Raw genomic sequence first — 144179 nt, 5'->3', positions numbered from 1 at the left:
TTCTTTTTATTTTACAGTACTCATGATGAATAATAAAAGTTAACTAATACATTATTCAAGATCAATTTTTCTGTTTAATTGTGTATATTTGTGTTTGTGTGTCTGCATGTTAATGTGTGTGAATTTATAGTCTAGATGCTATCCATGGCATCAAATCTCAAGATCTCTCTTTAGTCTAGTGCTATCTGTGGCATCAAATCTCAAGATCTCTCTTTAGTTTAGACACTGTCCATGGCATCATGTCTCAAGATCGCTCTAGTCTAGATGCGATCCATGGCTGATGCGATCCATGGCATCATATCTCAATATCTCTCTTGTCTTCAAAGAGATTCAAAGCCATGGATAGCCTCTAGACTAGTGTATTTATTGTGCACCATTCCATTTTCCTCCATTCATCTACAATTTCTTGCTAATACCCGAAGGAGGGCCAGTCAAAACTTTAAGTGGTAAAGTTAGATGTACACATGGGATGGGAGAGATGGGAGCGAGAGATTTTTGCTACATATAATACATGTAACAGTTACTTGTGGTATTTTACTCCAGATAACCAACACAAAATTATGGACTCCTACAATCTGTTTTAAATGTTCAATATGTACATTGAAATCTTAGTGCTTGAGATCTTTAATATATATATAACTTTTTCTTTTTTTTTTTTTTTTCCTGTTTCCATTTGTTTTCGGGGGGGAGGGGGGTATCACATGCAAAAACAGATAAAACTACTAGAAAATATTATATATATCATGTAAGTTTACATTCTCTCTGTTCACTTAATTTCATCTCAATGTTGGGCACATTTTTTGACCAGAGAACACAGATATTTTGTTTTGAAAATAATGATTGATCCTTCCACTACTGCTACAACCAGAACACATTATATACTCAAGAAAGTTAATTGACTAACTTCCCTAAAATGGGGGTGTAAACCAAAAATATTACAAATTTGTACATTTGTCACATAAGGAGCACTGTGCAACCATGCAATGCCAAACCATCCCCATACCCACCCCAAGGCAACCTCATACCATCCTCACCCCAACCCAGCATTCTCATATATGCGCCATGGATATGATATGATATTATACTTATAATAGGGGGTAGTATCTTCCCTCATCTGTGATATGCATTGTTATTTATATTAGGTGTGTACACTTCCACAGACATTTAGGCTTACAGCAAAGAAAATGGTACAAAATATTAAAATTATGCAAAAACAAAATAAAGGAAAATGTACATAGAAAAAATGATTTATGCACAAGTTGCTTTTATAACTTTGAAATCCAAAATAAATACCCATTTTTCATCCATATGGTGACATTGATTTTTGCCACAAAAATGAAAGTTTTTTACATGTCAATCCGATTTTGTTTTTACATGTAAATTTGTTTAATATCTTTCACACTTATTTCGTCTTTCACTGTGATCGGCCGGCTGTTCCTTCAAATTATTTTCATCAACGAATGGCAACTACACTACTCTGTACACTACTGTTCAGCTTGCTCAATGTGGGCCCGGGGCGGGGGTCAGCCAATCAGTCAGGGGGCTTGCCACATGCTTACACCATAGCAACCGTTTTGACTTCGTAACAGCCGTGTCAATATGCAAATTTATCAATGTCCTTTTCCCATGTTGCACTTCGAAAATCTAACGGAAATCACAATGGCGGACAGTGTACACTCGAGTAGGCACGAGAAAAGTCTCGGTTTATTAACAACCAGATTCGTTTCTCTGCTCCAGGAGGCGAAGGATGGAGTGTTAGATCTTAAACTGGTAAGCACGTTGAATCAAATAGCGTTTCTAGTATTTTAACAGCGTTCTATAGGTAGTTTTCCGTACGTCAGCGTGCACTTCAAATTTTAAATATCCCTGGCCCTGGTCGGTCAAGATGAGTGGCATGGCATGTGACGTCGAGTTTTCATTTGTATCTGAGAATATTAAATATTCTTTGTTACTTGGTCGGAAACAAAAATGCAGTAAATTTTATGTTTATATGAAGCAGTCATTTTATAGGATGTTTTATTCGAATTTCCGATCCACTGAATATTTAGAATGTGGGTCATTCGTTTTCAAATATACACAGAGCACAGGGTCATCTGCATATGAACGACTTGACCTTTAGGTTGTAACGACTGTCAGTGCCATGCCACTGCAGTTGTTAATTTATACTTGAAAAACATTCAGATCATATATATGTCTCGGCTGATTGTAAAGTGGTGATAATGTATATACAATAGATTCCATGACACTAATCAAGGGTGTTTTTTGTCGCGAGTTTTTTGAGGTGGAACGAGACGCGATTGAGTCCCATACTAGTATTCGAATGAAAACAATATTCGTTCAGTCAAACCTCAGTGTCGCGTCTCAACATGTTAATGTTGTCATTCGGTTGTGATATGGTATTTGGTTTACCATGACGGTTGAGGTATCTTTTACCTCCATGGCATGTCAAACTAGAAACATTTTCACATTGTGTCCATTAGACAAATATTCACTGTTTCAAATTTCAAGGAATCAGGAAGTCTCCAAAGAAAAATATTGTCAATGTGTGGACTGATTTGACATATTATTTTAGATATTTTATAAAACAGCATGTATTTTTTGTAATGTGTTATGCAACAAAGTACATATAGTGATATACAATCCACAAGTTCATTCATGTACTAATACTACATGTACATGTACATTAAGAATTGTGTATAAATATTCATTACATTTTGAGAGTTAGATTATATTAGAACTACAAATAAAAATTGTACACTGAGAGAGAGTTGACAAAAAGATTGTTTGGAAGCAAATCCCAGATTAACACTGGCTCTGTGAGTATAAATTTTCATATGTAACTATAAAACCCAGAGTCCATTGACCCCCATTCTCGTATATTGTTTTATAATATATGATTCACATACACACATGTACACAGGTTTCATTCATGCACGTTTATCCAGCACTTCAAAGTTTGAATACCCAAGTGCTAACGGAATTCCAATACAGACTTTAAAAGTTACTGTGGTGGTCTTCAAATGATTTGGTAATTGGGGGGCTTAAAGAGAAAGGAAAGTCTGCTTCTATTGATGACTTTTAGCCGTAGGATTAGCAAACCATGTGTGTATTGTTCATGACATGGAATAAGGTATTGATTAATGCAAAAGTTATGGACAGTAAGTGCCAACAGCTGTAGTCCTTTGAGTATGGGATCCCGTACAATTTAACTACATTAGCTGCAGAGATGGAAGGTGTCAGCTGAAATACTAAGCAATTGTAAATTAATTATCGTGGCAGTTTGGGGAATGTGATCAATATTTTGTTCTTCATGCAGTTTCACTTCATTAAAGAGTTGTTGATTGTATTCTGTTGGAACTATTCTATGAGGAGTTTATTGTGCTGATATTCATGCTATCACTTATTGCATACGGCAGTGGTACATGTATACTGAAAAACAGTCATATTTTCAGACCAAGTGCGTCCTACTTAGTAATATATTGTGATCTATGATCAGTGTGCCCTCTATGCCAAATTCACATGCCACTGACACGCATAATTTCTAGTGATGCACCAAAATTTGGTGTTTCCCTATCTATTACTGTGTGGTGACTCACAAGAAATGACAGTTTTTAACATTTTGACTCACAACAACAAAATTTAGCTATCATTAGAGGGCACACTGAAATTTATGATTACGAATTATATTGCTGGCCAGAGTCAGACCCATCATTTCAATAGATCCTTTTACTTGAAATGAAATGAATACCACACATTGAATAAACTGTGGGAAATGAAATTTATAAATTGTAATAAGTAAATTTCTTTGTGAGATCTACAACAAAATTCCCCCCTGAAAAATTACACGTTAATTGATCTAAAGTCTTGTAATTTACTCAAAAACTTACCAAATCTCCTAGACAGTTGAGAGACTCCATTAATCTTGTGAACCCTGATTGCCAATTATTGTTTTGATTCAACACCAGTTTCTGTTGTCAGACACTGTCTGCAGCATTCATCATTACATGTACTTCTGCTGTCAGACGTGTTCATTATCAGCACATTGTCATAGATGTAGACAGAAAGATCAGCCAATGTGTGCACTCTTCAGACTTCTCATCCCTTTCCATAAAGGGGAAGGGATGCTAAGGATGTCCCCAGCGATGTATTTTACAGACTTACAGTACTGCAGCCAGAGGGGGTTTTTGGGTCATTTGACACATTGTTTCAAAAATGAAAGTTTCGGGACACTATGGTGACTATGTCCCACTTTTTCAAAAGGCTGGCTCCAACACTGGACTTATAGATGCTAATGATGCTTCTCCGTATCCAAGGAACTACATGTATTACAAGAAAAATTAATTCGCAAAAAGTTGTTGGATAATAAAAAAATCTTGTATTTTAGACATGTGAAATTTTGCAGTCAAATATCCATGGTGATGCTTATAATTTTTGTAATGGTTACAGGCAGCAGATCAGTTGGCAGTGAGGCAAAAGAGAAGAATTTATGATATCACAAATGTGTTAGAAGGTATAGGACTTATAGAAAAGAAATCCAAGAACAGTATACAATGGAAGTAAGTACTTTATTATTATATTGTATCATGTTTTGATATTGACTGGCAAAGATACACAATTATATGTTATTTTCTGGTACTTTTCGAATCATACAGCTGAGGAAAATATGAGTTACATACGGTAGCATCTTATCAATACTTGTCCAAGACTGGTTGTGACAAGGCTTCCTACGTATGTCACTCATATGTAGTGTTTATGTTAAGAGTATTTTCCAACTGAATGAAGACAAATATTTGTGAATTATTATATAAAGAATAATTTATACAGGAGGAAAATAAAAATGATTGCCGATGTTCATATATCAAGTTCCACAGACAATGCTGATGCACAGTGTTGTGACACAAAATGACAGACAAATAAATCCCATATTTTTTCTTTGAACGTGTATAACTTGAACTGTGCATGGTAGAAGGCAAAGCTGTGTTGTTGTTTTCCAATGCCAGTAAGTGTAGTTCTTGAATGACAACACACATTGTTACAAAAAAAGTAAACGCATCTGAGAGGACAATAATTAGGTAGAGATGTTTGTACGAATATCCAGAATGTTTTTTTTTTTGATAACATTACATTGCTTATAGATTAAAATCCAGTGTATTGTACACTTCACGATTCCTTTTTGGTTGTTACATATACTGTCATTTTGTACTTTTGTGAGCGCTCGTTACATACTACATCTGCTTTGGTACGGGAACGCCTATGGTGTTGTGTCAGATGTATGTAATGAGCGCTCTCAAAGGAACAAACGACAGTAAACATAACAGCCAAAATGAAATCACGAAGTGTACAATACATAGGATTTTAATCGGATTGGATTTGACCATACACCCTCCACCATGTTGGTGGCGGGTCTATGACCTGACTTGTAGATTGAATTGATTCATCTTTAGAACAGCACAGATATATCAGTAAAAATGCCTATAGCATGATGTATATACTCACACTTCATTTATATGCTGTTTTCATTTATAGGGGTGCAGGACCAGGGTGTAATACAAAAGAAATTTCAGACAAATTGGCTGTTTTGAAGAGAGAACTTGATGATCTTGATGCTAGGGAGGCTGAATTAGATCAACAGAGGGTGTGGGTTCAACAAAGTATAAAGAATGTGACAGATGACCAAGAGAATCATAGATATCCTTTTACATGTTGACCATCAAAGTGTTCATATTTCATTTCTTGTGTACAAATAAGTTTTCGCTTACTGAAAGATAGTGGTGCAAAGCATAGACCCAACACGTGTAGGGTCTATATGCAAAGTAACTGATCATACCAGCAACCATACATGTACGCCTAGAATTTGAAAGAAATAGCTATATTGTAAATATTTTTTCAGCATGTAGTTGCAGCTCTAAATAAATTGACTACTGTAAACACTATAGTGCAACTTAGAAATTAACTTATATGTAGTAAAAATGTTCCATTTTCATTAATGATTTATTTAGAGAAATGGCCGATTGAAAGGGTTTGATATGTATTTACATATTCATATACCTGTATAGCTGCTAGGCAAGGTTCTCATTGGCAAGAGTTTATTTTGGGTGGGTGTGCTGAGTGAGTATAATATTCACCTGTATACATGTAGCTGCTGGAAATTTTATTGGCAATAGTTTATTTCCAGTGTATGTATGCTGAGTAAATATATGAGAGGAAATGACTTGTGTACATGTCCATGTCGGTAGGCTGTTCTTGTTTCATACTGTACTAGTTGTTTCCTTAACTGTAGTCTACGTTAGCATATGTGACACATGAAGACATCTGTAGATGTTTCCGAGGAGATACATTACTAGCTATTCAGGCACCATCAGGCACACAACTAGAAGTACCTATCCCAGAGTTGGTAAGTTAGAATTTTGTATGCCTTGGACTTTGACTTTATTTTTCAGCACTATTGACTGCAAAAAACATCAGTTGCACACAAGTCTTGTCAAATAGCTGTCTCTTTATTTGTGCATGTAGGCAAATACTACAGGCTTGATATGAGAATAGATCAGTGAGCATAGTGTAAATGGACCAAGTTATAGATGTATAAATGAGAATGACAGAAAATGAAATGAAAATGGTCAAATTAGATCATACACTTTGAAAAGTTTAAATATTGTAGGTTTATTAAATTGCAGCTATATATGCACTTGTCAAACCGGCTGACAAATTTGTATAAATGCAACCATATCAGGTGTACAGTTCTATGTCAAATGATAGATATAGATGTTGCTGAAATAGAACTTTCAATTTGGCACATTGCATCAAATATACATTACAATGTATGCATAATACATTAACAAAACCATTCTTTTGTCTGTGATTGACATCATATACAGTTTGCCGTTACACAGTTTGCTTTCCATTCCATTTCACAGGGTACAAATCAACAAAAACGTTATCAAATACACCTCAAGAGTTATAATGGTCCAATATATGTATTACTTGTAAACAAAGATACAACAAGTAATAGTCCTGTAGTTGTGCCTGTACCACCACCAAACCTAAACCAGACTACAGCAATTAACCAAGGACTGCCAAACTCATCGTCGTCGTCGTCGTCTTCATCAGAAACATGTAGCACAAGTACACCACAGAAAACAGCTATTCAATTAGCAAGTAAAATTATACCAGCCCAACCTATGGACACCTCATTGCCACCTAGTAGTAGTACTCCTACAACAAGCACCACAACAGTCACTGGGTCATCTTTGTCACATGAAATAATAAAAAGAATGGATACAGGTATGTTACATTGTAACAGATTGTAAGATACTTCAGTCACATTGTAACAGATTGCAGACACATTAATTACATTGTAACAAGTTATAGACACTGCAATCACATTGTAACAGGTTATAGACACTTTAGTCATATTGTAACAGGTTGTTGACATTTCAGTCACATTGTAACAGGTTGTAGACACTTCAGTTACTTTGTAACAGGTTATAGACACTTTAGTCATATTGTAACAGGTTGTAGACATTTCACTCACATTGCATCAGGTTGTAGACACTTCAGTTACTTTGTAACAGGTTATAGACACTCTAGTCATATTGTAACAGGTTGTAGACATTTCAGTCACATTGTATCAGGTTGTAGACACTTCAGTTACTTTGTAACAGGTTATAGACACTCTAGTCATATTGTAACAGGTTGTGGACACTTCAGTCACCTTGTGACTATCAGGTTGTAGATATTTCAGTCACACTGTTACATGTCTTTAACACTTCACAAGTTCAGTTACATTGTAACAGGTTTGAAACAATTTCCTCTAGTCACAGATGATTACAAAAATCTTCAGCCATATATGCTAAGAAGTTACAGACACTACAGCAAATTCGTAACAGGTTACGTTCGGGTCACAGGATATTAAACAAGATACATACACTTAATTGAGCCACATGATAGCAAGTTACAGACACTTGAGTCACACGGTTACAAATTGCAGACATTCCTAGTGAAAATTGAAGACATTTCCACGTAGTAAAAATTACAGACTACTTGAAACAGTTAGAAGTTATGGATGTTGACTTTTTTTTTTTACAGTAGCGCTACATAGGAGTTTGTTCAACCATGTGATGCTGTCATTGTACTGATGCTATCATTTCAACTCAAATCGTTCAAATTTTTGACTTTTTTTTACACAGGTATTGAAAGTGATATGCCTAGCGATATTCTGTTTGATCCCTCAAAAGATCCTACCATGGATGGTGAACTTATTGATGAACTCATATCATCAGAAAGTAAGTTCCGGTTCAGTTGTATATAGACTTGTAGTTTTGTCAGATTAAAAATCACTGCTGTACATAAATGCATATTGTAGGCTTAGGCTTTCTATTAGCACAGCTGAACAAAGAGTACTTTCTTAGATCCAAGCATGAAACCCAATCAACCATAGTCTGAAGTAACTGTGTGTGTTTCAATATAGATAACTTCTAACATGAAAGAAAATATGAAAAATCCAGCCAACAACAGCAGTAATTCAGCTACATTTTGTATATTTGTATCATATGTTTCTTTGAAAGTGTAGCTTATTTTTGTTATCTGGTGAAATAAATTTCATTCATTCATTCATTCACATTTACCTATCAAATCACAGCAGTTCTGCATATCATGAATATTCAGCAAATACAAAATGTATACAAAGTTTCTAAATGGAGGTTTGTAATCAATGGATATCTGGAGGTAAACTGACCTGAAATGGATTTGCCCCCAGTAGTAATTGACAAGCAAGCAGTGAAATAAATGTTAGATTATGACTGATTCTGTGCCCTTTTTTTTCTTCTATTTACAGTTTTTGCACCGTTATTGCGGTTATCTCCCCCACCTGGTGATCATGACTATTATTTCAATCTAGATGATAGTGAAGGAGTGTGTGATCTCTTTGATGTACCCACATTGTGAGAATGTCAACACCAACTGCCATAGAATTTCTATTGTACATATACTGTATATTTAAAAAAAAGCCACTGTTATATTACCTAGAGTTTAGTTTACAACAAACTTGTAAGGACTTTTTGTATGTTTTTGAGAGGGAGCTTAGTGTAAGAAAGCCCACACAGATCCATTAAGAATTTTGATATTTGATACCTGAGAAGCTCTTCCTAGTACTTCAGCATGAACCACGTCTTAGATAACGTAATTGTTCTGAAGTAAATAAAGGATATTTTGTATGCGAGACTCTACATGCAACCATCAACAGTACCAGTCAGTTTTTTTTAGACTTAAATATAAGCCACCTTTTGCATGTACCAAATATGGGATATTTTCTCATTAATTTGCATATATGGTTGCCAGTGTGCATGTTCCAAATATGGAACAATATTTGCACACAAGTTACCAATGTGCACGTTCCAAATATGGGATATATTTTAATTAATTTGCATATATGTTGCAAGTGTGTATGATCCACATATGGGATATTGTTTTCTCGCCAACTTGCCGAAAGGCAACAAATTTGCATGTTCAAATATATGGGATATTGTTGCTCACCAATTTGTATATTAGCCACCAGCCTACTGGATGTTATTTTCTTTCATCCAAATATGGGATATTTTGCTCAAGATTTGCATATCAGCTTCCACACTATTGGATGTTATTTTCTTTCATCCAAATATGGGATATTGTTGCTCAAGTTTTGCATATTAGCTTCCACACTATTGGATGTTATTTTCTTTCATCCAAATATGGGATATTGTTGCTCAAGCTTTGCATATCAGCTTCCACACTATTGGATGTTATTTTCTTTCATCCAAATATGGGATATTGTTGCTCAAGCTTTGCATATCAGCTTCCACACTATTGGATGTTATTTTCTTTCATCCAAATATGGGATATTGTTGCTCAAGCTTTGCATATTAGCTTCCACACTATTGGATGTTATTTTCTTTCATCCAAATATGGGATATTGTTGCTCAAGCTTTGCATATCAGCTTCCACACTATTGGATGTTATTTTCTTTCATCCAAATATGGGATATTGTTGCTCAAGCTTTGCATATTAGCTTCCACACTATTGGATGTTATTTTCTTTCATCCAAATATGGGATATTGTTGCTCAAGCTTTGCATATCAGCTTCCACACTATTGGATGTTATTTTCTTTCATCCAAATATGGGATATTGTTGCTCAAGCTTTGCATATCAGCTTCCACACTATTGGATGTTATTTTCTTTCATCCAAATATGGGATATTGTTGCTCAAGCTTTGCATATTAGCTTCCACACTATTGGGTGTTATTTTCATTTATCCAAATATGCAATATTGTGTGTTATATTGTTTTATTCCATCCAAATTTGGAATATTTTTGCTCACCAATCTGCACATTTGCCATCTGTATATCATACATTTGTATATATAGGACATGGTATTCTCTCCCGTTTGCATCCCAGTTGGCATATGCTGCCAGTGTATCTGTCTGTGTGCACAGTAGATGTATCAGTATCAAAGTCTCACTAAGTTGCATACAAATTTCAAGTCACCTTGTTCATGATATATGTTGTTCCTTACTAATTTACATTTAGGTTGTTAGTACATCTGTTCATAGCATAATGTTTTCATTACTAATCAATTCCACTGAAATGTTTCTATTGAATGAGTTCATACCGTGAATTTAGAGCAAAAAATGCCAAAAAATACCCAAATTACAGATCATGTTTGTACAAATGTATATCAATGCAAGTAGACAATGGGGGAAGGGGTTGTATTCTGTTAGCTGTTTAGTTGATCTATTTAAAGTTGTTAGTTCTGTAAGCTCCAAGGTCATTTCAACCATAGACAGAGGGCTTCTCCACTGTCTTATGTTTCGACTGAAAGCTCCATCATTGTGTACACTCCTGTAATTCTCATGTTTAACGTATGGATAACAGAAGTGCCAACAACGATGAATCTTTCAGTCTACATGGTTAGTATGCCAGCATGGAAGGGTAGGGTTTAAGTGGGGAGTTTATTTTAGTACATAGATTGCTTCAGTGAAAGCAGCTGAAAACAGTTTTATGATGTCCAGCACTGCCATACTATAGTTACTTTAAAATTCCACAATGATGTTTTAAAAGTAAACCCAATGTAAGATGTTTAGAATTTAGCCCTTTGTACATATTTGTATCTTTCTTCAGTTGAAGTGCAACAGTGCACATGACATATTAAAACTCTAACAGTACCATGTTAAGGAGACAAGAGTACATGTCCAGAACAAAATGTAGGTGGGTTATTAGATGACCCTTCTTTCGTGTCCAACGTCAGAAAGTTCCAGGACAAGTTTGGGATTTTCACATACTTTTAAACTCTCCTGAGTCCTAAGTGAGGTACATCAGTATGTGGGAATCAGTTGGGTTGTTCATACCATAATAGAACGTATATGTGTGTACTAGTAGTAAGATTGTACTGTACAGATTTTGGTGCTGCTCAAATAGTCTTTTGCTACATGGACATGTAGACTACTGGTGTGTACCACCCACTGTATTTTACAGTCTTGATAGTGAGTTACAGATAATCAAAGTGTGTGTATATTTTTGTATACTATAATCAGCCTGTATAGAGTAGAATTGAATCAAATTAAGTGTGTACATAAAATCTTTAAATTTTCAAGCTCCTGTAATTGTAACTTTTAGCATGTGTTTTTGGTGTTTCTTTTCTGTAAAGTCACTAAGCGTTGTTCTACTTTCGAAAGCATGTGATATCACTACTTAGCATCAAAAGAAATGGTACTTATTCCACCAGTTTGTTTTTAGCTGTGTGCATGTTCCAGAAGCTTTCTACATAAATGATTGTCATACAGTCTCAGATTCGTCCCCCCCCCCCCAGTCAAAATGTAATTATGCATGGTACTGAATAGGTGATATTAATACATGTGTGTGTGTGTGTGGGAGGGGGGGTGTTAAACACTGATACAGGTGTCTGTGTCTGAGGATTGAGTGGTAACCCACTTGACATAAGGAGATAACCTCAAATTGTAACCTGAAGTTGCAAAGCACCCATACGGGGCCTAGCATATATTTGTATGATTTAGAATGTACATGAAGTTTTCTAATTATGATTTTCATTCAGATAAATTGTCGTTTTTTATCACAACTTTGATACTCCACTTTTCTTGACTTATACACAGGTTATGACATACAAGCAGTTTAAAGTTTTTTAGCTTGTGTGTTGTAACCTGTGTAAGTCATTTGATCTAGCAAGCTAATAAAACATTTTTTGGTCAGCAATTTTCTTGAATTCCGTTTAAGCTTCACCTGCCCAGTAACTATCCTGGATGGTTTCTGGCTGAAACGACAGCGAGATAGTATATGTATATTGAGACATGTACTAAATTTCGTAAAAGGAGTGTTCATTTAGTACTGTGTAATATATAACATTTTGTAGGAACAAACCTTTCAGTAAGTTTTTGTAGAGTTAAAAAAAAAAACATAAAACCTTGTAATATACAACAACTTGGGGGTGATAACCTTAGATGTTATACAAATAATGGGGGAGATGTACATGTATCAGTGTGAACTTAGATTTGTACTATTACATTTTTGTAAATCGAATTTTGGACTATTATTGTAGACTTGGTATAGATCTCCAAAAAGAAACCTGATTCAACTTATTGTTATGCAAACGAATTGCTTTTGTTACTCAGTTGTGTGGAAAATGTTTATATTGGTTGGATTTTGTTATAACTGTTTTCACCAGAGCACCATGTGTGCTACAATAAATTCCCACTGAAAATTCAATTTTTTTTAATGCTGTATAAAGTTTGTGTTTTTTAAAAGCACAACTGAACTAAGGTTTAGTAGTACTATAGTCTTTACTATAGGCATGGAGGAGCGCCTGTGTTTGTGTGTGTGTGTGTGTGTGTGTGTGTGTGTGTGTGTGTGTGTGTGTGTGTGGAGAGAGAGAGAGAGAGAGAGAGAGAGAGGGAGAGGGGGGGGGGGCAAGAGAGTGAGTAAATCCAAACTCAAGAAGTCTACCTTATGTAATTCTTGGTACCTGCAATAGCAGAAAATAGAACAAGATAGTCGACATATTTTCACACACACCTATAGTAAATGCATGTGGAGCAGAGGTTATGGTGTCAACCATGAAAGCCCAGCCCCACCCAAAAGGGGTTATTTCCAAATGACTTGGCACTTCCAGTAGGAGAATTTCCTAAAACCTAAAAACTCACTCTGACATGCTTTGTTTTAAAATACAAAATATATTAGTTAACATACACTCACTGAAAAAAAAGACAATCACAAAGATAAAATTGTGTTAGTAATTTAATCCAGAGTAATATAAGTTAGCAGTAGAATTTGCACCAACACAGCAAAACAGTAACAACACAATTATTCGAACATGTTTTTTGGTTAACAGTAGTTTTGTTTTCAAATTTGATGCACCAGCCTTTGATTCAAAAATCAACAAATTGTGTTCCAATGTACTTTCGATGTTTCACAGCAACTACTACAGAGTCACGTGTCACTGGTTTCTAGGTGTGCTATGATATGGACTGAAAGATCATCTTTTGGGGGCGCTCTTCTCATCCCACAAGACATGTAAAGGGAGCTGGGAGGTACTAGTATGACTTACAGCTGTAAAGGTAGTCGTGCCAATTAGATTTCGGGTCTGTGCCCCAAAGGTTGCCAAACAAAAAGGAAGCGAGTACTCGAGGCATGCGACCTTTCGTTGTTCGTAATATGAAAAGAAAGACTGAAGGTCTAGTAGCTAGACTGATGATAAGGATTCTTCTGGTTGCATTTGACAGTAAAGAAATCCAGTCGCTTTCACCTCGTCAGATTGAGTCTAGATATTGTTGCAATGATTGTTTTTGCATTGGAATACTACTGTATAATAACTGAGATGTTGCTATTGCCATAATCCATTGATCCACTAAATCTCAGACCTCCACTAGAAGAATTGTGGTCCAAGATTAAATTTGCAAAATGGGTATTTTGGGTTGTGCGTCTAATTTACTCGTTATGTGATTATCTAGTTTGTTTATGAATTACTTCCTGTATGTACTGTAACAAACTGTTTATACAATTTTTTTTTTTAGTTTAGCAAGTATAGGGTCTCAAAGACAGACTTGGTATATGTTTTTTCACATAATTTGTTATTCTGGTACAAAAACACATGATATTGTTAGATTACAATGTAATTAGAAGCCCAATATAACTACCCATTTCTCATCTTCATTGCCACTATAAATGTTATGCTGACAAACATTATGTTATTGTCACTTTTGTTAAATGTAACTGAAAACAACAACATGTATATGCACTGAGTTGATGATACAATGTATTATATGTTAGTACATTATCCATGAATACAAAATAAAATGATGCTAAAATTAAAACTCAATTCAAGGTGTGATTGAAACAGTTTAGCTATAATAAATCTGAGATTTGTGCCAATGTATCCTGTGCGTAAATCTAAAGGTAATATTGGGAGTATACAGGGCCCTAAATATTCCATTGATACAATATTTTATAGTAGAACTTATGGTTAAGTGTTATATATTCTTGGTGGAGTGTGTGTGTGTGTGTGTGTGTGTGTGTGTGTGTGTGTGTTTCTGTCTCTGTTGGTCTGTGTCTGTCACATGTCTGTCTGTCTAGCTACATGTCTGTGTGTGTGTCTGTCTGTCTGTGTCTCTGTGTGTGTGCCTCTGTGTGTGTGTGTGTGTGTGTGTGTGTGTGTCAACGACTTGCACTCAATGCAAAAGACAGCTAGTCCGATTATAATCGTACTTACATGTAAGCGTAGGATTTAACTTTTGACATTTGATTACAAATGATACTCTTTGTTTACAATCTTGGGTATTAGAAAAAGATCTCATCACTACATTACTACATATTCTGGAATATGTGTTCTATATCACTTTCGATTTTGCCATTCCGCTTATCAAATCTTATTGACAGTAATAGATGGCTCAGGTACAATCAAAATGGAAAGCCCAGCCTTGGTCAGGGTTGTCGATTTGATCTTGAACGGGAAGACTGTATGCGTCGTCGTCGCCAACATGGCAGTTAGTGAGAGCATTACTGTATCCGGAATTCCGTGTACCTCGAAACGAGTATAAACCGGTTGATGGCCCATTACTGTCACCCTCAGGTACTTGAAAAGTCACTTCTGAGTCGACTATATCGTTGACTCCCGTGAGAGTAAAGTAATCTGACAACCCTTGGTTTATTCCGCCACTGCCTGAAGTCAGTTGACAATTCGGATCTGCAGGCTTGATTTTGAGAATTGTTTTGTCTGTTCCAAGTGTTACGCCACTCACAGGTGCGCTAGGTGGAAAGTTACCGAATGGGTTTCCTTCTCGGATTGGACCACTGCATTTGAACTCAATGCAAGCCGCCGACGAGACGGAATTTGCTTTTTTTGAGTCATCAATTCGATATCCAAATAATTCACCCAACACAATGTCTAACTCACCGCCATGGCTGGAAACTTTAAAACGCCCAGTTTTTGTACCACCGACAGAAAGTTTTATAAAACAGACTCTTTTCAGTGTACCTTCATGAGGATACCATGACAAAGTAGTACGGAGAGTCTCTTCGTCACGCTGCCAATCATACCCATACGGATGTGCTGTGTACTCTTCTAAGCCACGTTCTGGACCCGTAAGGACAACAAAGTTCTCAGTAGTATCGGCCTCCCAACATCTGTATTCTGCCACCCATTCATAATACCATTGCCAATACAAAGGGCCGAGATCTTGGTCTACTATTCTGTCATAGTCGGAGTCACTATATGCCCAGTTATAATCATATTCGTCTGTTGCCATCCGTGGAGTGATACCCTTCATGGATGAAAAGGAGGCGTTACCACCTAGCACGCTGAAAGAATCTTGCAAATCCTGTGGCCATGCTGCAGGATGTTTACTATCTGGAACTTCACTTGGGTGATAAGGTGTAAAGGTTTCATCTCCATATTTTACACTTATATGAATTTGAAACAGATCACCACTTCTGTCACAAAATGTCTTCAAGCATACGCTTCCATCATTGGATGTTGTACCCTTCTGATAATAATATAAGACTCCTCCTGATATGCTGTTAGTAGGATCTGCTGTTACAGCCGTGACTTCTGCATTCTGCACAGTTTCTTCCATGTGTTTAGTTTTATATGTTCTCACTTTCAGGTAGCACGTATGGAGTCTGTCCTCCATCGTGTCTAAATTGAAGATCCACACATGATAACCAGTGACAGTAACAGTACCAATCAAAAAGTCCTCAATATCCCGCTTACGACGTTTTGCTTTTACCACCTGTAGCTCACCACTGTCCTCCCATTCACCGCTAAGTTTGTTCAATGCCCATAAACGGACGCGTGGTTTTCCATCAGCATCTATGTCATTCAAATCGATACCAGCCTCTACAGGATCTATAACTAATTGCATTGGTTTATCAACTCGTAGTGGATTGTCATCTTTGTCTTTGAATTGCGTCGAAAACATTCCATATGTACGCAAAGCTTGTTGGTTCCCTTCGATGTCCCTAGTGGAGAGATCACTTGGCATGACGTCAGCAGCGGAGGGGTCGGCAGGATCATAAAACGTAACCGATGCTTTTACTTCATCAGTGTATAAACTGCCGTCTTCGGCATGAAAGGATTGTTCTGGAATCTCAAGTTCAACTTTAACTTCGCCTTCTGTTTTGTTTCCCATGAAAATCACAGAAGACTGATTTCCGCTCAGAGTGACTGCTTCAGCTTTTTTGGATAGCAACACAACATGATAAAATCTAGAGGATTCATCATTTAGTGGAATAATTTTCACAGTTTCAGCAAAATAGTCCCATTTATCTGTGAAAGTTAGCGCTAGTTGTTTACGCCCTCTACCAATCTCAAAAGAGAATTCTCCATTTGCGGTCGTTCTCCCCACCTCATCATTACCAATATGGATGTAGCCATTGGTAAGCGGATAACCTTGGTCGACCCCTACTGCTTTACCTTGTATAGTAATTGTTTGTTTCCCGCAAACGTTACAGCCACAACCAGTTACAACCTTGAGTTTTATCTCAAAAGAATCACACTGAACGGTATGGAATACAGATGATGTTGGTGAACAACAATAAGTTTGTTCATCTGTGCACTGCGTAGTATTGCTCAGACCTCCATGACAGATCCGTCTACTACACTTACCAATATCGTAATAATTTGAACCACTACCATCCGTACATCCATCAGGTAGTTTCGTCATTTGTTGCAATGGGGACGTATCACAGCTTGCACTGCTTGAATCTACAGGGGCATAATTGTTATACAAACAATGTTATACACATACACATCATGTATGTACGTACGTACGTGTATGTATGTATGTATGTATGTATGTATGTATGTATGTATGTGTGTGTGTATATTCATTATGAAATAGATGGGTAGAAGATTGATAATAGATCTTTCTAAAATTACTAAAGTACTTTCTTACCTAACACCGTCAATGTTGCAGCCAGTGAATACTGAGCACCAGCTACATTATTAGCTCTGCACATGTAGCGACCAGAATGAGAAAGCTTTAAATCTGAAAGCAGTAAACTGTTGCCTACGTAGTTTTCAGAACTTACAATGACGTCATCCTTGAACCTATAAATGAAGAAAGGTAATGGCAAACATTTTGGTACAAGTGATTCATTGAAATGTATCATTTTTTACAGCAAGAGTAGATATTAGTGTGACCATATGTTTTTCATTACGTTTTCATAGCAATTGTGGGTCGGTCGGTCAATTTTTTAAAAAAGAAAGTGAAAATATAAAAAGTCATCTTGACTGTAGAGATGACGTCAAAAGTCCAACCACTTGCTTATTTTTGCCAGAGAGGGCACTGTTCCGCAAAACATTAAGGGCGGGAAAAAATAAAAATCAAACTTGACAGAACTAGAGGTTTTTTCTTTCTGGCAACCTGTTGCTATGGATATGGTAATGGTTGCTATATGGTATTTTTTTATTTATGTCTCAAAATACTTGCACGCATATCCTAATAACAACCTTTAATGTTGAGGATGTATATCAATATGAGTAAAATTGTTGTCGAGACAATTGCAAGCAGTGATGTAATATTCTTTTGAAACTAACCCCCCCCCCCCCATTAAATAACGAAAACTCACCACTCATAACTTGGTGGTGGTACACCCTGAGCTTCACAGCACAATGCAACATCTTCGCCTATATTCCTTAATTTCGACTGTGGATGCTCCGTCACAACTGGTGGTTCTAAAGTGATAATACGTCAATAGACTTTAAAACAAGTAAATCAAGTGCCCGTTTTACAATGCAAACCGGAAATGGGTAATATAGCGCCATCTACTGTTGTGAGGGTAACATAAACTGTGCCAAAACACTGTATGTCCTTTCCAGGTTGATGTTTCAGTATATGGACGCAGTTCCACTTATCAATATTTCAATATTACTAAATGATTGCATAGCCCCGGTTTGGGCATAGACCCTCCACCCACTGGTGGGTGGAGGGTCTATGGTTTGGATTATATTATATTATATATATATATATATATATATATATATATATATATATATATATATATATATATATATATACTAGTATATATATATATATATATATATATATATATATATATATATATATATATATATATATATATATATAACTCAGTGAGTATCAATCTGCTATAAAACATGATAAAATTTAGAGGATTCATCATTTAGTGGAATAATATATATACAAAATGTAAATTCCAATTTTTTTATAAAGGAGAGATATGGGCGATATGCAACAAGGATTTTAATTTTTGTCTAAGTCATCACCAGTCGTCTGATTCTTTTGCAAATAATTATATGTTTTTGTTATTAAACTGTTGAATGTTTTTTCTCCAAATTTATTTATTTTCGTGGGTGACCTAGCTATGGACAAGACATGGTTATTTCACATTTTTGGCATGATTATTTACTGACTCTAATGCGTCAAATTAAGTGTAACGATTTTGTTGTTTATTTTTAAAATGTCCACCATGAACACGAAAACTGTACAATTGAAAATATTTATCATGAAGATCAACAATGTAATCGTGTGTCATGATTGGTACTTTTGAAAGTAAAGATAGTCTAGAAATCATTGCACTATATATGTTTGGGTTTTTTTGTTTTGTTTTGTTTTGGTTTTTTTATTTGCGGATTCTCTAGGAAAACTTCACAAGTCTATTTAAAAAGAGTACAGTAACTGAAAATCAGGAAATACAGTAGTACATATACTTTGACAGGGATGGGGAAATGATTTACACTGTGAGGCCTGACCATTTGTCAATAAGTTTTCCATATCTGTCATTTCTTTTGCAAATATACAGTTCAGTCTTCATTGTCATTTTAATATTCAAAATAACTAAGTTTAAGGATGGTATAGTTTTCTTGAGTTTGCAGTCAAAAATTATTTTCTTTACAATCAGTAACAAATGATTTAGGAGTAATGAGAAGGCAGTGTCACAATATATGTTTTGGCATGATTGAAAGCCAAAAAACATCTATCGCAGACCAGAAATGCCAAAATGTAGCTAGACCAGAAAATTGATATTAATGACTGTCACACCACAGTAGAATTTTGGCATGATTTAAAACCAAAATGTTTATCCTGCAGACCAAAAGTGTAATCATGCGCATGATGATTGACAGTTTTGAAAATCAAAGGGAGTCTACAAATCATTGCACGATAGACAGGTTTCACTTGGTTAAAAATCAATATTTAAAAAAAATGCTTTTGACATTTTGCGATAACTAACAATTGCTAAATCTGTTCAAGAACAAAACGTTTCAAAACAACCATGAACGTTTTGTCTCCTGAACGCAAACCAGTTGTCAAGTCAGTATGTTTGCCTATGATTATCAGTGGTGAATAATTTAAATTTAAAAATAAAATGTGTTGTACGGAATTATATAATAGTCTATAATCTATACCACTGTACCTCACATTCAATATACAAAGTAGTTTTTTACTTGATTGAAAGACCTATAGTAAAAGCATATGTCAAAACTCACCCAGTTTCAACAACTTGATATCTATCGAAATTTTGTTGCTCCCGGTCCTTTTTTTCCTGCGGCTTGTAACAGGGGCTTTTGATTCTGTTGTTATGTAACCATCTTTCATCACGATTAGGTCAAAGTTGTCAATACAGACTCCTTCCAAAAGGAAATATCCCTGCTCGTCAGTTTGTGCGATGGGATCGATTGGGAATTCTGCTCGATAAACTTGTGCGTTTGCCAAGGGTTTTCCATAATCATCCTGTATAACGCCTTCGATAGTGTCATCATCACATATACAGAACAAACAGTTGGCATCAAGATTTCCACTTTGGCAAACTTTTAAGCAATCTGTAAGATGAAGAGGGCCCAGCTTGTTCATTTCTTTTAAACCGCTTTCTATACTTCAAAATAATGTACCATTCATAAACACAACTAAACTGATAAGGTTCAATAGTGCTATAGGCATCGAGAGGTGTCTGTCTGTCTGTCCGTCTGTCTGTCTGTCTGTCTGTCTGTCTGTCTGTGTATTTGTGGTATGGTGTATTTCACAAAGATAACAACAAGGATTCATAGAAAAGTGAACAAACATTTAAAAAGTGTATGCAAATATGCCGAGCAACAAGACCACGCCCATAGCAACAGCCAAATGATGATGTATATCGCAAAGATAACATCAGTGATTCATAGACAAGTGAACAGACATTCAAAAACTATGGAGATATGTGTGTAAGCAGTGTAAAAAAAAGTGTATGCAAATATGCCGAGCAACATGACCTCGCCCATAGCAACAGCCAAATGATCGAGTACATTGCAAAGAACAACAGGGCTGGATATGCAACTGACCTAGCATGGTTGTGCTACAATGCCATTGGCGCTATTTTTACCTAAGGAAAGGTAATGTTATGGACGTTTTGAAACGATATCTCAAACCTACTACTATCATCTCAAAATTAAATATTTAGTTTGTCCATGATATAGGAGAACATCGGTGGTACACTTGTAGACTTGTGTATGTCAATTTACCTGGGCAATCCCATTCTCCACAAGTTCTTGTTTGTTCCGTGGCACCAATGCATTGTTTTGCTACATCCCGAGTATAGCAAGTTCTTGAACGAACTTCTCTGCCTCCTCCACAGGAAGCATCGCAAGATGACCACTGCCCCCAGGTGAGCCAGCTCGTACTGCCTGTAACAAATAAATCATGATAACTAAGATTTGAATATTAAACCTGTACCAGCTGCAACCATTTTCTCCTCAAGCCTCCCTCTGCCATACATTCTGCACGTCCTCTTAATGTACACGTGCACGCACAGCAAACCAGTTAACCGAATGCCTCCCGTAATTAACGGCCAAACCATGGATTTTTGTCCTGCAGACATTGTTGGAATGCAAAATTTTGAGCTACAGATCAGATATTATACATGATGTACCCCTTAATTAGAAAATTAATTACATTACTCTATATGGATTTTGGAGCTTGCATAATTAACATGTTGACTTATCATCGTAAAATTATTAATTATGCCATTAAGATTATAAGCAACATCAACAAGCTTTAAATGACACATCATGACATACACATGACGTTACTATTAATGCATATGCTAAATTATCTGAATTTTAAAGCTTGTATTCTAAATATATTGCCTAATCATCACGACAGACAACTTCATAAAAAAAACTACACCAAAACATATGTTAATTGTTATGGGATTGATGTACGTACCAAGTAATATGAAAGTTTGCATTCACAAGATATAGCCTAATTATCGAAATTCATTAATTATGCATAATACTCATTAAAACTAAAAAGTATATGAACAGGCTTATGGTAGGGTATGTGTGATTTGTCATGGTTGATGTATGTGCCAAATTATCTGAAATTTGAAGTTTGCATTCTTACGATATAGCTTAATTACCGAAAATCATTAATTATGCAAATTAGTTATTAAAACTAAAAGCTATGCAAACAGACTTTTTAGTAATGATTTGTCTCATCACAGGTGTACAATGGGAACATTTGGGTAAAATACTACAGATAAAGTTGTCGAGAGCATGACCTTGGTCCCGACAATGTCAGGAGTGCGCGTGCCAATCTAATTGTTGGGATTTGAGGCCTTCAGCTTATCCAGTGCACGTAGGATCCGAACACAGGTATTTATTAATGCAGTGCCTTCACACACATCCACATGGCAGTAGTTGGAGGGATTACATAATGCTTTTAAAACTTTCAACATTGGTGGCAGCGATGGGATTAAATTATTCTGGGATTTGTAACCTATTTAATTTCTGACAGCATTTTAACCCACATTTTAATCTACTTTAACAGGAGGGGGTTTAGAGAAAGAAGGTTGAGGGATGGGCACTTTTTAGCACGACGGAATTGGGGGAGGATTACATTTTAAGCAACATATCCCAAGCCTGACCCCCCCCCCCCGTAAATACTGAAGGCTCTTGTGCTCTCTCCTACGATTGAACAAAGTATGATTGGCTTCTGCAAAGCGTGTAATTTCTTTCTTTTTCAAAATTTTGTTTTGTCATTTTGCGTGTAGCTCCACGTTATTCGTTTTTAGTTTAGAACTTGCAAAATCAATTGCAAATCAATAGCGCTATATCTCCACTGACCACTGAGCTTGTATGAAGCGTTCGTTTTAATTTTGTTACCTCCAACCACTAGAATGTCACGCAATGAAAATGGCATCGTACTTCCGTCACTCGTCACCCTCGCAGCAAATTAAATAAAAGTTTTGAAATAAACAAGTTAAAATCTGACTACAGAAGAAAGGGTTAGAGTAAACCATGCCCACGTATGAGGAAATGAAAAATATTGACAGGAAGGCGGAAAACAGTTTTGATCGATGAGGTTCCAGTGATCAATCAAATAAAGTAGACGTAGTAAAACGTCAATATAACTTTCATTTACATTTAAACACCTATATAACTTTGTTGCCACTCTTTATTTATCATTTTTGTGTTTCTACGGCTGCTACCGTCAAACCACAGGGAGCATTCCATTGAGATGACTATGGCCATGGGTTGGGCCATGTGTGCATATATATGTTAATATATTCAATAACCCATGACCTCTATAATGCATACTACTAGGTCTTATCATGCTTATTGCTTTGCATTGTGAGTTTAATGAGTGTGTAGACGTTGCCATTCACATATTTCAGTTTAGGCATTGGTAGTTATTTTTTAAGCCCCTCCTTAAGCTGAATATGCACGAAAAAATTAGCCATTGTCCTTTGTTTATGTTATAATTAGTCATCAACAAGGTTCTCTGATTGGCAGTTATTTATATCCCTGGAATTGGGAAATGTGACTTTGATTTAGCCATAGACCCTACACGAGTAGGGTCTATGCTTAGTCTAGGTGCTAGACCTAGGGTGTTCTTCCGAAATAATACGACCGGTCTCTTATCGTATTGGAAGGAAGCCCGAACGTCTAGCAGCAAGACTATTATCACTGAGTGTTTGAGCAAATGTAAATTTTTGTATATTTTTACTTTTGTCATTTAAGGAATGAAAATTAACCTCAAGCAGTTGGTTAAAGGATTGTATTGTATTCACTTTATTTCTGTATGTTATTTTTGTATGCTTTATCATGCTTGCTATGTCATGTTGTTATGCAATAAAGATTGATTAATTCATAGACCCTCCACCAGCTGGTGAAGGGTCTATGATTAATCTAGTCCTGCTTACAGATGGTGCACAAGTCTATATTACTGACTTGACTCTAAACACCATCATGCAAAGCGCAATGTACGCGGCGTATTACGACACCACAAGCAAAATGTATGCGCACCAATTGCAAGAGAATTGCCTACCCAATGATCAAATATTAGCAATCGATCGCATATCTACGCCTTTTCCATTCCACTGATGGTAGTATTCCCTGCTCAGATCACAAAAAGCGTCGAAATCGGACCTTTTCAAGTTCGAACTGCAACATTCAAGTAACCCTCGTTAACACCGCCATATTTGGTATGGTTGAGTGAGATAAATAATTACCCAGAGACACTAGCGCCGACATACGTAAGGAGCTGTGATTCAATTTACAGTAGAACTTGAATAGTTCCGATTTCAAGACTTTTGGTAACCCGCAATGGAATTTTTGCAGTCAAGATGAGGTAAACAGACTAAATGATAGATTTATTGCTATTATTTGACCACTGGGCGATTGTATTCCTTAGTTACCGGCATTTTCAGTAGACCCGTGTTTCATGGCTGGCTCTTTGCAGGACGGATGTAGGAGGGACGATTGTCAGAATCGAGTCCCGGATTACTCCGTATGCAAGCAGGACTATGATTAATCATGAGTCAACGATGCCAACCAACTAGGTTAAGACACTGGCAGCTGAAAACAAACTTTCATTATTTTTTTTTATTTATTTATTTATTTATAAACGGCAATGCATCCATTAAATGGCTTTTCATGCAAATGCAAGATAAACAAATACAATACAGATTTAAAATACAAATATACATAACAGACACAAATTTAAGCACTGTACAATAATGACCATCTTGAGGAAAGAGTACAAAGGGCATTAAATTTATGAACTATTTGCAGCGATGGATGCCCTGTATCTGAAGGAACGAGAGTGGGCTTTCGGAATGTGGAATTTGGTCCTTGTATTGTATTGATGAAACGTATCATTGGTTGAAATAAGTTCAGAAAGGTACGATGGTACTTTGTTAATAATACATTTTTTGACAAGTTTATTGAAGTTGTGGTTATGTCGCTCTTGAATGGTTGGCCAATCAAGTCTAAGTCTGGCGGTAGTGACATGTTCAGACTTCTTTAGCCCACATTGGATGCGGACAGCGAAATTGATTATACGTTGCAAGCTGCATTTTAATGTGATACTACAGTTTGAATAAACAGTGTCACAGTAGTCCAGGAGTGAGAAAACTGTAGCTGTGATGATATTCTTGCGAATTTTTTCAGGAATACAACGTCTTGCTCTAGCCAGGGTAATAAGTCGATAACCACAAGCTCGACGGAGGTAGGCTATATGGTTTGACCATTTGAGTTCAGGGTCAAGTCTAAGACCCAAACAAGTCGCACTGGTGGTTGCCTGAATAACATGATCGCGAGTAGAGAGGGTTTTAATGTGATCTGGTATTTTCTGCAATTGTTGACGAGTGCCAAGTAACATGAATTGGTATTTAGAAATGTTGGGTTTGAGAGAGTTGGAGTGAAACCATGTTGTGAGATTGTTGATTTCATCGATCAACTCATCGTGTAAGGCATCTAAGTTGGAGATAGGAGCTGCTTTTAAGATGTTGATATCGTCAGCATAGCCGTACATTGGTGTATTAGATTGGAGCCAGAGTGGAAGGTCGTTGATATAGAGGGAGAATAGAAGTGGGCCGCAGACGCTTCCTTGAGGTACCCCGGTTTTAACAGGAATGTGATTTGAAGTGTAAGAATCAAGTTTAACACATTGAGTGCGATCAGTCAGGTAGTTTTTAAACCATGATATGGTAGTGGGGTGGATGTTATAGCGTTGAAGTTTTTGAAGAAGAATAGCATGATTCACAGAGTCAAATGCTTTTGATAAATCCAGCATTAGAAGACACGAGATTTTCTTAGTATACATGTTGACAAGAATGTCATCAGTTACACGTTGCAACAGGGTTGCTGTAGAATGTTTTGGTCGAAAACCTGAGAAGGTTGAGTGAAGAACATTATTTCTTTCGAAAAAGGAGCTAAGTTGCTTGCAGACTAGACGTTCCATGACTTTTGATAAGGTGGGCAGTAATGAGATGGGACGATAGTTACAAATGTCTTGTTTGTCTTTCTTACCCTTCTTGAAGATGGGGACAATTGTAGCCTTTTTCCACTGTGTGGGCATAATGCCTTGGGTTATGGACATATTGAAAATACGAGTTAATGACGGAACAATCGCTGGCATAGAAAGTTTGATCAGGCGCGAGTCAATGTCATCAGTGGAAGATGATTTATTTGATGGCAGTGAGGATAATTCCGAATTTACATCCTCTTCAGAGACAGTCGAAAGTTGGAATTGAGAGCCAGGTGTTGGTATGTGATCTATCAAGGGGTCTGTCGGTTGAAGTTCATCCTGAACAAGCACACCAACATTAGCAAAGTAGTTGTTAAAGTTATTTGCGAGAGGGATGGCATTGTCGTGGACAGGGAGAGTCTTATCTGATGGTTTAAGAAGTTCATTCACCTTCTTCCAAACTTTGTGGCTATTGTTAATATTTTCAGATAGCAGTTCTTTGTAATAACGGCATTTGGCAAACTCAATCTCCTTCTTTACAAGGTTACGAAGTTTTATATATTCGCACCAGTAAACATGAAGACGAGTGCGGTGGTGCATTTTACGAACCCAGTCGCGAAATCGCATTTTTTTCTTGATGGATGTAGTTATCCAGGGATTGGCTTTCGGACGAATGCGTACTTTAGTTATTGGAGCATGAGAGTCGAGAACTTTGTAATACAGGGAAGTCCAAGTGTTTAATGCTTCGTTTACTTCACTGCAATGATCAATGTTCTCCCAGGGTACACGCTGGAGGTCATTTAAGAATTTAGTGGTGTCTATTTTCTTAATACAGCGTATATGGTGGACAGTTCGGGGAGGACGTCTTCGGCGTCGTTGTAGTGGTAGAACTGTGTAAATCATGTAATGATCACTTAATGAAGAGTGTATAACTGATGATTTAATTGGTTGCAGGGATGTAGGAGTTATGATGAGATCGATCAATGATCTTGTATTGGCAGTGACACGAGTAGCATCATCAATATGTTGGGTTAAGTTGTGGATATCAAGAATTTCACGTAGCTTTTTTGATTCAGGTTTGTTACTTAATAGGTCGCAATTAAAGTCGCCGAGGATCGCAAAATTCGAGGCGAAAGATTGATATGCGTATGCAATATTTGCAGAGAGTTGTTCGAGACTTGAGACGGGAAGACGTGGTGGTTTGTACACACAACCGACTGTGATTTTGAATGGTTTACTAATCTTGACCCACAGCTGTTCAATCTGATGGGGATCATTGTTATCGGAACATAAATTAGGTATTGTATTAATGACGAGATCATTACGGTAATAAATTGCAAGACCGCCATGTGAAGAATATCTTCGATCATGTCTTATGAGGTTAAATCCATCGATAGCTAAAGAATCGGAGCTTGTGTTTTCACAAATCCAAGTCTCAGTGACTAGCAGAATATCAAAAATCTTTGAGGGGTCCATGAGTTTTAATTGGTCAAGTGAGTTATTTAAGGATTGAATATTAAGATGACCACAGGTGAGGTGAGGATTGTCTCGTAGTTGAAGATTGATATCTTCAGGTGGCAACAGCGAATCAGCATCTAGCATTGAATAGACGTCATCAGGGTTATCTTGTGGAATAAAATACGCATCACTAATTAAGTCAGATCCAGGGCCTGGATTTGACTCAATGTCACCAGCAATTGACAGAAACTTATAATTGAACGATGATATCGAATTTGGATAGTAACGAATGCGTCTGTGGCTGTATTTTTCTTTCACAGAGATATAGGTGGATAGCTTACTCACTGTAGTTGCAGCTAGGTCAGGTCTTGTTGTGCTTACAATGAGAGTTGATGATATATGTTGGTAATAGGAGTGGTGACAGGTGGTGGATGTGACCAGCACTATCAGGATGAATAACGAGGGCATTCTGGAGTAGTAGATATTAGCATAAGTTGACGAGGTATGGAATGTCAATGAGTCTATGTAAATTACTATACCATAGAATGGGATTATCCTACCATCCTGGACAGGTCCAAAAATTGGCACAAATTGGCAAAAACCACTTCAATACTGTTCAAAAGTCAGCGGAAATTGGAATGGAGGTTCCTCAAATATTCATGAAACAAAGTCTGATAAAATTGCGGAGTAGGAACACCAAAATACAAGGAAACTCGGCAATTACAGGAGAGCTGACATTGACAACTGTTCACATTGCGATATGACGTAATCCAGGCAAACGAGATACAGATTACAGATAAAAGTATTGTTGCTACATGGTGATGATATTTTATATATCTAAGTTAATGAATTGGTTTAATTGTACACGGTTGCGTTTCTGATGGCTTCCATTATCTTATATTGTGCTTTTTTTTAAGACTTCCCGTGTTTATACTATCGATTATAGAGAATATGTCCGCGCAACAAATACAACGCTATCGCCGACATACTCACTAGTTTAATCTACCTTAATGAACAACAATGGTGAGCATTAGTTTGTCACAGTGTTTATCCTCAGACCACGGGTCAGAGGTTTATCTCGGTAAGCTGAAGGTTTACGCAGTCACTAATTTTATTTTACATATGCATTATTTGCAAATCCTGTCTTTATTCATTTTATTTCGCAGAATCACAAGGGCAACAAAGCTTGCATGGATATTTTCCAATTCTTTTATTCTCCGCCCCGTCGACTGCCTTTAAAATTGATAGCGTAAGCTCAGGAATATATACTTGTTGAAACTCACCTCTGACGTAGGCCGGCGGAGCCCCAGTTGCTACCTGTCCCTGATCCTCCGTTGACAACATCGACGACGTGGTCACCTCTTTATCAAGTATAACACCTGAAAATTTGACGATAAAATAGATAAGTTTCACTAAACTAGAGTTTATCTTATCAAATGTTGTCAAATCAAGTTTACAAAATAAACTGTATTGTCTTTTACATTTTCAATATTAATGACATACCTCCATCAGATTTCCACAAAAGGAAATAAAGCATACATCCCAGTGCAGCAATAATAACTAGAACCACTACAGTGACAATGGCAGCTATCAAACCATGTCTGCGGTGTACTTTACTTGTGCTCGGAGTCGGGCTCGTTGAGTACCGATGTCCCGGTTTGGTAGGCGCCACTTCCATCTCAGTAAAGCCCATGAAGTCCCCAAATCTTCTCGCTTTACAAATGTAACTCTTCTGCAGCTACACCAGCTGGGACGTGGTATTTTTATATGTTATTTTAGCTCACGTGAGAATTGTCATGGCAACATAACATTTGGAATAATTGGTGGTGAAAAATTACTTCCTTCTTCCTGGAGTGTACACTTGACAAGTCTGTCAATAAATACAATCTCCTCATAGATGCCGAAGGGAGCCTTCACTAATTACAAGAGGGGACCGCGGAAAATCGAGTGTAGTCTCGCGTAATATGTGACCCTCTCCGATAACATTTGCTAAATATTGGCCCTCCCTCAATTTTCATCCTCTAAAACATGAACATCCATATCCGTCCTGTGAGACCGACTTCTCTTCTCACAACTAACGATTCTTTGCATTGTTGTCAGCAGCGATTTCGCTAATGATTTAGAACAATGTTGCAGTGATCTGATGACAAAATCAGTAAAAAAAACAACCTCTAAAGGTTAGATAGCATTAATCGCATAGTAAAATGTGAAGGAAAAAACCCTCCCCGATTCCATTTCCTTAAACGTGGCCTCCCTCGAGAACCAATTTATAAAATATGACCCACCAAAGTTCCCATCCCCCCCCCCCCACAATTGTAATTACTGAAGACTCCCTAAATGTCGTACAATGCTTTCTCGGGAGTGAAAATGCGATTTCTTATTTTGTGACATACAGCAAATGCATGTAATATACCGATGTTGGCTAGCATCGAAAAAATACATCGAAAGACAAGACTGAATTTGAAAAATTCTAACATGCTCTAACACCGAAAACCGTGTTACGAAGCGTCTGTGGACAGATTTAAGTTCTGTTTTCTTATATGCTGTACGTTGGACACCATAGTATGGACACCATCGAACCAAATCAAACAAAAACTACAGTAAGAGAGGGCAATAAAGCAGTAAATATTAGAACATAATCACTTTAGTATATGTCGTATTCAGTGTAGACTGTGAAGTCTTTGTACTGTTGTTGATATTGTGGACATGATTTATTTTACACGGAAAAGAATTTATATGACGTTATACTTAGTAAGTATGTATTGTCGTTTTTTTTAAAAGGTTATGCAAATTTGGAAGCCCTTACCGTTGGTTTTCCCGTCAAGGACATTTTTAGTAAAGACCGTCTAGATAGATTAAGAATTGCTCAAGACCGAATTTAAACAGTAATGATGTCATCAATCCGGGCTTATCATCCTTCCCTCATAGGGAAAGGGAGATTCGACCGCGCCCACAATGGCCGACCTGTCGGTCTAATCACAGAGCTCAGCGAGCATGTAATGGGTTGATCGCTCGATTTATTGATTGATACATCATGTGGTTGAATGATTGATCGATTGAATGATCAATTGTTGTGATGCACTATAACTTATTTGTGTGTGATTGATCAAGTGACTCAATTTTTGTGTGATATAAAAATGTTTTCTTCTTTCCTTGACTAAATAAATCTCGTCCATTCTCCTCTTATCTAAATTAAAACACTCCTAACATTTTGAACTGCTTTAACAGGGGGAGGGTCATGTTTACAAATTACATGTAACTCTTTCGAAGCTACACCAACTAGGACGTGGTATTTCTATATGTTATTTTAGCCCACATGAAAATTGTCATGGCAACATCAAATTTGGAATGACTCAGGTGGTGAAAAATGACTTCCTTCTTCCTGGAGTGTACTTGACCAGTCTGTCAATCAGTACAAATCAAATTTTAAAAGTCATAACACTCTCCTCATAGATGCCTAAGGGTACCTTCAGTAACTATAAGAGGGGACCGCGGAAAATTGAGCGTAGTCTCGCGTAAAATGTGGCACTCTCTGATAGCATTTGCTAAATATTGGCCCCCTCTCAATTCCCATCCTCTAAATCATGTACATGAACATCCATATCCGACCTTTGAGACCGACTTCTCTTCTCATAATTAACTAACTATTCGTTGCATGGTTGTCAGCAGCGATTTCACTAAAGGATTTAGAACAATGTTGCAGTGATCTGATGCCAATATCAGTAAAAAAAAAAAAGACCCTCTAAAAGTTAGATAGCATTAATCGCATAGTAAAATGTGAAGGAAAAAACTCTCCCCGATTCCATTTCCTTAATGCGGCCCTCCCTCAAGAATCAATTTATAAAATATGACCCACCCCAGTTCCCATTGGCCCTCCGGGAGTGAAAATGCGATTTCTTATTTTGTGACATACAGCAAATGATAAACCGATGCGCGATGTTGGCAAGCATCGAAAAAATGCATAGAATGACAAGACTGAATTGGTCGAAACAAAATTCTAACATGCTCTAACACCGAAAGCCGTGTTACGAAGCGTCTGTGGACAGATTTAAGTTCTGTTTTCTTATATGCTGTACGTTGGACACCATAGTATGGACACCATCGAACCAAATCAAACAAAAACTACAGTAAGAGAGGGCAATAAAGCAGTAAATATTAGAACATACTGACACTTTAGTATATGTCGTATTCAGTGTAGAATGTGAAGTCTTTGTACTGTTGATACTGTTATGGGGACATGATTTACATGTATATAAGTAGGTTGTCATTTTAGAGAGGCCCTTACCGCAACCGTTTGGTTTTTCCCGTCAGGGATATTTTTAGCAGAGTGAAGAGATTGTAAATGGTGAGAGTGGTGTGCAAGTATAATAATGATTAAATAAATCTTATATAATGATAGTAATTTTGATAAAAATAAAGTTTATTTGAATATTATCCACCCTATCTGGGACATTTTATGAACATTTGTTGCCATGGTAACCAAAATCACCATAACAATGGTAATCATTTTTCCAAACTTTGACATAAAACATTAAAAAAAATAATACAGTGAAAAAATGGCTTTGTTGCAATTCAGTGTTGCCATTGTTGTGTCTATCTGGAAAATTACATGCATCATGGCAAACACAGGTTCATATGGACACAGCACAGTACAGTGAATACGTCACGTTCCTACGTCAAAAATCAAAACAAAATAGATAAATAAATAAATAAATAAATAAATAAATATAATAAATAAATAAATAAATAAATAAATAAATAAAATACAAATTTGCACTGTAAGACATGCCTAGCCATAGTTCTCTTCAGCATGTTCAAATTTTATTACAAGACAAAAATAGTCGTAGACGTTATATGGCACCATGACACACTGTGTAAGCACGGGTTGTTTTTTGAAAGATGACGAAACTGCTTTGTGTCACTATGTGTAGATGGTAATGAACCCAATCAATAGAAAATGAAATAATTAAAAAAAGTTAGTATAATCCGACAAAATTTTCCGACGACTTTGCTATTTGTGGGGCTAGCTAGCCACTTTGCTATAACACTAAGTAATCACAGACTGTACTGCGACGACACGATACGTCTAGATCAAAGGAGGACCTACTGATATGGCCATGGAAAATCAGACTGTCGTATTTTTCTTAAAAGAAGCAAATCAAAGAGATGTGGCGACTTTGACAACCATAGATTTTAGAGTACATACATGTACACATAAAAACGGACATTTCCGAGACTTAGTATAGCCCATCCATGATCAGTGGACTCGCCCACATGTTATAACATTGCCTCATGTTGTCTTATCGTGAAGCGGCCCTTTCTCATCCGATCTCTGTAGGTTCGAGAGTGCAAAAATATCAGATCATTTTCGATTAGAATTCAATAATTGCGAATTAGAATGTTCCATTTTGTTCATTTCAGTGACATTTGATATTAAGAAAGTAGTGTGTTGTAGGTCGACAACACGAGAGTGTGTTTACATATAAACATGGCTCTGAATTCATATGCTACGAGGTTAGACCAGGGACGTATAAACTTCATCCTAATATTTTTTTTTCATTATTATATAATATTAAACCCCTTCACTGTTTTTTCCTGAATTGGAATTTTGAAATTACTTTTATTATATTTTAGACTCTCGCAAATTGAATGCAGAATTAAGTATGTACAGATAAAGTTGTGAAAGGGCGCCCTCAAACGTCAACCAGCATAGCAGCTATGAGCCGGCATAGCAAATACAATGTATGCAAATCCCTCTCCATTTGTAAAAAGTGACACTCCCCTTTGTCCCATTTTGTAAAACATTACCCTTCCCAGATCACGTCCCATGACTATTGTATATGCTGAACGTTAATCAATATTTCCATTATATGTATAAATACAAATTAAATGATTTTGAATGCATTAGAAAGCAATATTTGTACATATAAAGTGACAAACAGTAAAAGACTGGCTAGTTACCTTTCTCTCATAACCATACACAATATATTTAGTATCTAAAACATGCTTTTCCATGTTGTGCATACTCTGCCTGATATGGTCACTTGTAAAAGTTCCCTGATATCATTGCCATCATCATCACCCTCACCTTCAGTACTGCCATTATCAGTGTCACTCTAATCTGACTCACTGTCACTACTTGAGTCAGTACATGTATCACTGTCCGTGTTCTCTATTACATTCAAAACTAAATCATCATCATCATCGTCATCATCATCATCATCATCACCACCATCATCATCATCATCATCATCATCATCATCATCATCATCATCATCATCATCATCATCATCATCATCATCATCATGTGTCCACAAGACTGGGGCTTGTACTTCTCAAAATGTTAGAATCAGACATGTACATAGTTCTTATTTTAATGTAAGAGAGTATTCTCACTAGTTTTCTCTCCACGCATGATACCGTCCATTCATCAATGCACATATTCATATACGAGAAAGCAATCACTGATTATTATTTATGACAGTATGAGATTCATATCATATTGGAGAAATAATTTATATTGTTCTATTTAATGATATTTATTTGTTTATTGTTTATGCAGAGTTTAAATTTGTAAAATGTGACCCTCCCCCTAACATCATTAATATTATAATGCAAAACACGACCCTCCCCCAAGAACAGGTTTGTAAATATTTGACAGACCCCCCCCCCCCATTCCTCCGGCCCTCCCGTCCCCCTGTAAATACTGAAGGCTCCCTAAACTTCGAATTTCATATCATTCTTACATATTTCAACATGATAACAAGGCCTTTAGCTTCACTTCTGTAATATTCATATTATTTGCAACTAACTGATGACATTGCAAAAATAGCACACGCGTGTCCAATTTAACTGTATGACATGTAGCCTTTATTTTTAATGAGTCATTTGCATAATTAGTGTATTTTGGTACATGTAATTACGCTTTTCTTCAAATTTCACATGACTTGTACTAAGTAGCCTGTGTACAACAGTTACGGTATAGGTATAAGCCTTATGCCACACCGTAAGTGCCGTAAACAGGCTACAGGGGCATGACTTGATGCATAACATTGATGATGACAAAACGCACATGTTCTTTATTTTTTACAGTGGACACTTCAAATTTCAATAATTTTGAATATATTATGGTGGATATAGGAACAACACAAAATTCGAAGGGCAATATTATACAGATGTATTGACAGACATGAAGACGAATGATTGTAGTCTACATTTGTATGAGGGCGTCCTACCATCGGCTCTCGGAGTGACGTCAGGGATGCCACGAGTTAGACTTCTCACACCTCGACTTTCTATATGCGCTGTCTAAAATAGATCTCAAAATTATCTCAATGTAGTAAAATGTTCATTGTTTTGGGAAATAAACAAGTTTTCACATGTCTATACATTTAAATTCTTAAATTGTTACTTCATATTTGCTGATTTTATTTGATATTTTCAAGTGGCGAAATGATATTTCCTAAATGAACCGGTTCTCATTCGTCGGTGTCGCCATATTGGATCCATGCCTAGTAGATTTTTACCAAAATTCACCGCTGACAGTGAAATAATCGAATATAATAGTTGGGCAACGATTTCACCGCAGTAAAGGTAAGAAACACGTCTAGAGGGTGTGTTAATTTTCCTTAAATGTTCACTGGGTTTGGTGAATTTTACGGCCCTCCTTCCCGATGTATTTTTACGAACCATTGCACTGGTAACGTAATATTGTAGGTGTGCTAGTGGGTTTATCATTATTACATCTAGATAGTTTATTGAATTTTGTCGTGTCCAATCTATTTTAAATCTTCCATAGTATTACCTTCGAGCTACTGTCTGGCTATACAGAATTACACTCCTAGTATTTGGTTTTGTACTGGAACGTAAAGGCACGACAAGTGGGAAGGGAACGGTAGATGGGTGGTGGTGGAGGGACTTCGTAATAATACACCCATGCTATATTAGATGCGATCTAAGCGTAAACGGTAATGTCAACCGTTAGATTAATGGTAACGGGCAAATTATAATTTTATTGAATTTCTGACTGTTCCTTAGTGACGGTATTTTTAAATCAATGTTATAACTTCGGTTTTGGATGAATTAAAGAATCGACTTCTTTCTCATTTGTATGTATTTGGGATACTGAAACGTGATGTTATGATTGCTACATTGCGGAAATAGTGTCGAGAAGAGCGCCACATTGCGTTCAATGTGTTGCGAGTCAATGGACATTGGGCTAGGTGAGGGGTGGAGCCGGTACGAGGTGGTCTATGTATGATTAGTAATGATATTTGCTAGTTGGACATATTTACATTCGTGGCTGCCTTGTCTTCAACACAGGACTTATTAACAGTTTATTTCTGTATACATACCGATTTCATGCTCACTTCCAGCTGATTTGCTGATGTGTGCCCCAGTAATTACACTAATTTCTGGCATAGGGTTGATTATTTCAGTCAATGTGTACGTGATTGTTTTGTCATTCATACATGGTGCCAAGTCTAAAAATCTTTTAGGAATGTTGCTTATTGAAATAACATGAGTGGTGTTGTCTTCTACTCGCATGTATTGTAATACCAGATATGTAATCCCCAGAAAAATGTTCATTCAAAACAAGCTGCGAACACAAGAGGCTGTGAACACTCTTTTGATTTTCAAGTGTCCTAATTATGAAATACACATTACTTGTCAATCTACTTAACTAAAAATAATATCAGAATAATTCCTTTGAGTCCGTATGCCAGTTATGTTTTTTTTTTTCACATAAGCTATCATCATAACAGAAAAGGGGTGTCATTTCAAAAGATGATGTGCCCAATTTAGTGCAAATTTGACCTATATCAGATTCCAGTTTACATTTTTGTTGTGTCTTGATTCATCTCAGTTTTGACCCTTGCATCCTTGAGTTGTAGACGCCAGATGAACTGCAAGTCCAGCAAATAATAAGTATTGTCGATCATAGGACTTCAAGATGTAACTTCAACTGCAGAAATAATTCCAATTTGTAGTGTAGAGTAGTGTAGTGTACAATGTAGTGCAGTGTAGTGTAGTGTAAATGTAATGTAGTGTAGTGTAGTGTAGTGTAGTGTAGTGTAGTGTAGTGTAGTGTAGTGTAGTGTAACTTGTAAATGATGTGGTGCATTCATTGATTCATTCATTGATTCTTTGACATGGTCTTTTTTGTCAATATTGCACAATCATCCACATGTTGTTTTGTTAATTTCTTAGTTCAGGTGGAAAAGGTTAGGTTTCATGGTCGCCTAGTCACAATAACAGCTGCCTGTCATACATGTAACCAGTGCAGTTTGAGATTGATAGCTTGACCCTGGCTTGACGTAAAAAAAAAAAACCACTGCCAGAGGAATAGACTCTGACGTCATATGCATAACAATCCTTTGTTGAAATTATTGTATTTTCTCATTGTCATGGCTAGAGAATATATACAGCTTTTGTCCCATTTATTGAAAGATTTTATGTTTTATGTTGAAAACAGTTAAAGTTATTTCAGGTACAATATTTGAACAATTGCAATAAGAAAGCGATGAAGTGATAATTAAAATACAGATGCTGTAAATATAGTACAAAATGTATAAAGCAAGTATACATTATTGCTGTAAACCATGGGAAAGTAACACCTTGTGTAGTATGAAATGACACAGTTTAAACAGACCTCTGCCTCACATGTAAAGATTTGAAGTGGTATTTGAATTTGAACAGAGAACAGACTGATGTAGAGTGGCTACACTTAAACATATGGTGTAGACAGACAAAGTAAAAGTTTATTGTTCAGTAATCAATAAGTAACCCATGCATCACATTCAGAAGTCTGTGATTCCGTACTGTGTGCTGTGTCATTAATTATGTTGTTCCTGTTACAGGAATATGTACATTGTGACAAAATATAGCTGAAATTGTAAATTTTTCGCTTGTTTGGCAAAATAGGTTGATATTCATAATTTTCTGAAATGGATATCATTTTATGATAAAAAGTTTTGATTTCACTTGGTCAGTTTGATTCTTACCACTAGAGATAATATGCACATTGTTTCAATCTCTGTGTCCTTAGTTATCTCTCTCTATATATAACAGTTGACCCTTGACACGTGATTGTGTTGAAATTAGTTCATTACATTATTATGAAAATGCATAGATACAGTTGAAAACATACAGACTATACATCGTTCAACATTCTTGAGATAAATTGGGTTATTTGGAAATGAAAAATATATCCGATAAATTGACCTTCCATCATAATAATAATAATAATAATGATAACAAAGTGTATGAATATTTGCAGTGACTTGCAAAGTGGTGGTGTTCATGTAATATTAAAATAGGTGATTCGCATCAGTAACAAAGCTAATTTGGAGTCTCAAGTGTCTGCAGATGATTTGACATTTACATGTAAATGTCATCTCTTGTTGTATTTAGATTTACTGTTGAAGTCATCAGTTGAGTAATAAGGAAAGTAATTACTTGTGGAAGGTCATTTTTTAATGTCACAAGTGATTCTAATGTACACAGGTAAACATGATTGCTTTTAATGGTGTTGTGTCTGATGGGAAAATACTAATCAAGTGTTTTATGAATATTGATTTTTATCTGCGTATCAGGAGAATATTGAATTTAATAGTACTTCTGTGAACAGATATACATGTCGGCACTTGTGACAATACAAAGGTAAAAGCATGAACTAGATTGTACATTGTAATTAGAGCTTTGAATGTAAGAAATACAGTATGTATCATAATAATGAGAGGAAAAAATTGCATTTTGTAAATGAAAATACTGTATAAATTATGTCTGAACACTTGAGCATGAAATACAAATATAGTTAGATATTTTAAAGATGTACGCTGTGCTTTATGTGTCTCTAAATTTTTAATGTGAAATGTGATCTCTGTTGTATAATGTAAAGAAGTCATCTGCTCAAACAATACAGATTGTCCTTGGAGATGATCATAAACTTTCTGTTCAAATGAAGTAGTTGGGGTATTGATCGCCATCTTTCTATCAGTGTCATTTTCATTTACACTGTCACGTGTTAGTGATCTAAAAATGATGTCCTTCAGTGGTTTCAGTGTGTAAATAGTATTTTGAGCTAAAGTATGGATTTTGACCTTAGCCGTTAGATTATTGATTTGAAAGCGTTGTTGCCATTAGTGTAATACTTTATTTTTTCTATGCTAGACATCTGTTTCTTTTCACATACATGTTTGCACACTTATTTTATTCGTTTGTGATAATTTGATGAACATGTGTGAAAGGGAGCTCTGTGTAGTTCAGATTTTATTGTGGTGAAACTTGATAGAATAGAATTTAACAACCCCATATTGTACATACCCCAACAAAATGCATTATTCTGGACCAGAATTGGAAATTTTACAGATACACACGTCATTTTTTTTTACAGTCAGGGCTTTCAACTGCTAACTACACATATCTTGTCATGATATTATGATTATAGATTTGCTGCTGTTCCCTCCCTAAATTCTTGAAATGAGTGAACTGTAAGGAAATGTGTCCCTAGATATATTATATTTGATTACATAAACAGGAAAATATTCTGTTCTGATTCCTTCCTGTGACACAAAGACTTCAGTGGTTTGATAGTGTAGCATTGCAAGGAGCTTGTGAAATGTTGTGTTTACTATAATTTACCATTTGTGTCATTTTGCTAATAAATGTGGTGTTGAATACTAGGGCTTGTACTATACTGGTACAGTCGTGGTGGTGGGGGGGGGGGGCACCTATATTCGTAGACATGTAAATTGAAAATGTAATTACAAATGTATTACAGTAAGTGTATAATAAGGATGAATATTAACTAAGTCAATGAATAACGTAGTAGTAGTAGCATAGTTACAGTTTTCCTTTGTGTAATGACTTATGTTTGTGACACACACACATACCGAATATAGACATGTACTTTTCAGCAGTGCTTTGTCTAGGAGGCCTACAGCGACTTCTGGATTCAGGTTGCAACCAATAATATATACATGTACAGTTTCACCTTTCCCCAACCCACAATATGTCGTGACGCAGAGATTTAAATTTTATCTCTTATGATTAGAAAAAAAAGGGAGCAGTGTTGTCTGTATGCATCATGTGTAGTATACTGTGATTAGGTCAGGCAGATGTTGAACCATTAATCTGGTTATTAATGCAAAAAGAGTTGTGTTGAGTACCGGGATAGCATTGTAAACCAGACAAAGTAATACTGGTACCCACTATATGTATATTAGTACAGATACTGTGGGAAATGCGCTTCTCATTACTGAATCAGAATGACAAGAATGGTGTTGCTATTGTTCTTTCTTTTGTATGATGAAAATTAATGCATCCACAGAGATAATAAAGTATTGTCTTATAGATAAATACTTGGTGAAAGGTTAAAAGGGGAGGACATTGATATTACATGTACAATGTTGTCCTTCCCTTGTCAAGGAATTGTAGCTTCTTCCTGCATAGGTTAATAAAGGTGGTATGTATATTTTGGGTTGGTGGTTGGATTATCAAATTAGCTTGTATCAATGGTGGTGTTCTCCTCCCATTTCTCAATCTTGTCCCAAAGCATTGTCCTTCCCCCCTGTGTTAATGAATGGTATACTAGCTTCTCCCTGCATGATATGGTGTAAAGACTAGAAGAGCTCTGGGTATTTTTTACTTTTGGTCAGATTTGACAACTTACTGCATGTTTGTTGCATGTGTTCTTTTGCAGCACACTTGCCTTTTGTGATCCTAGTACTGTACATATTCGTGGAGGGCACAGATCTCTCTACCAGTGATCATTGTTGTCTATGTATGTTACCTAGTATATGAGCCATGTCGGTGTTGCAAGCTATAGAAGAGAAAGTTAAGTCTGTTGAGGAGAAGGTAAACCACTATTTCCTATTCACACATCTTCATGTCTGGGTCATGTTTTCATGTACAACATTTAGACACTAGTTTCATTGCTATTAAATCACCATATCATGTAAATCGTAGTTGCATCAAAATCATTAAACCCAATGGCTGTCCCACTTGGAATATATCATGAACCAGCTGTAGCATTGTGTGCAGGGAGGGGGAGCGGGGAGGGTGGCATGAAAGTGTTACTTTTTAGTTGTTCGTTGATGTGCATTAGATTATGTTTATCATCCTACCAAAATCATAGTTGAATGTGTTGGGAAATGAATATGTAACCATGTTTATGATGTTAGTCTTCCCCCCCCCCCCATCTCTTCCCCCCCCCCCCCCCCCCCAACCTTTTGTTGGGTTGTAAATGCTTTGTGAAATACTGACCACAGATGACATGGTAAACAGGTAATACTGTGATCAAAACAAATGATGTACAATTGTAAAGGAGCAGTAGGGGGAAAGGTCAGGAATGGTTTCATACTTCATATATATCATGATATACATTTGTAATTACCAGACTACTATGACACAATGAATTTGTTATTTCAAAAGCACTTCATTTGCCAACAGTCAGGAAAATCGTGGTTCAGAAACTTGCAGATATATCTGTGTTTTTTGCTTGGGGCAATAAGTAGGTAAAAACTACCTGAGATCCCTAGACACATTACCAGGGTTGACAGATGACATTATGCTACAATATATGAGGAAACTCAGCTAATGTAATCTGATTGTCTCCTTTCTCTTTATATTACTGGAGTTCCCAGTCGTAACAAAAACCCTGCATATGTTCCATTTATGTGCTAATTCACTCTATCACTTCGGATATAAGGCTTTGTACTCACCTTCGAATAGTTTCTCTAAATATACATGTAGATATCGTCTTGTTCTTGGAATTTTTAATTCACCTTTTAGCTGCCATTAAAATGTATGTTGTTTAAAAGATGTCATCCATCTGTCTAAGATAAGATAATTCATTTCCATTTCCAAGATGGTCATATCTGATGACTTCTTCATGATTAATCTTACTGTGTCTCATATCACCATGCATCATCTTTGTCTGGCTTTTCATTTGTAACTTGTTTATGTATAATACATAGTAATTAACATGTAGAGCCCAGATAACAGAGATACCATCAAATTCACAGATTAGTCATTTTGAATGTAAGTACTGAGTGAGTGCATCCTAGTGATGAGTCACTGCTACCTGATATTTGTTATTGCATGGATAATGAGCCGGAAAGTATCAAATATAAGGAAATAGAACAATTTGCTAGTCAGCATTTGATTGAATTGATAGGAAAAGGTTAGAACATAATATGCAGTATCAAACATTGTGTATTATTGTAGCTTTGTATATGAATTGTTACCAAGTATCCTGAATGTGTAATTATATGTTTAGCGTATTTTACAAGGATGGTAAGTACATGTGTATGCAAAATGTAGCTGGGTTTCTCAGGCTATTTTACCGGGTTTCCTCATCACAATTGCAGTATAATATATGATGTAGTGATCATGTGATCTTTAACAGATTCCGTTTTAGCTGACACATTTTTTTAGTCATAGTAATAGCAAGGAAGTTAATTATTTTCTGACAAAATGAAATGCTTCATACAAGTCACTAAGTGGAAGTGTACATTCTCCAGTACACTTTCCAAATTCACACTTTCACTCCCAAATTGTAATATTTGAAGGGAATTGCAGGATTTTTTGTCATGTGTGATTTTTATAATGCCCCAAAACAATTTTACGTAACATTTAACAAAAAAATTTAAGGCACTGCACTGCACTCTATCATCTACAGTTCTATCTGGAAACATGCTCAGTTGTACATGTACTGAATAGATGATTTTGTTGTATTCATAACACATAAATGTACCAGTAACATTATAGCATACAATTACAAGACATGTACATGTAATTTCAACCGTGCTAACCTCATAGCTCAGATCATTTCATTTATCTTCATACAGACTGTGCACATACATGTAGACAAATACTAAAATTACATGTTAGTGTAGCAATGCTATATAGAATTGATTACAGCATATGACCTTGACCTTTATGTTCAAGGTCAATCAGCAGTTAACATCCTGGTAAGAGTAAATCATGGCAAAGAAATATCCCAAAAATTAGTGACAGATGTCACCCAAAAAATTTCATGTGTCTTGGATTGTGTTACAGTTTATTGTAAGGCAGAATATTAAAACAAAGAAATCTAAAACTTCTTACATCGTAAAGCCTTGAAATTCATCGAAAGAGGTTCTAAATCGTTATTTTGTATAATTTGACAGCTATCTAAGATGCCTCCTCCAATCAAATTGAAGGATTTGATTCGAAACATTAGAGCTGCCAGAACCCAAGCAGATGAGAGGGCAATAGTCCAGAAAGAGTGTGCGCTTATTAGGAATTCATTTCGTGAAGAAGACAACGCGTACAGATGTCGTAATGTAGCTAAGCTACTCTATATACATATGTTAGGTTACCCGGCACACTTTGGACAGGTAAGTTAAAATGAAGTTTCCAGATTTATTTTTTGAGATAATTTTCTTTCTTTATAATTGAACTGAGGTTCAGTAGGACTGTAGGGATGATGATGGTGTGTGTGTGTGTGTGTGGGGGGGGGGGGGGGTATATATCTCTGTGTGTGAACTAATGTTAAAGTATAAAACCAGTGTGCTGATTGCGTTAGTATTTGTTTCGAATGTTGCGTAGGGTGTGTACTTTGAAAATTGGTCAAATGTTTATTTGTATGTTTGTCTGACAATGTGTACACCAAACTTGAAAAGCTGTTCTCATAAATTGGTTGTCTATAGTAGCAAAGTTTTATAAAATATGTATTATGTGATACAACAACCACATTATATTACGTTGAGTCTTGGACCAAAACCACACAATTTCACTTTGAACTTCTTCATACCTTGACATGATTTCACCCATGAACCTCAGTTTTCAGAAATGTTACTGCTTAGTCCCACGTATCATGATTATATATTCTTGACTTGTACAGCTGGAATGTTTAAAATTGGTAGCATCACCGAGGTTTACAGATAAACGTATTGGTTATCTTGGTACAACATTGTTATTAGATGAAAGACAAGATGTCCATCTCTTAGTCACCAACTCTATGAAGAAGTAAGTAAATGGAGTCTTATTATACTGTATGTAAGCCAAGTTGAACATGTTTGAACAAATATACAGGATTTATACCATGGTTGGTTTATGTCATGACAACATGCAACTACATATTTGGTTATGCGATTGCTATTACTTTGCCCAATTTCTCATAGCTTATGCTTGCACAGGTAGTTATATCAGTCCCCAGTATTTTTCTTCATTTATCTGAAAAATGCTCTGGACCTAAGCTAAGGGTTTTGTCATTGCATGTTCTCGACTCAAAGTGACAAGGCCCCTTAGGTCACTCGTATTTTCGCTAGCTTAAAAAAAAAGGCATACAACAGATGTACATTGTATGTGCACTGTTTTGCAGGATAGTGTGTAATTGTACCCTTTCTATCTTTCTTCTCCCTAGTGATATGAACCATAGCACACAATATATAGCAGGTTTGTCACTGGGTTGCTTGGGAAGTATATGCTCACAAGAAATGTGCAGAGATCTTGCTGGAGAAATAGAGAAAGTCATGAAACAGTCCAATGCCTACATAAAGAAAAAGGTAAGGGCGTAATGTAATGTATTCTATGCTTCATTTTTATAAATCATTACACAAAGGCATGTTTATAGTACCAAGTCAGCAACTACATTATCTGTGGTGGAATGAGATAGAAGAGGCAGCTTAGCACCAGTTGTGGATAAACAGATCTGATTATAATGTCAGTTTGCCCTTTCACTGCTTTATGACAAGTCACAGCCAGTATGTAACTCTAATGTAAAAGTGGCACTGCTGCAGTACTTCAAACACAGACTGGGTAAAATTTTAAACTGGAGAATGAGAAACTGGTCCACCAACAGATTTCTAAAACACCACTCCTGTTCTGAAGTTTACATATAAAAAGAAAAACATAAAAGCAGAAAAGAAAAAAATGGGATATTGTACCAATCAAGATAGTGGTGATAAATGATCACATCATGCACTAAAAGTATGTATTCTCTCCTACAGGCAACTCTCTGTGCATTTAGAATAATACGTAAAGTACCTGAACTCATGGAAATTTTCATTCCTGCCACAAGGGCTCTACTGAGTGAAAAGAACCATGGTATGTTGTATGGTTTTGATGTTTCTGTATATTCTCAGGTTCAAACTTATCCACCTCCCTATTACAATGGAAAATAGTAGAGTTTGAAGAAATGAATAGTCACTATGTCCGAGTAATGTTATTTTAGATTCTCCCCCTTCCCTCCACTCTCTCTCCCCTCTCCCTCTCTCGAAAGGCATGGTCGACATAGTTGAATCATAAAAATTTCATGTTTTGCGAAGTTAACTCCGCTTATATTTTTCTAGTCCATTCGGTCAAATCAGAAAATAACTGAGTCTAAACTCCCACTTAGTATTATAGATTCGATGAATCACTTAGTAGTGAGATATTGATCCTTTTCTCAAGTTGAAGTAGTCAGTTTTAGCACGCATTCAGAGTAAATTGTAAATCACTTTGTAGTCAGGTTTCAGTCTGTCCAGTGAACACAAACCATGCATACAGATACACGTAACTTGTGTTTTGGTCTTCTCAACATTGATTTATTTCATTTCATTGGCAGGTGTTCTGCTTACAGCAGTTGTCTTGATCACAGAAATGTGTGAGAAGAGCCCAGACACATTGAACCACTTCAGAAAAGTGAGTCTCTTCAGCTTAATGTGTGCAGTATGTCATAGTATAATAAAAGATGTTGATTTCTCACTCCGGTGTGACACCCCAGCCATTTTATATGTAATTGTGCGAACTTGATGGGTGGTCTAATCAAAAGAATGGTAGGATCATTACAGGACCTAATGTTTAATTTTTGAGAAGCAGTGACAAATATGCAGAAATGAATGTGATGTCATTGGTAAATTTCTGAATGTTTTCATCTTTTCCTTATTTCACTGTTTTAGTTGGTACCCAACCTAGTCAGGATATTAAAGAACCTAATTATGTCTGGCTACTCACCAGAACATGACGTGTCTGGAGTCAGCGATCCGTTTCTTCAGGTAATCATCTCTTTGCCTAGCTTTATCATGTATTTTAAGCAGCTTTAACAAAGCATTCCTGCTATTGTATGGCTTCATTTTGATATGAATAGCTAGAGACGTGCAATTATTTCAGTAGCCTGGACAGCAATTGTAAGGATACAATCTGATCTGTAATTCTAAATCTGATCTGTAATTCTAAATATCGAAAAAAAAGGGTAATGAACAGAAATGGCCAGGATCGTGACCTCTCGAGTTCTTTCGATTTGCTCTGAATATTGTTGTTGAGTAGTATACAGCTCGACAAATTCAACATGTTCAATCTTAAATGCCTGAATCTTCTGAGAACAAAGTGTACATATATGTATTTGTTGCTATGACGATGAGTTTTGCAACGATGTTCTGGAAAACAACAGCTTCATGAAACATCTGGATATTGCAAACTAGAAATGATTTGCACACTTTCTGAGAATCTTATTGTGCCTCTCAGTGGCACTTGGTGTTGCATTGCATGAATTTAGACTAACGTGTTCTGATGTATTTTGAAGGTGAAAATCCTGAAACTGTTGAGAATTTTAGGAAGGCACGATGCAGACGCTAGTGAAGCAATGAACGATATCTTGGCTCAAGTCGCAACCAATACAGAAACAAGTAAAAACGTTGGCAACGCCATCCTGTACGAGACAGTGTTAGCAATCATGGACATTAAGTCAGAGAGTGGTCTTCGGGTTCTAGCTGTCAATATATTAGGAAGATTCTTACTTAATAATGATAAAAATATCAGGTGAGTTTTATACCTATAGGTGTTTCAATATACCATTGTCATGTAAGCTAAGGGCAGTATTCCTTTCTTTCCAGTTCCAAATATACACACACACACATTTTGTTGAGGGTGGTAAGCAGGTAATATCTACTAGGGTTCCCCAGTAACTGTACATGTACCAGAGTTCCCAAATAGATTGTATGGGGAAACTATGTAATAATAATAATAATAATAATCTTTATTTATACTGGATAGTTCTTTAAGCATTTAAACACTTGTCTCCCAAGAAGTCCAGTGAGGGCCATCCCTCATGGGTTCAGTGTTATAATATAATATTTCATCCCTTTTCCCCTATTCTATTATTAGGGTTCTCAAACCATAGCAAAACACTGCACACACTGCACACACACGCACGAACGCACGCATACATACATACATGCATGCATGCACACACACACACCCCTCCAACATAATATGGTGAACCCTCTTCTAACTTTGAAGTGCCTTCTTATAATCTTTGTTGTGAAATTTGAAATATTCCATTGTCAGGAGTTGAGAGATAGTATTTAAAGTCATTGAGAGCCTATTCGTCACCCCAGTAATAGTTACCTGTAAAGTGATGACTGATTCTTCATATTAAAAGCAGTCATGGTGAACATCGTAACTAGTTTGGTACAATTAGATGGCTCCTATTACTGACGCTTTTGGTTTCATTATAAGTTTCACAGTCAATGATGTCTGAGATGGCATAGTTCTGAAGTGTGATTAGAAATGTAACATTGATGGTAATAAAACTGATTCTATAAGTTTATGGGATATGCAACTGCTACCTGCTAGAAAGAGCCAAGCTGTTACAGGTAATAGGCATTGATATATTTGATATATATTCTTATTTACAGATATGTAGCATTGAATACATTATTAAAAAGTGTAAGTGCCGATATGAATGCAGTTCAAAGGCATCGAAGTACAATAGTAGACTGTTTAAAAGACCCTGATATTTCAATTAGGAGGTACGTATCTCGTTTTATGTTCATTTGTAGTATGCAGACAGTGTACAAGTGTGTACATGTAATAATAAAGAGATTTATAAAGCGCCTAGTATCAATCAAGTGATGCTCATTGGCACTTCACAGTAAATACTGTCACAAATAAGCTCTCTCGAAAAGGTAAGTCTTATGTCTTGACATGATAGTCTCAATTACTTGGTACAGAGCAGACAGTGTTTGATAGTTGGTTCCAATAGAATTGCGATGGCGCAGCTGAAAGACCAATCTCCATAAGTCTTGTTCTGAGAACCTTGAGTGTTGTTGTATGGTGACTTGCAGGTGTCAATGTTACCGTTAGTGCATATGTCTGTGTGTCCATGTCTGACTGTGTAGTGCATATGTGTGTGTCCATGTGTGTGCATATCTAACATTCATCTGACTGTGTCGGTGTCAATAGGTGTTTAGTCAAAATCACGCCTGTGTAAATGTATTATAGTATTGAATTTTCTGAGGCTCAAAGAACTAGAAGTAAGACTCTAAGATGAATGGTGTCAAGGCTATGCCTTTAAGACAACAAAACGATTTGTTGGTAAACGTTCTCATACAGTGTATACTATAATCCAGTATTGTACAAAACCAGAAATGGTTGTAATTTTTTGTGCTGACATTTTTTTTTGTTCCAGACGAGCTGTAGAATTATGTTTTGCCCTAATTAATACAAATAATGTTCGAGGTATGGTGAAAGAGTTGATTTTCTTCTTAGAAAAAACGGATCCAGAGTTTAAGTCTCACATTAGTTCCAATATCTTCCTAGCCTGTGAAAAGTAAGTATTGTTACAACCTACTCACTTTTTGTATTTTGACATTAAAGCAAAAAGTATTTTATGAAGGAAGGCATGTGATATATATAATATATACAGATGAAGCAATTTGCAATTGAAAAATTAGCAACATTAGATAAATTCAAGAAGCGGGTATAGAGACCAGGGTATGCCGACTTGTCGAGATGGTTGGTAGATAAATTCCACTGTCTGAATTATTTGGTCTTGGGCTACTGTTATTTCATCAGTAGAACCACAAGGACCATTATTTGCTGAGGAGGCCGAGCCATGTTCTATGGCTCTGCCAGACAACTGTTTGCTTAGATACATGCATTTATCCCAGGTCTAATTTCTCAAACTTGTAGATTTGCACCAAAACGAGACAGTGCTCACTACAGATACATGAACTGACTTGCAATGTTTGCTGCCTCATAGGTTTGTACAAAACACAGACTGTGCATGCAAAATGAAATGAGAAATAAAAAGTTTGTTTCAAACATTGTTGTTTTGTAGGTTTGCATCAAACGCAAGAGACAGTAGAAAGATACAATGAATTGACAAAATGCTTCTTCGTTGTAGGTTTGCACCAAACAAGAGATGGCACATAGACACAATGATGAAAGTACTAACAACGGCAGGCAACCATGTATTAGATGATACAGTAGCTAGCGTTATACAGATGATATCAGATAGTAGTTCTTTACATGCGTACACAGCACAACAGTTATGTAAAGCCATACAAGAAGACTACAGTCAAGTAAGTATAGATTACAGTAGTTGTGTTTTTAAAGTAGACCATAACAAATAAGATGCAGAATGTTTTGGCCTTGTTAGTCTTGGTTTTGAGTGCTGGCTGATGAAGTATGCACCCCATTTTAGCACAAAGGGCCAGAAAACGCAACCCAAGGGTGGCACATGTATGTATACTCAAATAAGGGGAGTAACCCTCCACCCCCAACCCTACCCCCACCTTGGGGGCATAATGATATACACTCTGCTTGTGTCATATTAAGTGTTATAGTAATATGTGATTGTGACTGATTGTGATTACAGCAACCTCTGGTGCAAGTTGCAACATGGTGCATAGGAGAATATGGTGATTTATTGATGGCTGGCCAAATGGAAGAGGATGAGCCCATCCAGGTACGTACCTACTACCAAGCAGAGTTAAACATAGAAGATCTTGCCAAACAGAATGCTACAGAAAAGGCCTCTTATCAGGTGTGTACCTCTGTCCATCTTTCCCTACGCTTGGCTGTCTTCACATCTTTTGTGCCTCTTGCTGAATGGAGAATCTGCTGTTTAACTCTGCTTGTAGCTCCCCTTGGTTGGTGTTTGTCAAGTGAGTGTTTTTATTTCCTTTCCTGATTGTTAGGTTTGTGTGTTACTTGCTTACCATACCTAGCTTGCACTGATTAGAACGTCTGTCCAAAAAAAAAGGGATCAGTTCGCTGGGATCCTGTGATACACTTGTAATTAAAACAGCATATTTTGTTTTGACATGTAGATTGAAAGCATACTAAAATCACGTTATTTGATTCTGTGGTGGCAGAATTTTAAGGTCGGCATACCGAGTCCTTATTTCACCACCAATGCCCAGAGTGTATGAGTGTATGTGCAAGGGGTTTGTTGGGTCAAAGGTCACACTGTAGATGAAAGGTCACAGTAGATGCATTAAGGTGTGTGGTATTGCCTTGGACACTCACACAAATATGCATTCCAAAACTCATGTTTCGTTTCTTTTACATACCAGATAACCACACAAATTTGAAACCCGCTGCAGGATGTTGCCCACAGTGGCTTAGGGAATGGGTTCTATTGGTGCATACATCTAGTATGTACCTGTCCATTCTCAGCCACTGTCAGTAATGTTCAGGCCAATTTCATTCAAATCTAATGCCTTCAAGAACCTATTAGCATTAACATAACCGAACACAGTTCTCTTACCATTCCGCACCTTTTCTGATATACCGCTTTCTTTTGTTTCGTTTTTTTTTTTTTTTTCGTTTTGTTTCCCTGTCTTTTGATTTCTTTCCACCAGGTGACAGAAGATACTGTTGTTGAAATCCTTGAAAAAATAGTACAATCAACTGTGTCAACGCAAGTGACCAAAGAATATGTGATTACAGCACTAATGAAACTTAGTACCCGATTTACAACAGCAGTAGAGTAAGTAGTAGTCATCTGCTTCAAGTATTCCTGGAAAAAAGTTGAAAGTTTGAACTAAGATTGTTGTTCTAAATCAAGTGTTGGTCCAAATAACACCTGGTGCGTGTACTCCATTGGTGGTAGTTTTTGTACCAAAGTCAGTCACGTACTGTTTGTATGTATGCATTTTGTACATATTCAGATTTTATACACAAGACCACAATGTGGTGTTATCCCAAGACTTCTTTCACTAGAAGACTGGTTTCTTGCCACGTTACCACTAGTTGGATAGGGAGTCGCTTTAATTTTTAGCACAACTGAACTGAGGTTCAACGTGCTATTAGCATTAAGTTTTGTCTGTCTGTCTGTGTGTGTGTGTGTGTGTGTGTGTGTGTGTGTGTGTGTGTGTGTGTATGTATGTATGTATGTATGTATGTATGTATGTATGTATGTATGTATGTATGTATGTATGTACGTGTTTGTAAATGTATGTATGTGTGTGCATGCCTGCGTGTGTATGTGAACAACTTACAGTGAGAAACTGCTGGATCGATTGATTCAAATTTGGTAGAGACATTGCTTATGGTGTAGAGATGAAAAATTGTTCAAATGAATGTGATCCGATCAATGATTTTCAAGCTCAGTGTTCTGCCAAGGTTTCCAACTAGTGGGGACAAAGGCCCCCCTGGTTGCAAAAAGTGGGGTCATTTGACAGGGAGTGGGGTCAATTATTTATTGTCTATGAAATTATATATATTACCTCAGACCACTATAGAGATACTGTGGTCTGAGATATTCCATTACACATAGACTATTACCCAACTACATAAAAAAATTCCATTCATAATAACAGTTCCCAGTAAGCTATTTTTTGAAAATTGTGTACTACACATTACACCTTAGAAAAAGAAGGCAATTACAATTATGTAATTTAAAGTCATATCTACAAATGTACAGAGTATATTATATATTGTTTAGAAAGATTGGACAGCCAGGTAGTCACAATTTTTAATCCGACTATCAATGAATAGCAGTACTCAAATTTATGATTCCTTTTCTCAGACAAGGACAAAGAACAACTTCAAAATAAGTCACAGTGAACATATGATTGAATAAATACTTTGAGAAATCCTAAACTTGTAACCACTTGTTTCATTTTTACAACTGTTACACTGCTGTGTTTATCATTCCCTCTTCAAATTCATGACAAGAGTTTAAAAAAAAAAACATTTTGAAGAAAATAAACTCCCTGACTTTAAAAAGTACCAAATGTGAACAAAAAACTTACAAATAATACAGTCAAACAAACTTTCAAATAATTTATTTTTATTAATTACCATCACTGGCTGTGTAACATGATTTGGTCCTGCTATATCAAATGACAGCATTAGTTACATACCGTAAACTTGATACGGAAAGCTGACATTAGGTGTCCTTGAAACTCAGAGATCTTGAACTAAAACTATCAACAACGTCAAAGTTAGGATGCTTTGTAAATACAACTGTAATTATTTTCTGATTTCATCTCTGAGTTCATTCTTCATGTCTGACCAGGCGCACATGCATCGGCCGTCTCGAGTGGTTATGGCTATGCCAGTGATCACTCATTGATTCAGTGCCCAACATTCACATGTGTCACTGTCAACATCATGCAACACGATCCCCTAACACAGCTTTGTCGGGATCAAAATACACATGTACTCAGTTTTGTTTCCATTAATTTAACCCATCAACAAATGAAAATCACAACCTGTCCCATAAAATTTGGTTTCCTAAGGCTTATGTGGCAGAGAGATGTTCCGATTTCCCGTAGCAAGTTCAGTGTTTCACACACGTCAGTGAGTAGGTCAGAGGTCGAGACAGTGATGCGTCGGTAGACAAAACATGTGAAGAGAGACGTCCATTTCGGCGTCTCATCTACTCCCTCTAATGTTTCAATTGAAGATTATGTTTTATCAAAGTTGTATCTTTTTGTTTCATTTTAATCAATTTGTTTGCATGTTAACAATAGAACTGCGCGTTGTCACTGCATCTTATATGATGTCAACAAAACTGTCGCTTACGGAGTCAGTATACTTTTTTGTGGGATTGACGCCGGCCAGGGCAGGGGCTTGCCCTGGACTTAGGTGTCTGCCGTAAAATGAATGCGCCAAATTGACGCAAGGTGGGAAAATTGTTGCGCCATTTGTAATTTTAGGGGGCCAATGTCGCAAGGCCGCGGCCTCGGCAGAACACTGAAGCTACATCCAAAAGAGTGATTTTCTGTTAAATTGGAAGTCTATGAGGTGTGGTTTATATAATGTTACTTAATCACTTGGTTAAATATTGTGGGATGTTCCATTATCCTGTAGGGGTGTGTTCATGTTTGAGGTATGTTTCTCTCACTATATGTGTATGTCAGACATTGGATTTCAGTTGTCCACATTGCCATTGACAGTATTTTGTGTAATACATTATATATCCATAGTTGAATTTCACTGCTTTGCAAATACTTGAAGCTTACATGTATTATGTGTTTTATGTACAGTTACATCAAGAAAGTGATCTCAGCGTACGGACCTAGTTTGGACGTGGAATTACAACAGAGATCTGTAGAATACAGTGCATTATTTAAAGGTTTTGACCACATGAGGTAAGATAGTAATCTGTCGCTTATAGGTTGAATTATCAGTTATATGTAAAGTATTCCGTGACTAGTCACTTTGTCACCGTAGTCTTTTCTATTCTCTTCACCATGTATAATCTCACTAGCACTAGGTGTAAAGCCGTTTCCCCCTTCGTTGTAAAACCACAGCCTCTTTTTCCCTCGCTCAAATGTTAGTAAGAGGATGCTTCAATGTTTTCCTGAGAACTGGGGGAAAAAATGAAGTTAGGTCCTGAGGGATTCTGTGTGGATTAATATCAATTTCAGATCCCACGTGTTGAATGAAACAGTTAATGTATTTGCTTACTGAAGTAACATATATGTACACTATTTTAGTAATAACATGAAATCAAAATCGTCACCGTCACTTACAACTACAGACACCAGACCGTGGATGAACGGAATGTATGTATGTTACAAACAGGGAAAGGGAATAAATGAATTGCAATAATAACACTTTGTTCAGCATGTTGGAATAGGGGAGACATGTACTACACTCCATAGTTTGATAAGAACCGTTTTATGGCCTCTTTATGTGTACATGAAATGCCAGGAGAACTGGAAATTTGTTTGTGAACGTGAACTTTTATATATGTAAAGCGACTTTTAAAACTTCTTATCAAAGTCTCTGTACTTTCCCTGTTTGTAACAGGGTCCATTCGTCCATGGTCTGGTGTCAACAGTTGTAACTTGAATGAATCCTCTTAAGTTTGATGAGTAATTAATTAAAGTTTGATAAATAACTGCTGTGACAATGAGATATCTTAACTACATGTTTTTTTTACCTTTTAGGCCAGCTCTATTAGAACGCATGCCACCAATGGAAAATAGAAGCTTGATCTCAGAACAGAGAAGGAACGGTGAAACTACTGAAGGCTTAGTTAATGCCAGTGAGAAGCCCAAGATACCTCGATCAACACAACCTGAGGTATGGACTAATTTTGTCGCTCAAATGAAATTTGGCGAGTAGAATCACATGATGATTTCACAGTTTGCTGGGGCCATGATCAAAATACTACCATGGAAGTCAAGCTATAGACAAACTAAGATAGATACAAACAAAAACTCTTGTTGCAATATGTTGATGTAAGCTTTCAATGTACATTGATGTAAATTACACTCACAGTGGGGTGGTGTCTCTCATAGCAAGTTTTCCTCTATTGGCTATATGTTCAACCTCATTCAGTATTTACACTATCATGATTACAGGGTGATCTTAGCCACATAACCCAGGTATCACTTGGTTGAAAACAGTTTTAGATTATTTCTGCCAAAAGCTTAATTTCAGAAATAGTAGTTTAAATTCGTATCAGAAAAATAATGTTCTGTGGTCCTGAAGGTATATGGTTTATTATTATGTATGTGGACTGTTGGTAACTAAAGACTAGATATTGCAAAGATTCTTGAAATAAACTCTAAAATTCCGTATTATAATTAGATATTCCCCAATAAATTTCTTCCTTCAGCCAAGGAAAATACAAGTGACCTAAGGGGCCTTGTCGCTACAAGTCGCTAGACATGTAGGGACAACCCTTTGGTCACGAGTATTTTCCAGCTGAATGAAGAAAAATATTTTGGAATAATATAATTATACCTCCTCAAGTATGATTTATGAAAAATCAGGAAAAATAATGGCAATATGGATGATTTTGATTAATATTTCGAGCACTGCAGAACTAGTGATGTAAACATGGATTTTGTGACGTTGACTGACCAGGGTATATAATCCATATTTTCTGTTCAAAGACAATATCTTGGCTTGTGCATAGTATAATGTGTGATTTACAAGGACCAGGTAGAAAGCAAGTGTTTGACTTTTAGCAAAAGTAATAATGTTTTGTTTGGTTTCAATTTACAGAGCAATGGTTTGTTAGACTTACTAGAGACGCCGTCAGCACCTCAAACCATTATCCCAGAACCACAAAAACCCGTACAAAAGGACAGTGCTGATCTGTTAGACTTGCTTGGCGATTTGGATTTCAGTAGTCCCAGTAATGTGAACAATGCACAGCCACCTATGCCAGTCGCTAACAACATCATGGGTCTCTCTGATGGACTTCAACCAATGCAACCACCTGTGATGTCATCACTGCAAACCCCTGATCTCATGGGAGGGCCAGTAGAGAATATTACAAGTAAGAGAATTAGTCATAAATTGGTTCCAGAGTTAAGCAATCTTTCAAGTTGGTGTACAGGCAATATTCTGTCCGCTTTTGAGAGATATGCAGCAGACAGATTGATGATGTTATCGAGAACGGGGTTGGATGTTGGTAAAAATTCTCTGATACTTATTTTGATCTTCTTAAATCTGAAAAGTTGGCAATGACCGTGGTTTTGTTCAGTTGAGAGGACCCTGGTAACAGTGGAAGCTCATACATATGCATGGGGACACATGTAGATTTTACCTACTTTACCACCCCCAAACTATAAAACTGTGTTATAGAAACAGGTTATACAAAATGTACAACGAAATAGATGCTAGTGATCAGCTGGCAACATTGTACAAACCTTGCAATGCTATTCAAATCGCATGAATAATAAATTAAAATTTGCATATCCTATATTTTCCAGATGACAAAATACCTCCACTAGTTGCATATGAGAAATCAGGACTTAGAATTGACTTTGAGTTTGAAAGAGATAGCAACCCAGCAGTTATTAATATTCTAACAAAGGCCACCAACTCAACAAGTGTGCCGTTGACAGAGTTCATTTTCCAAGCTGCCGTTCCAAAGGTAAGTTTTGTTGCATACCAATGCTCTGAAGGTTGAGAAAAGGTTTCATAGCTATACCTCACAAGTATGTGATAAGGTTTCAAACTTTGGTAATAAGTAGTGAAGGGCAGGGCATACTCAGATCAGTATTTCTAAATGTATAGTGAAATGTTTGCTGCAAAACTTTCATGATGACCACATTTGTTCACAAGTGCCATCAATTTTGATATAAATAATAAATTGTAGATTAATAGAACTTGTTTGATGATCTGTTGAAAATTGTGTTTTCGTATGTTTTCAGCCCATTTGTGGTGTTTGCATTGTGTAGGAAATCTTATGCATTTGTTTGTACTGCATTCAAATGTTGGTGCAGCCTGCCTGTGTTAGTATCATAGGAAGTCTGTAATTACTGCACAGTGGATGTCATTTTCCTGTAGTGCAAAGTTTTCACATTTTTGTGACTTTTCTATACCAGTTAGATTTACTATTGTGAAATCCAGTCCACAGTAATTATTTTGTATACCTAACATTATCATCAAAAGATTGTGAAGTGAATCATGGTATTAATAATTCTGGGTTCTTTCAAATAAACTGTGCCCTCTAATAGGAGACAAAAATGTTTGCAGGTCAAAATGGTACAAAATATGTTTCTATATGAGTCTCCACACATAGTAAGGAATAGGGAACACCAAATTTACCTGTCACAAGAAATTACTGCGCGTCAGTTGCATATTAAATTGAGAGCAACACTGCACATGAAGTAAGCTATTTTTGCCTAAGTATTGTACAATTTACACTTTGTATTATCAAAATATGAAAAATGTGTATTTTTTTTTTTTTCACAGACGTTTCAGCTGCAACTACAGTCCCCATCAGGCAACACAGTGCCTCCAAATAATTCTGGTGCAATAACACAAATAATCAAAGTAGCTAACCCCCTCAAACAAAGTCTGAGAATGCGAATCAAGCTGTCCTACAACTCCAGTGGAATGGTATTTAACGATCAAGGTGAAATCAACAACTTCCCACCAGCCGTCAATCAATAGTCAAATGTACAGTCACCTAGTTCGTTTCTTTGTATCGTTTTTTTTCTTCTTTTTTATAGGATGTGGATATACATGCACTCGCAATGTGTGTGTGTGTGTGCTTTTCTAGCTCGTTATTGGACACTGTAAAAAATAATACCCACACAAAATGTGATAGAATCTACATCCAGCCATTTCTCCTCCAGTGTGTGCTTTTCTAGGCAGGTTTTTGTTTTTTGAACATTGTCAAACCGTAGCTTGTGCTATGATGTGCTTTTGCTAGTCTCATTGCTACAAAGATCAAACCGTATGATATTAAGTTAAACTATATAAAATACACTAAATGCTAAAGTGGTAATTTTTTCCTGTAATATAACATAATTATTCGTGCACCTGAGATACGTGCCTCACGTTCACTACATGCTTTGGGTCTTTTGCTGATGACAAATGTACAGTTCCCCTTCTTTTTAGCAAATTTGTTCACTGAAAATGTACATTGTACACAAAAAACGTCTGTTATCCTTCTTTCATAAGTGATTCATTGAAGTCAAATTTACAATTATGTGATCAAACACATCATGCGATTAATTTCTCATCAAAAGGTTTTTACCAATGATTACTTGAATGACAAATTCTTTTCTTGAATATCAAGAGTATAGTTAATTATAAGACATTGTGTGAAAATCATTGGAAAATATGTATACTGTATAAATTGTAACGCACAAGCACTCCAGCATGGTAGAACACCATTAAAGCTTTTGATATGTATTGGTCAATGATCATTTGCAGACCAGAAGTGACTAATTCCTCAACCATGGTTGGCCTCTAGGTGGCAGTATGATCGACCTATTGCAGAGGTCAACTGTAACTAAGCCTGAGTCATGGGTGTGTATTCGACTGTAAGATACTTTGTGTCGTTCTGATGTGTGAGGGCGCCCCTTCATGACGTACCTTACAGACTAGGTTGTGTGCCGAGTTAAAATGAACAGACGTGTGTGTTGTAACTTTGTAGTTGATTTGGTTTACAAAGTGGATGTATGTTTTTTTGGTCGTAATGTGTACACTGTCAACTTTTATACATCAGTAACAGGGTAAGCAGAACCACAGAAATCATGAGATACGTTTTTTGCAGCATAGTTAGATTAAAAGCCAACAGAAGTTATGTTCCATCCAACTTGATTTGAACTCGTACTCCAGAGTACAAACAAAACTATAAATCATCCCGTCAGAGCATAAAGGTTGTATCTGCTATGCAATTGTATAGGCAGATACAACAAAATCTGTTAAACTTAGAATCATACTGAAGTACAGCCAAAATTATAAATGTCTTACTTCCACTCCAGACAACCGATTGTTTGGAGACAACTTACATACTTAAAACTGATAGTAAGTAAAATTACCCTGATGTCACTCTGTTGTGTTAAACACCTGAATTTACTTGTACATGAAAAGATTTCAAAAGATTGTGAATGTCATTCTGGTGAATTTGATTGAAGGTGACTACCAAAGACAATTATGATGTAATTATTTGTAGAGAGAAATGTGTATTTCTCATTTCACATTGATTGATAACATAGAATTGATAATGTAATCAGACACTATGACTCAATGTGCTTCAGTATGGATAATTTGTGTGAAGCCATCATCATCATAGACATGTATAGTACTGCTCAAATATTCCTCCACATCAAACACAAAGAATTTTTGGTTGTGTTGTAAGATTTGCAAATGACATTGATGAATTAGGGTGTACGTAAGCAGATGTGGGGTATCAGCACAGTCAAATAATTCCACCGTAAGTTTTCAGTATGTAACGTTGCACAATCCCCCAAAAAGTGCTTGCCACACTGTGATTTAAATGATGGAGTACTTGTACATTGACTATGGACCACTATACTTGGATTTTTCATTTGTTTTCATGAAGATATGTGCATGATAACTAATCAGCCATCTCTAGTTGCCAGTTTGCTGTGAGAAAAATTTACATTGCAAGCGTTTAGATATCATTGCTTGCCCATGTTTATTATCATCTGGTGTTTTATCAAGAATTCCCCAGCAAAAAAAAGGGATGAAGCTAGGGAAATCTATGCAAGTTTTTTCTAGATTTCACCACTGTGTTATCAGGGTTTCCAGACCTTGGCAAAAAAATCTTGGTTTTGCATCTTTGCTGTGAAGCACTGAGCATGACAATGACAACTGAGTTGTTATCAATGGCAAATGTTCCCGTACCATATGTCATGCCCCATGGAGGTCTTAAATTAAACTAAAGATATGATGTAGTTTGTATAATAAAATAAATGCATGTTTAATAATCAATCACACAATGTGGAGACCTCAATTTGACAACTGTTTTGAGAAATATTCCTAGCTGTTGAATGTATTTCATGGCACCCCCATCACATCTTTTTGGGGATTTTAGATTTTTGTTTCATGATTGGGCAGGAAAATCTAAAATGCCAATCCACATGGATTCCAGGCTAACAAATGATTTCAGTCAAATTTTTTCTTCAAGAATCCAGACCTTCAAGAATTGATTTGTGATATGTTGATCATTTGATTTGTGTATGATGCTTTCTGTGTTTTTGCCATCAGTAATACTATATTTGAAACTTTCATGATTAGGTTTTATTTGTGACTTAGTATCGACTTGAAGTCCCATGATGAGAACAAGTTCGTCTTGTACAATGTCAGTCAGTTTGTAATGATAGAGAAATGACCACTAGCACGAAGGGCCATCGTTGTAGAAATCTCAGATTTTTTTATCAATCTGAATAGTATCGCACAATATTTGAAGAAAGAGCAATGAGAAATGTATGTTTTAGAAACAAAGGACTTGAAAACATACTGTTCAAGTGAGCAGATAAAGGCATCAAGTGGTTGTATGTCATCCTACCACCCCATCCTATTTCTGGTCCCAACTCGTGGTTCACAGTCCAGAAAACTGAAAGGGTATGATTTACTAAGATGTGAAATTTAGGGACCTACAGTACAAAAAAACATGGTTGGAACATATCGAGACATGGCTGATGACTGCAGTGGTCTGTTTATTCATTAGCGTACAAAAACTATGACCCTAGTGGAAGTGAGTGACTGAGTTTAACTTGCTTAATATATTGATTGCCTGCTACTTTTTCAGCCCATATACAATGTGCTGAGAAATTTTCCAAAAGAAACGAAGTGGAAATTTTTTTCTAGACTTACTTTTATTCCAGAGATGTAATAGTATTATCTATGTAGTTGACTTGATTTTTCTAGTCTTATCTTTGTATTTACATCTACTAGTATCTTCTAATGTTCTACACCCTTTAACTGTATGTTTTTGGAGACGTGTCTTGTTGGTGTTTGTCTATGTGTCTGTTGACAGACAGTAAAACTGAACACGCAGAAAATGATTGTGATAGCACGTGAACTTGAAATGTGAAAATTTGGCATCAAAGTAAAAACCATGCTTAACTGGTGAGGGGTAATTATGGAAATGAATGATAGTACGAGGGTTCAAGATGAACAATAGAGTGAGGGGGTTGAAATGAATGATGAAATGAGGTCTTGAAACGAACAATAGAATTAGGGGTGAAATGGACGACAGAATGAGGGGCCAAAACGAATGTTAGAATGAGGGGTTATAGACCTGTAGATAGCTGTAGTTTTGTCATACCTAGCCGATGCTTAGCATGATCAATAAGAACCACTGGCACTGTGACATGATTGAAAAGTGTTACGATGTGTTCTTGGACCGCTTTCAAAACTGTGTAGTAATGTTATCAAGTGTATTTCACAGCAGGTGGAGCCTGTTCACCTCCACTACTGTACAAGCAGAGATTGGTCATTGTATTGCAGCTCACATGTTGATGTTGGATTTGTTTTGTAATGTATAATAAAGAAGGGGGGGGGGGTATGCATATGCATATGATTTGCCAATGCTGTCTCTAGCTTAGTAGATTATACTAAGAAATTAGTAAGAAGGAATATTCTTAAAAGCATATCACAGCTTGAAATGGAACAAATAGAATTTTGAGAATTTTGATTTTTTTTTCTGTATTATAAAATAGTGAATTATAATGCTTGATTGAAAAAAACAAAAAACAAAAAGTGAACATTTAAAAAAGGAAATGGTCTGAAACAAAGTATTCTGGAATAAAAAGTAACGCACCTTTAATTTTGACTTCTAAGCTAGTTGTTTCAGACAAGAGGAGTTTGATGCATGTGTACTAATATTGTATAAAAACACATGCTATGGCTCTGATATAGATTGGCCCAGTGGATATGGTGTATTTCATATACCCAAGTACACGATGTCCAAGTTATCAAAAATTAAAAGATGTAAAATAATGTATTTGTTCATTTTTTTTATGATGTGTGAAAAAGATGTTATGGTCTGGATGTGAATTTTGCCGGCACCTGATTTATCTGTTTGCAAGAGCTTTTTCTAACTTTTTCCCCGAAATGATCTACTAGTACTATTGTTCCAGTCCAGTACCATGGAAGATTACGTTGGCACTATACAAATTCTTTGATTGATTGATTGATTGATTGATTGATTGATTGATTGATTGATTGATTGATTGATTGATTGATTGATTGATTGATTGGTTGGTTGGTTGGTTGGTTGGTTGGTTAGTTGATTGAGCTCACAACATGTGAGGTAGAAACAGTGCTTCCTACATCTATACTCACAATCACAAATATTTCAGCCCTTGTTCAGGTGTGCTTTAAGGATGATTACATGCATGTCGGGCTGTGTATGCTGATAGTTGTTGGTTGGGCTGATTGCAATGATACATGGTTGGAATGGTAGACATTTGTATGTATTTGATGTCAAAGTTTGAAACATCTCAACTTCCTATTGAAACTGATCGCATTATAAAACATTTTCCATCATTAGTACCCACCCCACCTCACTGACAATCATACATATTCTTGGAAAAACTAACATTCACGTGAAAATGTTGTCATAATAATTTTTAAAACTTCGTGAATTAATTTTAAATATAAGCTACCATAAAGTAACTGTTATGGTATTTTTCACAAGTACCGGTATGTTACAGGCTTCTGGTGGCTTTTAGAATAACACGATGTCGTCGTTGATGGCACTGCATCCGTGAATGGGAAATCGAAACCCGGCCAATAGAAAGTTTGATTGTGCAAGAAACGTATGATGACGTAACGATGTAGACTGTAAGATACGTCGTGACGTTTCGCCCTCACCGGCCTCCTCTGTTAGGGGTTGGCCGATGGTTGAGGGCGCCCCGTCACGGCGTACCTTACAGACTAGTAACGATGCTGATAACTTTCAAATACTTCACTATATTTTTTACTCATAGAAAAAAGTAGACCCACCAATCTACAATCCATACACGTTGTAAACAAATTTTAAAGAGAGAATAATTCAATATCAGAACACAAAGCAATTTGATGTGCTTTGTTGGATGACGGCCATTGATCGTTACTGAATGGGTTGTGATCAACTATTATTGTATAGACATTCGGTGGAGCATAGAATTGTTGCTATGTGTAGATTTCGTTTGTGGATACCGGTTGCGAAGTTGTCAGGTATGCAGCATGACACAGTCGAATGGATCAACACTATAAAACTACAGTTATAAATCGGATCAACACTATAAAACTACAGTTATAAATCGGATCCGTAAAAATAATAACGGTTGCCATCAATTACGTTGTTTTTCCACCAATCAACAATTTGGGAGCGAGACAACGAACAATCGAGCAAAGCTCATCAACCCGTTTGGCGATAAGACGTGAAGTTTTCTTGGTAGAGTCGTAGATAGACGTAACTCACAAGGGGATAGATCATCGTCTACAAAGGTAAATGTCCTTTATCAGAGTAAACAGACTTGTCATCTCAGTGGAGTCGACATAGATACATTTGTTCACAGCTGTGGTTTGTTATTTCTTCGTTCATTGGCGACGATAGCATATCCAGGCTCAAACCACTGTAAATGGAGATCCAGTGAAACCGTGTGGAAAGAGATAGGATACATGGCTAAGGACGAGTACCATCATTGAAAGTAAAACAGCATGACTGCATATTAGAAATCTATTGGATCAGATATAAATGTGTTCAGAACTAGCATTCTATTAAACAGTAACTATGTGACATATCTCAGCTAGCCCCCTCCCCTCCCCCACCCTGCCTAAAAAGTTACTTTAAGTTTTTACAGCATCTACTATGAATTCTTTTGTGATTGAATCTTTTCAATAACCAGATTAATATTCAACCTCAACACTGTTACAAATGGTCAGCGATACCCTTACTGATAATATTTCATTAATTCCTGCTGTGTGTAACGTAAGTGCTAATTACGGTAGAAAATATAAGCTGCTCATGAACTAGCTGTGGCCAATTTTATTCACCATTTTGGAGACAAAAACACAATATAAATATAAATATGGACTCATTTTGGGTGCCCAGTGTGACAAATTTTAGTGGCCATCACAGTTGTTGAATTCTGAGTATACATCAACGCGTGTATCTAATGTTCTTTACAGGGTCTGAGGGTGTGAGTATTGCACACCCTTCTTTCAACACCACCTCTGAACAAAGCAAAGACACGGTCTATATAACATAGGGATTCCATTGTCTGGGTATATTTACAGGTATTGGAACAGAAGAACAGCAGACAACAGGTTGGACTCCCGCCGCCTCAATAATTTGTACAATAAATAATCGATCGCAACCAGTTTTAGTGGTTGTGTGTACCATGGTTGACTATCACTACAGACGTGAGGAACTTTCCTCCTCAGCGTGTGACGATTTGGATTTCTATGGTCTACACTCGGCACAGTTGTCCACTTTCAAATTATTCGTCCAACTTCCAACAGGAGATCTCGCAACTTTCGCGGATATAAAGTTGGGAGCTACGATATGGGATCTGAAAGCGAAGATCGAGCTGTTCTCTGGAATCCCTGGTCAAGTGTATTCATTAGTCCGCATGAGTGGGGCTGAGATTGATGAAGAAAGTCGACTTGTTCCCGGTGAAAATATCCACAACGCTGAAACACTAAAAATCAAAATATTTCCAAGCTGGAATGAGTTGTTTACAGCCACTTGGAAAGGAGACGTGGATGAGGTATTATAGTCACATATCTGTTTTATTTCTTTTCCATGACAATTTCCCCGTTCCTTCACAATTCAGTGTCTTAGTTCATACTAATCACAGACTGATTTACCAACTGTACAACCGATTTTGACCAACTCTACAACCAAAGACCAGTCGATAAAAACACAGCTATATACCCTGATCATTCAACAGAGGCATTTTATTCAAGGGGACCATTCAAGAATAAACTTGTTGATGTCCCGTGCAATAATAACACGCACGTGTGAAACCTCGACAATAACCAATTGAATTCTACAAACCATCGTCCATAACACAATGATTGAATTTGTCACTCTATACAGGTGTGTCTGCGTGGTGGCGTACAGCTGTTAAATGAAGCCGATTTTGATTCACACGAGGTTCTGTTAGTCCAACAAGTGGTTGCTGAACGGGCTTTTGTAGCTCTCTTTATTGCCTGTCATCGTGGATGTCTACCGTTAACGAGGGCTTTGTTAGCAATTGGTAAGTTTCCAAAGTAATTACTTCAAGCAGTACTGAAGTAGCAACTTCAAAATTACGTGTAAGTAAGTGTCTCGTTAATCGCAAAGAAAGAAATCTCTATGTCGAGCTGTTATCTGCTGGGTATTATCTAATTATTAAGGGCCCAAGTATTATAATTTGGGTGAGAAAGACACATGTATGTCTGGTGGGAAAAATGTTTGTCCTGATCCAAAGGCTGACACTATACGGCTCCAATGACAAGATATCACTAATATGAGAACCTGGGATTGGAACACATACATTTACTGTAACTGTCCATGTTTCAAAAGGCATGCCTCTAAGTAAAAGTCTTAGAGTCGACTACATTGGCAACGATGTTAATTTTCCACACTTGCATATACCTTCGCCCAGAGATTTGCCGTGTTTATTCCTTCACTTTGGTGTCTTGTAACACCATCCTATTTGTAAATATAATTCCATGTAAAACAATTTCTTTTCCAAGACTAGTGAACAAAATGAAAATAACATTACTTATGACAGTTTTACTTTTCCAAAATACTTTTACATCTGTACATAAATAAGGCACACAGCAAAAAAAATATACAGAGTCTACTGAGTAACCATACGGTTGACCGCCGATTCACCTGGCTAAATTCCGCTTTACAATCTCACCATAGCTAAAATGAAGTATTAAATGAATGACGTGTTAGCATACGACTTCACCAATGTAAACGAGCTGACAATCAACAGATCATAAAGTAATAGTGGTATGTTTGTCCCGTTTCTGTAGTTCGCGCAATCGGGAGCTTCGTGCCGTGCACCGACGTGTGAGTCTAACTAAGCTGTCATGGCAGATCATGACATACTAGACTAGACTCCAGTGTGTAAGTTTAATTACATGTCAAAACTTGTCTCTGTAACAGTGTAAGCCAACATCTCGAAATTGTGAATTTTAACAGTGTTATAGTATCATAGAATCAACTGACCAATGAACAACATGTGATTTTGATACTGTTTGTTGTACTTGATCACGTCTATAGGTGCTGATTTGATGGGAATAACACCCTCTGGTAGAACACCATTACATGCAGCTGCCAGTCAGGGCAACATCGAGATTATTGACCTTCTGATAAGAAGCGGTGCCGACATCACCACAAGAGACTGTGAAAACAAGTCAGCGATGGAAGTTGCACGTGAATTCGACAAAAACGAATGCGTGAGAAAACTCAGATATCACAAATGGAACTCAGAAATGGACTCGAAGATGTCGACGGTGACGTTACGAATCGACATGGATGCCGCAGATGCGAATGTAGAAAGTGCAAGAAATCTCCGAAGAGCCTTGAGTGACACATATGTGCAGTCTTACGAGGGTGATGGACAACCCACGGGAAAAGGCGACGATGATGATGATAGATGTGGAGACCAATCAACGAGTCAAGAAAACCAACTTCATGTTATTCAACTGAACGACTCTGTACCACTACCACCGTACAACTCTCCAAGGTTACTTCCTCAAGGTGCAGGAGATTTAGCTGGACCGGGAACACGTGATTATGATAATCTAGTTCGCGAAGACTCTTTAACAGCAAAAATATTGGAGTTGCATATCATGAAACAGGAAGCAAATGATGAAGACTACGATATTATGGAGCAACAGGTAAGAAACACCACCATGCCAGATGAGTTGTCTGTGAACATTAACTTGGTGGACGAAACGACCACAGGTGTAGAAGGTGTCGTTGATGAAAATCGGATTCAAGTTTTATCATTGATTGGAGATGATCAATATGATGATGATGGCGATGACGACGGTGATGATGATGAAAGTAATGATATTGATAACGTGGATGACAGTGACAATGGTGGTGATGATGATGATGATGATGATGATGACGACGACGATGATGATGATGATGAAAATGGCGGCAAATATCATAAACAAGAGAACAATATCAAACTAACTCAGGACACGACGTTACAAGAACATAACACTAGTATGGATAACCAGATTTCTAATGAAGACATGCAGGAGGATGGAGAAGAAATATCGGACGTCAGTAATGATGAAGAGGCGCAATCTGATGATGAGATAGAGTCTGGAAATGATGAGAGTGAGGAAGAGGGGGAGGATGAGGATGAGGATGAGGATGAGAAGAAAGATAAAAGAAATTCTCGAATCAATGATAAAAGTGGAGTGCAAGTACACTTCAGAACAAAACAAGCGTCAAGATATCGTACACCACGGACGCGTTCAGCCCCGTTGCCGTCGCTTCAAAGAAGATATGGGGGTAGACCAATATCAGCGACTACGACGAGAAGTGTTCACACTCTCCTGTACAGAAGGTAGGCAAAATATTGTTACATTTAAAACGTGATTGACAGTTCTATCGACCAAACAAACAACATAGATAGAACATTCTTACATTCACAATAAGATCGGCAGTTCCATAAACCAATCAGACAGCGTAAAGAAAGTGTTTTACATCAGCACAAAATAATTGACAGTTCTAGTAACCTATCTGACAAAATAGGCAAACAATTCAGACATCTACACAAACATGCATGCATGATTGGCAGTTCTGTAAACCTGTAAGATATATACAGTAGCTATTATTATACAATAATTTTGTTCACACAGAGATTGCCAGAAGCCCAACATGCCTTTACAAACGTTTTTCGAATGTCAAATTTTTCGGAGTCAAAGTACAAATCTAATACAATACACCTAAGGATGTTGAAATCACAGAATTTTCAGACATAAGCTTAATGACAAGAGTGGTTCTTGAAACGACATTACGACATGGATGAAATATTGTAACGTCTCTATATCATATCTGGACTGAAGAAACACAGTCCTGCATATGCCTGTGTGGCGCTTCGGACAACATGTTAGGATACTGGATAGCGGGGTTTGTAAAGCGCCACCAACGACTATTATTATTCTTCATCATGCGCTAGTGTTGCGCAGTATGATCATTCTAAAACTCTTTGCAATGCTTGATGGAGTTTTTTTTTTTTTAGCTAATAGACACAAATACATCTAATTTACTGGCCGATTAACGATGGCATTTTCTTATTGATATAACATTTCATTTCATTTCATTTCATTTCATTTCATTTCAGGGCAAGATCAGCTGTTCCAAGATCTACTCTCTTGAATGTGTCTACGAGTTACAATCAGGACATAAAATGTTTTCAACAAAGAGAAACTGAAAGTAGATCCGAAAATAGAGAGAACAAATTACAGTTGTATAAAGAGTGGATGAAAGAAAAGAAACAAACGGCAGTCGATAGGAACACGAGATCTAGAACGAGAGAGTCTGGTACGGTATATGCCAAGCGAGACGTCAATGCAGGTGCTTCCCGCAAGTCCTCTGAAACCAATATGGGGAAAGGAACGTTCAACTTGATGAACGACCGAAGCAATCACGATTACTCGAACACCGATCGTTTACCAAATTTGTGGGGCTCTATCAGTAATGAACAGTTGGATAAAAGAAACCAAAGCGCTAAAACTGAATCGGAGAATCAAAGTCTGACCCCGCTTACCCATGAGGTCAAACCTGTAGGTAAGAAGCAATGTAAAGTACTTGGTCAGGGAACATGTCATGGATCCGGAGGGCTAGTCGACAGACAGTACAAGGAAAAACTATCCAGACACATACTTCATGTCAATAAAATAGAACTCGAAAGACTGAAAGAAGAAAAGAAAAGAAATGATCAAAAAACTAACAGGGTATATAGTAAATACATGGATTTACGTGCTGAAGTCGATCCAAACAAAATTACTGAGAAACAAAAGGAAAAAACCGTTTTATTCGAGAAGCGTCAAAATAAGATTGAATATCAAAGTTTTCCTAAATGGAACACGAAAAGGATAGAGGGCGATGAGGTGCTGAAGACAGTGTCTGTGACAAACGCGTCAAAACACAGCTGTGAAAAACGACAAAGACGGGAAGGAGGCATAGTGTATGAATCGTTCAATCGATGGTTGACTAATAAGTCTAGAAGAGAAAGCGAGAAAGAAAAAGAATCGACAGAACGGCTGCAAAGGTCGCTGCAGCAAGCCTTGAAAACGAAAGATAAGCGCCCCACCACCTCTAGGCCTGTAAACAAAAGATGGCGATAATCTTTGAATGAACTCTAGGCGTCTATATCTGATTTTGTCCACCTGATCCAACTTGCATTTACAGAACCTCGGATATAAAAAAAAAAATCAAAAAAGATCAGCAAAGCTCAACACTATACACATGTATACGACAGACTGACACAATTGTAGTGATTTAAAGTGTTGCTTTATTCATAGCGTCATAGTCATAGAATTGAATTTTAACAATGTAAAATGTACGGATTAATAACTTGGAAGTATTCGATATGTATGTACATCATCACGTGTCCAACTTTTACGTGCTGCTGTTGTATATTATTGTAATTTATGCAATAAAACTAAATTTTTTCCTTCTTACATCATGTTTTCGTCTCCAGAGCACAGTCTCACACAAAACTGTTATTTTCTAGCGTTTCCTTGTAGGTCCGTTATCCTATGCACAAGGACATCTTCGAACTTACCGACACCCTATAGATCGAGTCATCGCATTTATTGACAGAGATACTAAATATGGCTTTTCCTTGATTTTGGGAAATGACTGGTGAGTAAATTTGGATATTTTGGGGACCCCTCAATTTGTACACTTTCCAACATTATTGTATTTTTGTCAACAATTAGTTGCATTAAAAGATGATATAAATATCGTTACATAAATTTTATAAACTTACAGAGACCTTTAGTCGATCTGACCCTATATAAACTATCCGTTATTTAGACGCATCGTCTGCACAACAACAACAACAACAACAACAACAATAACAACAAGTCTTATGATATGTCAACTATTCAGACGGCCTAAATATTTTTCAAAATTTTCTTAACTATAAACTTTCAAGTAATCATTTCTTGTGAAGTTTAAACTTTCCAATTTCCAACATAACAAACTCTTGGAAAGCTGCACCTGAAGCATACAATCAAGTTTTTGAAAATTTATTTCGTAAGAATAGAACCACCACCCATCATTCTTATATGAAGTACAATACAGAAAATATTGAAACACATGACAATGATCTTGGACTAGACTAAGTGTCCCTTTCCATGTCTGATAGCATCTAAACGATTTTTGTTGTTGAAATATTTTAACAGGGGTAGGGTCATGTTTTAGAGAAAGGAAATTGAGGGTCATTTTTAGCATGACAGAATTGGGAGAGGGTCATATTTACGAAACAGCCCAGGCCTGATTTTCCCCAGCCCCCTGTAATTACTAGTAATTAAATGGCACATAAAGTTTACAAATGTAGCTTGTAATTTTATAAATTTAGTTAAGTAAATGAGTAATAATTATTTAGGAAATTAGGCAATATCTTACGAATATATGCTTCAAATTTCATATAATTCGACAAATACATTTATGACAATGTTGTTTAATTTAAATTGATGATTTGCATAAATAATGATTTTAAATAATTAGGCAATTATATGAAGTATTATGGATGCAAGCTTCAAATTTCGTAGAATTTGCCCATTCATGGACAATAGCAAGGCACACGTTTTTAACTGTACTGAATCATTTGCATATCGTTTTTGGTAATTAGGCAAGCTTTAAATTTCATCAGCTTATAATTTGATATATTTGTTGGTGATATCAAATCGTAATTGTCAGATATGGCTAAAAAAGATGTAATTCTTTAAAAATGTAATGACCCCTTTGCATAATTAATGATTCTTGGTAATTATAACTTATGACCTCAAGTTTTAAATTTGACGGAAATGTTTGTATTTCCGATAACATGTGACTCCAGAGGGCAGGTGTTAGGGTAGGTGTAGGTATGTCGAACTTGTATTTTATTTTAATACTTTACTACCGTAGTAAATTTTCAAAAATTACTTCTAGACGAAGATGCTATCCAGACTGTACTGTTTTAGTCTAAAGTGACGTCATGGTTTCTCTCTCTGGAATACGATTTTTTTTAACTTACCACTGATGAAGCAAAGGCGTTACAAGTGTGTAAGTTGTACACGGAAATAGAAGCAATTTGTTATCATTTTACCTTTTCGCACGCCAAAAATATGTAGGGTTTGGGGCTTTTATAAGAAATGGTATTGGATCAACAGCCTACGACATGTTCACTGCAACGTTGAGATATATCGTTAATTATTTTGTGATTTTTGGAGTCCGATCGCATGCGCATTGCATGCAAACTGCATGCAATATAGCTGGTAGGTGCACATTTATAGTGACCCTTCAAACATTAAAATTATTTTTAACTGTTGACCCTGTGCTTTGCATTGTTATCAGCTATGGATATGGGGTTTTCAAAACATGTTTCACTTCTACTATAGCATCCTTGTATCCATATGGTAATGAGCAGTCCAATGTTGCCTTATTAAATTATGGCTCTAATAGGTGTTAGGGTTAGATACATAAGATTAGATCATATCATATCAAATCGCTGCTGACAAATACGACACGTAAGGAGTAAAACGGAAACAGTTGGGTACGATATTTAATAGGGATCTAATGCTGCAGCAATAGTGACCTTGAGCTCAGTTCCAACGATACGGGGAGTTTGCCCATTTTGTGTTTGGTAGTCGGTTAGCATTCTGGCCTGAACCCAGCAAATGAAACCCAAGCACAAGTACTGATCACAGCTATAAGGGGCAAACCATTTGATTGGGGGGCTTGGACTTGAGATGTTGAACCAAACAACATTTTTTTCAACCACCATGACAGTGATTACTTTTTTCAAGAGCAACTAGAGAGTACATTTTTTCAAGTAGGCGTACAGCATTTTTTTCTTTTATAAATATATATGCTTTAATTTGATATATGCATTAAATTCGCCCCGTTGTCTAACTTTTTATTTTTGAAATTGTATTTCCTCATAACAGGAGATGTACGTGATGAATGTAGCTTATTTCAAAAGTAAAAAGTAGCAATGAATGCATTAATATTCCAAATAAAGTAGCTAGTAAAATTGGAAAGTAGGCAGTAAAAGTTTAATAAGAGTTTGAGGGAGCCAAGTGGGGAGGGTACGGGAGGGGGGTGTTTTAGAGAAAGGAAGGCACATTTTACGCAACAACCCAGACCTGTTTCCCCGGCCCTCCCCATTGTAATTATTCAGGGTTCCCTAACTTTCGCTTACATAGGTAAAAGGAAACATTACATATATTTTTCTTCGGTTGGTATAAAACGCAGATACAGGCCAGGTCAGGTATCGACTGAATATTTTGTTTTATCACATTCATATCCAAAGATGTGATTTTCGATTAGTTGTCAGGTTATTTTTTCTCAGCAATTCGCCATCTGTTATCTTTGTTTTCAAAATTGCCACGCAATTATTGTCTTCTGTTCTAGGAATTACATTTTTCACATAGATTTCATACTCGTTAGAGTAAAACCATTTTGCCAACTGCAAGTACTTTTAGAATGTTGCACATGAAAAACGAAAAAGATGGCAAACACTCAAATGGGAACGAAGTAGTCGCATTTCATGCAGTTTCAGTATTTATTGATAACACAGAACGACTGAAATATACCATTGCAATATGTTTTGGACAAAAATGTATGAAAATGGATTGGCTAAATGAAGTGACAATGGCTCATTCAAGAACACATCATCTTGGGATATTAGTCCAAGTGCATTGTGCAGGTCCACTCATGACGAAATATTAGTGGACCTATGCGATCAAAGAAACAAGTGTAATTTTACCCCTATCACATATAGTTAGCTAAATACGCCAATACTATCGATATTATCAACATTTTATTGTTTTTAACACAAGAATGTGAACATATTCGAGTACCATAACTTACATTGTTAAATTAAAGAGGTGAAATTTGCTATGAAAACCAATATATATTGCAAATAAAAACAGATGACGATTCTTTGGATCCAAATGTGAATGTGAACCAAACAAAATCAATATATACCTGACCTGAACTGACCTGTACCTGTATGATCATGATCATGTGACACAATTTGGTCACGTATTTCTAACATTATGGCGTCCAGAGATTCACAGCTCTTAAAGAAAATCAGCGAACATTTTCTTCTCTGTACCATTTGTGCCGAGCAATATAACAATGCCAAAAGGCTACCATGTCATCATAATTTCTGTGAAACTTGTATTAGCAAGCTGGTAGGAGAGAGTGGGATAACCTGTCCGGTTTGTCGGCGTAAGTACGAAGTTTCAGATCGTGGCGTAGCGGGAGTGGCAGACAATACCTTCATAAATGAACTAGTTGACTTGTTCAGAGATGAAGAAAAGACCTCGCCATCAAAATGTGGAGCATGTGAGAAGGGGGAATGTGTCACACACTGCATAGAATGTGGAATATCTCTTTGTGACTCCTGCACCGCTGCACACAGCCGTTTGCCTGCAACTAGACATCATCGTCCTGTGGCCATCGATCATTATTTGGAGGCAAAGTCCGAAAATCCAGCTTTAGTTCAGCCGCCGTTGCTCTGTTCTCAACACCCAAACTACGAAGTTGACTTGTACTGCGACCAGTGTGAATCGGCTATCTGTCTCAAATGTGCCACTTTGGATCATCCTAGACCAGAACATCAATACAGGTGTGTCAAAGAAGCGGCTAAAGAGTACAAAGAAAGTTTGACTGATATCGTCGACAAAATGAAAGCAAAATCTTTGGAAGCAGACGACAGCAAGGCCTCATTGAAGAAAATGTCGACATCACTAAAAGAATGTTACCAGACCGAGCAAAAGAAAATAACAGGACACATTAAAGAGCTCACTCGCAAGGTACTAGAGGCTGGTGATGAACTACAGAGAGAGTTGAAAGATGAATATGATACCAGAAACTTAAACTTAAATGCCCAGATGAAAGAACTAGATGCAGTAGAAAGTGACCTATCAAATACCACAGAGTATGCTGAGAAGTTAATGCATTATGGAAATGCATCCCATTTGATGTCTGCTAGGAAGGGCGTGACAACTCATTTGGAAGGACTGATGAAAACTAAGACACCGATTGATCTGACTGAGAAGGACTATTTTATGGCGTTCAAACCATGTGATGTGAAGTCTCAAATTGAACTTGGTGTGATAACGACTGAAGATGCTTACAAAGTAAGACAACATTCTTAAACACTGATGATGTACAACTATCTTTATTAAACCACCCATTTTGGCCTACTCTCAGACATTTTGATAATTTTTATCAAAGCTAAATATTAAAGGGGAACATCACTCCAGCAAATGAAGTCATTTCCATAAACTATGGGCCCTGGAGAGTTATTTCATGATGTTAAATCATCTACAATTACTTGTGATTTCTGAGAACCATGGTGTGCCTTAATATTTGGTATCTTTGCTGTAGGACATTGCATCATGGGAGTCAGCAGAAATAAGATACTCAAGTTACATAAGAATATTCATGAGAGTTGTATGCACTCTCTACTAATTAATATTTTTTGTGTGTGATTGTCATGTATATTCCAGGAACAATTATATATAGTTAGTGTTCCAGGGACATCCTACAGTATTTTAAAAATGTTCCAGGTACATGTTGTATGTGGTTTCATGTTTTCTTGTTTCCTTTACATGTAATGTCTTAAGAAAAGGAATTGTACTAGTATTTGGAACTTGGGATGCATAGCCCTGTCTAAAATGTAGCCAGGTGCCACTATCTCCGCACTAGGCTTATCTGAAGATCACAGTTGATGGCTTGTCATATAGTTATGTTTGTACATGTTGTTGTTTCAGGATGAAAAAGCTGATGTTGATGCTGTAGAAGATGTATGTAGAGACATGCACATAGATGCCATGAAGAAAGAATTCGATGAGAAGAGAGAGGAATGTGTCAAACTTGAACAAGAATTACAAGATGAGAGATTTAAATATATGAGCTTAGAGGTAAAGTATATATCCCATTTTTGAAATGAAATACAATGATGTGTACGTTTAGTAATATTGCCACTCTTACAGCAAACAAATAATTTTGTCATTCTTCATTTAAACTGTGTTCTCATATGTGAAATGATGACTTAGTAAATGTGAAAGAGTCAGGTGAAACATCACTGGGGACTACTTGTATCTGGGGAAAATAGAAAAAGTTGAGGACTGGACATTTTCCTTAAAATAAACTACGTATACAAGTAAATAACAAACTTAAAACTGAAGACTATGATGGTATACAATGTATGTCTATCAAATCAAAGTTCTAGAGCATTTCATGTATATTTTTTCTAAGGAGAAAATGAGTTTATATAGAGAAGAACCACCAGGACAACCAGCAATGCAACCACCAGTCATACCACGTGGTTGGCCAATGCCACTACCACCACACTGCTTTGGATTACCACCACCACTACCACCACCACCACCATCTTACATGCGAGGACAACTACCATCCCCACTACGTCTACAAGGCGTTACAAACACACTAACCACTACAACTAATAGAAGACCAACTGACCAGCTAGAAGAAATAAACAGTGCTGGTAGTCATGGCAATAAGGAAACTAGAGATGACATAGACAACCAAGCAGCAGAACCATTGGCTTCACTTAATGAAGACAGGTTAGTACAATCTCATTTTAGATTGATATGTGGACAGGACCCTGTTATGTACTTTCAGTATTTATTTGAAAATTAAAATGCAGACATCAACAGTGAAACAGTTTTAGCTGTTGATGTATGAGTAATTCGGACAAGAGCTAAGTAGTTGCATCAAAAACTAGATTCCAATGAGACAGCTTTACTACTACTACTGCTGCTGCTACATCTACTACTACTGCTACTACTACTACTACTACTACTGCTACTACTACTACTGCTGCTGCTGCTGCTACTACAACATAAATTGAGTCAAGTAACAATTTCTATTCTAATTATTGTTTGTTTTTTTGTAGTACTTTGAACCTAGAACTTAGTGTTACTTCCTTAGTGTTATTTGTAACTTCCTTCCATCTTCATTTTGTGTCTGAAGGACATTGTTTAGTTTGATAATGGCTACTAGACATTAGTCATAGCTATTACACAGGTCAATTCATATTCGGTTATTTTATGGTACCTTATTATTTTATTTCCAGGGACAAAGCAGGACAAGAATTTCATGACGCACCGGAATATCCAGATCAAAACGAAGGAGTTCCTAGATGGTGTTCGGAATGTCGACTTCTGTTCCCACCATCCTGTCCTCGAGACACCTTTGAAGAACATGTACAGAGTCACTATGATAGACGGTGTCCTATGTGTGGTATCAATTTCCCCAAATCAAAATCATCTCTGGATGACTTTGAACGTCATGTACAACAGCATTTTGAAAAAGATTTTTAACAAACATGGATAAGAAATTGTGAAGATATGATGTAAAAGTTGTCAATTATACCGTTTTTACAGATGATTATATAAACATCTGATGCTGACATCAGACCGTGGATGACTGGAACCTGCTACAAACAGGGAAAGTAAACAACTGACTTAAGATTACTAACATTTGGAACAGCAGAGGCTTGTGTTACACACCATGATAGTTTGATATTAACAGCTTTATGGCCATTTTATGATATGATATATTTTATTCAGTACTTTGGCCTCTAGTATAAGTAAACACTAAAAATCATACATTATGACCATTTTATATAATAGTTCACAAAAAAATTTCCAGTTCCTCTGGCATTCTTGCACACATACAGAGAACATAAAACTCTTCTTATCAACCATCGTATGTAATAAAAGTCTCTGCTGTTCCAACCTGCAGAGCCAAGTGTTATTAATCCAATTCATTTGTTTACTTTCCCTCTTTGTAACTGGTTCCGTTCGTCCACAGTCTGATGTCTGCAGCTGCAGAAAAAAAATGAGTTTCAGTTCAAGAGTATGTGAGCGGATCTTCCAATGCTTCAAAATCATTTTAACGCCTTTTACATACTGCATAGAACAAACACAACACTGGAATGCATTTTTGTATTAATTTAATTCCTGTTGCACACTCAAAAAAAAAAAAGTTATATTAAAGTCATACAAAAACCTACATAGCAAATTACACATACATGTACAAAATCAGTTACCTTTCAATTGCATTTAGCAAAATGTCTGTCCGATATCAAAATTCTCAACTTAAAAGTTTCTGAAGTAGATAAGTTAATCCCAAGATACACAGGCATGCCAGTCACTTCTTAAAAGAAATGTACACACACTGTACAAGATATATGAAAACAAGGTACGTGACTTGTACCTTTACAGTCAATGGGTGATGAGAAACTATTTTCAAAATCAAATGCGACACAAAAAAGCTACATTTGTATCTATACTGGTAGTTGATGCCGGGTATAGAGAGATGGCAGCTATAACAGCATTAGGGAAATACAGAGAGCAACACTGAAGTAAAGCACTTTCTCTATGTGTTACACTCGTTTATAGCATTCATATCAAGTGTAAAGTATACTCTTTCAATAGGGAACTTGCAATCCAGACTGAGCATGCTCAGACACAAAGGACTATGGGATTATCTGTGGTTATCGTAATACCTAATCTGGAGTTATCGATTGAATAAACCTCCCACAATTGTCAGGGTAACTATGAATTGATCATCTGTGGTTGCAAACAATGTCACAGTATTGTTTACAATACTAATTGATTAGTATTTATTATCAATTTCCCATGATGCAGCATTCAACATGGCGGGTTTGCAAGTTCCCTATTGGTTTATTTACAAGCCCAGCATTTCGCCTTTATAATGTGGTCAATTAGCAAATGAAACAGTATACTTTTACACTTGATATGGCTGCTATAAATGATTGTGGTACATACAGAACACACTTTACTTTGGTGTTATGGGTTGTACTTGATGTGGCTGCTATAAACGAGTGTGGTACATACAGAAAACGCTTTACTTTGGTGTTATGGGTTGTACCACTTACTGGTTTAAACATATTTCCCTCTACACTGAAAGAAAATGCTCCATGTTGGGGCACCCTCTTTGGCCTTACCCCTATCAACAGTGTAGTGTTGGATGGGGGCAGAATGACACTGTATCTTAGCCTAATTTTGTTTTTTGAAGAATAAATACAGGACTCTCCCCGAGTCACCTCGATACATATTTTTAGCAAATGACTCCATTTAATGCTGTCAATTGGCAATATAAAGGTGTAGGAATGTGGTCAAAAGGCTGCAGAAAAAGTGTTGAATGTTGTCTTTTATAACAGTGTATCATATGTGGTAGAACCACTGCATTCATTTGCATGTTACAGAAAGACAGCAACAACATTGAAGCAACACTGCAATAGTCCTTGTGGTGCAGCAACTCTCTACTTTGTTTCAATTCATTGATGGACAAGTAACAGCAACAAAGACATGATGTAGGCATTGACTCATGGTGCCAAGAACTCTATAGACATTTGACAGGCACATTACTAACAGCTTATAACAGTCTATTATGGCAGTTTCTAATTTACACGTCACACGCCTACAATAGAATATGGTACATGTATAATAAAATATGTCAAAAGTTGATTTTCAAACAAATCATTTCATTCTATAATATAGCTTTACCCAAGTGTTAAGATGGCAAGAGGGAATGTTTCACAATATGTTTGCCATTGAGGACACAATTGTACTATTAAAGAGGGGGGGGGGGGCAATGTAGCAAGACCAATATATGATGCAAACATAACTTCTTTTGTTAAGGCAAAATATTTCAACTAACATCAGTTTCCATCTGACAAATACTTATGTATATTTATCAAAGCAAAGGTTTTAATAAATGAATGTGCATGTACCTTTTCCCCCCCTTTTTCGTTCCATGTATATAAGGTTAGAATCAAAAGATGAGAAAAAGCTATAACTCTGCAGAGGAGTGTTTGTAATCATGGTTTTCCGCATTCAAGTTTTCAACAAAAGGTATTATATTCCTTTTTAAATGTTTTCATCATTTTGAAGGTGAACTATTATTATGAACATAGAGACAATTTTTTGCCAGTTAATTTTAAAGGGAGTAAGGGTTCTGAGACAAAACTATAGGAATTTAGTTTGTTATCCTACATCAGTGATTTAATGCTGCCCCTAGGTTGTGTTCATTTTCAAACAAAATACTGAAAGTACGTAATATTACAGCAATAAAAGGGTCCTGTCCACATATCAGTTATTCAGCAAGTCTAAACTTTTATCACAATCACCGAAGACCAAGGTGAGTGAGGTACATGTAATTACCTTATCAAAATATCATTGGCAGCTGATATTCTAAACAAAATATTGCCAACATCACTGTGTATTTGTTGGGTAAAAAGATAAATATAAGATAAATATAACTGAATTGCCCAGATCTTTAACCTGGGTGCCCCATCAAAATTACGGAACAAGCTATCAAAATCTATAGTTGCAAAAGTTAGCTGATATTCCTTTCTCTGTTACCAGGGTTCCTCATCGAAATTATGGTACAAGGTATTGGAAACCATGCAAGTTTTACCACATTTACTGTTACCTTGGTTACCCACCAAAATAATGGTACACAGTATAGGAATTTATGCAAATTTTACGACATTTCACCCTGTTAGTACTTTGGTTACCCACCCAAAGTATGGTACACAGTACAGGAATTTATGCAAAGTTCCCCGTCACCAGGGTTTCCCACCAATATTATGATCCAAAGTATGGAAATTTATTCAAGTTTACTCAGATTGTCCCCTGTTACCGGGGATACCAAACATTCCCCAAAACAGGATGATAATGAAAGGTGTAAATACAGTCTACAGCTGCCAATGTTTCCTAACGCAATTAGCTTCTAGAAAGAGGATTGTATATTAGCCTTGCATGTCTGCCCCCTATGGTGGTGAAAGACATCAATGGAACACTGCCATCTGTGTTATGTTAGGGGAACACCACTGCTGGAAACAAAGGCATTTTCTTTAAACTACAAGTTCTTGAGAATCATTTCATGGTTTCACATCATTTACATAATGTGCAACTGCAGAAAAACATGGAGTTGAAACTTGTTCCTCATTCATTGTTCAGTGTAAGTTGCCGTGGATACGCATTGTCACATATAGGAGTCATGAGACATGCATATGTAAAACCAGACCATAAATATTCATGCTTTGTTAATTGATGGCAGTAGTCCTGGAATGACTCTCCAGAGCCCTTACTATTTTCAGCAGTAGTGTTTCCCCTTTAAATACTCTCTGCATATTTTTTACTCAAACTGACACACAATGCATACACGAGTACAAAAACAAAGACGATGTTTGCTGCTATTTGCCTCGCAACATCTATCAACACGTCACAAATAATAAGGTTCTTTGGGATCCATGGACACAAGCAACAAATATAGATAAAGTCGACTATTCTCAAAATAAGTACAGAGAACCACACTTAATTATAAATAACAATTTAGCAGTATAAAGTAATCAAAAACTGAAAGTAAGTTCAAGAAAGACTTAGCAATCTTGCACATTTGGTAACTTAACTTTTAAGCTATACAACAGTATCCTCTTGTATTATCTCGGTACCATAACCACACAAGTGAAAACGGCCTTTCGTACAATTTCTAACCAAAACTGCATCAAGGTAGTCACCCAACACTACAGGTTATTTGAGTTTCTTTGGGTAATTAGACCCATTTCAGGGTAGTACCTCTATCCTTGCTCTCCAACTTCATGGTCCTCTGCAGAAATATGCAGTACTTCAATTGGGGTCTGTTTCTCCTTTCCCTGTTAATTCTGCCTTTCCCAACTTGTAGTTTTTTGAAGAACAAATACCCCTCTGGTAGAAAGAGGATTACACTAATAAAGGAATTGCAGTCACTGTTGCTGTTGGAAAGTTGATATTGACCTTCAGTCATTTGGAGGGCAATTGATATTAACCTGAAATCAATATTGACTATCTACAATTGCAAGGGGTGATTATTAACCTCATGTACATATTGACCTTCCGGCTGTTGAGAAGAGGGTTGATATTAACCTCATATAATTATTGACCTTCCAGCTGTTTAGAAGAGGGTTGATATTAACCTCGACTTGATATGATGAAAGGGTGGCTGATACTGACCCTGTCCTGTTGAGGGCATAGTTGATATTAAACTCAAATCAATATTGACTTTCCACTATTGAAGGGTGATTAACACATCGACCTCAACTTGATGTTGATTTTCAACTGTTGGTATGGTGGCCGATATTGACCCTCTCCTGTGGAAGGCATGGTTGATATTAACCTAAAGTCAATATTGACTTTCCAGAGTTCAAAAGATGGGTGTTAACCTCAACTTGATATTAACCTTCTACTGCTGATAGGGTGGCTGATATTGACCTTGACTATAGCCACCTCCATAGGGGGTTGGTTGACCTTGCACTGGTTGACTCGGTATAGATTGTTGTTGTGTTGGTCGGTTATAGGGATGATAATGCTGGGATGATTGCTGACTCTGTGGATAGGCTCCATAACTAGACTGTTGTGGACTGTTGTACTGGGCTTGATTAGGATAGCCGGCAGGTTGTGGCTGTGTTTGTGGAGGGTAGGCCTGCTGCTGCTGTTGGTTGCTGAACTGCTGCTGAGTGTAACTTGGTTGCTGTCCTGGGTACTGTTGGCCTACATGTAATAAAAATACGGGCAGGTGATACAATCACAAAAATTTACCCAAAGGGAAAAAATACTGTGCAATCAAGAATGACCATTCTTATGCAGAAGTGTTGCCATACAAGCTGTAATTAAAGAAAAGTAATGGGTAAATCCAAGAAAAATATCACCATCCATTACGCTCCTCGTTTTAAATGAATGTTACACAAGCATTTATTGAAGAAGAAAAAAACTACAAGCAAAGAGAAGTAGTTAAATGGATGTTCTTACTCCACATTATTTTGATGAGCTGACATTTCACCTGACCCCTTCCTTAGTTTGAGCTACACTGACATTCCAGTATAGAATAAAATAGATGCATCATTAGGTGTCAAGTCTAAACATGGGTAAGTACGTGTCTAAAGGGATAGCTTAGTGTCAAGTAAACTTTACAAGATTTCAAATGGAAATTCATCTGTGTTGGTAAGCCACAGTATTGAATTTAACCAATTTTCCAAACACAACTTTGAAAATTTTACCTGAAATTTTCAACTGCACACTTCGGTCTTTGTCAACAGATTGACTCACTATTCAGTAAACGTGACATTATGGACACATGTACTGAGATGAAGGGCGATATAAACTTCCAGGCATCTATGACCCCTTATTAGGCTCACATGTCCATAAGGTCACATGTACTGAATAGTGGATCAATCTGTTGACAAAGACTGAAGTGTGCAGTCTAAAATTTCAAGTAAAATTTTCATTGTTGTGTTAGGAACAAAAGCTAAATTCAATACTATACATTACGAGAATTGGCTATGTGATAGGAGTTGGTCAAACAGACAGAGCAATATGCAAAAGTTCAGTCACACATTTGACTCATTACACATCGTGACCAGAATACACCTGGATGGATGATGTAAGATTCGGTAATCAATATATGGGTGGTCTTGTGTGTTGATAGATAGACTGCAAGTAGTAGGGGGCCCTCAGTGGTGTGAATAGCAATCAAATGGATAATCAATTTTGTTAATATTTATACAACTAACATCTACCTTGCTGAGGAGATCTCCTGTAGGCACCCATTTGTTGTGACGATATGAGTTGACCACTGCCTGGTTGCTGTGGTTGTGGTTGTTGTTGTTGTTGTTGTTGTTGTTGTTGTTGCTGCTGCTGCTGTTGTTGATACCGCTGCTGTATATTGTACTGTTGATGTGTTGCAGCAGGCTGACTAGGAACGCTACCCATGCCTTGTTGCTGCCCCATCATTTGACCTGACAACATAAATAACAAGCCAAGTTGAACAAAAAAATATGGAATTTATACCCTGGTTATTCTACATCACAACAACACATGTCTATGTCGCAACAATGCGTGTCTATGTCACTGGTTCTGCTGTGTTCAAAATATGAGTCAAAACGTTCAACATTGCCATTACTTTCCCAGATTTTCCTTTGATAGTACTGGCACTGGTATAATTATGTTATTCTTCAATATATTTCTTCATTCAGCAGGAAAATAACTGTGACCTAAGAGTTGTCACTACTCGACTAGTGACTCATAGAGACAGCGCCCCCTTAGGTTGCTTGTATTTTCCTTGCCTGAATGAAAAAAAAATATTGGGGAATATTAAACATCTACTTATTCTTGCTGCTGATGTCAGGATTTCATGTCATTATTTTGCTGTGAATGTTTACACTGTATGACCTGCTTGTATGAATTACCTTGTTGTAAGAAAGATATGGTATGTGATTATTTATTAATTACCACACTGCAAGAAAGTGAATGTAATCATTCTATGAATCGCCATACTGCAAGAAAGGGCAAGTATTCTATGAATATCATGGTGCTTACAGGGTATGTGAATATTCTGTGAATCACCATGCTGCAAAATTGGGTATGTGAATACAAGATATGGTATGTAAATATTCTATGGATCACCATGTACTGCAGCTGGAGTATGTGAAATATTGTAAGAATTGCCATACTGCAAGATAGGCTTATACTAGTTATTGCCATATTCTTTGAATCACCATACTGCAAGATATATGCTATGTAAATATTCTATGGATCACCATGTTCTGCTATATAGAGTATGTGAATATTCATCGAATCACCATGCTGCAAAATTGGGTATGTGAATAATCCATGAATTACTATTCAGCAAAGAAAGATTGTACACATTTTATGAATCACCATGATAAGGTATGTGAATATTCAATGAATCACCATACTGAAAGAAAGGGTATGTGAATATTCTACGAATCATCCTGCTGCAAAACTGGGTAACGATGTGAATATTGTATGAATTACCATACTGCAAGATAGGCTTATGAATCACCATACTGCAAGAAAAGGTATTTGAATATTGTATGAATCACCATAATGTTGCCAGTTTGTTTTAAGCATATGGTCTATGAACATTCTTTGAATGACCATACTTCAAGATACATGTATGGTATGTGAATATTCTATGAATCACCATGCTACAAATTTGGATATGTGAATAATCTATTGAATTACCATTCTGCAAGAAAGATTGTGAACATTTTATGAATCATCATGCGCCAAGATAAGGTATGTGAATATTCAATGAATCACCATACTGAAAGAAAGGGTATGTGAACATTTTATGAATCATCATACGCCAAGATAGGGTATGTCAATATTCGATGAATCACCATTCTCCAAGATGTGGTGCATGTACATGTATGTGAATATTCGATGAACCACGATGCTACGAGAAAGGAATGTGAATATTCAATGAATCCCCATACTGCAAGTTAGGGTATGTATCACCATGCTGCAAGATACATGGAAGCATGTAAATATGAACCCCCCCTGCCATGAGTTAAGAAAACATTCAGGTATGTAAAAATTCAATGAATCACCATGCCATGAGATGGCTGTGAGAATATTGTATGAATCACCATGCTACATGTATGATGACATGGTTATGTAAACATTCAATGGATTACCTTGCTGTGAGATGGGTCGTGGATAGCTTTGCATCCCTTGTGAAGGTTGAGGTGTGTTATATGCAGGCAGGTTGCTATGACTAGTGGTTGGTACATTCATCTGGCCAGTAGGTGGCATTGATGGGTGAGAATTCATGCCAGGAGCACCTAGTTAGGTCAAAGGCCAAATGAAAATAAATGATAATGAAAACGTAAAAAATGATTTGTATGTGGTTATATCAATGGTTATTTTGTATGAATCATAAGCATGACTTTGATTGCAGCTGTGATATTTTCTGTTTGGTGTTAATCAATATTTCCAACTCTAGCATTCAGCATTGTGAATTGTTGGTAAGGCCAAGAGAAAAATTATTTTGTTTTCTCATCACAACGTGCATTACCTGAGAACGTGCATGTCATGGCTTTTTTTCTGAAGTGGCAGGAGTTATACACCAGAACCATAAGAAGGTCACGAAGTACAGTTTTAGTGATTTGTTTGCAAGTTATGAGACATACAATGTATATTGTGGTTCTGAATCAAACTTTGATATTTTGATCTTTTTTCTTTCTGTGTATTATTCTATTGATTAGTATGGTGGTGCTCAAAAAAAAGAAAGAATGAATGAAAGAAAGAAAAGAATACCATCTCACTGCATCACTTCTGCATTTTTCCTACGATGAGAAAGAAACTTTTTTTCTTGGCCTTCCTAATCCCTCACAAACCAGAGAGTGAACATAATGCTACTTTTTTTCATCATAGAGTATCTGTCGAGACTTAGACCCCTATGTTCATGATGTTTATGGTTACCAAGTATGACACTGGTGAACTGTAATGGTAAGTAATTTACAGTGGTTTTGATGCGTAAGCAAGAGTAAAGTGTAATGAATTGATGTGTACTTTACTGTGGTTATAGTATCAATGAATACTATAAGAGTGAGCTATAGGCTGTCATGATATGCAATTTACAGTGGTTATGTCAATGGTGTGTATGATAGAAACATACTGCACTGATATGTATTTTACAGAGGTTATGTATGTCAATAACGTCTATTAGCAAACTGTAATGGTATGTATTGCATGGAGGCTATGTCAACGAACCCCACTAGGGTAAGATAAACCTAGAAGGAGATGTATTTTACAATGGTTTATGTTCAGAACTTCCATGATTAATTAAAGAGAACTGTAATTTATAATACATATTTCATACAGTGGTTTATGTTGAATGTCACTGTCTTCTATGATAAAGTACACTGTGATAATATGTGGTTTATGTCAATGTCTGCCGACCAGGATCATAGTATATGTAATATATATTCTAACAGTGGACCGTTTACATCAATGTCTTCTATAATAAACATACCTGTGATACCGTTTATACCACGCACAAGTTATTGTCTTTGAACAGAATATATGGACTATATACACCCTGGCCATTCTACGGCATGACAACCCAGGTCTACGCCACTGGTTCTGAGGTGCTTGAAATGCGAGTCAAAACGTTCCAAATTGTCGTTATTTTTCCAGATTTTTCAACAATTATGTTTGAGGAGATATAATTATATTACTCCCCAATATTTTACTTCATTCAGCTGGAAATAAGGGTTTGTCACTGCTCACCTAGCAACTTGTAGTGACAAGGCCCCTTAGGTCACTCATACTTCCCTAAGCTGAATGAGGAATAATACCGAAACTTTACAATAGTTTATGTCAATGACATTATTTTGATAATTTCAAACTATGATGATATGTGTATGTTCTACACACTAAAAGCTTTCTTACTTGTCATCTGTGTCGGTGGGGTGTTTGGCATTGGGTTTGGTCCTTGCTGATAAGTTGACTGTGGCTGCTGTTGGTGTTGTTGTTGTGGTTGTTGTGGTGGTGGTGGATGTTGCTGTGGTCCATAATGTTGTTGTTGTTGGGGTGACATTTGATGTGGATGCTGTTGTTGTTGTTGTTGATGAAACTGCTGTTGTTGTGCCAATTGTTGTTGAGGATTTTGTTGCCCTTGGGTTACTTGTTGCATTTGTTGTTGTGGCGGGTGTTGCTGAGATTGTTGTATATGGTGTTGCTGCATCTGCATGTGCTGTTGTTGTTGCTGTTGTGGTGGTGGTGGTGGTGTTGGTTGATGTTGTGGTTGAGTTTGTGGTGTTCTTGGTCCTTGTTCCTGCTCTTGAGTATTGCCTGGTTTATCTGATTGTTGTTCAGCTTGTTGACCCTGTGGTCCTTGATTTTGTTGTTGTTGATCATTTCCACCTGATTCCTGATCTACATTCTGTTTTCCATCTTCTAGTGGCAGTTGCTGTGGCGTTGATGGCGCAGACAACTGTTGTTGTTGTTGCTGCTGCTGCTGTTGTTTCTGTTGTTGTTGCTGAATATGCTGTTGGAACTGTTGTTGAAATTGTTGCTGTTGATGTTGCTGTTGCTGTTGTTGTTGTTGTTGGGGTGACTGTCGCTGCTGCTGTTGGATATGTTGTTGAAACTGCTGTTGAAACTGTTGCTGTTGATGTTGATGTTGATTGTGTTGTTGTGGATGGTGTTGCTGCTGCTGTTGCTGGTGGTGTAATTGTTGTTGTTGTTGAGGATGTAGAGGATTGTCTGGTGGTGGTTGTTGCTGGTTAGGTGGTTGTTGCATGGGTAGTGGTGGGGGTTGTGGTTGTTGTGGTTGTTGTTGTTGTTGTGGATAGTTCATAGGTGCTTGAGATGTAGGTGGAACGTTACCAGGTGTTGCACCTTGTGGAAGATGGTGTGGCATTGGTTGTTGGCCAGGAACTGCACTTGCTTGTATTTGACCTGGAGGCTGCAAGTCAAGGAATACAGGTTGTTGAAGTTTTACATTCACCTATCCATTACAATGTGTCTGCCTGGCAATGTTAGGATTCAAATTCAGCCCTCATTTTCCCTAATCTTGAACATCCTCATGAGAAACGGGTCCAAAAAATGTGACTCAAATATGGCACATCAATTTTTCAAAGACGGAAAGATAACCCCCTCTGTGTTGGTCTAGCTGCTAGACCCTCAGGACTAACCTGCTTACATTATAAGCGACTGAATGTCAACACTGAGGGCGCCCCAACCGAGGTACTCGTCACCTTTTAGATTTATTTAGCTACCCGCAAAACAAAAATCCACAATCTTACTAGAAGACTACCTTTGTGTAGCAACAGATGTCATTTTGTTTAATGTAATTTTAGGTTTTTCCCTTTATTGTATATTGTAACTATACATGTAGTTTTTGCAGTTGTCTTTTATTTGTATGTACAACATGTATATTTCTTATGGGGTTCACATTTGTAGGTGTTCGTCACCTGTGTGGACTACCTGACTTTTGTCAAAGTTAAATAAATAAAATAAAAAATAAAAGATGAGAATCTGAATGTTATAAATACTTACAGGAAGTAACTGCTGTACATTAGAGTTGGAGTCAGCTACAGTTGCAAGGTAGACTAGATTACGATGTAATATCTGTTGGTAACTATAGAAACACAGAAATGATAACATCAATAAATATAATAATTCACATTAAAAATAAAAGTGGCACAAGCAGAGTTTATGCACATTTCACTCGAGTGAAAATACTTACATAAAACCTCAATTGAACTATTGTAGTATAATGCCAATGCATGCCTTCTGTGGTATAACAATTGTCTTCTGCATTGTTAGATCAGTTGATTGTGTATTAAGTATTCCCTCATTTTTTTTATATGTTACATTAAATTACATCACTGAATGAATCAATTGTAATTGAAATCAGTCAATTGTACATTTTGTAAGTCACAGTTAATTATGTACTATGAGTACCATTTCAATACGTAGCAAATCTGACACTCAAAACCACATAAACTTGACTTATGCCCCTGTATTATGACAATCGACACCTTCCCCTACATGTAACTAAGGCAATTTTACACCACTCTCTACGATGTACATACTGAGAAACACAAAATTATGTACTGTTTGAGGAGATGTCAGTGAACTATCCAAAAAAATCAGATCCCATTTATAGGCTTAATGTAAAGACTTATCAATATTGGATTTTGAAATATGTACATCATTTATAAACTTATCACTGGTAATATGAAATTTGTTGTTACAATATATTATTTCTCGTGTAGTAGCTTCAAACACTGAACATTTGCAATAATCACAAAATGTGAAAATACATATTCACACGTATAAAATCCTTCAGACAGTCACATTCAAGGCACACTTTATGTGAATACACATTAAACATTATACATACTGTGCACATTCTGAAGCTTTGCCTTTGTTCTGGTAGTCCACTATCGTCTGGATCAACTGGTTGTTTTCATCCAGCATCTACATGTAACAGGGTGAGGTAAGAATCACAGGTAACATACATATCAGATAATGAATGAATGAATGAATGAATGAATGAATGAATGAATGAATGAATGAATGAATGAATGAATGAATGAATGAATGAATGAATGAATATCTGAAAAATGAAATTCACTTCAACAGATAACAATGAATGAATGAATGAATGAATGAATGAATGAATGAATGAATGAATGAATGGATGGATGGATGAATAACTGGATGAAATTCACTTCAACAGATAACAAAAATAAGCAAATATACAAATATACAAAACGAATACAAAAGAAATTCATAATTGTTACCTGATGTAGACCATGTAAACAGTTCAGCAGAACTAGCTTTTTCCATGGCCAGTACATCAGATACATGTATTCTGAACTACATCTAGCATAATACAGTTTTCTCCATTAAAATTATTTGCAAGAGTTAAGGTGATTCTTAACCCTTATACTTGCGAACAGAGAAGTCATCTCTACCAACCCTGCATCATGGCCCATCCAGGCCCCCAGTGTACAGCTATCAGACCTTGTCTTGTGAAAGCCAGATTTGCCCGGATTTCAGAGATGTCTACAGTGCAGGATTGGTGAAAATAACTTATCTTGGTTCCCAAGCATAAGAAATACAGCCATAATACATTTTCCAATGGACAAGTTTCCCGTCGCTGTCTATGATTTTCCTAAGCCATCAATTACCTAGTCCGAGGAGGCTCTGACTTGAGTACGAGTCAGATATACATTATTTGGTCGGTTCTCAGTCGGATATCAACTTATGATCAAACACCGATGCTGACACTTTTGAAGTTGGCACTGATTTTCTCCATATGTAAAGTTGTCAATAAATCAGCTTACTTCTTTCCCACCTTTCATAGGCACCTTGTCAAATAACTTCCAATTAATATTTTGAACTGCAATACTCTGGTCGTTCTACATCATGACAATGCGCATCTACAGTATGCCATGACAATACGTGGTTATGTCATTGCTTCTGCTCGTTAAATACGAGTCAAAGTTGTCATTACTTTCCCTATTTTTTAAAAATATTACTGGGAATGGTATAATTATATTATTCCCCAATATTTTTCTTCATTCCGTTGGAAAATAATCATCACCTAAGGATTGTCTACTCATCTAGAGACCCATAGTGACAAGGGCCCCTTAGGTCACTCATATTTTCCCTGGCTGAATGAATGAAGAAAAATATTGGAGAATAATATCTAATTATCAAGTAATCAGCAAATTCATTTTCTATTCATTATCTTTCTCTTTGGTTATCTTTCTACAACCAAATGAGAGTGACTATTGGAGTTTCAGTTAGGCAGGACTATGGGTTTTTGGGTTTGTTTTTTATCTCTGTGAACACAAATCAACATCACTGTCACATGAATCAATCAGATTCACAACAGGAAACTGATTTTTTGAGTTCACAGTGAGAGACAATATAACATTTCATATGTGGGTACATTCTATCAGTGCTAGTAGTTTGTTTGTGTAACTGAATTTGTAACGAAAAATGCGATCGGAGATGTAAAAAAACACTGTGCCACCTAATTGAAATGCTATATTCTCTCAGGTTTGGTAGTACTTCAATTTACTATTCACCTACTTATTTTTAACCAAATTTTGTTTGAAAAAAATATCTACTTTATGACCATATTCACACTTCATGTATTATCAATTTATATAGTACCAAAAAATGTGTTTTAATTATGGGGTATCACTATATACAAACTTCAACAGGTTCAACAAAGCAGCATATCGTTATGATTATCTCAGAACAAAGGTACATTGTACATTGTACCACAAAAGGGTTGGGAGAGCGAGGAAGAAAGTGATTTTATAATGTGTGAGGACTGGTCTTTGCATTGCACAATTTTTTAGTTGTGGAGGGTAACCTGTAATAACCTGTTGGTATCTCTGAACTGTATGTCGATGTCGGACATTGAACTACGAATGAACTGTGGCAAATCTGGGTAACAATAACAAGTAACGTTACTTTGTTGCAAACAAGTTGCATGCGCACACTGGTCGGAGTTTGTACGTCTGCTCTTTTTTGGTGAAGCTTTTGTATATTACTGAAGTCCCGTATTAATTTTAATTTTCAACGAACTCCTCCTGTGTAAATAGCTAAAATGCACGTAACGTTTACTTATATTTAGTTTTCCCCTTTCCTATCACATGCACGTATTCATTTTCAGTACTGTCACATGTTGACACTCAAAAACATGGAGGACACAGCGACGCCAGTTTTGACAAGCAAATGGTGTTGTTTCACCAACCTTTTGTATCGACGCCGAGGTAGGAATGGCCCGACCTCGCTGACTTGGTGGCACAAACGCTAGCGACATCTTGATATACTCGACGGTCAGCTGTAGTCAGACTACAGTGAAGTCTTCTTTATGTTATCCGCAAAACAAAAAGGATTTCTCGGGCTGAAGATGGCTGCTTCACGTCTAATGTGAGCGTGATACGAGTGTGAAGCTACCATCATATTCATATTCATATTCACTTTCAAAGTTGACCTCTACTCTCAATGTGAATATGATGATAGCTTCACACGTTCATCATCAGATTCGAAGTCTTCCGAATGGGTACAAACAAACGTTCGGCAAATCACAAATCCTTCATTGGCAGGTTGAAATCATGTGATTGTAGTTACTTTTCACTTGATTAGCGTGGATTTGCTTGCTTTCTTCTTATTTTTGCCAGAGTATCCAATTTGCACCATGAATTATTGTTGTCATATAAAAAACTAATTTGGATGTTTAGTATGCCTTTCCCATATCTTTGAAGATGAAATATCAATATTTGGGACTGCACAAAAAACCTGTATGAGTAGTAATGTAATAAAATACGGCCTGGCTGGGTGTGTTTTGATTTCCCGCAGTGCTGCTATCTTTGAAACCCTACTTAACACTTACACTGGTGAAATTTACACAAAATAGTGTTGTCAAGACCACAATTATCACAATGTGTGTAGTTCCCTTGATCGGGATCGGTCAATGCAATCGATTGTGAAAAATAATGGTCCATGACAACAATAATTCATGGTGCAAATTGGATACTCTGGCAAAAATAACAAGAGAGCATGCAAATCCAGGCAAATCAAGTGAAAAGTAATTACAATCACATGATTTCAACCTGTCAATGAAGGATATGTGATTTGCCGAACGCATGTTCGTACCCATTCGGAAGTACTTCGAATCTGATGATGAATGTGTAAGCTATCATCATATTCACATTGATCGTAGAGGTCAACTTTTGAAAGTGAAGATGAATATGAATATGATGGTAGCTTCACACTCGTGAGCGTTTTCATTGGTCAACATTAACCCAGCATGCTCTTTGACCTTGCATGGTTGGCTTTTCTCCTCGTTCACACTTTGCATAATAGATGGCTAATTTTGACTGAAAATTGAAATAATTTGATTCATACAAGTAATAAAATAAGAAAATGCTATTTTTTTAGATATCTAATGGGGATGATAAACTGATGAATACTGTTTTTGAAAAATATAGTGATATATTTAAAATTATTTCTAGTAAAGCCCGCTTTTTCAACACCTAGGCTGGTGAATATAATCAACATAACTTGATCACTTAACTCAATAAAAACAACTATTTGCACCAGTTTATATAATTTTAGATAGTCAGGATCTTATTTGTGGTATTTTTGCACAAAAGGTATTCATATAATCATTATGATAAAGAATACTCCTACTCTTCCCACATCAGTGACATTTTTTCAAAGAGTTGGGGATTCACAGAGAGCCGCCATTTTGGAAGACATAGAAAACGAAACGCGTGACTTAGCAGTATGGGGACCTCAAGATATGACCGAGCCATCACTGTATTTTCTCCCGACGGTCATCTATTTCAAGTAGAATACGCACAAGAAGCTGTGAAAAAGGGTTCTACAGCGGTAAGCGTGGACAAAGTGATAACGATGGTTGTTATGTGTGAATGCATGTTGCACCTCTGGCGAGGTGTCAGTCACAACATACCACCGGGGCACCGTTACCTCGCATGAGATGTATACTTGCATGTATTGTACAATGGAGGTAGAAAGAAACCTGAAATGATATCATGTAGTGTGTCGAAATATGGTTAAGTTAGAAAATGAATACAAGATGCAGTACATCAAATGACATGGGGGAGGGGGGGGGCTGAAACTTTTAACCCATTGTGTCACTCTGTGTGTGTGTGTGTGTGTGTGTGTGTGTGTGTCAATAATCTACTATTAACATGATACTTACACATGACATGATTTTTGTAGGTTGGTGTTCGTGGTACTGATATAGTCGTACTTGGCGTTGAAAAGAAATCCGTGGCTAAGTTACAAGAAGAACGTACAGTTAGGAAAATATGTATTCTGGATGACCATGTGTGCATGGCATTTGCAGGTTAGTCTTATATCATAACAATGTATTTTTACTTACAGACAGAGTAATTACAAGAAGTGTAGCTACTAGAACCTTTGACTGTCTAATACTACAAGTGATATACGGTCACATAGCATTAAGATGCTTGTGAGCGTGCAACCCTTATCTGAGCTCTTGTGAAAATCAACAAGATTCCATTAAGGTTGGGGAACCCGGGTAACAAAGGGACAAAGGAGTAAAATGGCAGCATTTCCCCCATAGAGTCTATGGTAATTTTGTTTGGGAACCCAGGTAGATTTTACCTACTTACTACCCTTAGCAAAGACACTGATATCAGTGATATACTAATTGTTCTGAATTTACCCAAATGAAATAAACAATATTTACAATATGAAGTAGAAATATACTTTTATATAGAGTGGATTTCTGGAGTGAACAACTGACAAAAAATGTGTATATTTTCAAACAGGACTGACGGCAGACGCCAGGATTCTTATAAATCGAGCGCGAATAGAATGTCAGAGTCATAAGTTAACAGTAGAAGATCCTGTTACATTGGAGTATATTACAAGGTTTATAGCACAGTTAAAACAGGTAAGTCAACTTTTAATAGGTATATTTATTTTTATCGTTCACGATATGAACTAATTTAAGAGGAAAGAAATAACTGTTCAGAGATATTACAGTAAAACTGAAAGGCATACAAGTTTACCTTAAACTTTTACAATTTGACCTTACATATAGCTTTTGTTGAATGTATGCTATGGTTCTTCCATATGCTGCTTTTGACAAGGTTCAGGACGCAGCACTCAAAAATAAAAGACAAACCTTAAACCTGTCATTTCTAAATATATGTTCTTGTTTGTTTGTTTGTTTGTTTGTTTGTTTGCTCGCCGACAATCAAAACATTTTTATATTAATTGACATAATGAATATTATTTCACAAGTACATAATTGAGGCTGGCATGAATCCGGAGTATACTGTAATCCTCACTGTGCATCTTTTTTACAGTTAATCATACTGTACACACAGGTTTATACAGTGCTTCCTGACTTGCTAGTTTTCTTTGTTTTTTTTCTCTCCAGAAATACACTCAAAGCAATGGAAGGCGTCCATTTGGTTTATCTGCTCTGATAGTAGGTTTTGATTATGATGGAACACCACATTTATTTCAAACGGATCCATCTGGTACATACCATGCCTGGAAGGTGAGAGTTCAATACATCTACAAAGAATTCACTCCTATAGATTAGCAGAAAGATGTATTTTGTCATCGACATTTTAAAACATAGTGATCTCTTCCATATGACATACACAGCACATGTATTGATGTTTAGTATATAAATTAAACTGTTTGTACATCTCACAGGCAAATGCAGTGGGTCGTAGTGCCAAGACTGTGAGAGAATACTTGGAGAAACACTACAGTGATGAGGTGTCTAAATCAGAAAAAGAGACCATCAAACTAGCCATCAAAGCACTGTTAGAAGTGGTCCAGTCTGGAGCCAAGAATATTGAACTAGCAGTCATGAGAAGAGGCCAATCACTTCAGGTAAGGTTATCTTTATCTAGCAAATTATGAGTGGAAAATTGTGCTATATGTGTTTAAAGAATCATAAGACCCATGCCATATATTGAATTAGCAATTGTGAGTGGTAAACATTTTCCATAAAGGCTATCTAGCAATTGTGAGGGAAGGCTTACTGCTTTAGATAAACAGTATGTGAAATTAACAGAAATTGCTCACTTAACTGCCAAGTGAGTAACTCTGGACAAAATACCAGCCAGTGTGGAAACTTACTGGACTACAATTCTGTAATATTGTATGTTAACATTACATGATATTTACTAAAAACATCTTATTTGAAAGGCATAAAAGTAGCCGAGATAAGGCACTCAATTATTAACATCCAATATTTGAGTACTAGCAAGCAGTCCTGTTAATTTTCTGGTCAATAACCAAACTTCATTTTACCTAGCACAAAGGTGAGATACTGTAATAAGCTCAACTTGTTGGGGGGGGGGGGGGGGTGTCTTGATCCAACTTGGTCAAATAGCTTAGAAGTGAACCACTACTAAAAAAAATAAAATTGTGTTTCATTTGTTCCGTCAAGCTTTTTATCCCATAGTTGTTAATTTCACTTTACACACAATTCAATACTGAATTGCCTTGCAGATGCTTGAACTTGAAGAAATTGAAAAACACGTGGCTGAGATTGAAAAAGAGAAGGAAGAGGAAGCAGAGAAGAAAAAACAGAAGAAAGGAGGCACAGGAGACAAATAAATATATGCAGTAATTGTTTTATGTTGGCAATGTATGAACAAAAACTGTGATGTTTAAGTCCATTGATTTAGAGAATCATGTGGTATATATTAGTTAATATGTAATAATACCATGCAATGGTTGGAAGGACATAGTTGGAAGTACTTTTCATTCTCTCAATTGTTTTTGCCCATGTGTATTTTGTATTGACAGTTTTAGTTCTCAATTTCTGTACCATTTTCCTTTGAACCTTTCAAAATTAAAGATACTCCCTAGTTGAAACTTTATTCTGCTTCAAGAGTTGCTTTGTTCACAGAGGTCACATATGCTGTTAGTTACCCAGACTATAAATCGTAGCATGCACAGCAATGAGACAGTTGCTGTAGCAGTGTCTTTTGACAAATGTTGTCCTACCATACGTAATGTTGAGTTTCAAGTGTTTCTCGACAGCACTACAACCTCAAATACAGAACAGCAATATGTTTTAGACATTGAAACAAAGATTGCATGTCAAAGTGAAGAGTTACAGCAAAGTTCTCAGGACCCTGGAATCACAAAATTCATACCACTATTTAATAATCCATGGAAGGTCAAAATATCACCATCTCAGTGTTGGGCAGTGTACTGGTTAGATTTATCAACTTCTGAACACAATGTGTTAAGGAGATACCATATTAGGAATGGGGGATTATGAGGCCTGCCTTTTTACAATCTAAATCCTTTACATTTACCAGACCACATAGCTTTCAGTCTGATCTCCTTTATCATGCTGATCCTACACAGCCATAAGACATGCAAAATGCTGTCAATGTCAACAAACTGAGAGGGAAAACAGCTAAATTGATAACCACACACACATACCCACAAAAATGGATGGGCAACACACTTGTGCACATTCCAACAGGTGTATGGCAACACACACAAAAATGGGTGAGCAACACACACACACACTGACAAATGGGTGAGCAACACGCATGTACACACACACACATACACCAACAAATGTATGGGCAACACATTCAGAGAGATAGGCAACATACTTTTGTATACATACACAGATGGGGGGAGGGGCAACACATTTGTCTATACACACACTAACAGATGTATGGACAATGCATATGTACACACAAAAACTGACCTGGGTGGCCAACACATTGACATGCACACCACCTTAGATGGGCAACACACTAGCATGCACACCAACAGCTGGATGAGCAACACACCTGTATACACATCCATCCACATACATACATTGTGCATACATATTACACACACGCACACTCACATGCATATCCATCCATGCACGCATGCACACACACACACACATACATATCCATCCATCTATGCATGCATGCATGCATGCATACATACATACATACATATACAGCAAACAGTTCAGTGCTTATCATCAATCATTTATTTACTTTAATACAGTGTATAAACTATCTCTCATGTGGACCATACAGAAAAAACATGGCAGTACTTGCAGCTTCTCTGCCTTTTATATAAGCTGTGTAATCAGAGATACTTTTCCATGAAAAGTCACCATGGCAGCTTTATAAGTCATCATATGATACAGGTTGTACAGCGATATAACAAATTACAATATATCTTGGCTTCCACTTTCAAAAGGGTGGTAAGCAAAACAAAGACAAAATAGAAATAAAATCTTTGCGAAAAAAAGAAATAAAAGACAAACTTGCAAAAAGGCATGGTGATTTCCACTAAATGTGAAAAAAAACCACGAGCAGTGATCTCTTTGTTACTGATCATCCAAAAATTACAAATTATTTGGAAATGAGATATTCATAATCTTGGTGTCACAGTTTGACAGGCAAGTATCAATTTCAAAAATACTCTTAAAGAGTTAGTTGCAATGCTTCTCCAGACCATGAAGTTTTGCTTTTTTTTTCCCATGCAAATCTGCAGTTAAATGGAATTCCTCCCATTTTCCTTTCCAATATCACACTCTGTTAGGCACACAGAATTCTAGTCCAGACAATCTCTGTCCGCATGGCTTCCACATATACATAGATCTAAAACATGTTATCAAACTTTCCTTTTTAACATTGATAAGTTATATACACTGGAAAAACTAATTGTGAATGATATTCAAATTATTTTTGACAATACCGAGTGGCTAGCTTGTTCTTTGAGGAAATTACAGAGAATGGTTTAATAACCGTGTTTAGCATTCTCGTGGTATACAACACAACATGTTATTGGTAAACTTGAAAAGTCCAAAAATTTATGCAGGCTGTGGGCCACACACTAAGATTTGATTATGGTCGGCACTCCAGTAATCTATAGTGGTTAGAGGCCCAGTTCAGACTAGGATTAAAATTTTGGTGTAGAAAACAGAGCTATAATAAAGTTCATCCAGAACAAACGAATGACCCTACCCCTTACGGCTCCGTTGATGATAAGATAACACTGATGTGCGAGAACCTGGGATTGATTCCTTGGCCTTTAAACCAGGGAACCAACAACAATGACTTTCAGTCCGTGTTCATACCTACTCTTGTAATTCCTCAATTTCCCACAACAATATGAACAAACTTCATCAGCTGTTGACCTATGACCTATGACAATACAAGTATTATCGTCTTCTTCGCATTTTTGAAACGAAACAAAGTGTCTGCCTTTTCTTGAACAAACTTGTTACTCCCTAGAACATTATTGGTTTCTGTATGCTTGCTGCTTTGTGTTTTAACAAATGGCATAATGATGTATACAACTAGATTCTACTGATACAAAATAGTTAGCATACTTTACCAATGTATGCTGAAATGAGAACTAATTTTTTCATCGTACAAGTACCTGGTCTTTTCAATCCATACAAGTTTTCACAATAGTAAATTTTTCACACTGCAGATCAAAGTTATTTCAAAAAGCTGAAGTTTTTATATCAGAGTTAAAATATATCTACTGAAAACAAAGTGACAGAATTTGAAACCACATTTTCTGTCGGAATACGGTTTTTACTTTTGTTTCATTTTTATTGACAATTTCAATGGCCTGGCATAACCACTGCAATGAATGTCATATGAAAATATTTCAAATATTACCGGGGTAGTATGAATGTTATTCACCAGTCTATTAGCTAAATCAGGATAGAGAACGAGTATAGGAGACCTGCAGATTGAGTGAGTGCACAGGCTAAAATTTTGATGTGTATTAAACTATTTATTCAAGAAAATTTGGGAGTTCACCATCTTCTTTTCAAGGAAATGGACATCTTTTATTTAATAACCGAGAATGGGTTAAAACTTGCTAGAACAGCAAAAAGTTAATATTTTTTAATATTTAGGTGCATACTGTGTTGATTTGTAATATTTGTGATGTATATTTGTAATGACAGTATTAACTATTGGGTCAAGCTTGGTATACAGGTCAAGTTTTCATCCTGCTTTCTGTAGTTAGTTTGTTTAATCATTCATGACTGTTTTTTCTACATAAAACTAACCCGGTCACAATGCAACCTTACTGAATGTTCCTCAAATGCAACATCACATTTCTTTGGGTACATATCAAAATAGTCATGAAAGTGAATTGTCTCTCATTCATTCCTCTTGTAACAGCTAGTGGTGCATAACAGGTGACGTTAAAAAGATGACACTGAGGTCTCTGATTATCATTTTTCAAGTTGTGGTTGATTATCATGATATAAAATTGAACAGACGTGTAACTAGTGACTTCAGCCAATCTGGTAAATTCGTGCAGTCCTGAAATGTAGCAGTTGATAAGTCTGAAATACAGAATGTAGTCAAATCAAAAAAAGGTCGTTTATATATAGCATTTCCCCAGACTGTGTTCACAGCACTTGAAAATTGTTATACCTGGCACAGACCTATAACATCACAATGGACCTACACACCAACTCCCTGCAAATTTGGGAGCATGCAAACCATTACTCAGGCTAATAACCCTCACTACATCACACAGCCTAGGGATTCACGATTTTGGCAAGGTTTTCAAGGTACAGGTAATGCTACAAGGTACAGGTAATGCTACAACTCCAGTGTTTGTCCTCTTTGTTTTTCAGCTTCTTTGGACAGAAATGTTGCAACTCAACTTTGTCAGTTTCCACACACAAATCAAACTTGGTCTTTTATTAGATTTATGGTAAATATTACATATCGTTATCTGGTATCAAAAGTACGTCACAGTGCTAGCACACAACCCAAACATCAACCGTTCAGTTCCTAACTACCCTAGATATGTCATGCTTTTTACATGGCACCTCAGCAAACAAGTCATTTTCCTGTTATCAGAAGAATAAAAGGTTATACAGTTTGGCCACTGGGGGCGCTATTCAACAAGAGATTTTGCCCCAACCCACAATATCAACATAACATTCCTGATTCAATCACTTAGTCCTGCTTTCAGTTTTTTATATTGGTACACAGATTACATGAATGTTTCTTGCATCATATTCATTAAGCATATACATTATGGAAAGTTTCAACAATCATTTGGTCTTATCTGGGCTGCCCTTGCATGACTTTTTTTGATGGGTAACCAGACCGCGGTGTATTACAGAGACTCTCTATTATATTCAAATTTGCAATACTTCCAATATCATAATGCGTTGTCAAACACCCTCGTCAGGTTCAAATAACAAGACCACTTTTGAGACAAGGTGATTGTCGTAACTTCTAAACCAATCACAATAATTGATAGATCTGTCCTCACAATCAAAGACTGATGATGACAAAGGGCTATGTGCACTATCGTAGAGTTGTTCGGGAGGCATGTATCAAAATAGGCAAATATTCGTTGTTGGTGGTGCTCCTGTTAACCATGCGCTGACGATGAGTAATTACAGGCCTGGTGTGTACACAATGATGGCTTGTTTAAGTGCGCCCTCCAAGTCAATTTGTTGCTCCTCTGAAGGATAGCAATTTCTTGGGTTTGCCATAGCCAAAACTTGGTGTTCCCTAAGTTATCCCTTACTTTGTAGTGAACTCGCAAGAACATTTATTTGCCCCATTTTGACCAACAACTATTTTTTTTTTGCACACCTTATGGCACACATTATATGTTCAAATTTGCATGTGTGGTGCTGGTATGGCAACCACAATATTTGCCTGTAAAAACATAAATTTTCCAAGTTTTACAAAATCTGACAATCGACAGATGGTGTCTGGAGATGTAATTACCTAAATACGTCACATTTTCAAAAGTTTTCACAGACTTCAGTATTTAAAACAAACAAGTAGAGGAACCATTACTCAATGTATATACATACAATTTTTCAGAGTTACCTAACTGAGATATTGCTTGATGCAAAGTTCTGACGAATACTCGGTGAACATAATTTGTTTATGACGCACTCCACAGTGTCTTTAATTTTGCATATTCCTGTATCTCATTATCAAACAGTCAATGCCCAATATGGCTAAAATTAATCAAATGCAGCAGAAGATCTTGTACATCAATCTGTACTGTATTTTCGAAACAAATTAAAACTATTGCTGTAGTTACTTCCTAAGACTTGAGACACTCGGAGAAAGACAAATAGAGATGTGAAATATAACTTGAAAAATCATGAGTTCTGACTAAACCACAATCTTTGTTTTTTATATGAACAACATCTCAAACTAATAAATTGTGCTCTTAGTGTATGGTTTCATGGAGACCAGTACTGACTGAAAAAAATCTTGAAAAAAAAAGCACATTCACTTGGCGGACATTGTTCAAAATGATACATATGTGACTATCTTGAATATATTGAGTATTTTATATATGTTTGAAAGCGATATGACAACACACAGGATGGACAAGTTTAATTAATTATTGATTGTAAACCTAGGTCTAGAAACACTTGCCTGGTCACACACATTCAGCCGGGTATACTTGTGATTCCAAAAAAAAAAAAATTCAATTTTTGCTCACTACGGAACATGTTTTTTTTTTTTTCTTTTTGATAAATAGAATAGATGAGATGACGAAAGTAACCCAAAAAGGCACTTCATAAATACAGCCTTCAACTGGCCACAGAAGGAGTTCTCCTGGATATACAATATACAAAGAGAATTGGAATGCATGCCACTTCTCAATACCAACATCTTACTTCCATCAGATATTGGTACAGAAGACAGATGACACTGCCACTGTTCTCAGATCCCACCTCTACCGCGACACTCTCAACCACTGAGTGGACAGTAAAGAGCGCCACCAATGGTCAAAATGTGCTATCATCAAAGCTTTGGAAGACATTTTTACAGTCAAGTAATATCTTCTAACTTTTCCTTAACACTACATGGTCTTCGGGCGTTGTGAACTTTTCTACTGACCAGCCAAGATAAGTGTATCCCTCTAAATCTTTTCCTTTTTACAATAATTACCTTTACCAAATACTTTATAAACATGAACACAAAAAAAAAATACTTTTCAAGTTTTATAAGTAGCTTAATTGCTATACACAAAATTTTAAGTTAACTTTTCTTTCACTTTACTCAAAGTTGAAATCCCCAAATAAGACTGAGAAAACAAAAAACAGACAAATGTGTCATTCATATTGAAAATCCATAATTAGGAAGTCTCAGCCCCACTGAAAATTAGCTGCATTCTGTTTCATTCTTCATTGTAAGGTGGAGAGACAATGATTCCCTGAAGTGATCTGAGGAGAGAGAGGCAGAGAAAAATGAATTTAATCAAGAGTATTTACATGGCTCCAGGTTGATTTGTACTTATTGCAAAAAAAAAAAATTCACATTTCAATCTTTTTCCTACATGTAACCATTGAACTAAACAGATAACCTTGAATCATATCTACTTCACGACACTTCATGTCTTTCCATGGGCCTTTCACTATGACTTTGTACAAGGACTCAAATTTAACGACTACACTTGGTAGTCAGATTGAGCACAGTGAAGTGTTTACAATTTTCCATTCATTTCCATTGGTCTAACAGACTACCACCTTATAAATTTGTTCATCTAGATACGTAATGTTTAGTAGCCTATGTGCCTTTGACTCTACTGCTAATTTTGAGCCCTGTTTGGAAGCATATTACACACTGTAGATCGCCAAAAATCGAAAAGTGCAAATGGGCTGGGACTTGAACTCAGAACCTCTACTTAACACTAGAGTAGAGCCTTTTCAAGCGCATACTATCCAGGTCGATGTCACCATCCCATGCATTGATGCCAGACTCCCCCCCCCCCCCCCCCCCCCCCCCCCGCTAAAAGAACGAAGTTCGTTTATTGAGCTGGTGTGACATTGTGCGATCGTCCCTTACCACAACAACATCTGCCTATTATGCAGACACAAATTTTCATTAGCTGTAAACTGAAAGATGTTAGATTGAACACAATAGTACTGTATGACGTAACAACAGTTGATATCAGTAGTGAACAATTGTCAAAGTTGTAAAGTTCATCATCTTATACCATGCACGAGTCAAATTGAACAAAAAATATGAATTATATACTCTGGTCGTTCTATGTCACAACAACGTATGTCTACGTCACTGGTTCTGCTGTGTTCAAAATATCAGTCAAAATGTTCAAAAATTACCATTATGTTCCCCGATTTTAATTTGTTATTACTGGCACTGGTATGATTATGTTATTCTCCCAATATTTTTCTTCATTCAGCTGGAAAATACTTGTGACCTAAGGGCTGTCACAACTTGTCTAGCATCTCGGAATCGTAGTGACAAAGGCCCCTTTGGTCATGTGTATTTTCCTTGGCTGAATGAAGAAAAATACTGGGGAATATTTATTATAGCATGGGTATAGAAAGAGTCCCTACAATAAGAAATGTAAACTTAGTTTCATATGCGCTTATCCATGTAATCTTTTCCACGTCTTTTCCTAGAAAGCACTGACACCAATATATAGAACACAAAATTTTATTGTGAAAAATTTTGAACGACACAAACGTGTTTATGAGGACTTGAAGTGGTCATATGGATAAGGATGGGGTATTTATTTTTGATTTTCAATTTACAAAACAATTTTATCATGGCTTCCAAGTTGAAAAAAATCAATGTAAAACAACATATATCAAGTCCTTGTTTGTCTAATAAACTGCAACAGATTAATATGCGTGTATAATGTTTGTTATTGTACGTACAATAACAAACTTTTTGACACATCTTTGAACATTTTGCAATGTAATGAGTTCAAAACACAGACTTGGTCAATGTTGTTTCACGTTGATTTTTCAAGTAGAAAGCCATGATAAAACTCGTTTTATAAATTAAAAATCCAAAATCAATCAGAAATCCGAGACAATAAAATATTAACCTGTTCTGTTATTATGTTGTATATAAATCTGTCAACAACTGTCTTTTCCAAGGACTAGAAAGCAATAACACAAATGTTTACCTGTTTTATTCATCCTCATGTTATACTTCATTCTGTACATTTCTGCGACTGTATCCATCATCATTTTGTACATTTCTGCGATTATATCCATCTTCATTCTGTACATTTCTGCGACTGTATCCATCATCATTTTGTACATTTCTGCGATTGTAACCATATCCATAACCACTATCTTGTCGTTCCCCTCTGTAGCCTCCTCTGTAATTTCCTCTGTAGTTACCTCTATATCCACCACCTCTGTAGCCTCGGTTACCACCTCCATAGTAACCGCGGCCACGGTATCCACGACCACGACCTCTTCCTCTACGTCCATCGACAGGAATACCAAACGTTTCAGCATTGAGAACTCTTTCTTCTTTCCATGATGGTCGATTTTTGGCACTGTGTGAAAAAAACAACACCAACTTTCACAGATTGTACTTCAAAGTTTTTGCCAATGTTTTGGAAATTTGGGGGGGTCCAGTAAAGTGGCCTAGTTTATGATACATGATACATGTACCATAATTTTAGGAAGGAATGAACACTGGTAAAATACCAATTGCTCTGAGAGAAGACTTTCATCTCAAACTTTTTTCCCACCCTACTAATTTGTTATCTTATTCCAGAAGACTGGCAACTGCATAATCTTTTATTTCTTTTCACAAACAAATCGTTCCTGACACCTTGTTCTGGCAGAAGTCTGCCGACTTCAATCATCTGCAAATGCTTACCCTTTATTCTTTTCCCGTTCTACGGATTCACACGAAATCATATCAAAGAATGACTTTGTTTTGTCATAGTACACAACATCTTCCTCTTCTTCTGCCGGAGTTTCTTCTGCTGGTTTCTCTTCACCATTTACAACTTTTGTATCAGCTGAAAAATACGCGAGACATGCATGTTGAAATAATTTAACATTTAAAACAGAAATATCCTTTCTGCAATAGTAAATTAATAATGTAAGAAAAGGCAATGTTTAAAAAATGATGAAAATTATCGATTGTGTTATGAATTGTATGCATTTGAACAGAAAATATAGAATTTATACCCAAGTTATTCTATGCTGGGACAACATCTATGTCACTGACATTGGTCCTGCAATACTGTGACATGTGGGTCTAATGTCTGAACTGTCGTTGTTTCCTCATATTTCCTTACATGTGTACCACATATAATTTTATATTATTCATCAATATATTTCTTCACTCAGCCAGAACATACTCTTGACATAAGGGTGTTGTCACAACTCATTGCCAATTCACTTTGACAAGGCCCCTTAAGTCACTCACATTTTCCAAGAAAAATATTGTGAATAATAATATCTAGATGTGTTGACAATGCACAATAGCTAACTTACCGGGGGTACTGATTTTCAGTTTCTGTTGGAGTTCATCCTCAATGGCCTCTTTGTTAAACTTTGCATTGGAGCTCTCAAAATCAAAATCTTGCTCAAATTTTATGGGATCTGCCCTTGACTTTACTTGACCAGTACGAATGTTTTGCCTTCCACGTCCACCTCTTCTGCCACCGCCGCCACCACCACCTCCTCCACTACCACCTGTCCAGATAGAAATTGCATCAACCAATGGATATTATTGCATTATTGAATATGTCTCAGCTGCAATTCATAATTTTTGTCATGACATTTATTTTTAACATTCTGTACAATGTTTTTGCTAAGGTTGGGGAACTCTGGTTACAGAGAGGGAGGAATCAAGTTAAACTGAAATAGTTTCCCATACACTGTACGATGTTTGGGAGCCACTATAAAGTCACTGGGAAACCAGATTTTACTGGATTTTACCGGATTTACTTTCTTCTTGATCGTAAGTTCCCAATGCTTTCTAAATGCCGCCATTCCAACTTTTGTTTCCCCCCCCCCCCCAAGACAGTCACATATGCTCACAAGCACAATTTATGACCTGCTCCTCTAAAGTTAATAATTATTGATATTAACATGACCAAATAAAAAAAGACAATTTGAGCAAATGTTCCACTGAAAAGGGTAAAATATACCATCAGTCTTTAAATATTTTTCATGGCGCTATTCCAAATAAGTCGTAGCTCTGACTCTGGTATTCATCTTTGGATTGTTCTACAACTCATTTTCACACCTATTCAAGTCCTGATATACCTACATAAGAAATGTAAATGCACTGATTTTGGACATAAAATTTCACTTACCAAATAAGCATGAAAAAGAAGCTCCCTGAAACGACTAAAAATTTATCTTGTGGCCCTAACACAATTACTTTTTATCACTGCTATTCATAATCCCAGTCATATATATCCACAACACAGGCAAATAACTTTTGTGGTTATTGCACTGCAAGTGCAAATACCAACAGTATGTGTGTGCATCAGTGCAACTAATCACTGGTACATAAATTTTGTAATGACACACCAGGTTGTTGATAAGTTGATTAAAATTTACTTCTAATGCGATATACAGTGCTGGGTTTCCTGTAGTATTTGAATGTGTTTACCATCATCTTTTTACACTGCATTGATTCTAATGGTGTGACCGCCACAGTTTTCACTAAGGTTTACATCATATATAAATGTATCGATATCGCACTTGTGAAGTGAAAATTCACTTAGGGAGAGGGTTTTTTTTATTATCCTAAACGAACAACGTTTAGTCAACCTGAGCAACATTGTGTGGTTGTCCCTAAGAGAGTTTCACTACAAATTTAGATCCTAAAATGCCACCTGTCTGATTACCTTGTCTCTGTTGTTGATAATCTCGCTGTTGATAATCTCTCTGTTGATAGTCTCTCTGTTGGTAATCCCTTTTCCTATCTCTATTGTCTCTGTTCTCATGACTATCCCGGTGTCCTCTGCTTGGCGGTCTTTCTTCTCTTGAATCTCTTCTCTGTGTTTTTGATTGTTCCCCTTCGTCTTTGCCCGTGCTTTCTCTGTCGTCTTTCGGCGACTCTGTGGCCTGTACTCCTTGTTCCATTGTTGGCGATTTACTGGGTGCTGGAGGTGTTGTGCGTCCTGTATAGTGAAAGAATGGCTGGTTCTTTAGATAGTGGACTATCCAAAAAGAGGTGGAAAAAGACCGGGAAAAACAATGAATCATTGATTTTAATTCGCATCATGAGGAAATTCCATAGCCAAATCCCTAATGAAAAGAAAATTCTAAACATAATTGACAAAATAAAAAAGACAAAAACCTTGAAATTCCTCATTGCCAATGTAATGTACCATCATAAAAACACTAACACGTCATACCACAATAGTTGTAATGATTTTCCAGCACTGTCCTAGAAAAAGAGGTTCAGTAGTCAATTGCTCCTGTAACTGCACCCTTGATAAAATGAAAATCATACTCAAAACCACTTTACTTCATGTCAAAATGGCATCAAAACAGCCACCAGGCCCAAGACTGTCCTTTTCTGCTCTATATGACCAGCAGCAACAGATGGTAATCAGTCTAAAGCCCTCTTGGCAAACACAGATTTTTAATATATATGAAATTCAATGAAACTCGGGGCAAGATCAATAGTTCAATGTAGGATAAAAAACTAAATTCTTTCAATTAGCGCCCCCCCCCCCCCCCCACGAAATTGGCCAAAATTGAGAATGTTTCAGACAGCACAATTTCAAATCAGTATGTATTAGTATGTAGTGCTATGAATACAACGCCAGTATGTAGTGAGTAATAAATAGTTCTCTTGTCTACACTACTTTATTTTAGTGCCATGCATTTATTAAGGCGAAAATTCTTCTATTTCTCAATTTGACGACATTGTTTTTATAGAAATATTTGTATTTAGGGGTACAAACAGAGACATTAAAATAAAATTGTTTTTGTAGGATGATAACTAATATGGCTCAACCATCCCCAGTAAAAGAATTTAGTTCTTTATCCTACATTGAACTATTGATCTCGCCCCTAATACTGTTACTTTTACTGTTTTACCACAAAAACAATATCAGGATCAACAAGTCAATGAAGTGATGTTTGTAATGATATTTCATGATACTGCATTCATAGTTTTGAGCAATGTTCAACAAAGTGGAAAACTTTGCAGGTAATTCAGCCCAAAAACATTATACCAGCATTAACACCATTATCAGCATTTCAATAAACACCCATAAGTCTTGTGTTAGCATGTGAACAAAGCAAAAGATTTTGAGGTCATTCACCTTGTTAGCACATGGAGATATTGTGAAAGCGGCGCAAGGTCAGTCTGATATATGAATTTTCACTCTCAAATTTATTTTCTGATTGCTTAAAGCAGCAAGTTGGGGTTTCTAAATGCATGCTGCCAATTTTGCTAAGGAAACTATCAATGATGATTTTGTGTTTCCGCATACCATAAAGACTATTGCACTCTATGAAAAGGATAAACAATGCTGTAGAGCATAAAAACTCATACAACTGCATGCAAACACTGACAGGGGTCAAAGGTTGCATGCATTGATATACTGTGAACTTATGTATCTTGGCTCTACACTTACTCCAGTTTATTTTGTCTGAGATAATGTGTGCTGCAAAATCAATCGGCGTTAAAACAGAACCACTTTTACTGGTCAATTCTGATTAACCCATAGGTAATAAAGGCATATTTATTTCAAATTAATACATGTACTCACAAAAGAGATGTTGTCAGAAGTATACTATAGTCAAAAATTTGTTGTCTGCCAAAATAACATGGAGCCAAAATGAGAATATGTCTTCTCGCTAAAATTTGTGAGTGCGCCAAAATAAATACATTCACAGTACTTAAATACATTAGATAACACCTGTTTGCGGTATTAACCAATTATACCCATTACATTATTACAACAAAACTAAAGAGATTTCCACTTACTCTTCAAAACCATGAATTCCATACATGTACGTCCCCAAGTCAAATTATAAGGTGGTCAACTGAATAATTTGACTGAAATACCATGTTTATCACTCACCATTATTTTTGTCTACTCTCTGACGTGTTGCCCTTCACCCTTTCAAGTCTGACACCCTATTTTAAGGGTACAGTTACACAGACTTACTAGAAACCAAGTCCTTCATTAAAAGGGTTGCTGAACTGAACTTACACTTTACCAATAACGGGAAGGTTTAGAAATATTCTTCACTGACTACGCTAACATTTTTGATCAAGTTAGTTTTCTGATATCAAATAATCAGCAATTAATGGTTCTAAACTACACTTCATACCTACAATCTTCTGGGGTGTCCACTATCCATTTGAAGGTTTTGGCAAGTCCTACTTCTCTAAAACTTCTTTCTTACGTTTGTGAAAATACTCATTCAACATTTGAAATCACCACTAGTATGTAAACGGGTGGCTTGAAATGCAAAGTATGTAATCATACACTTGAAATATTGCTTTTCATAACATTTGCTTGGAAGACAGCCCCAATTATCTACATGTACACACAGGTATTTTGGGGCTATTACGAGATGTAAATTAATCTCATAGAATTCTTGGTAATACAAATAATGCCATATTTCAGTTAGCAGAAGACAAAAGATTGCATAGTTTGGCCACTAGGAGTGCTGTTCAGAGGCAGCTTTTAGACCTGAAGTGAGGGTTCATTGTAGTTGAGTACTATTGGTCTTCTTTGATAAAATCATCATTACCCAGTATTGCAGCAAAAAATGGTAGTATTCCGCATTCTGCTAACTTTGTTTCAGATCACCTAAGTTTCTTTATCCTCATTTTGTTTTGTTTGCTGTTTCATGTCACTATGTTGAGATTTTAGCCCTCATGGGGACAGTTCTTTTAAAAATATGGCATATTATTAAGTTCATTATGCAGTTTCTTTGACTTTGACACAAGCCTCTATAAAGCCAGAATTGTTATCATAGACATATGCATGCAAGAGAAAATAGTGCATGCACAGTATGCTGAAGTACACAGACATGGACAGAACCATAGCCTCCTAGGAGTGGTGCCTGTTGTGAACTAATAAACTAAAAGTACTGGACGCCAACAGTCTATGTAGCAAAGGCTAACGACTATAGCAGCGGAGTCCAAAGACTGAATGAAGCAGCCTTACCTGTAGTTGGGAGCATAGGTTGTGCAAAAGATGGATTTGGCATCATGCCAGGAGCATACTGATATGGTAGACCACTGAAAGGTCCGTATCCTGGGGCTGGAACATAACTACTGGAACTGGATGGTTGCATCGACCCCATGCTGGTAACTGGACCAGATTGCTGTCAAATATCAAAAATATATATAAACTTATGGAGTATATCTATGGTTTCCATGATGTAGGTACATGAAGCAATACAATTTAACTTTCTATAACTATATTTGAACTGATTTAATATTCAAAACAAACATTTCAATGTTTGAAAATGTTTGATATTTACAATTTTCCAACCCTGTACCTGTACAACATGCTATATGCTGGTCAGATAAATGATTTCATGGCTCGAGAGCTGTTTTACACTGAAGGGTACAGGCACCCCAGACTCATGAATATTCAGTGTTCAATTTGAATACATTATTTCTGACTCCCATGATGCAATACCCCATAAAGGCACAAGATCAACTTGATGGTTCTCTGAAATCGCAAGTAATTGTGGGTGATGTGAAATCATAAAATGTCTCTCCAGAGTTTCTAGCTTTTGCAGCAGGCTGAGTGTTCAACCTGGCAAACATTTCTCGCCAGTGCCTGCGAACTATATTCAAATCGAGTATTTTTGGCCACTCTGCAACCATTAACTCCTAGAAAAATTGGAATGAAATTAGCAGGTGTTGACATCCAAGGTTACATTTCCGTATATACAACAAACAAGGTAAAATCTGGGCAATTTGGCACCACAATATAGGTATCATGCAACTTTTTCAACCAATCAGCTTCTATGCATGGTACCCATGAAATCTACTAAATTTGAATTACCAAGTTTGCACGCTGTGTGGAGAGAACTCTCATCAAGGTCACAATCAACCCAAGTTCTACATCGGCTTTGTAGTTTCCAAATCATTCAAAAAAACAAATTCATGATGAATTACCTGTATGATTGCAGGGTCCTGCGGTGGCTGTGGAGGAGTTTGTTTTGGTGCTTCGCACACATGGAGATCTTTTATGTCACGACCACGAAATATTATGTACTCATACACTTCCTCTCTGGGTGCCATAGGCCGATCTGTCGGTCTATCTTCTGTTCCAAAGGAACGCACTGTGATACAAAATAAAAATTAAAAGTATATACAATTGTATGTTCACCCAGTGTTTCTATAAAAGTTGGTAAACCTGGTAATAGAAAGGGGGATTGGAATAAAATGGTAGTGTTTTCCATGGAATCTATCATAAATTTATTTGGGAACCCTAGTATATAAAAATGACATCACATAGGACCCTTGGTAGATTTTACCTACTTATCACCCATAGCAAAAACACTGCCAATAAATAGCCTTTGCTATACCATCAGGATGATCACATTTGATATAGGCAATATATCTATGCATCAGTTTCTCTGCTATTGTACAAACACTAGACTTTTTTACAACGGATATGGCTGATGAAGTTGACAAGCACCAGAGAAATTGGACATGATTATGCATATATTCCACGCAATGTGTCACCTCTGTATAAGAAACTTTTCACACAATGATATAATACAGTGAGCGATATACACATTCAAGAAATGGCAGAGGTTTTGAAATTAGACCTGCAAGGTCAAAATGAAGTATATTAAACTTCCAAACAGATGATTCAAGGTCAGACTGTTTTGATGACCAGTGAGTGCAACATTTGCAGTCAACAGACTTTTAGCATCATGTGGATAAGGTCAACAGTATATTACAATTTAGCTGCAATAACTGTAGTGTTTGCTATGATTTTGAAGGGTTTTTCTGACTGTTATAGTGCTTTTTTTGTTCTGATGTTTAACTGGAAGCAAACGCTACAATTCCTTTAACGTAAATGCAAATAGACGGAAGTGATTCAATTCTGAATTGCAAAGTTGGGTGAATTTTTCTGTTAAATTATGCCATACCCGCCAAAAAATCGAACATTTTCTTATTCCAACATTAATTACAGGGATTTCAAGACCTAGGAATTGTTCAGAGGTACCCCAAGCCCGTCAAAATCAGCAAAAGTAGCAACGCATGCAGCATTTTGAAATGGGTAGTAAGCTGACATCTCGCTCACGTTTTCAGTGTGATCTTGTCTATTTGCATTTACTTTAAAGGAATTGTAGTGTTTCCTTCCAGTTAAACATCTGGACTTTCCTATGTGTGTATGCAGTTGCAAGTCATGCAATTGTTAGACCTACATGGTGGATAAACAAAATAATACCTTACGCAAAGATGTGTGATAATTTCATCATTGGGAATACCTGGATGACTCGGCATTGAAATGAGAAAAGTTTATATGACTAAACAAGACATCATTTAATTCATGCAGCAAATGTAAAAAAAAAAGTTTCTCCAAGTGTACAACTGCATGAGCTCTGAGAGGGAGCTCCCAGCTAGGCATGTGAAATAAATTTACAATTTCCTCTACATAGTTATCAAGTGTCTTGCAGAGAGCTAACCTGGAAAACACGCAACTCCACAACTTACAAGCAAATAGTAGTACTACTAGTAACACGGACAAGTGTAGTCTGTAGAGTGGCAGTTGCACTTGATTTTTAAACTCTTACTAAGAAATACACGTTCCTGAAAGATTTCACTTTCTATTTGAAATATGTACAATTGGAATATTGCCGAAATCCAACCCCATCAATTTTACCGCTTTAGTTCTTCTTGTTATTTAGTACAGGAAATTATATTATCATATGCCAATGTTCAATCGAGTAAGTTGGTCTTATTAGTATTACGCCATAACCGTCAACGGAAATAGTGAGAATGGATAAGTGCATAAATATGCTTCCTCATCAAAAAATAAACAGTCATTTTATGACCGTATGTTAGAAAGACCAGGTCTGTCGTTTTTCAGCTTGCGACGCTGCGTCGAATGTTTGTTTCATAGCTGGAGTGGAGAGAAGGCCTAGGACTAGTACTAGGAGAGAGTAAACAGCCATATCCGCGAAACTGTATCTCCCGTTCTCTCTCGTTTCCAATTCGCAAAGCCTCGAAAAAATGCAGGCTGTTTTATAAAAATTATAATTTTGAATGCGTATGGTTATAAAGGTTTTCGTTAGAGATTGCACAATTGAACAAAGGCACTATACACAAGTGTTCTGCGCTGCAGATAATATATTGTAGTACATAGCGTTACTCACCTTTCGACAGAGCCACTGTCGACTCCTTTGTATCAATGGTATATAAAATTCCTTCATACCGTATTTCAGCCTTCGAAACTAGGCTTATTTTGCTGCCGATATATGGTGTACCCCCACTCATCCTGACTTAGAGCCGTTGGTTGGCTAATTAGTGAGGATGGTAGCGGATGGTAGACCAAAACAAGAACGGGCTAGTTCAAAAAGCAATGGAGGCTAAAAGTGCACAATAATAGCTCCCTAGGCTACTCGTGATTATGACATATGATCTTATCGGATCGGATTTATTCCCTTCCTGCATCGTGTTGTTTACATGTAGTAAATAATATATTCCGACTTATTCTGTTTATGAAACAAATGCTTGGTTATCTAGTATGAAAAAATCGTTTTCAACTATTCTTTAAAAAAAAAACAATAATAGGCTGCCATAGTGATTGTATTCAGTAATTAGGGGGTATGTGCAGGGCTTCGTTGCAACAAATTCTGCTTTCACATATTGTTCGCACTGCACTCGCAGGTCACCAGGTGGATGAGTTCATGATGTTATTGAAGTTTACAACTAAGCATTTTATCACGCACATTTCCTGAGATACTTTTCTCTTGTTTGCCTACTTACCGAGTGGTAGGTTACAGCTCTGTGCCAGTGAACACATTACCCACGTAAAATTTAGGTGCCACAATAAAATTTATTGATATTGGATTTGCCGGTCGTGAAAGCAGTTCACGCCCGACTGTACGTAACATAGGGGACTGCATGTAAATTACCAGGGAAGGGGCCTGGAGGGGGTGGGGGAGGGGTTCACACTTTTCACTTCTGCGTTTGGGGAGGGACAATATATTTTTGGGCCACTAACCAAGGAATCACTTTTTTGGACCAGGTATTTGTGCAGCAACTTTTAATCTTTTAATTTAATCTAACTTATTTTAGGAGAAAGTTTGGCTCAAAATACTATAAACCTGGAAACTTTCCCTTTTGACTTATTTTCGCCTGTTTTACGGGAGAACAAAAACGTTAGTAAAGGCTAAACTGTCGGCGAGTGCATCACCCAGGCTCAGAAATGTGTAAAACATTCGCAAATGTTTTAGTGGCGAAAATATCTGGGGCACTAGGTGTGTGTAGCCCTGCTTTCATCACAAAGTTTCATTCAGTCAAAAGTAGAACCGAAAAAAAAAACTCGACAAAAACTTGACACGAACAGTAATAACAAAATTGCAATAGGTTAACAGATACTACACAATAGGACAGACGAGACCGTAGTCACCGTACATTGTCAAACAGAATTTGTCCAGTATAGAATTGTCCAGTATATGATCACCATAGAAACCAACTCTTACCAGTCATTGTTAACAACCAACTAATTACAAGAAGTTTAAAATGCTGATGAGTACTGGTAATTCTGATATCTTGCTCAATCAATGTAAATATACAAGGCTATGGAGATGACAACTTTCAAAGTAAATACTATTAAGTATATTTTTCTCACTTTTGCTATCTGTACGACAGAAACGTATTTTTTTCACTATTTTAAAAATGTTGCATATGGGCCGATGGCCTAGAAACGCAATAAACATATTATTATATTACAGACAGAAAACCCCACGTCCAAGTAACAGACGACAGACGATAAAATACAATTTATACAAAGAATACAAATGGCAGTCAGGGAAAAGAATGGAGAAACAGGTGCAAGGCACCTCTACTTATGTGTCCAACCTACAACAAAAGTACGTATAAAATAAAATATCTAAATGAATTTCCAATGATATAATGAAGATAAATAATCAATCACAGACGGCTACATAATAAAAAGTGCCTGTCGGAAGAACAGAACTAATTTTTGCAATTCCGACAATTACAAACTGAAATCCATGTAGTATACAAGAGTTCCAATGTTCAAAAATATTCAAACATATCATGAGCCTGATCGGTTGTCGTAGTCCTGAGAAAATTCATTTAAGTCTCGTAAACTTCGAATGTTTTGATTTTTTATCTACTTTTACTTTCTGTAGAAAAAATGTTGCCCGACCTCAAGAAGAAGAAGAATAGTTGTGTTTAAGGTCGTTTTTATTCATTCAAATAAAGAATTTAAAAAATCGCGAAAGTATACCCTCTCTGTAGTAGAGGGACCGAGACACAAGCGAGAAGAGAACGTACTGTCTTGTAGTATGATCGTGACGTCGTGTGACGGATGAAAGTTCAGGAGCGCCCTCAACGAGTTAACTTGGTGTCGACGACGTATACAAACCTGAGGTAAATACGGTCCCGGTTAAAACACAATGGTAGTAACTTGATGCATTCGATAAGTATATAAACACACAAGTATTAAGTACTAATTAAACAAAAAATCTTGTGCTTTGCAATTGAGCTTGCATTAGACACAGGCTGAGTTCTATCTCAGAACAGTATATAGCGGTATTAGCAATTTGTCACATGGTCCATGCACGCAGGAAATATAACTCCGCCGATGCTAATGAAGGTCACAACGACCGTCCCATCTCACGATCATCTTCTTATTATTTGTTGCCCATTTACATTTTGTGATCTTATGTTTTATGTTACTTTAGAACTTATTTCTTTGATTTCAACTCAAGAATGTTTTTTTCTTCATGAAACCTGACACACTAGTACTGAAAGCTATTATACTAAGCTTATTTGGTGATTTTCGTGTTCATAAGTGTATGTGCCTATTATTGTTTCTGCAGCTTTAATAGCTCTAGACCGCTCCAAGATAAGTCTTCCATAATGACTGTGGAGACGTATGGGTGGCCACAAGTGTTTTGTATAAGGACCTGAATGCATCTGATGATCAGTGGTAATGGTGGAAAATACAGCGCATGAACCCAACCCCATACCCCCCCCCCCCAAAAAAAATACTGACGAATTTCAAAGCCGATTCGAAGTACATGTATACATTTTCTGACAGAGAATTTGTTAATTGTCAAAGATTTTGATGAAGTTGGTGGCTTTTTTAACATTGCTCATGAAGTCATATTTTGTTTCTATTAGCATACTGACATCATCGGCAAATGTGAACGTTTCTGTCGTTTATAACACACCAATGGCACGTCCTTCAAGTTCAAGTCATGTGTAGAATGTCCCCATTCATACACTATTTGTACAAAAAAAAATAAAACTATACCGGAATCCGTTTGATTTTTTTTTTTTTTTTTTTTTTTGGGGGGGGGGGGTCAAAATGTGATACAGTACGTACATGGGATGATGTTTTTATATTGTCTTTAATTGGTCTGATGTGAATAATTAATTTATTAGTCTAAGATTTTCTGACGGACAACCAGCTGTAAATTTTTCTGTTCATAAGTTGCCAATATTCAAAGCTGTAGTGCAACTGGAACTTCTTTTTTGAAACTTTAATTTACAACGGAAATCACAAAACCTGAAACAACGCGTCCTCTGGCTCGCTCGACAAAAATCTTACCAACATTGCTACACTTTATCGTCTGACCTCACACTAGAGGCATTGCTAAATCTTAGCATCTGGCATGACTCGAATTGGAGCTATAGACTGTCTAAAAAGTTTCACAATGAACACACACACATTAGTTTTACCTTCAGTAATATAATTGCCATCACATTTAACTAATAATGGTAGCTCACTGTCGGCGTAAAGAAGAAGGTATAGCAACGTTGGTAAGATTTTGGTCGTGCCAGACAATCATTTTCGTTTTAGATATATGATAACCTACGATAGTTATATAGAACATCCTACACAATATTGAATTAATCACCTGAGGATAAACATATTTGTGTAGCTGTGCACATATGGTGCTGTGTATCCAATCAAATTCATGTTTGGTGCATGCGCAAAAATCTACACCCTAATGCAATCACGATTTTAACTAATAATGGCAGTTACTGTACAGTACTACTTATGGATAGAATCGACCTCTAATTAACATTTACAATGCCAAATTATTTGCATGTTAACACTTTTCAGTGAATATATTTTTCGCTGTAGTTGTGGCTGCCTGATAAAGAAATAATTACAATGCTCCAGTTACAGTTATAGTGCAGGAATGATTGTGAGCTTTACAGCAAAAAAATCTGGATGCACAAGAATAAGTAACTCACGGGTAACTTTTTAGGATGAGTTTTACTAGTATTCCAAAACGTACGAATAATAAATTTGACAATTTTACAGTTTGCAGATATCATTAAAAAGAAAATGTGCTTTTTATATTAGTTAGTAGTAATCATACCACACAAGAAAATTGAGTAAAAAAGTTAATTATTGAAATATTTTCTTCTGCCATTTTTTTAACGTCTGTATCTTCCATGTCTTTAGTATTAATTAATTCCATCGATTGCGACTTTGCCATATAACCCGGCGGCTAAAAGTATTCAACAAACGACATGTTGCTGTTACAATGACTGACAAAGAGAAACACTAGTATTGCGATACTTTGAATTCACCGACTGCGATTTCCATTAAAAGTTCCTCGAAGCAACAAAGGGTCGATATGAGAATGACCGGCTAATGTATTATGACCGATTGTAATAATTTGGTCTACCTCGGGTTGTATTAGAATAATAAAACCAATCCGGATCCAACGTAAAGTTTCACTCATTTTCACTTAACTACTACCAAACCAGAGTGACTATAGAGTTTCAATTAGGCAGCACAATTTAGTTTCAAAATTATATAAAACAAAATACAGATATTGATAGCGCGCAAGCATAAACTGCTACATTTTATGTAAATGTGAACACAAATCAACACCAGTACACTTTAGAATGTAACAACAAATACATAACTATTTACAATGTTGTTCACAGTGAGATAAAATGTAACATTTCATGTGCGTGCGCACTGTCAATGCCTGTATTTTGTTTGTGTAATTGGTAAAAAAAAACATTGCGTGAGATTTAAAAAAACCATATATAATTTAAACTCTATATTCACTCTGGTTTGGTAGTCATTCGCATCATGTTTTGACAAGAAACTAGATGGGAAAAACAGGCTTGCCACATCGACAACTACTTTTCCGTTTACCCCTCCCTGGGACATGAGACAACTATTTTTTATCTAAATACATTAAAAAAATATATTGCGCCACGCCCATCGATTCATTCATTCATTCATTCATTCATTCATTCATTCATTCATTCATTCATTCATTCATTCATTCATTCATTCATTCATTCATTCATTCATTTATTCATTCATTCATTTATTCATTCATTCAGTACTAGAGACAATTAAAAGTGCATCTGCAAGTACACAATTCATCAAACATATGATCTCCAAGTTCAGACTAGCCATATAATTACCTGTATAAAAACTTATTTTTAACGCGCTTACCTGATGCACCACGTCACGTCACTGTCGACATCTCGACTTACTGCTCAATCATTCAAACATTTTTTATGACAGAAAGTTCACGGATCGGAATTGTGAAATATATACAAGCGCTGAAACTCGAACTGTTGGTGTGTGATGATTTTTTGCTCTTTGACGTTGTATAAATACGTTCGTTATCTATTGTTTACGTATGTTTCATGTGCCGCAAAGCTCAACGGGTTTGCGACTAAAACATATACACTGTATATGTAGCTCGTACTCACCATGTAAACTTATTTTAGATACGGACCTGTAAAAGTCTACAGTGGGCGTGTTTGTGACGAAACTCCGAGGCAATAGGCATACAGCGGGGACTTTAAATTTTATTGGCACTTTTTGCCTGCTTATAACTATCCATTCCGAAAGATCGAGCAGTTTACCGTACCTGTCTTCTTCTTCTAGGATAAAATAGCTGATGTCGATAAATCTTCGAAGATTTTATCAAATACATCCTGAAGTATAAAACTTCTTCAGTATAAAAGCGTCAGGATTTCTGTACTTTCTACACTAGCGCTTGGACAACTTGGGAGCTTGGTGTATTTTTTTTATTCATCTTGGCAAATTTGCGGTAACAACATAAAGATAACTGAACCTAGAATTTTTTTTCTGTTTTTAATTCGCATTAAAAGTTGTTTACGGAAAGTGGCAACTCTTCGAGTGACGTTTATAGTCACTGTTGTATGCCACTGTTCATTGAATATGTGGTGGCGTTAAGTCGTCATATGTTTTCTGTCCCTCTAGTTTCACCTTTTCTGACACACCGATGTTTTTGATGGCGATAAAGAATACTACTTGGTGCATGCAGATGAGTGTTATCTGGAGCAAATATGTATAATACTATTTTCGATTTCTTCCTATCAATTTTAAAGGAGTTGTGATGAGAACTCAGTCTAATTTCGCATCAAAATAAAGCCATTTAATGGGAAATAACGGTCAACTAGGTAGTCTTGTTTCTCGCGAGATTCCAAACAGACGCATACCCGGAAGCATTTGAAATTGCCGGCGGCAAACTTTTTTTCGCGTCGCCATTTTTCCACGCTGGCCGTTTCTAGATTTTTTCTTTACAATATTTGGTTAATATTGACGAAGTATTGTCGGAAGGAACCGGTTAGATAAGGTAGGGATGTGCTAATTGCCGAGATAAACGTTTCAAGAGTTGGCGAGGCGTGCTGTAGGTTCTATAGCCTTCCCATATACCATGAGGTTGTATGGCGAAGACGCTGGTGATCAAACAAAACACTCCGCTTAGAAATTGCGTTTGCTTTCCAGGTCAACTAACAAAATTATTGTACTGTTCATCATTATTGTGTGTGATATTCACTCTTACAATCTTTTGGTGTTCGTAGATAATGATAATGAATGAGGTCTGTGGACCGAAGGCAGTTTCAATTGGCGCGCTCTGCTAGCAAAAAGGAAACTGATCGTACACATCATGATGGTCGTCCTGCTGTCATCAACCGACGACGATTTAGAATAGCACATTTCCTTTCACTCTTTGTTAACACAGATTTACAGTTTATTTTGCATTACATAGTGTAACTAGAGGGGTAAACTAGTGCTTGGACTTCCGTTGTTGTACCTTTGTGGCCGGCATATCGCTGTTTTAGATGCTAAAGAGCAGAGTAACGCGCTTTTGAAGGAAGAGCGTAAACTCGGCGGATAACGACAGCTGTGTTGTGTGATGCATGATACGCTTGAGAAGTGACACCGAACGCAATATTAACAGATTGTTTTTTGAACTTTGGGCGCAATCGAGACTGAAAAGAGAATTCTATAGAGTGTAGTAGGGACTTCCGAGGTTGGCTTCACATTTCTTTTGGTCACGGGACTTGACGCGTCCCACTCATGCGTTAAATCATATGAGTTAAATGTAACAATCCAATGTATACGGTAAAAAGGATGACCCTTTCATTGCTCTCGACTTGTGCCCATTGTCAGTATTTTGAACAAAATGTTACATTTATACAATCGACGCATTAGACGCTACTGTATACTACAACTAGAATAGGTTAGGGCCACTTGTAATTGTGTGCACTATATCATATGTTTAGTAAAGTAGGATTGTCGGGGCGCGTGTTTAATAGTACGCTTACCCTAAACGCAATATATATAATATGATTATTTGATGAAGTAATAGGTTAGAATGAGATAAAATTTCATCCTTAACGCACGACTCTTTTTAAAGCTTACATTGTATTCTGTTTAGCAGTCTCCAATTATGCGATTTAAGTGTTTCCTTCCGTTTTAATTTTTTTTTTTTGAAACTTGAGATCAACAGGTGGAGTGAATTGATATTTTTGTGTTATTTTCTCATTAGCTAATTAGTTCATGTAGGGTTGATGACATTGTGTATGATTGAAACGAATTAGGGAAGCCAAAAGATGAAAGAGTTTTTCTGAATACCCTTGTCCTTGAGTTCACCAAAGTAACACATTGTTTCATTTCGATCTCCAATGCTAGTACATGTACTAGTAGTATGTCAATGCTTTGCAATGCAGTAAGTAGGTAAATTCAACTCAAGTTCCCCCAGGTACTCTACCAAGATTTGCCACCAACATTGTTGTGGAAATGTATGTAACTTATACCAGATTGCCTATGTATATACATACTTACACCATGCACTAGCCAGGTTCAACAAAAAAATATGGAATATATACTCTGGTTGTTCTACGTCATGACAACGTGTGTCTATGTCATTGATTCCACTGTGTTTGAAATGTCTGTCAAAATGCTCAAAATTGCCCTTCCCCTGATTTTTAACATAACTGAAGTGATAAGGTTCAGTAGTGCTAAAGGTATGGCAAAGTGTCTGTCTGTCTGTCTGTCTGTCAGTGTGGATGTATGTGTGTGAACAACTTAAGTCAAAAACCACCAGACCGATTGCCATGATATTTTGTGGGTGTATTACCTTGGGTGTTTGGAAACTGTTCAAATCATAATGATCTTATGACCAGTGTGTGATCTGCTGGGCAGATCACTCTGAAATTTGGTGGGAACATTTTTAGGGGTGTTTAAATTAAGAATTGTTCACGACATGATGATCCCATGAGGGATATGCAAATTAGATATAAAAATGTGTCTTTTTGGTCGAAAATCTTTAATTCCAAAACTATTGAGCAGATTAGGCTGAAATTTAATGGGGATGCATCTGGGGGTGTATATATGAACAAATATCAAGCATATAATGATCTCATCAGTGATATGCAAATTAGGTGTTAAAATGTGAATTTTGATAAAAAAAACTTATATCTTAGATGTGAGATGTTTCTAGAAGAGTTATTCTGCAGATTTTCTTCATAGGATTTTGACACAGTTGGCCCTAGCAATCATGACCACACCATTAGCAACAACCAAATGGCAGTATATTTTGGTCAAATGACACCATCTGGTATGCAAGTGAGTAAACATTCAAAAAATGTATGCAAATATTCCTAGCAACCATGACCACGCCCATAGCAACAACCAAACTGGTGTATTTCACGAAGATGATAAGGATTCTTAAACAAGTGAACATTCAAAAAGTGTATGCAAATATGCCTAGCAACAAGACCATGCCCATGGCAACAGCCAAATGATCACATATTGCAGATAACAACAGGGATTAATAGACATGAATAAACATTCAAAAATGTATGTAAATATGCCTAGCAACAAGACCGTGCCCATAGCAACAGCCAAATGATCATGTATATTCCAAATATAACAACTTGGATTAATAGTCAAATGAATAAACATTGAAAAATGTATGTAAATGTGCCTAGCAGCAAGAAAAATGATCATGTATATTGCAAAGATAACATCAGGGATTCATAGACAAGTGAACGAACATTCAAAAATGTATGTAAATATGTCTAGCAACACTAATTAAGGGAATTATTGAAAACAGTTTAAGTTCAAAGGAATATTTACATATAGAGTAGTCAGGAAAGTAGTAGCAAAGTGGGATGAAATTAGACTGGGATGATAAATCAGCTTCTAGTTTTGGAATTTGCAATGTAAAATGATCACATAGTTATGTAAATTGGGTGATATGTTTGAGTGTTAGGTGTGTGTGTGTGTGTGTGAGGGGGGGGGGGGTGGTTAGTGAGAAAACATCCTCTTGGTAGATTGCTGTGATATAGTACACTTTAGGTGTTCATAATTCTGGATTGAGAAGTTTATGCTAAGGGTGTAAACATTCTAAAAGAGGAAGAAAAGACCATAGCAACTAATATCATATCCATAGCAACTCCTGAACTTTATGCAAAAGACATCCATAACACCTGCTCAGCATAGGCATTTTTCCAAATTTCTCCTGCAAAGACATATATGATTGGTGGTAGGCGACATACCATATATGGAACATTTTAAAATTGATACCCAAATACTTAGTTACCATGACCACATCCATGGCAACAGCTTAATCAAGTCAAGGTCTTTCATGTGAGATGTGATTGATGACATAATCCTCAATCAATGCCTAGCAACTATGACCACACCCATAGCAACAGCTCAACCTATCTTTTATATGCTAGCCAAGGTCATGAACTAAAGTAACAAATTGAAATTTTGTCCCCTGCAATGTCTGACATTTAAGTCAGGTTTTGTTGAAATTGAGTCATGGGTGTCAGAAATATATGGACGGACTGACAGAAAGCTGTCCAGACATGGGTCATTCCTAAGCCCCCCCCCCCCCCCCAGCCCCCACTCCTGTGTCTGTACTCGTCTGACTTGGGGGCTCAAAATCTTGCAACTTTGACCACACACCCATAGCAACTTCTTTGCTACTGTGGCATAAGCAATCCAAAATAAACCATAAAACTCTTAGACTAGCAACCATGACAACACCCAGCAACTGCATCAATGATGTGTTTTGAGTCAATGCAAGAATGATCAAATGTATGTTGTAACTGAGAATTCTTAAATTGCAATGTGGATTCATAATTGCTTTTTCACTAAAATATTGAGATTGTGACTTCAATCAAACCAAAAGTGAAACTGAACCTGCCTTTTACTGTTCTTACAAAGGAAGAGTAAATTAGTCACCATCTAAGTGTGTGTCAACATTAATTGCCTTGGAGCTGACAAATTGTTTACAAAGGAACCAACTTCTATTTGCAATAATTTATGTGTAAATAGGCTGTCTATCCATCTGGACATCTGGACATCGTAATATGTCATTCACTGACATGCAGTATCCAGTATCAATCAAACCTGGCACAAAGCTGACATATCATTTGGGACATATGCTCACTTTGTTTTGTGAAATATGCAAATTTGACTGAAAGATAGCCAAATGTGTAGTCAAAAATCAATTTTGTCTGCATAACTGAAAAACTCATACATAGAGACTCAAATCAAGTGTCTACCCCCATATTGTAAGGTGCAGGCTTTCTTTTAAGACCTTGACCATGGATCTTGACCTTCAGGACCAATTATCAAACAAAAAGCCATCATATCACAGACACTATGATTTAGTTGTTGCCAATTTTTAATAATCATGTTGACACGTAATATAAAAGTAAAAACAGTAAGCATTACTTTTGATTCTCATATCACTTTTTATTGAATTTTGACCATATTTGTAGTACAAAATTAATATATACTGCGCTGCATAAATAAAAAAACTTTAATGCAAAGAAATTCCATTCAAGCGTCTAACCCCATATAATCACATGTAAGCTTTCTTGCAAGATGGTGACCTTTGACATTAACCTTCAGGATGGGCTATCAAATGTAAGCCATTTCTTGCTACCAATTTCTATTAAATCATGCTACTATTGTCACAGAAATGCAGCATTTGATGGGGGGGGGGGGGGTCATGTGTCTTCTATGAAGGCTTGTTATAGGTTACATGGACTTGAGATTTTTGCAGTCACATAACTCATACATGTAAGGACTGATAATAGCCAGATGTCATCAGATTTAGTGGTGTGAATATCTCTGACTTTGTCATGGGATGTGGTAGAAATGTATTCAAGCTAGCTATTATACTTTTTTCAAGTCTCCGAGCCTTTATCAGTCTTTGTTTTAATTAAATACTTTTTTAAAAAAATTACACCTGTGTCCTTTTGTGTGAAGTGATAACATGAGTGAACGCATTGGTGTTTTTTCACAGGTTCTAAGTATTATCATGTCACAAAACAGTGACTCTAATATACATATTTTCATTGCTAAACTTGTCAGTTATTCAACTAACACATTTTTTTTTTATATTTATGGTTTTCAGGTTTTCTTGACGATCATGGCATCATCTTCCCCAGTTCCAACATCCTCATCGTCAATGCAAGGAGTGCCCTGTGTTGCTCCTCTGAACCGATTCACAGCACCGGTTCACATTGATGTCGGAGGCCAGATTTATACGTCGTCACTGGACACTCTGATCAAGTATCCAGATTCAAAGCTTGGCAAACTGTTCAATGGAACCATTCCAATTGTTCTGGACAGCCTCAAACAGCACTACTTTATTGACCGAGATGGTCACCTGTTCCGCTACATTCTCAGCTACCTACGAACTTCCAAACTGATCTTACCAGAGAATTTCGCCGATTTTGAAGGTCTTTATGAAGAGGCCAAATACTACGAATTACAGAGCTTGGTCGAAGCATTAGAGGAATACAAGGAAGAAAAAGATCGTCAGAAATCCTTAGAGGAAGAAATCGGATCCAGTGAATGTATTGTTGTCAATATTGGTCCAGATTGCGGTGAACGTATCTGTTTGAGTGGCAATAAAAATCTGGTGCATGAGGTGTTTCCGGAGATTGGAAGTAGCTTGTTATGTAATTCAGGATGTCATTATGGATGGAATCAAGACTCCAGCCATGTGATAAGGTTTCCATTTAATGGTTTCTGTAAACTGAATTCGGTACAAGTCTTACAGCGTCTCTTCCAGTGTGGGTTTAAAGTGGCTGCTGCTTGTGGGGGAGGTAGTGAAGGGGCACAGTTCTCTGAGTACGTCATGTGTAGGAAGAGTCTTAACAACATGACTCAAGTGAAAGAAGAGGCATTCATAGACTAGTGAACATTGCTACTCAAGAATAAATAATGATTTTGGACAAAAAACATTGATATTCAGAGCTACTGTCATCAACTCGTGCGAATCAACTCATATACATTTGAAGTCTTTTAGATTTGTTCTATTCTTAAGAATTTTGACACTTTCAGAAAATTGTAAAATTTTATGATGTCCAGTCTGGTTTTTTTTTCTGAAGTTTTTTGTACATGACCTATACGGAACACTAATCCGGTTGTTGAAAAAGGGGAAACAAAGAATTAGCAGTTTCATGGAAATAGTAGGTGTAACAATGGAAGCCAGTTGGCTTGAAATGTCATGTGTTTTCATACTAACACTGCTTCTTTTCATCAGCTGACCTGACAAAAATCTTTCCAACATTTCTTTATGTGTCGAGCCACTCTGGTACTATTGCAGGTCATTGCCAAATCATTGTAACAAGTTGTACTGTTTTTCAGGAATGTCAAATGGATTAAAATGCAACAATTATACATTGTACTTCAACTTTGGATGATAAAATTTAACATTGTTGATAAGATGTTGCAATGTTGATAAAATGTAGCAAAATGTAAATAAGATTTTTGTCAAGCCAGAGGACAGATCAGTCACTTGTAACTGTTTCCAGGTGTATTTTACCTCCGAATGTCACTTCTTTACTGTCTTAATAGATTTTTGATCAGTCACTTTGTAGATAGTGCATAGTATTTATGGATATAAACCCACCTGTACTACTGCCAAGAGACATAACTGTATGTCTTGTGTCCCAATGGGATTGTGTTTCCAAGTGTTTTAGTGAAGATGAATTTATATCATGTTTCAAATTTTAAGCCATTTATTTCGTGGAACTTTACAAGTTTAAGCCTCAACAGAAAAGAGTTTAGATTGTATTTAGATTTACATGTATGGCCATTGTGAATGCCAACAAACTACTTATTATATATTACCAAGTACTTCTAACAGTTTGTCTGTTACTTTATACAAAAAAATCGCATAGTTACCGGATAGGATGTATATGTTTCATGCCCATGCGCTTGTAGTTTTATCGGCACTTTTACCTGTTTATACTAGTAACAAATGTACTGGTAACATTTTCCTGGCACCAGTGTGCCTTCTAATGATATCCAAGTTGTTGTGAGTCAAAATGAGAAAAACTGGCATTTCTTGTGATTCACCACACAGTAAGAGATAGGGTGAGACCAAATTGTGTGCGTCAGTGGCGCGTCAAATTGGCTTAGAGGGCTCACTGCCTGCCACTCACAGCAATTTCTGGCTCTTAGGAACATTTTTCTTAATTACCACTTAGTAACAGTTTTTACACATTGTCAAGTATAACATAGCAGTGTTCTCCCCATTATTAAAGGGGTCTCAAAAACTGATAACTTGTATGTCGTCTGGTTGGCTAGGGGAAGGGGGTGTTACCTCAAGGTTGAGTTGCAGGATTTGTATGACTAAGTTTAAGAGTGATGCCAGGTCTGATATCATTTTTCACAATAACAAAGTTTCTAAATGATGTCAACAAGAGAGCTCAGAATGAAGTTACAGAGGACCGCCACCCATAACTTGAACTGTGTTAATTTTTATAGTGACAGGCAGTTATCATGTTGTATAGCCCAAAAAGGTTCTGATCGATATTCATTACAGTTTACTCAAGTCCACAGTTGTATGTATTGAACAACTCAAGTCCAATGCAGTTTCATGTATTGAACAACTCAAGTCCGCAGTTTTATGTATTGAACATAGTCAAGTCCACAGTTTCATGTATTGAATAACTCAAGTCCACAGTTTCATGTATTGAACAACTCAAGTCCACAGTTTCATGTATTGAACAACTCAAGTCCACAGTTTTATGTATTGAACAACTCAAGTCCAAAGTTTCATGTATTGAACATAGTCAATTCTACAGTTTCATGTATTGAACAACTCAAGTCCGCAGTTTTATGTATTGAACAATTCAAAGCCACAGTTTCATGTATTGAACAACTCAAGTCCACTGCAGTTTCATGTATTGAACATAGTCAAGTCTACAGTTTCATGTATTGAACAACTCAAGTCCGCAGTTTTATGTATTGAACATAGTCAAGTCCACAGTTTCATGTATTGAATAACTCAAGTCCACAGTTTCATGTATTGAATAACTCAAGTCCACAGTTTCATGTATTGAATAACTCAAGTCCACAGTTTCATGTATTGAACAATTCAAAGCCACACTTTCTGATTTAGCCTGAAAGATCCAATCATTGTTTCTGTTTATGGGTAGTGAGTGCATGGTTACATAAGTGGACCTGAATGACTGGACGTCTCAAACTATTTCCAATACTGAACAACTGAAAGCCAAATTGAAAGTATAGGTGTTCCGCTATGTTCAGCCAAGTATAATTGAAAAATATACATTGACAGTCATTACAAATGGACATGAAAAAGTGTTCAACCCTTCAGATGTTGTACGTTGCACTGTCTCAACATAATAGTAAGACCCGCAAAAGTATGAGCTTAGTATAGCTGCATTCAATATTCAACATTCTGTCAATTTTATGATTTTGAATTTCTGAGATGGACAAAAAAAGATGTGCAACAAAGACATGGATTGATTATTTTTGCCACAGTTTGGCAACTCCAGTTATAGAAGCCTGGGCAATCATAGGCATATTATAAAGATCTCCATACCTAATACTAGCATACTTTTGGTAGGGAACCCTGGTAAACCACCAGGTGAACTCTGTGTTTGTCCAACACGGAATATATCTCCCTTCCTGATAATTCTAAGGTCAGATGTAAAGGATTACATATTTGGTATTTTCTTTTGAAACTAGTTCTGAGTGAACTCCAATTTGTAACCTGAATTGTTTGGCATATCCATGGGGTCCTATATTATTCATGAGCTCCAATTAGAGACTGCATTTTGCACATAGACTTAACTTTTACTCTCCACCCCCCAAAAATCACTGCTGAATAACATTTAAGGGCCAACTTAAAATTCTGACACTCGATGTTTTATCAAAATTTTGAATATTTTCATAAAATCTATCCAGTATATTATAATTGCATTTATGTTGATTTGTGCCTTGAAATGTAAGTTTATAATCTCTGTATAGCATTGACTGGTTTATGCATAATTCATCTTCTGTACAATTGTAATGTACAGTGGTAATTTTTGAGTACACTGAAAATTTTTATCAGCTGATCAAATGTCTGATTTGCGTCACTAATTTGATGCAGACAGATCTTGTGCGTGGTCACTAGCAGATAATTAAATGTTTCAGTAGGTTGTGAACTTGTGTAAATATCCATATGTGAACCACACAAAAAAGAGAAAAAACATTCATATCTGGCCCATGTCCCTATAATTTTGTACCACCAATTTGACAACAGGATGCCCTATGAGGTCAATGACCGGGTATTAACCCAAAGCTCCAACTGCATAAGTCACCATATCTGTTACATGTAACAGATTATAACATTTCCACAAATTTCACTACCTAGTACCATAATTTTTTGGTGGAGTCTTCAATTGTAAAACCAAAGGAACTCAATTGAGATTTTACTCACTTTCCACTGCAACATAAAACAGTGAAAGAACATTTAAAATATATTGTACACCAGTTATGGTATAACAACACTGACTATAGAGTTCAATGACCCCTGCTTTGTACTGCAAGTCACCATGCTGGACAAGAAGACTCTTATAAAGAGTACATTTTGTTCAAAGTTTGCAAAATTTGGACAGATTTCAACATGTAGTGTCACAATTTTGGCGGGAAAAACCCTTAGGCTAGTAATGGTACAAGGTACTTGCAGCACTAATGATGCCAATAAATCAAATGATTTAGTAAAAATTAAGTTTTAAAAAAAGGACTGGAATGTCTTTCACAAATGTTGCATCTGTGCAGGTATTTTCCAGAGTTTACCATTTCAATAATACCAGTATTTGTTTTGTTAGTGTAATTTTTTTGTAATTTAGTACTTTCACATCAGATACAATATATAGAGATAATTATTTACAATGTACTCAGTGTTATAAATATTTTGTATATTTAGGGTCGAGCACAATAGTTCAGTGTGAAAGAAGATAAAAAAAAATCTTTTACTTGCAGGATGGGGGGGGGGGGGGGGGCATTTTAGTTGTCCTACAAAAAAACCCTGATTTTACTTTTAATGGATCCGTTTTGTACCTCTAAATACAATTCTAAAAAAATGTCATGAAATTGATAAATGGAAGAATTTTTGTTTAGTAAATGCACACAGCACTGGAATAAAGTAAACGAAAGAATTATTTTCTCACTACATACTGGTGTTATATTCATAGCACTATATACTACTACATACTGATTTGAAATAAAATTGTGTTGTGTGAAACATTTTCAATTTTGGCCGATTTAGTTCGAAGGGGGTGGGGTGGGGTTCTGAGACCTAATTAGTTTTTTTATCCTACATTGAACTATTGATCTCGCCCCTTAGCCTGTTTACATTGTGATCTGCGTTTTGCTTTTGCTGTTTCACTATAACCACTTGTAATGCTATTAACGGCAACCAATTAATTTAACCATGCCCCAGTGGCAGTAATCAGCATGTCTGTTTGTAGATATTTGCATATTATTTGCTATATCTAAAATTATTTTGCTAGTCTAAGCCTCTAGTACTCATCTCAATGAGGGCACTTTTATATATTGACTTCATTTGAATATGGTAAAGACTTCATTTGAATATGGTAAAATTAGGCTGACATATGTTATCACTTTGATAACAATCAATTTGAGTGCATTCTTTCAAACCAGTCAGTTGGAGTAAAGAATTTCCAAACCACTTTAATCGGTTGCCGTTGACAACACTACAAGCAGTTAGTAAGACAGCAAATTAAAGCAAATTTACACTGATCACAAATTGAATGTGAACTGAGGCTATAGTATATGTTTTAGTCAACCCAATATTATATTATTGTCTGTTCTGTACAACTTTTGAATCTGCATAATGTAGAGAATTATACTTGTGACCTGTTTGGTATATTGTTTAAATCATACATGTAATCATGAGAAGGGGTTGAAATGTGGAATTTGCACTGACAATAGATTTTATCAAGTGAACTGAAATTGAATGTCATAGGAGGGTGTGATTTTAAATTGATATTGTACTGATAAGTAGCTGAGGTGTGATAATACCACCATCATATAATGTAGGGTTTGATGGGTTTGAAATGAATTGCATGTTATACTACATGTGGGCTTAGGTTTGTGAGATGACACTGGGTTGATTTTGTCTCGTTGTTTTGAGGTGTTGAATTGAGTGGCATTAAGTTTGCTGGGTTTATGATATGACACTGCAGGGTTTGTTGATTTGTTTTGGCTCCAAGTAGTCTGGGTTTGTCATATGGCACTGATGGTTGGTGTGGGTTGTTTTGAAATGAGAGGACCAAGTTTGCTGGGTTTATGGCATAACACTGGATTGGTTGGGTTGTTTTGAAATGAGTGGACCAAGTTTGCTGAGTTTGTGTTAAAACACTGGGTTGGTTGGGTTGTTTTGAAATGAGTGGACCAAGTTTGCTGAGTTTGTGGTAAAACACTGGGTTGGTTGGGTTGTTTTGAAATGAGTGTCACCATGCAAGTCTGCTGGGTTTATGGTATAACACTGGATTGGTTGGGTTGTTTTGAAATGAGAGGACCAAGTTTGCTGGGTTTGTGGTATAACACTGGGTTGGTTGGGTTGTTTTGAAATGAGTGTCACCGTGCTGGGTTTATGGCATAACACCAGGGTTGATTGGATATTTTGAAATGAGTGTTTTAAAGTGAGCTAGCTTACAATGTATTTAAATATTTTGAAAGGTGACTCTTCAATCAATCATGGTGGGTTTTCAATGTACAATTATAGTTAGGTGAAGGATTCGTAGGTTAGACATGAAATGTTAGGTATTGGAAAGTTTTGAAGTTTACCATCTTTTAAATTGGTTGGGATATCTTAGTATTGAAGTTGATGGAAGCTGTACTAGTGTGCTGGGTTAACTTATTTTATCAGTGTGCTAGGGGGGTTGAGCCTTGGACTTTAACTTGAAAGATAATATATTTAGAATTTATTCAAATCTGCATCCTGTATATTGAGATGTCTTTAAGCTTCTCTACTAGCTGTTATAACTATTATCTTTTATTCACATGAAATGTCACTTGAAATTCAGTGCCCCTGTTGGCTGTTTAGTTATTCGATGAATACAATCATGTTAAAATAAAGAATGGGGATGAAAAATTTCCTAATCCGTGAGGAAATATGGGGGTTATAGATTGTGATAGGCAAGTTTAATTGAGTAGCTCGACCAGACAGATATTTATCACACCTAAAAATGATCCCCTGTCTCGCATGTTCCTTTAACAGAAAAGTTTAGGTCATGACCTAAAATTATTTTCACAAATAAAAGGGGATATAACACCAGGAAATAAAGGCAATTTTGTCAACTTTAGGGTAATCTTGTTTGAGACAGCAGACATGAATAAGTAATGGGAAAAAATAGAAATATTGATAATTCAGAAGTGCTTAGTACATGTATCTTCAAATTAAACAAGTACGAATATGGAACAAGTTTCAACTCAATGTTTTTTTGGCAATCATACATAATGTATGCGATGTAAAATCACGACATGACTCAAAGAAACCTGGCACAGTTTGCAAAAATACGTGTATTTCTTGAAGTGGCATTCCCCTTTAAAAACTGTAAAATACAGTCGTTTTGCCCTTAACACATTTATGTAAGTGGAACACTGCCAAACAACTGCATTTTATAGTCAAGCAATACGTGAGTGAAGTCAGACACATCTAAAGAAAAGTCACCGTTTAAGAGAAAAGTACTAATACTGCCAGTAGCTACCAGTTAGGTTGCTTTTAAGATGTCAGGATAGTATTGGCACCCTTTGTAATGTGTCTCTGAGTACTAGACTATGGAAAAAAATAGACAGCATTAGAGTACTGAGCTATGAAAAGATAGGGGGCATCAGAGTGCTAAACTTTGTGAAGATAGGGGGCATGAAACTATTACATTTATTCATCGGATTTTGCTCTGATTTTTAAATATGAAAAAAAAAATGTGTTATGATTTTAAAAAATGTATAAGTTGACGATTGAAAGGTATTATGAAATGTTAAAGTTTTTCATACATTTATGTATAATTATAAATATTAGTGATAGATATTATAGATGTTTTGCAGTATAATCTTCCAGGTTAGATAAGATTCGAAAATCCATAAATCATGTGACTTTATAAATTATGAAATTTGATTATAGGAATTTAGTGTATTTGAAAAAATAATCTTCTAGTGTTATACATACAGGTGTATTTCTTGTAAAGAGTCTTTTTTTTGTAGTTTTCTTTGCGATTTTTAGTGCTGTCGTTTGAAATGATACAAGGAGAGTTACGTTCATGAAATGTACTTGTAATGATACGACACCTCTTACAATACTTGTGTGTGTGCTGTTTTCTAATAAATATGCTTTTTTTTTTTTTAAAAACTGAAGTGTACTCGGCAAAATTTCTGATTGTTTTCAACCATGTAAAGTTATGATGCATATAAAGATAGTTGTTCTTATTGACTTTTGAGGTGTGTTACTTGTTTTTTTGTGATGTATGCAATCATAGTGATGTAAGTTGATGAATTCTCCTCCGTACCTGATATAGAATTTTACTTACCACCCAGGCATATTATAAAATCATAATGATTTCTAGTTTGACACCATGACTTCTGCTTCAGTGTGCTTAATAGTACACATAACAATGTATGAGAATAAGTCAACCTTCTTCAGTTTTGACCCCCATAGCACATGAGGTAATAATGCTATTGCAGGTACTGAGAATTTGAACATTGATTTTCAAAGTGTCACCACTATTTTGTGCATGGAAACTGATGTCTGCCCCTGTGTAACCATTGTAACGATTGAGTAACAAAATGGCTGGCATACCAGGTTGACATTTTTTGTTGCATATTAGTCCCCCCCCCCCCCAAAAAAAAAAAAAGAAAAAAAAAGAAAGAAAAAAAAAAGGAGTTGATTCTGGTCAGGATATTATGTCTAAAATGGTGAGATGACACAATTTTTTTTAAAAACTCAACAAACCTGTCATCAGTATCTATTTATGGCAGTTACTGTTCTTTTTATATATAATACTTTAGAGCAAGTGTGTATGAGGGGCAGATGTCATTTGCATGTTCATGATTGGCTCTGCAGTTGTCTTCACTGAAGTAGGGAGGGTTATTTTTATGTTTCCCCCGGATCTGCAGACTGCATGGGCTGGATAAACACACACACAAAAAAAAAGTCCGACGCGAGGGTATTTAGGTGATGCGCACGCTGACCAAAAACAATTCTCTTTTTTTTTGACCTTAAAACATATTAACTTGTAGTATTCTACTTACAGAAACATAAATCACTTTGTTATAGGCAAAGCTCAAAGAACCTGGTATTCAGATATGATACATGAATGAGCCAATGGCATAATTTAGTATATGTATATCCAAAAATGTTGAGGAAACCCCTGTTATGCCATATATACTAACACTGCCAGAAGACAGCATTTTCAAAGGAATCCTTTGACATTAACATACTCCAAGAGTAGATTAATTGAGGTTTTAGATATTTTCAGTGGATGTTCAAAAGCTTGTAAACTCAGTTTATTCTACTTCAGTGTAGGTAATGTGTGCAGCATTTCATAACTCAGGATGTTGTGAGGTCACAATTATTGGTACCATGGGATGGTACAACTCAATTCATCTTCAACTCTCTGTGAACATGTACAATGTACATCAACACTTTGCACACAGATCACCCGCTCAATACATTGACAGTTATTGGTTCTGCACAGTCAATATTTTACCCCATTAATATTTGATATATACAAGTACAGTTCCAATATTAAAAGCCGTGAATAATCACTATAAATGCCGATTATCTCTATTTCTCTGTTTCATCTAACTTTGACCTTTTAAAAATCTGGATCCAAAACTTTTAACAAAATGATATCGAGGTAGTAATATGAGCTTTCATGCATCACTTGGTAATAATTAACATACTGTACTTAAGGTAGGGCACATTAGTCATCAGACTGAACTCAAAAACATGACAAAAGTTACTGTAACAGTGGCTTTTTTGACAAATAGTTACAGCAAAAAAAAAGGTTATTTTCAAGGCATCTTTGACCTTGTCTTCAGTATGTAGTCTTAAGAGTGTTAACCTGACAATAGAATGAAGAGAGAGAGAGAGAGACTTTACATTGCCCAGGGCCATGTAAATAGATTGAAGCTAGCTGAGATTTCAAAAGATACAGCTGTTTGTGTGTGTTGCCCCAGGCTTAGTGTACCAGCTAGTCCAAGCGCTTTATTTTCCATTCAGGGTAAAATATTTCATGATATTCTATCCCTCAAAGAATTGTACCTCCACATTTTAGAAGTTCTGATTTCAAAATTATCAATGTTTATTGATTGTACAGGATTGTGTGCTGAGTGTGTATGGTAGTTATTTGATATGTTAAAATTACTATGTCTGGCAAAAAGCTTTGGAATTATAGTGCCTGTAGGTGATATAGTAAGTGTATTTTTACATCAACTGACGAATACATACTAATGAGTCTGAAACTCCACCAAGTAGACATTCATTGTTTACTGTCTGCTGGGTTCTAACCAATGTTATCTAAGGATATTAAAAAAAACTGCAACAGGTTCAACGAAACTATTATCTATTACATTAATTGGCAAAAAGGATGTTGGTCCCATGAACCCAACAACCATATTGCATATGGGGGGGGGGGGGTCAATAGGGGTGGGGGGGGGGGGAGGGGGGGGAGGCTGGTTCAGTGAAACTAAGTTACAGTATTTATCTTATTGCAACAGGAACAGGCCTCTGGTCTAGTGAAACTAATAATTGTTAGCATCATTGCATTGGTAAAAGGGCATCAGTATTGGCGAGGAAACTATGCATTCATATATTGCACTGGGGTTTAACAGCATCTCCAGTAATGGTTTAGTGGAAGGTTTAACCTTTCTTTTTACTCATCTATTGCATTGGGTAAGTAGGTACAATGGTATTGGTTAAATGACACTATATATTAGCTACATTCTTATATTGCATTGGGGAAAGGGCACAATGGTATCGGTTCAGGGAAACTAACTACATTCTTATATTGCATTGGGAAAGGGCACAGTGGTATTGGTGAAAGAGAAGTAACAATATACTCCTCTGCTGCATTGGGCATTGGTATTGGTGAAAGGAAGCTAACAATACTCACAGGGGCTGTGTTTGATTGACAATACAACAATATTACAAACTGATGAACCAATTTACTTTTATTGTATACTCTTGGTCAAGGTCACAATTTTAGAATTTATAAAAGTGCAACTTGATTTGGCGATACTTTTGGTACAATTAGTAGATTTATCAACCTTGTCCATGTCAAACTTTCTGAATTTCAACAGCCAAAATTTAAAGTTTTAGTATGCTTTGCACCATGACCATGCCCATAGCAATGACCAAAATATATTGGGTTTTTTTCCTTTTTTTATCAACAACACTGATGGGTGGTCAAGTGAATAAGTATTCCAAAAATAAGCAAGATTGTGTCAACAAGATACTATAATGAAATACATACACTTGAAGTTGTTGTTGTTGTTGTTGTTGTTGTTGTTGTTGTTGTCGTCATCAAAACAAGAGTAATTGATGGTTAAAAGCCAATGTAAGGTTAGATTACAATCCGAGTGTGAAAAACAGTTGTCTGGCAGAAAATGTTTGTCCATAACAAAAGAATGCTCCTAGTATGGCATGTAGATAATGCAAGAACTAGGGGGTGAATCCCAGGCCTTTAATATTGATGTGCATTTTGTTAAACTCAAATTTAACTGACATGAAATCCCCATGAGACCATTCTTTTGTTTGATACAAACTTTTTCAATAACTCTGCTAGAACTACTTTTTTGCTCTTAAATTATAACCCTTAATCTGAACTGGGCCTTTTAATGTTTAGAGTCTAAGTGTTGCCATAGTTTCTGGTAATAATGTTTGAGTTTTATTAGCAGCACTTGAGTAGATCATACATCACTTCAGTATATATACAGTGGTTTCCTTGGGTTGTGTCTTAATTTACATATGACATGAATAATTTACATATTAATGAACTGTTTAAACACGCAGGGTGTATTACTCAGATGATATGAATGGCCAGTAAACCAAAACCATATTTTTTCTCTGCGCAATCACCTTTGAGCAATGAATGCAAACAATGAAACATATTATAAATTCATCATTTGGATCATTGCTGTTGAACAATTCCATTAAATTTATACTTTTAGAGCAAGATGATGAGATTTCATATTTGATGTCTTTTCTGTGATTTTTGTTATGAGGACATGTTTATCCAGGGTTTCCCCCCCCCCCCCCCCCGATCTTATACTAGTACAAGTGCAAAGTCCTCACAATTCTAGATTTTTTCTGAGAATATTGTTTTACATAGATTATCTTTATTTTGCCTAAATTATCTTTGTTTTACATAAATTACCCTGTTTTGCATAAATCATCTTATTGTTACATGAGTTATCTTTGCACAAATTATTTGTTTTGCATAAATTATCTTTTTTTACATAAACAATCTTGCTTTGCATGATAAATGATTTATTTTGCATAAATTGTCCTTATTTGCATAAATTGTCTCTGATTTTTATAAATTATATTTACATGGTGCATTTGCACTGTGAATATTCATATACGTTACATTGATAATATGTATAGATTTGACATCTATCAGAATATTAAAACCTTTCTATGGTTTTCATTTTCCTTTAGATCAGAAAGTACGTGATATAGCTGCAAATCTTGTGAACTGATAGTGTATATGTCTTACTGTGATTGTCTCCATCAATTATTGACATGTGATGTGGTACTATAGTATAATGCTTTCATAATCGTATTAATGATCACTTCAGATGTAAATCCCCCTGAAACGAGTCTTGGAAGGAGTAGAAGATTCAGGGTACTACGGCAACAACACCTTCGTCTCGTGTCCCCAGTGTACTTGAAACTCAGAGCTACAAAAGACGAGTTGTAAAGGATACACTGGTTATCAGGAATTTTTTTTTTATAACAAGAAACAGGAAGGAGAGAGTTGTTGACATTTTGTGTGCAAAACTCTACCCGTGGCAATATACATGGTTACCATAGAAACTGTAGTATCTGTTTAGAAGTATGTAAGCCAAGGAGTGTGACAAGTAAATGGAACAGTGTAATCAAGCTATGCTTAATGCAGCAGCCAGAGGCAATAATGCACCACTTCCAATAGCGATATTTGTTCGCCCCCTAGCATAACTACATTCATCATTTTTTGAAAAAAAATATGTTCTCGGTCAATTGTTCAGTTCCTTTTGAAACAAATATTGGGTAAATAAGAGCATATTGTTTTAACTTACGTAAGGTTTTATGAATGAGAGGTTTTCTAGGTTATTGGTTTATGTAACAACTAATTTATCAGTAAGTTTATTCAAAAACTCACTGGATCAAATCTAGAATCTATATACGTCAATTTTATGAATATATAATACAGCTCCGACACATCTTGGTTGCTATTGACACCACAACGTTTATTTTTAGATGAAAAATAGATAACATCTTAAGATCTTTTTACATATTCTAGAAAAGAAAACTTTAGGTCAGGGTAACGCAGCTACATGGAAAAGCATGCATGCAATCCTGATCTGCTTTCTGTAACAATCCATCCCTGCAGGCATTCTATACAGTTCACAGCACGACGCTGTCACATAGCACTGGCAGTTGTTTCTGATTACCACACAGTTTTTTCCTGAAATCTATCAAACCTCATCATCGTAAATGTATAATTTAGAAATGATTTGCCTATCGATGACAAAAAATTAATACAGTCCTTATGACATATATACAAGTAACATTCAAGATCAGTATGATATTACTTTCATTTTGGGTAAAGACTATTATATGTGTATCCCCGGTGACTGAAGCCCCACAGCAACTTACTGCAATCTTAGTGTCAAATCATGTTGCCATGGTTTCAGGCTTCTAAATCTCTGCTGTGTGATTTACAACGAACTGGGCCAAACAAAAGATTAATAGTTGTACTTAAAATACATAAAAAAGAGAGAAGATCGATTCATTCAGGCTTGTTGCTGATAAATTATTTAACAGAAATGATTCAAAAATGAATCCGAAAGATGTTTTCAGCTGATGGAATATTTTTGTACTCGTCTCTAGAAGTAACCTTCCTCCGTAACGGTCATGATTGAATAACCTAAAATATTATGACCCCCCCCCCCCCCCCCCATCACCCATGGTTATTAGCATTGTGTTTGTTAGGTTGCTTTAGAGACCCCCCTCCCCCCACCCCGCCATCAACCTTCAAAAACAATATTTGGTTTTTAAATATGTTATCTTTGAATTAATGTATTTTGAATTCTGATGTATTTATTGAAGTTTTCCTTTTGCATGGTGACCTTTGACCTCTGAGTTCTTCTGACTGTATAAAATGGTTTACATGACTTCCACACATTTTTGCCTACATACAGAAACTGGATTGTAAATTTACATATAATTTGCATAATGTTTCATTTAACATCTGTAAACATGATTTTGTCTGTATTCCATAACTTATCTTGATATTTCATTCGATCAAAGAGAAGTGATATCTCTTTAAAGATTTCATCTCATCTCAAAAATGAGATACTTTGGAGAAATTTTTGTCATTTTTTTCCCTTTTTGTCTAACAGCTCTACTAGTACCCATCTAATCTAATGCAAAATATTTAAGTGTATTCATGTATGTCACATATGCAAATTAGTTTTTCCTTATATTCAAATTTAATGCTAATTAGCACATGACTTGCAATCATTATGCATGCTATACAATGTTCATAACCCTCACATCATTGTAAAGTGTAGACCTAAATCTATTTTCTCAGTACAAGAGCAATTCCAATTTCACAATATGCTGTATAAACAAAACAAGACAAAACAAAAACTGAATTGAACAAAAATAATTATCATTAAAATAATGATGAAAGACAAAGAAACATATAACACTTCTTTTTCTTTGCTTTTAAATCATTTGTTGTTAATTGTGAAAAAAATGGTCTATGATTGCAAATGGTAAAAAGTCGTTCCATCTTTTAATCTAGCTATCATAAATATCAGAACTGCTAAACGAATTAAGCTACATATTGAGAAATGAGCACTACAGTAAATTTATAGACAAATGGTCTGTTTTAACTGTCTGATATCCACTTACCTCCCTTTCAAAAGTGGACAAATCGTATGCGTAACTGGAAAGTTGGCCTGTTTTACAACTTATTGAGTGGACTTGCAAATAAATAAATAAAAAAAAAAGAAACAAAAAAAGACTTACAAATTATCGATATTATTATTAAAATCAGTACAGTTCACATACTGCTTAACCAGGTCCACTTTGGATTAAGGATTGAAATCTAGATGTGAAAAACAAATGTCTGTCAGAGCTTTAGAAAAGTTGACCTATGAGATCATCCATGTGTAAAAAGGTTTACATGTTTTTTCAACACATTTCTCCTATCTACGTATGGACACTGGATTGTAAAATAATTTGCATATTATTTCATATAACATCTGTTAAAACATGTCACAACAGAATCATGATCCCATGTTATCTTTGCGACTTCATCGTTACGATCACACGAGTGATAATGACCCGGAATTGAAACATATGTCCTCAAAAAGTTTTTTTTTTCTTATTTGAAATTGTATTCAGTTCTTCAGGAAGAATATTCCAAACTTTTTGACTGGAGATGGTGAGAGCTTTAATACAGTATATTAACAATTTTGTTAAATGATGGCGTAACATGATCTCAACTGCAGTTGTTGTGTGTTGCTGTTCCCTGCATGTATACAAACATATCACTGATATACATAGGTGATTTATCTTTCAAAGCCTTAAAGGTGCACTAGCTGCAACTGACACATTTTTAACAACTCTTTTGTTAGATGCAATGACTTACTCATAATATTATACACCCTTAACATTATTGAATCACCTGTGTTCAAACGTATTTGTGTCTATGTACACATGATATGGTACAAGAAATCCAATCAAATTGACTTTTGGGTCCACACCAAATTGCATCAGTGACTGATGCAATCACAATTTCAACCTGTTACTTCACAACTTATAGATACAATGTCGGGTTGTCGGTGGCCGAGTGGTTAAACCACTTGCCTCTTACCACTGCGGTCGGGGTTCGAACCCCATTCAGGGTTCGATTAAATTTACCATGCTGTAAGTAAGAAGAGTGTCGTTCAGTTTGACTCTACCGAACAATGCAGGTTTTCCCCGGGTACTCCGGTTTCCTCCTGCATTAACACTGAACCCATGAGGGATGGCCCTCACTGGACTTCTTGGGAGACAAGTGTTTATATGCTTAAAGAACTATCCAGTATAAATAAAGATTATTATTATTACAATAGACCTCTAAGTAACATGTAAAATGTCTAATTATTGGTGTATTTACAATTTTCAGTGAATATATTCTTGGTTGTCGGATCGAAAAAATAAAACGCCAGTTACTGCTAGTGCAGCTTTACAATGTAAAGCTAGTGAAATGTTACTGGGAACCAACTAACTCAAATAAGTGATTGTGACACTCTATAATTGACATTTTCTTCAGTAATCACACTGTAGTAGTTTCTGTAGTTCTTGCCCGAGAACTTTAGCAATTCAGAAACAATAGGAAGTGGCTATGCAGATTCTGAGCCAGCCACCCTTAAACCAATTCAACCATTACTTTACATATCAGTTCAATTAAGACTTCCTCATACATCCTTCACTCAATAAGCCAGTAGCAAGACTGAATAGTTACAGTATTGAAACAATAATTTTTGTTCAATATTTGAAATTATGATATTAATGTTAAAAGCAATACTGAAGGAGCATTTGAAGGAGCTTTAATAGAACAGTCACAGTGTCGTGGGTTTGGCCACTAGAGGGCAGTCAAACCCCACGAGAGGGCAGTCATCAATCAACCATTCTTTGTTCACACAAAAACTTACACACACCAAATGTCTTCGTCGGTACAAATAAACATTTCATATTTATTTCACTCTGCATCAACTGCAGAAATATTTTCTGCCTCTTGCAAAATATTAAATTACATGCTAATACTTCTTATCAATTGTACATACAATTTTTTTGTGTTTCTTTTGATATGGTACATCATGATTGCGTTTTGATATTCGATATAATAGTACTCGGCTTGCTGTGTGTCTAAGGTGTATACTTTTTCATGAGACTATTACCCCCCTCCAAAGAGAAAAAAAAACCTACTCTGTACATTTCTGTCTGTCCCAGAAGCTAGTAAAAAGAATTATGAAAAATCACAGGAAGTGAGAATCAAGAAAGAAAAAAATTTCAGACTATGTTACGCTATTTACAGTAGTTTCATATTTTGCGACCATTTCTGCAATTCAAATATTTTAACAGAAATGTGAAATTACTCAAAAGGACGTAGCAAAATTGAAACAGCACTAAGTACTTTCTTTTACACAAACCCTTAGTAGACATACATTTCTGTAGCAAAATATCATAATTAATTTCTCCGACAAAATAAATATGAACATACATGGATTATGAAGTACTCTGTACAGTAACCAGAGAAAATCTCTACCTACCAGGTTGGAATAAAAATGTCAAATTTGTTACTATACCACGTCATCACGACTGAGCTCTATTTGGGGTTTGGTTTTTTTTTTGGTTCACATTTTATTTTTACATGTCACCCTTGTAAAGTTGTGATTCAATTCCAATACATTCACTATTATACGATGCTATTCAACTTCTGCACAGCAGTTTGCTGATTGTGTTCTAATTCATATTTTGTGTTTTCTACTTTCAGTATCTACTCACCAGCTATAGTTAAAAGCAACAAGAAAAAAAAAGGTTTTATATGTCTGACAAGTCTTCAGTGATGACACATACCCCAACTTCGTGCATCACATTTGCTACTTCCAATATTTATTCAACTTTTTTTTTTTAAAAAGCCACCAGAAACAATGTAAGGCATATCTGACAAGTCTCTAGTGAAGACACATCCCCCAACCTCTTGTTTCACATGCTATAAAAAAACACCATGTTTTACATGTCTGACAATCTTCAGTGATGACAAATCACCCAACTTCGTGTAATACATTTGTAACCTTTTGTATCTGTATTCCAATTTGGCAAAAAGCCACTAAGAAACAATACATTACTGACAAGTCTTCAGTGGTAACAGATACTCAACAGTTTCACATACCAAGCAGAATGAAATGTTACAACAACTGATCAAGCATTGGTGCTTTCAGTAATGATACACCTATGCTTATACAGTTTGGTTTTCATGGTTGAAAAAAATGTGGTACAGTCTGGATACAGGCAAAAGTCTGAGTAAGGAAAATTCTCTTGAAATTTACATAAAATCTTAACTAGTGTCCAGTTACAAGATAGTGTGCTGTACAGAGTGAACAAATGGCAAGTCATTGACACCTGTTTTTTATACATACAGAGTATCTTTGACATACAACGATTTGTCTTTGGAATATAACTGTCAATATAAAGCGTATGTTCAACATAAATATTCACAGCAGGGCACATTTATTCCATTCACAAATATAAATGGCAGGCACAAGGAGTGCATTTTGGAGAGATTTCAGATATCAGTGTTCAAGGAATGATTTGCAAATGTCAGTTTATATCAACATGACTACGTACTGAAAACCACATTTCACTTGTCCAAATTGGCAAATTCAATACATCACATAACATTTGTGCCAAGTTTGATTCACATTGCCTGGTGCATGACAAAGAAATGACTGAAGATACAGCCAGCCATTGTCGCCACTAAATAAAAAAAAAAGAAAAACAGCTATTTTGGCAGAGTTTTCACTGGTCCTGTATTACATTGCTTCGTTATGAGTACACAAAAACAATATATCCACTGTCTTTTGACACTGAACATATATTATCTCATTGTATTAAACATCTGCAAATCTCTGTAAAAGTCACTGGAATACTTATAGTACTCTATCTCAGTGACATCACATCATACTTCACACTGTAGCACTCTATGTTTGTGACATCATACTTTCACACCGTGGCACTCTATCTCAATGACATCATACTTCACATTGAAGCACTGTCTCAGTGACATCATACTTCACACTGTAGAATCAATCTTGGTGATATCATCCATCACACTGTTGCACTCTATGCCAAAGATATCATACTTCGGTGATGTCATACTATAGATCTCTACCCCAGTGACATCATACTTCAGTGACATCATACTATAGATCTCTACCCCAGTGACATCATACTTCAGTGACATCATACTATAGATCTCTACCCCAGTGACATCATACTTCAGTGACATCATACTATAGCTCTCTACTCCAGTGACATCATCCTAGTTAGTGACATGATTTATACATGATGATAGATACAATCTTATAAGCACAAAGTATTTTGTTAGAATCTAGACCCTGTAACTGAATGTATACTCTCTGCACTTTATGTATTGGAATAAATAATTTAACTTCCCTGAAAAAAATATGCTTGCATGGCTCTGAACAAGATTACTATTCTAGTCAAACCTTTACACTAACTTACATTTATCTATCTAAAAGGATAGTCAATCACTCGGAATAGATTTTCAAACAATACACAATCACCGATTAGTTTAATATATTTTCACTTTCATGGACACTCTACGGTGGACAGACTGAAGACCTGTCAGGGATATAATAGCACACAATATCAATATTAGATTCAAGATAGCATCATGTTCTGATCATGTTAACTGCAGCCGTTTGTTTGCATCATGGTTATAACAAAAGTTAAAGCCCCAGTACTGTATAAGGTATGTCATGTCAGGACGCCCTCACAGGTCAGCCAACCCCTTTTAATAGAGCAAAGCCATAGAGGGTGGAGTGATGCAACATATCTTAGTCTAAAGTCCCAGTAGCTGTACCTTCAACTCTCTCTTTTTAAAAAAATAATTTTTTGTTCTTATTTTTTTTGACCATCTATGTATGTTGTTCAGCATGTATCATCACCGAGTGATCAAAACCATCAACATCCCACAAAGTTACAATATGTTGATAAACGAATAAGTGGCCTGTACCTTTTTCATAAATGTCTACATATGGACACTAAGCAAGTGTATACAGTGTCATAGTACAGGTAATTCAAGATCTCAGAAAATTTGAACAGTTTTACATAGAGGTTTGGTGTATTTTTCAACATGAAAAATATATTGAAAAGTTACCACTACTGGGGCTTTTTTTTTAAATATTGGCTAACATTTATTTCTGTAAAAATTAACCCTGATATTCAAACGCTCTAAGTGCAATGGCTATTGAAAGTAAAGGAACCTGTGTACTCCAAAATAATAAAACTTTTTGGTACTTCATAGAGACAAAATTGTAATGTTAAGTTTAAAATAGTGAATTTAATAAGAGAATACACATCTGGATCACAACACTTAATTGAACATTTGTGAATTTTTTGTACAACTTATGTTAACTATAGTAATATTAACAAGTGTTACTCTCTCTCTCTCTCTCTCTCTCTCTCTCTCTCTCTCTCTCTCTCTCTCTCTCTCTCTCTCTCTCTCTCTCTCTCTCTCTCTCTCTCTCTCTCTCTCAAAGTTGATACACACATATTTTGACTTTCATGGAAATCTTTCTCTCACTTTCAAAATGAAATGATTTGCACAAACTTCAGCTACTATGACAATTAGGATTACTACAGAAAACACAAATCATGTATAGGTAGCGCAGCTGTATCTGAGACGCTTGCATTTCAATGTTAGCAAATATGGCTGAAACGCTGTACTTCATTGACTGTTATGATAGGCCACTTTCAAGTTCCAAGATAAGTGAGTGTCACTTTGCTTACTTTTCAGATT

General features: G+C 36.3%; 7 protein-coding genes across 11 annotated transcripts; 4 read left to right on the top strand and 3 right to left on the bottom strand.

Annotated features, from left to right (window-relative positions):
* The first annotated feature begins 1655 nt into the window (after positions 1 to 1655).
* Positions 1656 to 12804, top strand: LOC144437513 (transcription factor E2F5-like). The gene is made up of 7 exons (XM_078126453.1): positions 1656 to 1770; positions 4447 to 4556; positions 5527 to 5688; positions 6286 to 6394; positions 6915 to 7281; positions 8187 to 8282; positions 8834 to 12804. Exons 1-7 carry the CDS (start codon positions 1660 to 1662, stop codon positions 8941 to 8943), a joined length of 1065 nt encoding a protein of 354 aa, XP_077982579.1. The 5' UTR covers positions 1656 to 1659; the 3' UTR covers positions 8944 to 12804.
* Positions 12805 to 14928: 2124 nt separating this feature from the next.
* Positions 14929 to 19302, bottom strand: LOC144437980 (cartilage intermediate layer protein 1-like). Its single transcript, XM_078127014.1, has 4 exons — positions 19230 to 19302; positions 18110 to 18215; positions 17434 to 17588; positions 14929 to 17243 (listed from the first exon to the last, which is right to left on the bottom strand). Exons 1-4 carry the CDS (start codon positions 19300 to 19302, stop codon positions 14929 to 14931), a joined length of 2649 nt encoding a protein of 882 aa, XP_077983140.1.
* Positions 19303 to 34689: 15387 nt separating this feature from the next.
* LOC144438282 (AP-1 complex subunit gamma-1-like) lies at positions 34690 to 60622 on the top strand. 3 transcript variants are annotated; one of them, XM_078127337.1, is made up of 19 exons: positions 34690 to 34794; positions 39905 to 40059; positions 42375 to 42584; positions 43091 to 43215; positions 43613 to 43754; positions 44199 to 44295; positions 44795 to 44871; positions 45129 to 45224; positions 45752 to 45987; positions 46866 to 46979; positions 47639 to 47779; positions 48356 to 48533; positions 48830 to 48919; positions 49818 to 49945; positions 52452 to 52556; positions 53361 to 53496; positions 54427 to 54703; positions 55140 to 55303; positions 56128 to 60622. In XM_078127337.1, exons 2-19 carry the CDS (start codon positions 40009 to 40011, stop codon positions 56326 to 56328), a joined length of 2568 nt encoding a protein of 855 aa, XP_077983463.1. In that variant the 5' UTR covers positions 34690 to 34794; positions 39905 to 40008; the 3' UTR covers positions 56329 to 60622. The 3 variants fall into 3 exon arrangements, with proteins under 3 accessions (XP_077983463.1, XP_077983461.1, XP_077983462.1); XM_078127335.1 differs by having other exon boundaries at positions 48830 to 48997; XM_078127336.1 differs by lacking the exon at positions 39905 to 40059 and having other exon boundaries at positions 34693 to 34794; positions 48830 to 48997.
* A 19533-nt stretch (positions 60623 to 80155) lies between these two features.
* On the bottom strand, positions 80156 to 90148 carry LOC144437979 (uncharacterized). The gene is made up of 6 exons (XM_078127012.1): positions 90008 to 90148; positions 87632 to 87708; positions 86782 to 86863; positions 85171 to 86188; positions 81489 to 81707; positions 80156 to 80463 (listed from the first exon to the last, which is right to left on the bottom strand). Exons 1-6 carry the CDS (start codon positions 90074 to 90076, stop codon positions 80156 to 80158), a joined length of 1773 nt encoding a protein of 590 aa, XP_077983138.1. The 5' UTR covers positions 90077 to 90148.
* A 1350-nt stretch (positions 90149 to 91498) lies between these two features.
* Positions 91499 to 94643, top strand: LOC144437322 (proteasome subunit alpha type-7-like). The gene is made up of 6 exons (XM_078126245.1): positions 91499 to 91650; positions 92005 to 92131; positions 92580 to 92704; positions 93197 to 93319; positions 93481 to 93663; positions 94288 to 94643. The coding sequence occupies exons 1-6, from the start codon at positions 91546 to 91548 to the stop codon at positions 94393 to 94395; spliced, it is 771 nt and encodes a 256-aa protein (XP_077982371.1). The 5' UTR covers positions 91499 to 91545; the 3' UTR covers positions 94396 to 94643.
* A 1133-nt stretch (positions 94644 to 95776) lies between these two features.
* On the bottom strand, positions 95777 to 112106 carry LOC144437174 (protein LSM14 homolog B-like). 3 transcript variants are annotated; one of them, XM_078126054.1, is made up of 8 exons: positions 111893 to 112106; positions 109677 to 109843; positions 108712 to 108871; positions 105418 to 105732; positions 104051 to 104251; positions 103425 to 103569; positions 102715 to 103095; positions 95777 to 100999 (listed from the first exon to the last, which is right to left on the bottom strand). In XM_078126054.1, the coding sequence occupies exons 1-7, from the start codon at positions 112011 to 112013 to the stop codon at positions 102735 to 102737; spliced, it is 1470 nt and encodes a 489-aa protein (XP_077982180.1). In that variant the 5' UTR covers positions 112014 to 112106; the 3' UTR covers positions 95777 to 100999; positions 102715 to 102734. The 3 variants fall into 3 exon arrangements, with proteins under 3 accessions (XP_077982180.1, XP_077982181.1, XP_077982182.1); XM_078126055.1 differs by having other exon boundaries at positions 105418 to 105693; XM_078126056.1 differs by having other exon boundaries at positions 103425 to 103557; positions 104051 to 104236; positions 105418 to 105693.
* A 6169-nt stretch (positions 112107 to 118275) lies between these two features.
* Positions 118276 to 124246, top strand: LOC144438153 (BTB/POZ domain-containing protein kctd15-like). Its single transcript, XM_078127184.1, has 2 exons — positions 118276 to 118366; positions 123458 to 124246. Exon 2 carries the CDS (start codon positions 123473 to 123475, stop codon positions 124244 to 124246), a length of 774 nt encoding a protein of 257 aa, XP_077983310.1. The 5' UTR covers positions 118276 to 118366; positions 123458 to 123472.
* Positions 124247 to 144179: the final 19933 nt, after the last annotated feature.

The sequence above is a fragment of the Glandiceps talaboti genome, chromosome 7, assembly GCF_964340395.1.
Source record: "Glandiceps talaboti chromosome 7, keGlaTala1.1, whole genome shotgun sequence".
NCBI lineage: Eukaryota > Metazoa > Hemichordata > Enteropneusta > Spengelidae > Glandiceps > Glandiceps talaboti.
This window is presented reverse-complemented; position numbering and strand designations above follow the sequence as displayed.

Coding starts and splice junctions, on each gene's coding strand:
- LOC144437513 (XM_078126453.1), top strand. CDS start 1,660: ATGGCGGACAGTGTACACTCGAGTAGGCACGAGAAAAGTCTCGGTTTA. Junction 4,557..5,526: donor AAGAACAGTATACAATGGAA/GTAAGTACTTTA, acceptor TTTCATTTATAG/GGGTGCAGGACCAGGGTGTA. Junction 8,283..8,833: donor TGAACTCATATCATCAGAAA/GTAAGTTCCGGT, acceptor TTCTATTTACAG/TTTTTGCACCGTTATTGCGG.
- LOC144437980 (XM_078127014.1), bottom strand. CDS start 19,302: ATGACAGATATGGAAAACTTATTGACAAATGGTCAGGCCTCACAGTGT. Junction 18,216..19,229: donor ATTTCCCCATCCCTGTCAAA/GTATATGTACTA, acceptor TTATCACTTTAG/AACCACCAGTTGTGACGGAG. Junction 17,589..18,109: donor CCACCACCAAGTTATGAGTG/GTGAGTTTTCGT, acceptor CTTCATTTATAG/GTTCAAGGATGACGTCATTG.
- LOC144438282 (XM_078127335.1), top strand. CDS start 40,009: ATGTCGGTGTTGCAAGCTATAGAAGAGAAAGTTAAGTCTGTTGAGGAG. Junction 47,780..48,355: donor ATCTTCCTAGCCTGTGAAAA/GTAAGTATTGTT, acceptor TCTTCGTTGTAG/GTTTGCACCAAACAAGAGAT. Junction 48,998..49,817: donor CAGAAAAGGCCTCTTATCAG/GTGTGTACCTCT, acceptor TCTTTCCACCAG/GTGACAGAAGATACTGTTGT.
- LOC144437979 (XM_078127012.1), bottom strand. CDS start 90,076: ATGTCGCTAGCGTTTGTGCCACCAAGTCAGCGAGGTCGGGCCATTCCT. Junction 87,709..90,007: donor CCTCGGCGTCGATACAAAAG/GTTGGTGAAACA, acceptor TGTTACATGTAG/ATGCTGGATGAAAACAACCA. Junction 86,189..86,781: donor ATGTACAGCAGTTACTTCCT/GTAAGTATTTAT, acceptor CTTGACTTGCAG/CCTCCAGGTCAAATACAAGC.
- LOC144437322 (XM_078126245.1), top strand. CDS start 91,546: ATGGGGACCTCAAGATATGACCGAGCCATCACTGTATTTTCTCCCGAC. Junction 91,651..92,004: donor TGAAAAAGGGTTCTACAGCG/GTAAGCGTGGAC, acceptor TGATTTTTGTAG/GTTGGTGTTCGTGGTACTGA. Junction 92,705..93,196: donor TTATAGCACAGTTAAAACAG/GTAAGTCAACTT, acceptor TTTTCTCTCCAG/AAATACACTCAAAGCAATGG.
- LOC144437174 (XM_078126054.1), bottom strand. CDS start 112,013: ATGAGTGGGGGTACACCATATATCGGCAGCAAAATAAGCCTAGTTTCG. Junction 105,733..108,711: donor ACCTATGCTCCCAACTACAG/GTAAGGCTGCTT, acceptor CTTTTTGGATAG/TCCACTATCTAAAGAACCAG. Junction 103,096..103,424: donor GAACGGGAAAAGAATAAAGG/GTAAGCATTTGC, acceptor TTTTTCACACAG/TGCCAAAAATCGACCATCAT.
- LOC144438153 (XM_078127184.1), top strand. CDS start 123,473: ATGGCATCATCTTCCCCAGTTCCAACATCCTCATCGTCAATGCAAGGA.